General features: G+C 32.4%; 1 pseudogene; it reads left to right on the forward strand.

The window, feature by feature from the left end:
• Positions 1–100,282: 100,282 nt before the first annotated feature.
• On the forward strand, positions 100,283–101,393 carry LOC143386141 (serine/threonine/tyrosine-interacting protein pseudogene; annotated as a pseudogene).
• The last annotated feature ends 42,786 nt before the right edge of the window (positions 101,394–144,179 follow it).

Consider the following 144,179-nt stretch of genomic DNA (forward strand, 5'->3'; position numbering starts at 1 on the left):
ATTCCCTAACCTGTATTAGTATACAGACAACTGCAGCACACTAGCTATTCTAAATCCAATAGAATAAGTTATGAATTCTCCCACAGGTTCACAAACATGAATATATAACTACTTAATCTCTGATATCAAGAAGCAGAAAATTATGATGGTACAATATTTAGAGTTTTTTTCCAAATATTTACATTTAAATTTCAATTTTACTTCTTTTTGTGAGTGAAATGCTTTGAGAAAAGCAAGAAGCTTACTGTAATATTCTTGTTGTTTCTACTAATTATAGCTATCTTTATTCCTTCACATTTTGGAGTTGTTTCAAGATAAAATTGATTTTTAATTTCTTTTGATTTAAATTATTTTACCTGAAAATCATTTAAATATTTGTTAAAATATAATGCATAATCTTATCTGTAACCTACATCTATTCAACATATTGCAGATCAAATATTTCCTAGTTCATTTATTTAAAATATTGTCCTAAACCATTAAAATAGACTGGTTTCTAGCTGAATAAAGAATATAAGTACATTTATAATATAACATTACACAATAAAACAGATTAGACATAGAAAACTTCTTATCTCCTTAGCCAATTCCAATTGATGGTAGTGGCTCTATTAAGAAGAGATTTCATATGTATGTCTAAACTTAATTGTAAATTGTTGGTGTGGGAGTTGTATCACAAGCACCCTGTATTTGCCTTTTATGATCAACTGTTGCAATGAAAAATATACAATGACCACTTTAGAAAATGAAGAATACAAAACAAATATGCATATATACAATGTCTTTCCCATGAATTTAAAATTTGATTTTTTTCTTTTTAATTTTACTGACTATCTATAAAAATGATATTATCATTTATTTACTCAATTGTATCTTTATGGGACTCTTTTTAATTTGTTTAGTATATAATCTGTTCTTCTATCAACTAGATTTGTGACTTAGTTTTTCATTTGTGATTTATATTGAAATTATACTTACCTTACAATTTTATTATAAGAGTGTAGCTTTATTATTATTTTTATTATAAAATCCTACATTTTATTAGTGTAATCAAGCACTTTGTGCTATTCTTTAGCCTAGATTATTTTAACATTAATAAGCATGACATAAAACTTCCACATAATATAGGAAGTTAAAGAGCTTTGGAGATCTTGAACTATAATCTTATGACAAAATTTCAACATCAGCACCAACACAACATTGAGTAAGACAGTTAGATTCAATCACTACCATGATCCCTATTTGAAGAAAATGCTACACATTTTGGTATAGTTTCTGCCACTATTTTATTTTATTTTTTAATCTTCTTTTTATATTAGTTACACATGACAGTACAATGATCTTGACATATCATACATTTGAACCAAATGAGGTATAATTTCTTATTTTTCTGAGTGTAAAGGTTGCAGAATCACATTGATTATATAGTCACTTATATACATACAGCAATACTAGTGTCTATTTTATTCTGCTGCCCTTCCTATCCTTCCTTCCCCACCTCCCCTCCCATCACTTCTCTTTAACCAATCTAATGTGACACACTTCTTCCCCCGCCCCTCACATCATCATACATGTATTCTGTATAATGATGAGGGTCTCCTTCCATCTTCCTTCTGCTGCTATTTTAGATGAAGAAAAACTAGAGAAAGAAATTCAGAATAGGTTTTCTTTTTTATGCCCATTGAATTTGGAAGGCAATTTCATAATTAAAGAAGTTTTTATTTCATTGAATAAAAATTTCAAACTATATTGTAAAATAAAATTGTACTTTTATTAACAAATAGTATTAATCAGCCAACAATACCATTGTCCTTGGACAACTACATAAAATATCCATACATTTGTTTGTTTTATATTTCTGTGTATGATATGCTTAGTGTATGGTTAAAGGACATACTTAGAGATGTAAACTTAAACTCTTTCATTTGGAACTAATAGTGAACAACGTGCTCTTCAAATTTTTCTGTAGATATAGTTCACAAAGACTTTAATAAGTCCCCCCTTTTACTTTTTAAAAGGACCTTTCTGCTGTTATCTATTGTTTATTAAAAATTATTTCATAAGGGCTATGATGTTGCTTAGTGGTAGAGAACTTGCCTAGTATTTGTAATGACTTCTGGTCCGCACCACTGAAAAAAAAAATAAGCAAAAAACCCTGAAATTCTTAACCTTGATTATATTTACCAAATAAGTAATACAAATGCACAAATTTAAATAGAATATTTTTATTTTTGCTGATAAAAATACTTTAATTTCTGCATTAATATAATTATATTAATCATTTTAATACATGTGTGAAATGTTAATTGTGAATTTTTATAGCCATAAAGGAAACTAATATTTTTATCCACCTACCCTATGCCATCCATTATGATATAGAAATCTTATTTGAATTGTTTCAATGAATTTCTTGATTATCTTATTAGATCAAATAATTCCAATTTTCTACTGCGTCATAATACTGAAGAACTGACTATTTGGTTTTTTGCTAGATTCATTTTTACATGAAAACTTATCCTTCTCTAGCTCAGACCATACAGAAAAAAAAGTAATACAAATTAATTCACTTCTGTTAATATTTTCTTTTAATTGAACACATTTTTTTAAAAAAACAGAGTGATGTTACGTATATTTGAATGAAAATTTTTCATACATACCAGACTATGTACCTTATATTAGTCTCTGAGTAATAATTTATTTTACTTCCAAATTATTTTGTATTGAGATGTAGACAGCACTATTGTTCATTGTGGAAAAAGTTTAGGATGGTTTATTAATATATTAAGCTGTGTCAGTTAAGTACATGTGGGCATTTCCAGTGTCTAGAAGAAATGTGTGCTACTCTATGAAAAAAAAATTTACAACATAATATCTTCAGAAAGGGTAAATTATCACCACCAAGGTACATGATACACAGATTTCTTAAGTAAACTAATAAAACAATTTAGTGATCTTCTTTTCCTAATTAATCTGTTTATCTTCCACAAATTGTAAATGAAAGCTTTACTTTTCCTCAAAATATTTAGAAGATTGAAATACAGTGACTACTTCTAGATAGGTTTCTGAATGATTGTTTGCCTTTTATATTTAGCTTTTAATGTACCACAGTTATAGAGTTTTATTGTTTCCCTGTGATTTTAGGCAAACCCATTATTATATAATTGAACTGAAATAACTATAATAAATGGTCTCTTTTTGACAAGTTAGATTTTAATTCTTTGAACAACCACATATCCATGTATTAAAGCCTCATAATCTTACTATGTTCATATTTTAACACTCTTTGTTATTAGCTACTTATTTTTATATGCTTATTGATGTCATTTGCATTTAAGTGCAATAATTTAGGTCACTCTTTTGTGTTTGCCTCTTACTCCATTGAAACAAAACATTGCTTAGGATTTGTTTGTTTTAATTCTGGCAACCATGTGACTCTTCCAGAAAGAAATTCCTTTCTGTAAATGAATATTTTTAAAATAAAATTAATTAAAGATTAACAAAAGTAAGCAAAATGGATTTTTAAAGCTCCTTAATTATTATTTAAAGCACAATGAGCATTTTTCTTGTGAAGAAAATTTAAAACCCTGTAGCTAATTTACATATTCAGTGAGATCATAGAATTCATCCATATTTGACCGGTAAGGGAATTGTGGCCCAGGGTTGAGACTCATGGAAGGTCACTCTGAAAATGAGTCAGAGAGTAGGAAATGACATAGAACTTCCTGTCTTTTCCATATTCCTGTGTGGTGACACTCTTGACCTGAAAATGAATGTGGGGCTGAGCTATTCTTCCTGATGGGCATCCAAGCCTTCCCTCAGAAATGTGAGTCCAGAAGTGATGAAAGCCCCTCTTTATGCTGCTCCATGATTTTCAGGCTGCTATGATAAGTGTTTATATGAGATTCAGAAATAACCCTCCTTAGTTCAGGACACTATTTCTTTTTTTTTTTTTCATTTTTTTGTAGCTTTTTTTGTTCTATTAATCTCTTCTCCCTTCACTTCTCATTCAGCCAGGTTTTGCTTTGTGTTATGTGACAGGTCATATATATTTATGTTTATTATGTTCTCTTTGCCTGTTTCTCTCCACTTTAGTTCTGTCTCTCACCTTGCTTAATTAAACAGTGAAATATATAACAATAATTTGATAATATCTGAAAACATTTTAAAATTATTCATTTTCTGAGAGTGACTAGTATATTTGAAGCCATTTGATTGAGCAACATTTGTAGGAGTTCTTCATAAAGTCCATGTCACAAAGCAGGTGCAAGATAAATGATTATAGCCATTCCTTTATACTATAGAGGCAATTCCATGGGATAATTTTCAAAAACTTAATGTTGAAGCCAAAATGTGGTCTAGCAAATAGTAACATCTAAAATCTCTATATGGCAATTTACTATAATTGTTATGATTCTGAATAAGTCTGGGTAAAGTAGTTCGAGAGAAACAAGTTTATAAACCATATATATTACCTGTCACTAGAGGCCATATTGTTACTTCTCTAATGTTTTAACAAAAAAAAATCATAAATGTGTGAATTTGCTGCTAAGGGAGGAACAATGAGCAAGGATGGTTATTGTGTCCTGAAGTCTAAAATAGGAAGGGGCAAGGGGCAAGAAATTCAAATCCAAGGAATTTGGTTTAGTGACTGACAGAGCCTCAGAGGTGATACTATCTGGAAAGAAAACACTAGGATTATTTGGAGAAAGAGAAAAAGGAGGGAAAGGGGACATGGATAATGCCACACATCCTGGGAACTTAGTACAAGAAACAGAAGAATCAGTATAAGGTGCTACAACCCAGATGCTACCATGAATTGGGACTGTATGAATTGTAGTCTAGTTGTATCAGGAAGGCAACAAAAACTAAGAGAACAACAATAAATAAGCACATGTTGTAACCAGATTTTCACATTTACTTCATTAAATCTTCACTTCCATACATATATTCCTTACAAGATGTAAACTATTTGAGTACTTGAGGGCAGCATGAGGGTAAAGACTAATTCTCAGACATCATGATTTTCTTCTTACACTTGAAGCAAAGAGTATTAAAAATAGAATGCCTTCATCATGTAATGAATGACAAGAGATATTTTGATTTCAAATCCAATTATAGGGAGACAGAACATTGTAGAGTAAATTTGACTTAGATGTGTCTGGATATGATTCCAAAATCCATCATCTGTTCCTGAGCTAGAATATATTACATGAGTTGTGTCTCTTTTCTTACTGGTAAAATGGTGTTAATAAACAAACCTAGCTCAGGGTAATTTAAAGTTTAAAATATAAAGCTATAGTAAAGGGATTAATGCATAAAGCAGTTAATAAAATGGAAATGGGAAATGTTTATTTGTACACATATACATACATTTCCATGCAAGGAGAAAGGACACTTTTCCCAATGTATATGTTCAAATCTTGCTTATCAGAAAATTTCCTACAGCATCATTTGCAACGATCCTTGGCTAGAAAAATAATATATCAATAAAAGTATGTCTCAGCCACTCTATAGAAAACTGCATTTCTGGGGTTACAGCTCAGTGGTACAGTACTTATCTAGCATGTGTAATTTCCTGGGTTTGATCACTGGCACTGAAGGAAAAAAATCAAACAACAAATCAGAAAACAAACAGCAAAAGAAAAAAACTGACTTTATGCCTCCTCTTTTGCCAAAGGGGAAGTGTTCAAGAAAAGGAGAGTATAAGGTCTATTGTGGGGAAAAGTATGAGCATAGAGGGAAAATGGAATACATATGTAAAATAAAGGTTTGTTTGATCATTTATAGATAAACAGAAAATGAGCAGTGATGCATATGTATATTCTAGCCAAATGAGAAAATTAAACTGATTATTTATTGTATTGTTCAGTCAAATCAATATATACAGTTTATTATATTGTTCATTATTTGAGGTCAGATATAATTTGAGGAGGATATTAATTTCTGAAGGCCAAGATGTAGATACACATTCAGGAATTATACCTGAGATGATCACCCACAAGAAACTATACCTGAAGTCAAACTGCTTATTTTGGTGACCACAACAAAAATAAATTGACTAGAGTTTGATCTAATTGACAGTCTTTCTCAAAATGGTACAATTTTTGTTTCATTAATTTTTTTGAATACTTTCCTGCTTTTTATTTATTAATTTTACTTTAATATTTATTATTTCCTTTGCCCTATTCATAATATTTTTCTTTTTTTCTGTTTTCTTAATATGAGATCTTACTTCACTGATTTTAGAATTTCTTGATTTCTAATATTGGCACAAGAAGCATAAATTGCCCCCCTAAATTCTTTAGTAGCATCTTGCAAATTTTGATATATTGCTTTCATTTTATGGTCAGTTATTTAGATGTGTATTTGGTTTTCTAGTACTTGGGTATTACCAATAAAAAAAAATTTCAATATTGATTCCTAATTTAACTACTTGTTCAAAGACTATACTTTGTATAAGTTGAAACTTTTTAAGTTATTTAAAACCAGTATGGTTAAATATGTAACCCATCTTGTTAAATGCTTTGTGAGTACTTGGCAAGAATGTGAAATTTGTTGCTGTGTAGAAAGTTCCAAAAAATATCTATTGGACTAATTTGTTTGATAAATTTGTTCACATCTACTATCTATATCCTTTCTTATATCAATTGATTCAATCATTTACTCACAAATGGTTTTGAAGTTCAAGACTGTGATTAAAGATTTGTTTATCTTTCTTTTTATTATTTACATATAATTTTTTGATTCTTGTGTTTAATGTACTTACATGTATCAATGTTGAGGATTTTTATGTTTTCCTGATGGACTGATCACTTCATCATTAAGAAATTTTATTCTTGATTTCTGGTGATATTCATTGTTCTGAAAACTATTTGCTTGATATTAATATAGTCATATCAAGCTTATTTTAGTCAATTTTTAAAATAAGATTTTACATCTTGATTTATGGAAAAATTGCAGAGAGAATATGGAGAATTTTCATGTGCCCCACTTTATCTTTTACATCTACTATTAGATGATACTCCTCTTATAATTAAGAAGCCAATACTAAGGATATTATTGACTGAAATCTATATTTATTCAGATTTTAGTTTAACTTAATGCCATTTTTCTGTTGGAGCACCCATCTAGGATACCATGCTGAGCTTGAGTTTTGTCTTCTTAGATTCTCTAGACTGTGGCCATTTTCAGGTTTCTTTTATTAGTGTTAGCATGTGTGTCTGATTTTATCCTTTTACTCTCAATATGTTATATTTGCCTTGTAGGAAGCACAGAGTAAGGTCTTGTTTTTTATCTAAATAATGTTTGCCTATTCATTTGGGATCAGTCTTTGGCTGTTAATCATTCCTTTTTAAAAATATTTTTTGTAGTTGTACACAATAACTTTTATTTATTTATTTTTATGTGGTAATGAGGATCGAACCCAGGACCTTGCATGTGCGAGGCGAGTGCTCTACCGCTGAGCCATAACCTCAGCCCCAATCATTTCTTTTTAATGTGATTATTGATTTGATTAAGTTAATCATATTCTTACTTGTTTTCTATTAATTTGTTCTTTGTTCCTATTTTCCTTCTTTCTGATTTTTGTGAGAATACTTTTATAAATCTTTTTTCTCTATTTTCTTTTTACATATTGCAGTAATCATGATGGGGTTTATAGTTATATCTTTAATTCACCATACTGTACTTTCAAGCACTCTTATAGCATTTCACATAGAGAAAAAGAACATTTTAAGTGCATACCTCTATTCCTCCTCTCTTTCTCCTTTGAGCTATTATTGCCATACCTTTACATATTTATAAAGCCCATACTAGATTGTTATCATTTTTGTTCAGAAACTCAATTATCTCTCTGTTGGGCATTCTGTTTGAGAACTATAACTATTTTGGGAATTAGCCAGGCCTCTCCTGAGTTTCCTATCCCTGCAGTGGAACTTGGAAATTCTCTCGATACAGTAAATTGGAGTATTTTAGGGCTGATCTCACTGGTCTTCTATCTTTCAGGTTTATTCCCTTTATTCCCTAATAAATGAGGTTTTGTAAACTGTCATTTCATGTATTCTATGTGTTTACGTAGAAAGGTAAATCTGGTTGCTTTATTACATTTGGCTCCTAAAATAAATAAAGGGCAGAGTAGATTGTTATGTAAGTAGTGATTCTTTGTAGGTGCTCTAGCAGCAATTTGGAACTCACTACTCCCAACCCCCACAAGTTGTTTATGTCCTCAAATCCCATGCTTCCTTGTGCTAAGAATGATGGAGGGAATCAAAATACTATAGTGACACAGCCATATCAATGTTTACATAGCATATTATAGTGACACAGCCACATCAACGTTTACAGCAGCACAATTCATAATAGATAATCTATGGAACCAACATAAGTGCCCTTCAACAGATGAATGGATAAAGAAAATATGTCAGATATACACAATGGAACATTACTCAATATAAAAGAATGACTTTAGGACATTTGCGGTAAATGGATGGATCTGGAGACTATCACGCTAAGTGAAATAAGTCAATCCCCAAAAACCCAAAGGTCGAATGTTCTCTCTGATGTGCTATCACACAACTGGCTGGGGAAGGAGAGGAAAAATAGAAGTTCAGTGGATTAGACAAAGAGGAATGAAGCAAAGGGTGGGGTGATAGGAATAGGAAAGTTAGTAGAATGAATTTAACGTGATTTTTCTATGTGCATATATGAATACACCATCGTGAATCTCACCATCATGTACATCTACAAGACTGGGATTCTAATTAGAATAAGATATACTTCCTGTTTGTATTAATATGCCAAAATACAGTCTACTGTCATGTGTAACTAAAAACAACAAACAAAACTTTTAAAAAAGAAAACAAGAAAAATGCTTACTGCTAAGGTGCAGTAAGCTCTGATGTGAAGAACACTGGACTTGGAATAGACAACCTGGAATAAACAGAACATTTGGTTCTATTTAATAACTCACATTCTTCACCACAAAACTGGATTCAAAATTCCGACTTTGTTTCCAGGATTATATCAGAGACCAGATCATCAAAGCACACTTAGTGGCTCACACTAGATGCTCTAAAATGTTTTGTTTTATTCTTAAGTAAAACCTGTTTGATTCTATATCAATTTACATATACCAGAATGCCCAATATGTGTAAAACTTCAGCATGTATTATATTCTACATTCTCAAAACTATCCCCAATTTGTACTTAAAGAAACCGAATCTCTATAAAATAGTTAATAGATTTACAGAATGAGAAAGATTTATTTTTAGGATTTGAGCCAATTTCCATTTCTCCCCTTAAGGCCCCCCCCCACTATCCCCTCCCTCCCTTGGTTCTGGAGACTTCATATGTGTACAGTAAGTGCTTTTGTGCAGTTTTGATATATACCTTTCCTGGCTTGTTTCTATAATAATTAAGCCTTCATTTCGTAGAATAATTTTTGTGAGTCTGTTACTTTTAGAGATACAGATCTACTCTCAGGACTTTGAAATCCTCTATATTGATATTGCTATTTCATGCACCAAATAGATACAAATCTCTGAAATGTAGTTTACATCTATAAACTCTGCAGCATAATATACATGCAAAATACTTTTCTGAGGAAGTGGAATAAATGTTATACCTAAAATTTATTTGATAAATTATTACTGTTTCCCTAAGATAATATTTTTGGCTATCGCACTCTCAAAAGACTCTTAATCAAAACTGAAAGGAATATGAAAATGCACATGCATGAGGAAATAGTGATCACTTTTTTTAGTTTATGATTTAGTATGTTTTTGGTTATTTTCTATGACATAATATACATTTCTGTCATGTCTGCTACAAAGGTCAATGTAAAAAAAAAAGAAAGCCAGCATTTCAGAGATATGGCAACTGTCATAACCACTCTTAAAATCACGTGCTACTATTTCATGGTAGTATTTTAAAATGTCTTACATTAGCAACACTTGGAATCATTACGGTAAGTATTACATTTTCTCCTCCCAAATAGTTGTATTTTATGCTCTTTCAGTGTTACCTTTTCTTTTAGTCTGTTCTGAATTGATCTCCCTTTCTGTCACATACTCTTTGGTAAAAATGTTTTAACAGTCCATGTCTCATATGATCTTCAAGACTAGATTTTTCATTCTGATTCTGTCTTCTCTCTGCACTTAGATACACAGGCCACTTTTTATACAGCCTCACACACAGAAGCCCATCCTTGTGTCATCTTTTAGGTTTGCACATTGTTCCCCTTGAAACCGCTGTTGACCGGTGACAAGTTCTTGCTTCCCCAATGTTGAAGAATAACACCAGAAAGCACACGTCCGAGGCAAGGTCAGAGTAGAAATTAGAAGTTTATTAAAGGACAGTAAAAAAGACTTCTCCTGGAGGAAGAAGGGGACCCAAGAGGTGGAATCAGTGGAAGTGCGGTTGTTTCCCCTTTTTATAGTTTTGTTGATGGAATGTAGGTTGAAGGGGTTAGGACACAGGTGGGCCCAATTATCACCTTTTGGGATGGGCTTATCATTTCTCTAGGATGGGCTATCTCCAAATCTGTTGGGGGCTGTTTCCTGAGCTCCATTAACATTTCTTTGAGGTGGACTTTGGCCTAGGGCCTTTTCAGGACTTCATTAACATTCCATGAGTTGTCCTGCGTTTTCCCTGAGTCATTCCCAGCATGGCTTCCATTTTCAATTTCACTCGATATTAGACCCAATTTACCTAACTACACTGACTACCTAACTTTAAATCTGGCTTCACCCTGACCAACCTCTGGAGTAGTCAGCCTTGTTACTTTCTTAGGCCTGTCTCCTCAGAATTCACTTCTCTCACCTTTCTATGGCAATTTTCACAGTTGCCCTAAGTGCCACACACCAGTATGCCTGTGTGTGTGTGTGTGTGTGTGTGTGTGTGTGTGTGTGTGTGTGTGTTTCTGAGAATATCCTAGAGTAGCTTAGTTCTAGAGTAACAGTAGAGAAACATCAGCATATCCTTCACCACAATGCACATATTTTTTTTTTCTTTTCTTTCATAGCTTCATAGTTACAGGCTTAGAATCTGGAGTAAGCGTTTTGCATTCAAATCCCAGGTTTTTTTTTTTTTTTAAATCTATGTGATATTCTTTAAGCTGCCAGGAATGATGGAGGCAGATTGAGAAAAGCACACAGCTCTGAATGTGTGTTTTGCACACAGCTCTGAATGTGTGTTTTGCACCTTTTTCCCTTTGACCTGCTGCTGGCATTGAAGCCCCATCCAGAGTCTCTCCTCCTGTGAAACCCTGTCCATCAATGCTTGTAGGACATTTCCCATCCCAGGGCCTCATGTATGTGCTATCCCTTCTACCTGTGACATTTAGATCTACTTTTCTCCTGGTTAATTCGTCATCTGCTTCCTGCTCAGGTATAACATCCTAGAGATGCTCTCTCTGAATTTCAATATCTTATAAATTAGTCCTTTCTCTATTCTTTCTGTTAACTCTCTTTCTTTTCATAGCAGTTTATCAAAATATGTAATCACACTTTTAATTTCATTTGTTTGTGTAATGATTGTTCTTTTTTTTTTTTTTCTGGCAGGGACCATGTCTTGTTTGCTGTCACATTCTTAACATATGGCAGATTATGGCACATAGAAGTCACCTAATAAATCACGATTAATAAATGAATGTGTAAAAAAGAAAATACATTCTCAGCAATTAAAATTGTGTTTCAGAATCAAATTGGTATTTATTAGTAAACAACAAAATGAATTGACTGCAGTATATGACCACAGGAGGGTTCCTTAATATTCTTGAAACTCAGATTTCTGGTTCAGAACATAAGTATAAATACTAATCCTTCATCAGAATATTTTGAAAATTAAAGACACTAAATCCTCTGCCTCAGTATGCATTGTTTATCTTCTCTTTCCATTCACAACTTAGCACTATTTTTTTACATTTAAATTTTATTCACTGGACATCCTTCCACTAAAATCATAATTGCCTTTTAAGAGCAGCTCTTCAGTTTTCTTCTGATTTTGATTCCTTTTTTCTTTTTTTCCCCCTTACCAGCTCATGACCACATGCATTGTTAATTTCTTGATTTCAGTAAATTATACAATGATTATAATAGTTTTCACTCACCTCTGAAGATGAGACCCAGAAGACACAATGAGGCTACTTTGGGTTATTGTGGTAGTCAATTCTGTCTAAAGCTGCAGCTCCTTTTTGGCAGCCTGAACTCTGATAAAACTATTTGGAGAGAGGAGATTTGTGATCTCAAGATGATTAACCCTAGAAGAGTGACTGTAAAGGGGTAAACAAAGAGGATTAAGAGATTGTAAAACAATGTATATTAGCATCTGATTTTCCTCAGGGAGGATAATTTTACTTTAAATAACTCTGTTAGCAGTTAACAGAGTAGGCTTAGCACTCTTCCTGTAGTGCTTATTTGCAAACTGTCTGGCTGTCCCTATCTCTGTTTTTTTGTCTCCTGCTCTCAAAATATTATATACAGTTAAGCCTGGTGGTACACGCCTGCAATTTCAAGAAATTTGGAGGATAAAGCAGGAGGACTGCAAGTTTGAGGCCAGCCTCAGCAATTAAGCAAGTCCATAAGCAACTTAGCAAGACCCTTTCTCAAAAATAAGAGGGGAAGCTGCAGATGTGGCTTAGTGGTAAAGCACACCTGAGTTCAATCCTCAGTACCAAAACAAACAAACAAAAGTAAGATCTTATACCCAACTCTAAAGGTATCTAGGAAAATCCCCAAGCTTCATTAAAAAGTGATTATTTTTCTCTTCAAATCCCAAAATAATCTGTGACTTATAAGGAAAGAAAATAATAGTAGAACATCAGAAAAATATATATAAAATGAATGAAAATAATTGTTCTCCACATAAATCAATCCTTCAATTGCTTGTAATTATTGTCATTTCACTGGTTTTTAAATGGTGCATGATTATATTTTAATATTTTATAAGTGACAAGAATAAAAATAGGGATGTAGGCAATGTTTTGATGTGAATACTGAAGAAACTGCAGGCAGTATTTTCCTTGCTCAGACTCAAATAATGCAAAGTTGGCTTGAAATTTATGAGATTGAGAAAAGCACTATCTTCATAAGCACATGTGTGCCATCCCTGTCCCCTGGAGCAAAATTTTCATCTTTTGTTCTGTCTTTAAATTGTTAAGTGCATTTCACAGACTATTTGCATTTTAAATATCTTTAAATACCCTAGAAGAGTAAGTCACTATTTGTGAACAATAGCTAGCTCTCCCTACTCCTCTCCAATTTCCTACATTCATAAATCTCTACCTATGTACAGACTGTTTCATGATCTTAAATATGGAAACATCAATATTTGATGGCAAGAGAAGCTGGACTTCATTGTCTCTTTGAGCAATGTTGCATCTCTCTAAAGCTGATTGTTGGCACATTGACTGTATCCCAAACAAAGTCACCCAGGCAACTTGATGTATGAAATTTCCTTTAGGAACAAATCATATATATCTAGTACTGTGATGTCAGAGAACAGATGTAGTCATTTATGATGCATAAATCTTTAGCACATAATTGAGACTGATAATTTATATGAGAGATGTATATGTACATAAAACTTCTATATTGACACATAATTGAAAGCTAATTTTAATAATATTTCTGGAAAAATATGGTTCCAGCAGAACACAGATATTTTGAGGTTCCATCACAGTCAGGACATAAATGAAAATTTGGCTTGCACAAACTTAACTCAGATGGCCAGTGGCATGAGTCAAGACCTCAGATCACTTCTGTAATGAAGAGTTATGGTAATTTTTACAAGCACTTTATCTCCTAAAAGTTGTAAACCCTGTAAATACAGACAGAAACAGGATGAGTAGTGCATTAAGGGAATTTTTACACTGGAGGGTCATTTGATGTAATAAAGGGCTAGCTTAGAGACAGAACAAGAAGCAGAAGGTGAGTTTGATCTTTAGCCAGATCAGAAGTCATACATCATGGAGGCCATCTGAATGCCAGAAGTTAGTTTAAATTCTGGTCAATGCTTTTTATTTAATTTGGAATAAATCCTTAAATTCCAGGACAAGCAGAAATCTTTTTACATATCGGCTGGGAGTATCTTTTCAAATATATTATGGCTATTGTAAAATATTCTAAGCCTATCATTTTAAAAATGCCACTGTCAAAGAAGCTAAGATGCAAAATGACATATTGCTGTTCAATCCTAGCAAATATGAACTCTCCATATTTATTCAGATGTGTAACATATGTTGATATTTTCCTTTTTGTATTCTTTAGGAAAAAGTGCACTATCCAATTAGGACTCTATTGCATTTATTCTGTTTGAATTGTATTTGCTGAAATTTGTGATGTCTGGTTTCCTTAATGAAATCCAGTTTTTGGAATGTTGAGGTTTTCCGTAACTCTTGCCATTAATTTGTCACTGTCTTATAGAAACTTCTACACCTGCACTGTCCAATAGAATTGCTAATAACCACATATGACTATTTAAATTTAAATTTAATTTATTTTAAACATAATTTACTGAAAATTTATTTTCTGTCATGTCTGCCATATTGTCTGTCCTCTATGTCCAAAAGTAAGTATAGACTATTTTTATCATCAAAGACAATTCTGTAAGACAGCACTGTTTTAAACTGGATGTTAGACTGTGGCCCACTGCACAAAGCCATCCAACTGAGTGTTGTGAATACAGATTTATTGCAACATAGTCATGTCCTTTTGTTGCAATATTATCTGTGTCTGCTTTGCTCCATAAAGACAAAGTTCAGTATTTGTAAGCAATAACAGTATCTACCACAAAGCCTAAATTATCTACTCTCTGATCCTTTCCAAACAATAGCTGCTAACACTAGATCTAGACTATTGTCTAAAGTGCATTTTTAGAGCTATTAATATTTGTTTAGCTCTTAATATTTGCTCCCCATTTTTAAAAATTTTTACCCTAGTTAGGTTCTGAGCAAATTTGTTTCAAATTCTATCTTGGGGTCTCCTTGAAGTATGATAGCCTTAAGTGTCTTTTATGATTCAGATAGGAAAATGGTTGCAATGATTGTCTGCTTGTTTTGTTGATGTCAAAAATGGAGGCATAAATTCTCTAGATGTCTGGGATTGCTGAGTATTATACGGGCTAAGCCTGACATTACAGCCACAAAAGTTATCATAAATCAGTTTAGATTTGGGAATATTTACAGGCTTTTTCTTCTTGTCTGTTCATAAAATGTAACAAATGCAGTTCATGATGTTCCTCAGTAATTTGAAGTTCATTTTGTATTTACAGACTCTATTGTACTTTATATGCAAATGACTCATTATACTTTAGAAAAGCATTATGTTAATTTGATTAATTTTTTACCTTATTTAAATCTTATGAAATGTCACCTGTCATTCAATCTACATACCAGTTATAACAAAACAACAAACATTACCAAGAACTGAAGCATTAAATTTCTCCTAATCAGAAGACAGATATGACAGGATTTACTTTTTGCACATATGAATACTGAATATGTTGGAGATTTGAAACTCTCTGCTATCAATCCCTTCATGGCCCCTAAATAATGAACTCTTTATAATAAGATTGTCCAACTAAAATAAACACCTGGGAATGTTGATTTCACTTTCTGTTTGCTTTGCAATGGTTTGTGAATTAGGCAATATCTGTTTGTAGTGCTGAGGTATAGTATAAATAAAACATTACTTTTGTGGCAACTCCTTGTATCTAATTTGATGCCATCCCCTTTGAAGAAGTTTGTTTTCTCTTGTCATTGCCTCTGGTCATGGGGAATGATAAGGATAATTATGTCGTCTACCCCTGTGATACTTGGTGCTGCGTGTCTCCTGGTAGGATGCCATATTTCCTCTTTTCAAAGCAACTTCCATTCCTTCTGTCCACTGACTCTCATCTTTAGGAAAAGGGGAAATGTACAGCATGACACTGCAGGCGAGAATTTATTCCTGAAGCCACTGAAGGGAAATTAGCATGGTTAGGTGGAAAAAACAACCCTGGAGCTTAGTAACCCTGTAGGATCAGGTGACTATCACATACTGATGCTGTGTGTAGAAGAAGGAGGATATTTTAGGACTGTGGAATCATGTCCTTATGTGGTCCTTGTGGCATAACAGGGTTGTTTATTAAAGAGAGTAAAACTTGGGGAGTCTTGTTTGTCCCAAAGGCACCATGGGAAACTGTAGCACATGAGAAAGTATTATAAGGGTAGGGGAGTCTGAGACCATCAGGAGCCTGGAAGGTATTTAGAAAGAAACAAAAGAGAGGAAACAAAGTTATTTCATGTCTTGAGAAATTAACTGGTTTAAGAGAGAAATACTAATTTGGAGATTTTGTATCTGAATGTGAGAAAATTTGAAGAGAATATTAGTAAAATAAAAGATTCAAATTCGAGAAACTATAACTCATAGCTGAGATAGATTAGGAAAGGGAAATTGAAATGGAACACTGAATAGACCAATAAAAAAGAATAATAAATCATGATAATTGGCTTGATAATCCCTTTGTACCTAAATATTGTTTTTGTTTTTTAATTTCTGTTAGTGTTAAAGATTGCCCTTTTGGGGTATAAACTTTTAACATCATGAGACATGTTGACAAAGATTTTGAACTTTTTACTTAACACATTCTAATCTAGATCAAAGCAACATTTTTATTTTCTAGTAAAGTGATATTTATCCTTTCCATATCTGGGCAATAATGCTTCTTATTTCTTATTGATGACATCAGGTTTTACACATGACACTCATTCTGAGATTGTTCTGAATTGCATTTTCTTCTTATCAGGTTGTTTAACGAGGAGCCTTTGTAGTTTTTTTGCCTGAGAAACTTTGTAGTGACCTTGAGCAAACTGAGAGTGTGAAGGCAGACTTTGGTAATTTGGATTTGTTGTTTGCATGTAAAAATAGGGGAAAGATTTAGTAAATATGAGAGATATGTATTGCCAGATTAGTAAAATATTATTAATGAGTTTAGACTTCGGTATGTATTTTAATTGATGCTTATAAATAGCTTTGCTCCCTGTGGTTTTGTAATATAACATTTACCAAACTTCTTTTTTGATGGAATTTACATATGGCACATCAGGATGATTAAAAGCCAGCAGTCTTTTCACAGCATGGAAAAAAATAGGATTTGATTTATCTTCATGCCTTGCCTACCTCTTGCTGTGACTATACTTTTGAAATTTTAATATTGTCATTTCTCATAAGGAGTTTGTTATGTAAAATATTATGTAAATAACTTTTTACATTTCTAAGAATTGTTTCTTGTGTCTTTATTTAATAAAATAATTGTATGATGAGAGAAAAGGTATGCTTAGGTCTCAGCATCTGTAATATTTTCTCAAGGGATAATATGTGCTTCAAGTAAAGCAGAATTATATCTATTTCAACATACTGGAATGTTGAAATCAATGAGGTCATGACTTTAAAAAGTTACTTTGAAAGTTTTAAAGTAGTCAGTGTATGTAGAATTATCACCTTGGCATATATTAATATTACTAAAACATGTTTTTAAAATCAGGAGATTAGCTAATTTGTTTTTGTTATTCCAGCAGCAAATGTGATTCTGAATTCTATATTAAATTTATTGGATATATAGAGAATAAAATAAAATTTGAAATGTCTAATAGTTATAAAGACTGGTGAAAATACAGGTTTGCATGCATTGCTCTACGAGTGGGGGCTTGAGTGCAGGAGGGAGAGTTACATTGTTAATGGTGAGAATAAAATGATTTTCTTTTCACAAACAAAATCATTATACCCTTTGGTGATTATAACTTATTCGAATTTAACAGATCAGGATTATGAACAAGTTCAATGGAGTGATATTACAATTATATAAAATAGATTACAAACTTGCTTTAATAATTTCATCTGATTCCATATAAAATAATCCTAGTTACTAGTTACCATACCATAAAATAAGAATTAAGTGTCAGAAATTGTATGTCATCTTCCTTAAGTCTTATCAGGGCCTTGCCATATAAGTGAATTTATTTTCTATAATTGGAATAAATTTATGACTCAGGGTTGATTAACATGGCAGTGATCACAAATAGCAAGTGACACGTCAAAAATTGAAGGTCTTTCTTCTCTGTATGTGTGTGTGTGTGTATATATATATATATATATATATATATATATATATATATATATATATATATATATATATGGCATATATGTGGCAAAAATTTGGTTCAAAGTAATGTCTAATTGTTTTATTTAAAAATTATATTGCTTTCCCCTTACCTGAGGAAAAATCAGAAATGTAACATTTCTTTTACTGTTGCTATTTTTAATTTTTCCTTTAGTATGTAAGTGTTATATATTTAACACTGAAGAGGAATAGGATATTATTTCTTTGAATATCATGAATACAGTGCTAACAAGAACTCACACCCTTTGTCCCTTTAATACCGCAACATTTCATTTATGATATCTTCTTCACTACGGTGATCATGGATCCTTGTTAACCCCAAAAGCTTGCCACTCACTCTATGAAGTAGGAGCCTCTGGAGATCATGGTGCAGGTGGAGATGCTAAATCTTGGTGCTGAGGCTCCAGTTAGGACTTGAGAGAAGCTATGTCCTTTCCACTTCAGCATAGCAACTTTCATGAATAAAAGAAGAAAAGCCTGCTTTGTTCATGTTTGTTTTAATGCCTGAAAAAAAATCACTGAAATCTTTCTGGAAAGATTTCAAACTTAAAAGCCGTCTGGTGGAGGTCAGGGTCAGGTGAAAGACACTTTTGTTGTATGAAATTTTTTTCAAGAAAACTATTGTCAGGAAACTGTTGATGCAATTTCTAGCCTGCTTATAATAAAATCATGGTGTCAAAATCATGCAGCATTCACTGCCTCTGTGGAAGATTTGATTCTGTCAGATGTTCTTGGGTTTCTGCCATTTCAGTCTGATGTGGGAAGTGAGAGAGGTGATGGCTGGGATATGGGAAGGAGTGCCTAATCAGCTACACTGACCTTTAAGGACTATAATGTCGTGAGTTGAATACATTATATTGTAGAGCTATATATAACATTGTGTGGGAGAGGCAGAAGAATTTGAAATGTATGCTTTTTAAGACTGAATATATTTGTGAGGAGGAAAATCTTCCTAATACAACACTCAGATTCTGATTTGCTTTTCCTCCTCTTTATAGGAAAATCTGGATTTAATATTCCTTGGATGAACTCATAAAACATAACCTCCTTGGTTTAAATGACTCTTAAGGAGTTCTATAATAATTATACAGATCAAAATTATTTTCAAAAATACATGTTGCATAAGATGTTTCCAATTTCCTATTGCTTGACCTGGGTTTCATACCTTTCTTAAGTATATTGGCAAGAACATAATAGATCAGTGTGATTTAAGATCAAGCATTTGGACAAACACATCAATATATCTAAAAAGTTAAAAGTTTTCTAACTGTATTGGCAAGATAGAATATTTTATATGATAAAAAATATTAAAAAAAAATGACTTCTTGTTCTTCATCAGTACGACCAAATACTTTGAGACCCTCTGAAGCACCTGAAACTTTCAGAGTCTTTTGGATTTTCCTATTGCTCATAATATATACCTGTGTACAGGAATTTATTTGCAGTCCTATCTCTAGCTCCTACACCTCTTGTCTTACTGATATTTGTGCTTCTATCCCCTACTCCCCCTTATTTTACTGTATTTGTCTTTAGTTTTATTCTATTGGAGCTTCACCAGGTGATCTCATCAAATTGCATAAAAAGGATATACTTTTGTCAATGACTAGTACAATTTTGTCACAATATTTATCCATTCGTTAATTTTTACTCATAAAGTAGAAAACAAATGGGTTACATAAGATGGGAAGATCAATTAAAGATAATCTGTGTTTTTGGCCTGAGCAAATAAGTGGATGCAGGTACCATTTTCTGAAATAGGGGAAATGGATAAGGTGAAAATGAGTAGTGGACATAGTGAAGTTGAATCAAATCAAGATTTCAACTTTGGAAATATTAAGTTTGAATTGCTTCTATGACTTCAAAGTAGAAATGTCACATAGAAAGATCAATATATAAATCTAGAGTTAGAAAAGAAAAATCACTGAAGATGATAATGTCTGATTCAGGGAATGGATGTAATTATTTTAGGAGACAGTAAAAGAGAGATCAGAGCCTGGGAGAAGACCCTTGGGATTTTCATCATTATAATTTTTGTCTCCCATTAAGTGTGATTCTAATGGAATTCTTACTCTCAAATTGCATATTACCATATTATTCATGTTATCATGAAAGCCAAATGAAATCTCTTAGGATCATATTCATTTTTATTAAAGTCTGTAAGATAAAGGCAGGTGTAACCATACTAAGTATGACTTGCCGTAAATAAAGTGTCCCTAAATCTTTTTTAATTGCCAAGAATTCATAAGCCAGAGCCTCTTATTAGTACTCTATGTACAAAGTACTTTGTAGGCCTTTGTTGAATAAGAGTCCACAGGGAATAATACAATATTTTATTGACATCTTTAAGGACAGACAGATGCTTGTCATATTAGACTTAAGGTCCTTAAAACAAATTGACTCTAAAGTAGGTTAGAAAAGATAAATATGCTCATCCATGCTGCCTCCCTAAACTTTTATAGTGGAAAACTTACCAGTACTTATAGTAATATTTTGAATCTAGCCCTGGTTGCAGAGTCCTACTCTGCATTCTATATACCACACAAAGATTATTACAGGATTGTAATTACATTTGGTGCAAAGATGAAGCCCACTGACTATCTTAAATATAATTTCCTTCTGCAAATATCAAATATTTATCAATTTTCTATTTTATATAAAGCATTTATTATGGTGGATGCTGTATTAACCTGCATGAACTGACATAATGAAACACTATAGAAATTGATTTCTCATAATTTTTGATTGAAAGTCCAAGATCAAGGTGCTGAGTTTTCTTTACTGGGCTTGCAGATGATTGTCATCTTACTGTGTCCTCAGATGGCTTATCCTTTGTTCACAAGCATTACTGATGTTTCTTCCTCCTCTTATAAGGTCCCATTGAATCAGGGCTCCACCCTCATGAGCATATTTGACAATTATCTTTTTAAATTATAAATTCATTTAAGCTTAACCCCTTACATTTCTAAATATAACCACTTTAGGGATTAGGGATTCAATATACAAACTTGGTAGTATGGAGAACAGGACACAATCTAGTCCATTAATCAATTAAATTAATGTTAAAATATAATATTTACTTTAAGTAATCTTTAGCAATTTTAGCTCAAATATATAGATAGATATAGATATTTTAACCTATACATATATGCACATATATGTGAATGTGAATAAATATACATGAAATATGTGTTTATGGTATATACATTAATGTGCACACACACTTACCTAAAACAAATATGTCTTTGCACATACCATACACATAATACATGTTATAGTCACAAAAATTATAGAAGGTAGAATGTGCTAACTACATTATGATAAGGTACAAAGCTTTCCCAGAGTTCAGACATGTTATTAATATGTAGAGAAATGAGAGCAGATAGCAGAGGAACATTTAGAAGACAGAGATAAGAGACTGCTATGTTAAAATATGAATAGGCCCAGTACTGCAGAATGGAGGATAACCAGTCTCTGAAGGTAGACTGAAGATGTTTAAATCTGGGCCCTACTCACTGTGTATCCTGGAGCAAGTTAATATTAGAACAATTAGAATTCAGTAACAAGAAGCAACAGAACAAACCCAAATCTGGAGTTGTTGAATACATGTGAAATTTCTTGTACATTTTTAAAGTGCTAGCATTAGAAGCTGGCACACAATAAGAGACCCTAAATATTTTCATTATTATCTGAGATTTTAGTAGAAATACAAAATGGACATAAAAGTATAAGAACAATAAGGAGTATACACTATTAATGTTTTCACAATTGTTTTTTAAATCAACCTCTCCAAATCTCCCAGGAAACTATAGCAGTGGGTCTCACATGGTGTCTCCTTACTAAGAAGTATTCTATTGTTTCTGGGAGTGACTGATTGCCTGCCCCTTCCCATGGGTTGATTGCATTATGGCAGCTCATAAATTTCTCTACTTTTAAAAAATCTTAGGAGGACCTAAGATATCTCATCCAGGTTTTAGAGCTGCCTCTTATCCATTGAGGCACAGAAAAAGAAATCAAATTTTTCCTGGAATGTGCACACCATAGTTCAATGAAAACCAACTCTCTCAACCCCCTCAAGCAGCACAAGGATAAAGGAAATCCCTTAGCGCTGGAATTACATAAACCCCATCCTGAGAAGCTGGTCCCATTCCCGAGTAAGGAGTTTACTTTAACACTAATACCATCTACTGAAGAAAATAAACTTATTGATTATGTTCCAGTCTTATGTTAGAGCCTATTACAGCTCCTTCAGGTTGAATCAACAACACTGTAGAATATTATTGTTTTACAAGTGTTTCACCTTTTCACCTCATATGATTATTTATATATTACATATGCCAGTCTTTTAATGAATCCTCAAAAGACCTATAAGCACACCACTATTAAAATTAGAATCATAAGGATGGTCTTATGGCAGAATAGAAACCTCATTCTAAATATTATTTTGAACAGCTAGTGCTCCAGCTCTGTTGTTAAGCTTACATTTAAATATGTAGGCTTAGTTATTAGAAGAATTGACTTCATGTCCTCCAGCTACTGCAAAGAGAAAGAAAAGCTTCTATGTACTGCTGATATGACTATTATTTCTAATGAGAAATAGTGTTAAAGCAATTGAACCATTAGCTAATTATGACAAGTGAATTCAAAAGTTTATTATCAAATATATTATACCTCACTTCATTAGTGGCAGCTTTCTACAAAAATGACAAATTTATGAGTTAATTTAGTAATTCAGATTCTTTAAGTGTTTTAAGAACATAGTAATGTTCAGCTACCTCATGCTAGATGACCAATTGAGACAGAATTCTCAAAATCATATGCTCTAAAGTGGTCAAACTCTCAATTTTACAATAAACTGTTATCACTTTGTTTTATGGCAAAAAATTTAGAGAATTCAAGAAGTGGTAGAGTATTCCATATAAACTGTGTTACTGTCTTAAAGCATTCATTTTGAATGGGAATAAATGTCTTGGTTTTCCACCCGGGCAAAAATAAAGCAGATTTCAAAATGGAGAAAACAATGGCTACTCAAAGTTATACAATTCTGTCTGCCTTAGTCTGTTTGGTGTTATCATAATAAAGTACTACAGACTGGTCAACTCATAATAAATAAGAATTATAGTGATTCACACTACACTTGTAGTGAAAATGTCCAGGATCAAGACTTCAGCATCCATGCTGCAACATCACATGGTAGAAGGCAGTTCACTCCAGATCTTTTTCTAAAGCAGCAATTATTTTGTTCATGAGAGTGAAGCCCACATGATCTAAACATCTTCCATTAAGCCCACATGTGTCTGCATTAAATTCCAGGAATTCTGAGAGATACACTTAAACCATAGCATACTCTTTGACCAAAACTATAGCATAAACTATATAACATAAACTATTGAGCCACCATTCATTCCCTTAAAAATAACTGTATTTAACTTGTCCTAATAATATAAACTTCTTTGCTCTAAACTATTTTTTTCACTTTTTGTATTTAAGTTTTCTTTTAAAAATCAGAATCAACTTTGGATATTTTTGAATATAAGGAGAAATTTTAAATAGAAAATAATTACAATTATAACACAATTTATTTAAAAAAATGGAAATATCATAGGCAAGTGATTGCCTATTTGTTTCAAGACCCAGGATGCATTCTGGTTAAATGGAGAAGAGAAACAAATTCAGAGTGGGACCAGGTGTCTGTTCAAAGTGCAAGAAGGAGTCACACTGGACTAGCTTAGGTGCCACAAAACAGGCTAGTGACTGTGATACGTTTATTACCTACGTGGAATTCCTAGATTGGACCTTCAGTGGGGCCACACTTATGGATAAGTTGTGGCTGAGGTCAGACTTGTTAATGCCATGTTATATGTGTCCATTAAGAAAATAAAAAAGAGTAAGAAAGGAGAAAAAGGAAGAAGATGAAGGAAAACCAGGAAAGAAGGAAGGAAGAGAGGGAGCAAGAAGAGAAAGGAGGAGTAAGAAGAGAAAGGATAGAAGATAGAGACAAAAGCAAGGAAGGAAAGAGAGGATAAAGCAATGAGAATGACAGAGGGAAAGAAGGAAGCAAGGCAGAGAAAGAAGCAGTCTGTGCTAGAGCTGGGGGATCGATTATGTTCACACACTCCCACATAACCACTTCTACTCTCTCTTGGAATATACACCTCCCATGACAACCAGCTACTCTACCACAGGCTCTACCCAGTGACCTCTCATTGCCCTAGCCTTCCTATAACTCTCAGGAGCCTTGGGAGGTACAATGAATCTTTCAATAGGGAATCCAACAGCTATAGGTATGATGATGTGTACTTTGATATTTTTTATAAAGTTATAGTTAATCATGCTAATATATAAACATGTCATTTTTGGTCTCCTGAACCTATGACTATAGAAAGCATTAATTAAACAAATGTTTCTCACTTACTATGTGAGAATAAGTATAAAATAAGATTGTAATGACCATTTATCAGACACTTACTATGCTCCAGGCATTGTGTTAAAAGAATTCCAATAATTGCTTACAAATTGCACAACTCTAAATTATATAAAATATAATCATATTTTTTTTTATATTGGGAAACATTAGCTTAAAAACTTTAATAGACTAAGATCAGTTTGTAAAAGGCAAGGAAGAGATTTCAAACCAATCTCTGCTATAAATTCAACTCCATCCTGTGTCCTCTAAACTTACTCACACAGCCTCAATTTAATATATCTAATGAATTCCTTAGCCAGAGTTTATTCTCAAATAACCTAGATGCTGTGTAACATTTGAGGTAGATTTTTCATGTCTGTGTTAGTTCATTCCATATAGGCAGAAAAGCTTTGAGCAAACCTCTTGTCTCTGCTCTGTATCTCAAACATAGGCCAGAACTGTGGCTTAGAGCATATTTTCTTTTGTGACACCACTTCTGGAAAAAACAGGAAAACAAAAGAAGGTGAACCTCACTCCTTTTATCAACCAGGTTGGATGAACAAAACTGCCCTCTGTTTTAAACTATGTTAATCCAGCAGACATCAAAACATTGGTATGAAAGTGTATAAATAAAAATACCTGCCAATTTCCATCCAGTTTTCAAGTACAAGATCAGATAACCACACTTGGAGAATTCATACTTCTTAAAGAAGTCTTTATTTTCCTTAAATTAAATGCATATACTATAAGTTGTCATACATGATTACCTAAAATATGCTGACCATGGTATTAGCTTATCATGCAGTGATAGCTCTTAGGAATGTCCTTAATTATATTGCCCCCTGCCTTTGTGCTCAAGTTCAGGATATAGATTTTTACATACATAAGAAGGGATCTGATAAGGATGTTCTTCAAAATTCTAGCACCATGCTGAGCAAATCTTGGGTAGGCCTATTGTTTGTCAATCTTGACACCTTTTTCATTTTTGAGGCAATTAATCACCTGCAGAGATACTAAGATTTGCCTGGAATTTCTACTTTTCAATCACTTCTTTGATAGCATCATCCAGATTTTATTTAAATGGGACTTTCAAATAAACAATTAAAAAAGCTAATCATGCCACCTCCCTTTCTTCCTCCTGGATAACAGATACAGAAACTATGTCTGCTTCTTCTTTTTCCATCACCCAACTCTCATTTTTCAAAGCTCACCAGAAGTAAGAAACATAAATTATGTACAAATAAAACATTACATTTGTTAATATTAGAACATATTTAGAGGAATCAAAAAGAACACTTCTAACATTAACTTATACACAAAGAGGATTAATTGGATAAAAGATAGTCCCCCCTACCCCGCCAAATATAAGGAGGGACGAGGTAAACTGAGTTGCAGGTATCAGCTGCCACTGACTCATAGATATCAAATCACTGAGATGACACCTGCTTCAGTGAGATCACTTCACTACTGTCTGTCTTCTTTACTAAAGCACAGATCAATATCAGTGGCAAGAAATAAATCAAGTGAGGCAAAAGGAGGTAAGCAGACTATTATATAATTCAAGGAGTCCGTGGGAAAAAAATATTTTGAGAGACATAAGTTTAGACTCTATGCATGCTTAGCAGGGTGGAATCTGTCAAATATCATCTTTCTGTATCACAGTGTTTTATATTTGACATTTCTACATAAAAAAATTGTTCCTTTTTATTTTGTAAGCTTTTTATGGTTAAAACACAAAATAATAAATTCAGATATAAAAATCAGATTTAAATTTCTAGACGTAGGGATTCAAACAACAAAACAAGATATATTTTGCTGAATATATATTATTTTGATGAATATATGCATCAAAATTATTTAAATAATAGGAATTAAGTATTGGTTTTATTGATGCAAAATTTCATTTGAAAATACATTTTTTTCAACTGAGTGATAACAGATCCGTAATATAATATCTAACAAATGGATAGTTCTATGCAAATATTTGTTCAGTGCTAAGCACTTGGAAATTTTGGCATGGTGATTTCATAAAATTCAAGCTGCTATTTATAATTGTTTGAATGATACAGTGCAATGGATGGCAGCAATTAACCAAGAAAATATGAAGTGAATTATCCAAATAATTAAATCAGAGGCTAAGCTGTAATTACATATTGAAAATCCACTTGCAACATTTAATAATTCAGCAAGACTTGCTTTAATTTTTGTCATAGAAAGCACTCTGACATTGTGGAAAGAAAGCTGAACTGGTAATCAGGAACCCTAGGTTCTGCTGTCATCTCCAAAACTAACACACTCGTCTGATTTCATTACAGGTTTTTTGACTTTCAAACAGGAAAGGAACTCATTATTTCTTAGGTCCTTCTCAGTTCAAAAAACTGTTATGAATCATTTAACAGTTGCAGAATAGACAATCTGTCCATTTAAACCAATATTCTATGCAGCATTGGAATTATGTAAAGGGTCATCAGTACCTAAGATGATTAGGACAATCAGTTTAAAATTCCAACAGAGATCTTAACGTGAAGATCACACTATCTCCACAGTCAGAGAGTTGACTTTTAGGACAGCTGCCCAAGACAATCCATTGGTGGGGCCAAGGACAGCTGAATTTTAAGTGGACAAACGCTACGCAGATGGAAATTAACAAAGAACATGGTTTTGTGCTTGTTGAACCTGATGTCACTTACCAGTCCTGAGTTGTAAATTGCCTCTGCCACTTATTTTGTTAGCTTGGACCATTTACATGGCTTTTCTAGAGTTAGTTTCTGTATCTATGAAATGGGAACCCAGCATGTCAGAATGACTAGAGAAATAATGCCTTTTATAGTGAACTTATCAGAGCACTTGACAGACAATACTACATGCTTAAAATCAGAATATATTTTATTTTGATTAATGTATTGGTTGTGAAGGGAAAATACAGTGAGAGAAGAGTGTTATGATATGGATGAATTAATTCACTTCTCCCATCATATCCCCTAAGTGATTGCTTTGCCAAGGAGATTGAATCCCTGGAGTTTCTAGATTTGTTTCCCAGGGAATTGGCACATTTCCATTTGTTTGTGTTTTGTGCTTTTACAAATATTCAAGAGTAAACTCCTAGAGTCTGGTAGGTATGTGCTTGCTCAGTTTTTATGCATTCTTTTAAACTTAGACCAAAAAGCTTATCTTTGTTTCACAGTGCAGCATACAGTACATAGGAGTGTTGACTAGTACAGAGAAGGCCTCCAATTCTGCTTGGGAAGATTGACATTTCTGAAAAATGGATGTTTTGTCTAAACACATGCCAGTGAGAACACAAGCCTAGAAATCTACCTTCTTCCTGCTACCTTTGCTATGGCTCTGTGGCCTGCCCAAAAGTTACTGCCACTCATTTACTGTCAAATACCTTTCTGGTCATGGAACAAGCACTGCAGTATGACTGATAATGTTTTATTATTGAGAAGAAAAGTAGATGGTACTGCAGTGCCATTCTGTCTGTCTTGTGGAAAAACCTACCAAGAGAGGCCCTTTTATTCTTTAGACAAGAGAGAAGTTGAGAGAGAAAGAGTGTCAATGGAGAATTCTTTTTAATATTTCATTTGGTGGGTAGAAGGCTCATTTTAAATGGGTTGTGTGTGTGTGTGTGTGTGTGTGTGTGTGTGTGTGTGTGTGTGTATGTGTTTGAGATTTGAGATTTCAGAACATCATATGAACATTTCTAAGATTTTGGAGAGGACTTAAAAAATAGGTGGCATCTATTTTTGCTACCATGGAAAACTTTAGACATTGTGTTGTACAAGACTATAGGCCTCAGACTTTCTTTGTAACACTATTAAAATAAATATGTACTACTTTGTAAAATCATCAGTGATTTAGATTTCAAGTTGCTGACAGCTTGCTTGGAATTTTCATTTACTCTTCACATGTATCCGGAAGCTTTATTGAGTTCACCTTCTTTCATTGGACTTGAGCGATATCATGTTCTGACCTCAGAGATAAAATGCCATAGTCTAAGATGTTTAGCTAATATGAAACTATTGTAGCCTGTGGCTTTGCCTAAGGATAAATGTGTGCCACCCTAGCCAACATGAAGGGGAAATTTGCAGCAGTGAGAGCTCAACAGTCTAATTAATTATTTAGAGTTTTCAAGGGGAAAAAGAAGTCTAGAGTCCCAGAGTTCCCATTCGCAATGCATTAAACAATCAGAATAATAATTAGAAAAAGCAGAGAAAGACTGTCCTGGCTGTCTGGAATGTGTGGGATATAATTTGAGGGCCCAAATTAGAAATAACCTAGGATCTTAAAGACAATTTTAAGGCTGAAGGTTACAGGAAGACAAATCCTTCTAGAATTGCAATACTATTTTTTCCTCCTTTTGTCTTTATTTTGCATCTTGAAATGTCTGTGGAGCTTTACTTCCCTGTTTCCTAAATTGCCTTCATGTATTAGAAGTCTTTGGCTGAGCATATAATTAAAGAGTCCAAATGTGAACACTGAGGAGAAAGGTGTCTAATAAAGTAAGTGGCAAATGTGAATTTATTAAAAGTAGGTCACATCACACATTGTAATACCCTTCTTTGGCATATCTCCTAACTTGGGAGATAAAAGTAATGAAAGGATACCACATACTTAAGTTTGAGAAAGGCATTTGGTATTATGCTACATAATAGATGCCTATAAATTAATTGGATAAATACCTGAATGAAAACCTGGTCATTTAAAGTCGAGTAAGACTAATCAATAAATGTACAGCCTCTCAGTGGAGAGCTGCAGGAAGAGTCTCAAGGGGTCAGTATTAGCACATATTAAGTATTTTGTTAATGACATGCTCACATCTGTCGAATACATTTACTGATACCAGAATCAAATTAGTCAGAAAACACAAGTAAGGGCAAAGCAACCTGCAGAGCTAACAGTAGTGGGATGAAAGTCATGATGAATATAAACTAACATCAAGATAGAGAATACACAGAAGGCAAATGTAATAGGAAAACCCAGTCTGGAAAATACTAAATTGGAGATGCATTCATGATACACACAGGTGTTGGCAGTTAATTTTGAACTGTTCTGATACTTAAAAATAATCACATTCATATAAGGAGAAAGAACTATAGGTACCTACACATAATCACCTGAGTTTCACAACTTACTTTATAGTAAGCAAATGGCCAGCAGATGAACATTGAGGAATAAGAGAAGATATAGCATCTGATCCAGTTAGGTACTTGGTGAAAAAGAAAACACACATGACTAATGAACATTTTTAATTTTCATGTTCTTTAGTTATCAAATAAATGTTATTTTTGACTACAGAGTAAGGAAAAAGTAGATGACAATAATAGCAGATATTTATCACTTGCTATGTGCCAGGTCTTGTACTAAGTGATATGATAGACAATAATAGCAGATATTTATCACTTGCTATGTGCCAGGTCTTGTACTAAGTGATATGATACATTAACTTTCATGATTGCAACAGCTTAGGAGGCAAATTTTAATACAGGCTTTTACTGATGAGGTAGGAAATAGATAATGAGTAGGCCAAAGTTACATATTTGTTAGGATAGAATTAGGATGTGAACATAAGCAGGCTGCTCTACCATTTGCTCTAATTTATAATTTTGGACTGTTCTATGAAATGTTTCTGAAGCTAAAAAAAAGTGAGCTGCATTATATATCTTAGATTCAAGAGGCAATAAGCCATGAATTGGTTCTGATGTAGTTAGTGGGAAACTCATTTAAGAATTTCATATGGGAGGAGGACTTGTATCTCATGTCTTTAGTTCATTCATCCATACCAATTGTTTTCAATGTGTGGTCCCAACAACAGTAGCTCAGCAATACCAGGGAATTAGCTGTAAGTGCAAATGTAAAGGTCTGACACACTGAATCAGAAGTTTGAGGTTGGGGTTCCTGCAATCTTGTGTTTTAACAATTTTTCTGGCTGATATTTATACACTGTCAAGTGGGAATCACTGATATATATAGCATAAAATTTTTTGCTAGTGGTAAATGGATATCACAAACCAAAGAAAAGTTATTATTTGTATTTCTTAGTTAAGTGCAGAATTTTAAAAACACTGATTGATTGTTGCATTCGCAATCCCTTTTTATATCAAAAATGTTTCTGACATTCTGAAGGAAAAGTGACAGCCTTTTAACTTGAACTAAAGAATACTTTGTTTTCTCACTCCTCTGTCTTCTCCAGATCCCTCTTGAATTAGGCTCTCCTTTGCATTTTTTATTGAAGCTGCAGGGCACTCAATCCCTCAGGGCCTTGTCATTTTACTCCAGAGGTCTTTTATAGGCCTTTTCCAAAGTTGGTGATAATATTTTTGAGCTTCCCTACCATATCTCAACTGCATCTTAACTTGAATTTAATTATCAATTCTGCAGAAATTCTTCATGGCCTTGGTGATTAGAAAGTCCTTGTTATTTGATCTTATGGCTTTAAAGATCTCTCCTTGGAAGCTTATTTAGCTATTGCACTTTTATAATTATTATTTTTTTAAAGAGAGAGAGAGAGAGAGAGAGAGAGAGAGAGAGAGAGAGAGAGAGAATTTTTTTAATATTTATTTTTTAGTTCTCGGTGGACACAACATCTTTGTTGGTATGTGGTGCTGAGGATCGAACCCGGGCCGCCTGCATGCCAGGCAAGCGCGCTACCGCTTGAGCCACATGCCCAGCCCCTTTTATAATTATTGATAAGATTAATCTGCCCCTTTCCACCTTCTTTTGGGTATCATAAGTGCATTTTGATCATACACTGATTCCTTGAATGAATGAATGAATGAATGAATGAATGCTTGTGTTCCTCTATGTCATTTCTTTTAAGTTCCAGACAAGACATGATTTCTCCTGAATTAGAAATTTGATGTCTTACTCTTTCCAAGAGTCAGTTGAAAGTTTATCTATCTAAAGAATTTTTTCCTATCATCTATCATTCTTAAGTATGTATCTCTTATTGAAAATACTGCCTAGCAAAAAAAAAAAGAAAAGAAAATACTGCCTGAGAAGCTGATCAACTTTCCTAATATCAGTTGCAACATATTGCAATGCTCTTTTGAAGTACTTTGTTGAAATTCTAATATAGATACCCTTTAAAAATATTTCTACTAGATATACAATTTCCAAGAAATCAGAGACTTCCTAAAGTTCAGAAAGCCACTAATGTATTCCTATGAAAATTCCATTTTTTACTATTCTGAATTATTTGGCTTGTAATTTTTCATTTGGAAAAGTGATGGTGATTCTGAAATTTATTAAATTAAATGTTTTGTAATTTTTAGCATACTTTCCTTTTACAGATTAAAGATTTCACATCTGTAGTATCCTTCTCAAATTGTAGAGATGTATATAATGAAATTACTATTTTTAGGATTTCTTCATTCATTTCATTTTTCATTCAAACACACTTTGTCAGTTAGCCATGTAGTGTAAAAGGGTGAATGAGTAGTTAAACCAATATTCTTTACGGAGTTCTAAAGCTTTAAAGCTACAAGACAGTGTAGATGTCAAGTATTCAAACACTTTATTTTAGCATGATAGAAGTGAAGGCTAAATATAATAATCAACTCATTGAAGATTAAACAATTAGGATACTGAACTAAAACTGGAAATCAGGCTTACACAACATTTGACTATAAATTGGAAAGATGTGTACTTTATAAAACATCAGAATGCATAACTTTATAACAATTAAATCACTCTGAATACCTTTTAAGTGATGCTGGGCAATCACATAGGAAAGAGCCTATACAATTAAGTGTTCCTTTGAGATCTCATTATTTCTAAAAAGTTATGTTCTTGAATACATATGCGTTGGTATATGTGGTAAATGTTTTATTCTTAAAAGTATACTTTCTTATTTTCTCTTAATTATGATAACATCATTCATAGAATAAATAAATAATACAAATGGTAACTATGTCAGTAATAACTGAACAAGAGTGAAAAAGCGTAGCTCTTTGTACAGGTACAACAAAGACCTGGAATGTGCTCATGGGTAAAGCATTTGTGCAACATGCATTAGATTTTGGGTTTAATCACTGGCATTGCGAAAATCAAATAAAAGAAGCTGGCACTATTCTAAATTGTAACACAGGATAAAACTCAAGTTCCAGAAGCATAACTTTCCCACAGCTATATAAATGTTAAGTTCTGCAGGCAGATCTGGTTGATTTTGAGAAAAGTCCATCTGAGCCATTGCATTATTTACTGTCACTTGGAAAACTTACTTAAATTGATTTCAACTATTTTAATGTTTCTCTCTAGAGCAGTAGTCCTCAAGCTTTGGTGAAAATAAGAATCCTGAGAAAACATTTTGAGAGTGCCTCCTCTGGAGCAACTGCTGCAAGAGATTCTAACTCAGGAGAGGTCCTGAGGGACCCAATGATCTGCATTTTCATATGCATACCCAGTAGTATAGTGGTCCCAGAATATACTAGTTAAGAAAGCTATTGGAACATAAAGAAATGTATTATTAAAAAGTTGACTTTGTACCTCCAGGAATAAGTATTGGTCAGCTTTATCCTGAACAGGTATATCATATGTAACAGACTATTCTCACAGCTGTTTTAATCATAAAAGCTTCAAAATATTAAGTTATGATATATGTTGGGAAAGTACCCAATGCGGTATATATGTAGAAATTGACCCAGTCGTTATAGTACTATCTGTGTTCTCAGACAATAACTGAAGATAAAAAGGACACCAAAAATACATGGTAGAAGATTAACATGGTTTGAAAGAGCAATATGTATTTTTTAAAAAATTGACATTACATATGGATGTACAGGATGTGAAATTGTAAAATATGCATATAAATAAAAGGGAATACATAGTGTTTTTCATTTAATTTGCTTTAAAACTGAAAGGAGTTTATTTTTACTCTACTCATCTTGAAAAATATCATTTCTAACTGCTGTTTTACTCCAGTTAAAATCTGGTGATCTGTGGAAAACAAATCTAAGTGTGTCACTGATTACACTGTGTTTTTTCAAGTAAAGTAAAAATGAAGAGTTGGGGAAAGTCATTCCAGTGTAATGATTATATCAATGTTTTATATGCCAAATATATGCTTTCTAGGTGGCTGATATTATATTTTGCATGTTTGAGCATGGCCTTAGAAAATTGCCCATGTGATTGATGCTTTTCAACAATTTAAAATAGTACATATTGCTTCCATTACACCCTCTGAATCTTGTTTGGCATATACCATGCAAAGTAACAGTTTTTCCATAATCATTGATACTGTTATTCTTGGTTTAAACTACCTTAGGATACTGAAAAGGCAGTGAGGAGGAAAAAAAAGAGGTATGTATAGTAGTAGTTTTTGTCTTTCGGTGTGATTGCACTGATTTAACATAAACATATTTCAGATATCCCAGAGTAATTATGTTGTGAGTTGATACAAGAGAGCAAAAAGGAAATTAACTTACTTCAAAATTCGGAGTTACTTTGACTTGTACCTTTGTCTTACACTTCTAAATTGCTCAGTATGTTTGCTGTAGAAAAAAATAGTAAATTATATGAGACAATGAAATACCTTAAAATTTCTATCAAATACACTCTCAGGTTCTCATTTGTTTCAAAAGCCATTGAAGTCATTTTTTCCAAATTTACATATGAAACAGACTTAATACATTGTATTTTCAATTCATTCTTTTGTTAACAAAAAATATATGATACATTATATATACTGTACTTCTAAATATATGTATGCACACATACACACACACACCCCTAGTTTGCAGATCAGACTGGAATTTTCATTTTAGAAACTGGAAATAGATTTTAACTATATTTAACTAAAACCTAGAGTAACCCGCACAATTTAGCTAATATGTATTTTCTGTATATATTATAGATATATTCGTACACACATATATAATGAGTTTATTTTATATACTTCAAAATGTCAAAAACTATTCTGTATCCTTTTAAATGTTCATTGAATTACCTTAGACAATGCTATTATTCAGAATGTGTTCAGGTACATTTAAAGAGCTATGGAATATCAAAACATAGTGAGATTTTATGCAACTTACAGTGAAAGTGGTCATTATTTAAATCTTGAAACTTATCTTGAAGCATCATTTTAATGTTCATCAACTCAGTTGAGAGAGAATGCAGATTGCTTTAGGTCTGCAGAGAAACAATTTATTTCACAATTGTAGCTCTCTGAATAACTTTGTATTCTCTCATTAAGAGCAACAGTACAGGAAATCATTTACTGATCATTTTACAATGCACATAATATCTGTGCATGCTTAGGCAACTATATGGTGATTTACAAATCAGGACAGGCATCAAAATTACTGAAGTTAGAAAATAATTCACTGTGTCAATGTGAATAAATTTTTAGATTTTGACAATATATTTAGTGCAATAAAATCAGGTTCTTTATTCATGAACAAATTTGAAAGGTATTCAAGCAGGACTTCTAAACCATTTTTTCTGAATTATTGGCTTTATTATTTTAATACCATTTTCATGTCACTTTGTGGTAACCTTGTGACTACATAACAACAAGAATAAGCGATCAGAAAAGGGTAAGATAGGGAGTTGTAAATCAACAAGTGTTTTACTTTTTTTTTTAGAGAAGTTAGGGGGAAATTATGTTACAATCTGATTGGTCTCACGGTATCCTATGAGAATGAACTGACCTAAGGAAATAAGTATAAATAAATAAATAAAATTAGAATAAAACAACATATTAATAAATACATACACACATAATAGGTGTACATAGATACAGAGAAATAGTTGGTCTTCCATATCTGTGGGTTCTGCATCCATGGATTCAACCCACCATATATCCACAATATTCAGGGAAAAAACTTTGTGCTGTACTGCACATGTACATTTTCCAGGTAACTATTTCCTAAATAATATAACAAGAATTTTTATAACAGATAGTTTGTATTATGTATTGTAAATAATCTAAAGACAATTTAAAGTTAATGTTCATAGGTTTTATACAAATATTGCGTATTTTATGTAAGGGCTGTAAGCATCCACAGATCTTGATGTCCTGGGTGGCAGTTTCCTGGGTTCCAATATACAGTGGATATGGAGGGATAACTGTATTTCATTGTAGCTAAGATGAAAATAAAGTCGGCTACTTGAGAATTTGAGAGGATAGAGAAATCAGATGTCTAAAGAATTTATTTTTATTTTTATTTTTTTAGTTATACATGATCTAAAGAATTTATAAATAGTAGATTTTCATATTTTAAAAATATTAGAAAAATTTAAGTTAGTGTTTATCCTATTGATTTTATTTCTTTTCATTTCTGAGGAGCAGTTTTTTAGCCAAACCAAATATAATTAGATACATTTTACTGGTATAAAACACAATTTGTGGTTGTGTTTAAGAATCAAATAGGAAATAGATTAAAAATGTTTTTTAATAAAGAAAAAAATTCCAGTATAGTGTTTTCATAAAGTAGTACAATAGTGCATACAGCTGAGGACTTTGGCTATAACAATAATTTTTACTTATTTAGAGAGACATTGACACACAGAATTATTCACTTGATTGTAGGAAAGCTAATTACTTACAAAATCTCATTACTTGTAAAAATGAAGCCAGTACTAAACAAATACTTACTCTGCCACTTCTAGGTGTTTTAAAAATATATAATTTGTTTTGTTTTGTAGACTATATTTTATCTCAAGTCCCATCTTGGCCTCAAGTCTTGATCCTTCACAAGAATGTATTTTACTATTGCTATGATGATAATAGTGTTACCCAACATTGAATTTAATCCTTAATTCCATAGACAAAAGTCTGTATTTGTGAACACAATTTCTGTCTTGAGATGAAGTATTGAAGACCTAGAAAAAGGAGTGGATAACAGGTCTTTCGGGTATTGCTATTTACTTCTCTGCTTGTAAAACCAGTCCTGAAGATATTTTAAGAATACAGACCATCAATATGTCTCCAGTTATGTGTGTGTATAAATGAGTGTGTGTGTGTGTGTTTGTGTATGTGTGAGAGAGAGAGAGAGAGAGAGAGAGAAACAGATCAAGGAGTTGTTATATTTTCTGTGTTTCTCAATCTCTCAGTACAGTAAGCAGTACCTGTAAGTATTCATGAAATTCTCATTTGCTAGAATCAAATTATTTTATAAATATATCTAGAAAAATACCCAGTGCTTACACTTTACATGTACCTTTTGTATATTAAACTGAAGATAAGCGAATTTCATGTTTTATAGCAAACACTGGCTAAGATAATCACCTCTATTTGGGAAATAGAAAAGAAATAAAATAATGATGTTGATATTTTAATATAAAATGTAGAATGATGTTTCAAAATACTTTCAAGTCATCGAGTATAGTTAATATATTTTTTTATTTCTAGACAAACTTTAAGAAGTATATAATGAATTAATTTGGTATGCTACAAAAGTAAATTTATAGTTCCCATAATCCCATCCATTTTCTAAAAATAACATTTGTAGAATATCTTCTATGCAAATGTGTGAATACTTGTACATTATCATGTAACAGCAACTTGGTAAAAATAACTTGAGTTTTTACCCAACTTTAGAATCTATTTCTCCTCTTCAGTTTGGAGAAGTGTTGATTGAAAATCTGTCCCAATATTTAGTATGTATGAGGTCCCATGCAGGGTACAGATGGCATCTTAGCCCTATCCATATGTTTAAAGCTTCCCCTTCATTTGGAAGTCTTACAGGCACCAAAACAATCATGGAGAGAAGTGGTCTTTAAATTTTTAATTTTATCAAAATAAACCAAATCTCTTGTGTATAAAACCTTTGCCAAAAATGGATTTTCTTCAACAGACGGCAAGCCAAACCCATTTGTAAAGGCCAAGGAAAAGACTGATAAGTATGCATTTAATCATATGAGATTTAGATTGAATTATCTCTGTTTTGGCTATGATATTTTTGTTGCTATCTACACTTTTTAGAGTACTTTTAAATACCTATCAAATATCTCATCTGTTTTCTGAAATTTTACTCTCCATTTATTTATCTGGTATATAATATATTAAATTCATGAATATATCTGAAATAAATAGTTACAAAATATTTGCATATTTATATATATGCATATTTCAATATAACTCATAATTAATAGTTTCACCCTTAAGAAATGAAAGGAATTAATTTAGCAAATTTTACTTTTAGCTATAAAAAATGAATCTTTTCATAAACAGACCATCTGTGATATTCCTGCAAATGTCCAGCTCAACATCTTCCATTTTATTGGAATACAATCTTTATTTTATATTGACCTGAACAAAATTTTTAAGTTTCTAAATTAATATGTAGTGACAAACTCATAAATCATTGCTTGTTATCATGAGACTGAAATTTGGTTAAGAATTATGTAATTAATAGGTTTTTAGCTATTTCTTTTATGGAAAGTTTTAAGCATTCATAATACGAATACAACTTTTTTAAAAAGCTATTTTTGTTGACCTAAGCCATAATTATCAAGTGACAAGTCAAACTTCATTTCTCTTAAGTCTGGAAACAAGCCAGGGTGTTAGAAAGTGGATAGAGAAAAACCCCATTCAGTAACAAAAAGTTTCTGAATGATATTAATTTAAATAGAAAGTTTATGTAAAAAAATCATTATCAATTATAGTTTCTATCTATGAGAATTTTTGCCTCTTGTCTTCCTGAAGAAATTAATAATGAGCTTTGTGTTGACAATAAAAGTATCTCAGAAGGGGAAGAGATTGTTGATTCACAGCTTCAGTTTACAGAACTAACACACCCCTCTCTTAGTTCTGAAATGCATGAAAGTGATTATGGATTTCAAAAATGTAAAAGGATTATAGAAAAAAATATGCCTAGGAATGTCTTTACTCTTTCCACAAAATATTCCTACATGCCTGGGGTTGTTTTCAAAGCTAAGCTGGTGAACCATGAGCAGATTATAGTTTTATCAACAGCCTGGTTCTACACAGCAGCAGGTGCACTGGCTAGATGACCTGCAAGGCCACTGGTGCCACAGAAACTAAGTTTCTGGCAGTCATCACTTTTTGTTAACACCATTATTGATGGAAGTCCAAACAAAATAGAAATTGCCAAGGAATGTGCTGAAGTAGTAGATGTTTCTTTAAAAACATAGAGGATGGAAAGAATAAATGAAAGAAAGGAAACAAATTCTGGCATTTGGCTTATTTCTTATGTTACGCCTGCCAAATACAACCATGCACAGCCATGGGAGTTGGCGCCACTGGAGAGGCAGACACGCTGTATGGAGGAAGTTGGAAAGACTGAAAAGTCAATGCTGAAACTGAAAGGAAAGATTGCCAAGTCAAATGCAGAATTGTGCAAGAAGAGCATGTTTTCCTTTCCCTTTTTCTCAATTAGGCATTTCTTTTACTACTTCCTGTTCAGATCAAAGTTTGATGTTCCCAACTTTCCGTCCCCAAATTGCAATGGTTTTGCTACTTATCCTCATGAGAGGATAGGTCATTAAAATACCTTTAAATTTAAAATAATTAAAATTTTAGACATACAGAAAATAGTATGCCAGTTACTTCTGAATCCATCTCCAAAATGTAAATGTTTTGCTGCATTTTCTTCTGATATTTTAAATAAAATTAAATCAGTGATCTCATCTCACTTCAGTTACAAGGATGGTCATCAAGAATAAAATACCAATAAATGCTGGGGAGGATGTGGGGAAAAAGAAAAAAAAAAGTCCCATCATACATTGTTGATGGGACTACAAATTATTACAACATACTGGAAATCAGAAATGAAGATCCTTCTGAAGATGAGGAATAGAACCAACATATGACCCAACTCTCCCATTCTGCAGTATCTAACCAAAGAACGAATATCAGCATACTATAGTGATACAGGCACGTTAATGCTTATAGCAGTGCAATGAAAAATAGACAAGTTATGGAACCAGCCCAAGTGCCTATAAACAGATGAATGGATAAAGAAAATGTGGTATATATACACAATGAAATTTTACTCAATTATGATGAAAGATATGGCATTTACTGGTAAATGAATGGAACTGGAAAACATCATGCTAAACGAAATAAGCCAGATCCAGAAAAAAAGGGTCAGAGTTGGATTTTTTTCTCTCATATACATGAGTTGGACCAAAAATAAGGGGGCAGGTGGGAAGGGGGAACTTCCACTAAAATTGAAAAAATAAATGGAGCAGAGGAAGAGGACTGAGGGGGAGGGAGATGGGACAGAAAAGGGGAGGAACAATGGAATGCAATTATACTATGTGCATACATGAATATGCCACAGTGACTTTTACCCCATATATATATAAAATATGTAAAATTTATATATAAAATATATATACATATATATATATAATATACATACATAGCAGTATTTAAAACAATTATGAAAAATAATAGTATAGTGAAGAAAGGGAAACAGGTAGAGGGAAGAGGCGTAGAAAAGAAGTACTGGGGACTGAAGTGGGACAACATTATATTCCATGCTTGTATTACAACTATGTCAAAATGAATCTTGATTTTATGCATAACTATGGTGCATTAACAGAAACATAAATAAATCTTTGCATTTTCTTACATTTTTATTTGCCCATGTTGATAGCAAAGAAGTACTGGGTTTTCTGTTGTGTATCTATTATTTAGAAGAGTAGATGCTGCATAAAAGAAAAATCAAAATTTTTGTCTACCTGCTAGTGAATGATATGCTTTCCCTTTACAATTTTCTTTTTAACTATGTATTTTTTATCATTTTTATGCATGTACAGGCCTTTCATATGCTATATAGACCACCTTTGAGACTGTACAACGTTCGATCATTGCAATTTCCATTTTTAAGATTGTTGATATTTTTAGGTCTTACAAAAATATCTAATAAAATTATAGAAAGGTTTTAAGTTCCACATTATTATTTTTATGTTTAAGAAGTGTCAGCGTGTTTGATGTTTAATTATAGGATTTTATATTTCTTGTAATAAATAATGTTACTTTATTTACATCATCAACATAATAGCATCTAATAAAGGATTTCTTAGATGAAAGAACTCCTATTTTTTAAAAAATCAATTTCAGAGGAACTATAACTTCTCTTTTCCAGTAAGGATATACTTTTGATGATTTAATTCCCCATAAAAAGAACTTAACATATAAGTATGTATGTATATCTATAACATATGCCTACATATATAAAGAGGCCTAGGAGAATAGATGTTCAAAACAGAAGGGGGAAGTGACTTTAACTCCTCTAACATCTATTTAAATCAATGAGGGGTTCTAATTCGGCTGCATAATGGGTTTTCTTTTGGAGAAAGTGATGGGCTTTGAGGTTGTCGAGGTCAGCACCAAGTGCCTCCTCTTATGACCAGAGTGTGCCACATATAGAATGAACAGTTCATTAGAACCACCCAAAATAAAGGATAGAACAAATTCCTCAATACATTGAAGAGTCTTCTAAGCAGATATTATCTATTAAACTTTACCAACTTAGAATTTTTGTTTAATTTGAGCACCTTTGTACATTTATGTGTTGCTAAAGGAGATGAAACAAGTAGGTCTTTCAAGTTTTGTAATACCATGAAAACTGGAACAGATTGTGGACCTTTACAGGATTCCAACTTGTGACTATGTATCATTTTGCTGAATTGGAACAGTGTAATGGGCTGATGGTAAGTGGATCTAAAATGAAGAGAATACACCAAGTTTCGACAGGCAAACTATACTTGCAGTCTAAAATTCTTATTAACAGCACAAAGCTAGAAGCCAAATTTCTGCTATCTTAGCAGCACCCCAGCCAAGGATACACTAATTAGACATGGAGATAAACTGTGTTGCTAAAGCAAATTCAGGCTTTGTTTATGATTAGGCATTGAGTGACAGCAATGAGCATCAAGATCCAAATTCTAGTCATCACTGATGAGCAGCAAGGGTGTGTCTAGACTGAAGACAAGGAATATGATCTGTCTGAAAGTTCAACTAAACAAAGTCAGATCCCACATGGCTAAGGAAATAATAAAGTGATAAAGTGAAGGTGTGAGTAGAGAGATACAGTACAATATCTTATGAATACTGTATACAAGGCATAATCTGAAATAACCAAACAGTATCATAGATAGCAGGTCATAGCAGATGATGAATTTTAAACAGTCATGTACTCCATAGGTAGTTTACTACAATAGATTTAGTTGGCATCAGTGATACAGTGGGAATAGTTGGGACTAGTCCCTCTGGGTAGATATGGAATGTATATTACTAAATTAAAATGACTACAAATTAAGAGTGAAAGGATTCTGAAGAGGGTAAAGCAAAGAATGAGATCAGATCAACTCTCATGGTGTCATGAGACCACTGATTTTTTTATGCAGTACCTCAAAGCTGGACCTTAATCCAAACACCTCATTCTATGGACAATAAATTATAAAAGAAAAATTATCATTCCTGGATCACATATTTAAGATCACAACCTGGATTACAGTTCAAGAGATTTCTGATCCAATGTTTTTCACAATGTTATATTGGTTGAAGATCATAGAAACACAACCATTAAAAGCACACATTTTTATATATTACATTGCTATTGATATTTGGATGTTCAAGTAGGTTACTATATTTTCTAAGACAATAAGTTTCCCATTTGTTCCAATCTTTTGTTAAATTATTTTATTAAACAAAATGCCTTTATCTTATGTATAGTCTCAATACCATGAACATGTATTTAAATGCATGCATGTTTGTATGCATGAAAATCATATTAATTCACATATTTTTATTTAAAGCTTTGTAACATGAAAATTCACACCAAGTCTTGAAATAGAGCTCTAGTTAGCTGGCTTGTTATATGACTAAAACAGGTTGTGAAGTTGTTCATGTTTGCATTGTATACTATGGCTAAATTTCTGAGTCTTGGGGATTCATGTGCTCAGGACTATAAGTTAAATAGAATCGATGACTGCATAATCTGAGTTCAAAACCCATTGGAGAAGAGACCTCCCCAGGAAGAATTGATGACTTTTGCTTTGATGCCAAAACTTACTTAACATGTGATGTAATCTGTCAATGGCCAGATATAAGAAATTCAACCTAAACATCTTTGAGAGAAACGACTTAATTTGAACTTCCAACAAAGCATGAGAAATACTTTAATCCTCATTGTGATGAAAACAATTCAATATGCTACAGATATTTATCCAGAAATATTGAACATAGAAATATCCATAATAACCATCATTATTAACAAAGATGTAATTATTTATATGCCACTAAGTTATTATTTTTCAACTATTTTTTTCTCTGCTTAACACAAACATACACACACAGAGATATGCATATACACACAGAGCTAATACTTCCACAAATTATTTGTCTAGCAAATTTCAGCATAAAACTCTTTGGAGAATTATATTGCAAGGTTTCTTAATCTAAAGCCATAATTCTACTTAACTAAGTTTTATAACTCAACTGAAGAAAGCCATTTTGAGAAAAAGAATTATATGAAATAAGAATACCTGACTTAAATTATTAACACCTTGAAAGCACATTAATATGGATAATTTATTAGTTTAATGTTCTTACTTTGCAGGTTCATAGATAAAATTATCATAATATTATGCCAAATGAAAGTCTTTGTATAGAATGGCACAAACAGAAGTAAAGAGAGTGACAAATTCAGAGAGCTATAGCCAGGATGCAACAGATGAGAACTCTAGAAAACAGGGCAACTCATCAGCAGTTCCATTTATGAGATCACATTTTACCTTCATTTTGCATAATTAATAAAGGTAAGGATAACAATAATCATGTTACTGGTATATAGTTTTTATTATACTGAGATGAAAAATTCTCAGGTCTCTAAAAATTTCAATTTGAGTTTCCCGTTTCTGAGCAGCAACTATTACTTTTCAATAGCACTACACACCTGATTAGATTCACACACAATCTTCCTAATACTTTCCCTGAAAGATAGTGTAGGAGATAAATTATCAAGTATTCGTTTATTCTCCCCAAAACAAGTTTTATTGATTTTCAGATTTATGGCAATAGATTGCATTTGTAATGGAAGAAGCTAGAATTCTTTATTTTTCCCTTAGATAATAAGGCAACCATCTCTAATAATGTAGGGTATAGCCAATCACTATGTTAAGTTATGTATTTTCCAATACTCTAATTAAAGTCTCAAAATCAGTTTTAGAAAATGCTACCTATATTTGTGCTCACAAAAATACTGTATGCCTGAAAAAACTCACATTAGAGTATAGAGACCTTTAACACTACAATATAGACAATAATTGCTCTTAGTGTCTAGAAAACTGAAACCAAAAACAGGTACTGTAGTTCACATTAGGAAAACATATTAGTTTACCTTCTTAAAGAGTGATTTTATTCCCTTAGATTATTTACATTTATTTCTACTTACTAGAGTTTTATAAACTTACTACTTGGATTCATAAACTACCATGTTTTCTCAAAATCTAAGGGTGATTAGTCCCAAAATCCACCTTGGCTTCCCAAATCTGCAGATTCTCAAGTCCCTCAATTAAAATTTAGTATTTACATAAAACCTATGTATATCTTTTCATGTACTTTAAATCATCTCTAAATGACTTATAATACCTAATATAAGTGCTCTATTGATAGTAATTATATTATAACATTTAGGAAATGATAACAAGAAAGTAAATATGTATACATGATTAGCAAAGATATATTTTTTTCTAAATACTTTCATTTATGGTTAGCTGAGTACATGGATATAGAACCAGGGATATGGAGGGCCAAGTACATTTCCTCTGTAATATTTAGTGTCCTCCCTGGTAACTTCAATTTCCACATGACACTATTTGCTCAGGTTGATTTAGGATTATGCTGGTACTATAAAATTGCTCCCCTAGTGAAGAAAACTGGACAGGGCAGATATCTGTGAGCTAGATAGCAGGCAGGAAGATTGCTAAGTAAATATATATGCTGAAAAATATATCAGAAGTTGTTTTTATTTTATCAATGACTATCCTGAGTTTTCAGATTAATCTGTCAAGTATTTAAAACATCACTCTTAAAAGCATGCTATCTTAAAGATAATCACTAACCATTTGTGTTTTGTAGTTTTGCTCTGAATAACAGATGCATCTCCATGCTGTGTCATAGAAAATGAGCTGTTTGCATATAGGAAGGATATTCCCCAATCGAACATTACAGGGCATGTCCTTTGAATTTGGGTTACTCAGCCAGTTCTACTTTGACAATCTTGAATTATCTAGAAATATTGAATGATGCTTTTTGAAAACTATAAGATACTCCATGAAATTTCTTAAAATTCTCATTGTTCTTACCTCAGGTCAGGTCTTTCTAAGCTAAGTCACTGATTTCAGTTATTTCTAGGTAACATCAACATCACTGATTGAAACATTTCCCATTTCTTCTTTTATTTTGTTACCATTACAATTTTAAAAAATAAATCAATGATCTAATAAAATCATTTACTATCTAAAACTTGTGGCACTATACAACTATTAAACTGAAAATAATAGTGATAAAACCAGTGCTGGCAAGGGTACAGAGATTGGATCGCTCATATTTTTCTGAAAGGAATATAGAATGTACAATTTTCAAAACAGCTTGGTAGACTCTTACAAAATTAAACATACAGCTAAAATACAATTGCATAGTTACTCCATTGGATGTTTATTTTGGAAAACAAATACATACTTACCCAAAAAACAGTAAATAACTTTTCTCAGAACCTTATCTGTAATAGACAAAAACTGACAATAACCCATATATCTTTCAGTGGCTGAATGATTAAATATATGATAGTTTATTGCTACCTTGGAATACCAGTCAATGATAAAAAGTTAAAAAAAAAGATACATCTATACTTATATGGATCACAAGGGAAATTAACTGAATGGGTAAAAAATAATTCTAGAAGATACATAAACCATAAATTCACATATACAACATTTTAGCAAGAGCCAGGTATCAGGATTGAGGGCTGAGGTGAGGCTATGAAAGGGCAATACCAGGGATTCTGTGGTAATGAAATTTTTCTGGGGCTTCATAGCATCAGTGTAGATATCTGGGTTGCGATATGACACCATAGTTTTGCAAGATGTTATCATGGGGAAACCTGGACAAAGGACACATGGGATCTCTGAATTATTTCTTAAATCTCTGCAGGAACAAATAATTGTTGTATTTTCAAATGAAAAGTTTGACTAAAGTGAAAGACCACCATGCCTTCATCATGACTATAAGTACAAATGCCTTAAAATCACATATAAAGACATTCTGAATATTGCATTCAGACATTTTTTATCCTTGTCACTCTACTTGCTCTACTGCCTCTTCCTTCCTTTATATTTGTTTCCTGCATGCTAAAATGTATTCAGCTTCTTTCGTGCATCATTCATATGCCACTGAACAGAGTGAGCTGTGATTGCTTGTGCTGTGGTGTCTCTCAGAAGCATTGAACTCTGTGGACATGATCTCTGCCCATAGTCTGCCTCCTCCAACTCCAACAATGCATTCTGCTAACACATAGATATTTTAAACATAAAGATGGAAGAAGGGTTGGGGAGTGTATAAATGACAAATAATCCTAAATTTTTGAATTTATATTTATTTTCTAGAATTACCCCAAAATTTCCAAACATAATCTCATTGGATATTCAGAAGATAGGAGTGTTTTGTTACCCTGCCTTTGAGCCAAGGAAAGATTTACACATATTCTCCCAAATTGATACCTATAGTAACTGGTAATTTAAAACCTGCATTTTTAGTAACATTTGGGAGCGTAGAGATCTCATTCACAAAAAGAGATAAGGATTTCTGAAATCTAGATATACTATTTTTAGGGAGGAAAAGTTGGCATATATCAAATGTAATGAGTTTCCTTTAAAAATAAACAGCTTTGTGCTTTGAAATTGTTAGATTTATTTCATTAATAATTGCCATAATTTATGTCTTAGAAGTACCCTGAAGATGCAGCATTCCTTCAGCAGACACTATTAGCAAATGTCATATTTTTAGTTTCCTTCAAATGTAAACAGAAGCCTCAGGAGACAAAGATGAAACTTCCTACATGAAAGATTATACACTCTAAATGTCAGTCTCTTAAAATACTCTCAACCCTTCTTTAGATAGTTAATGCAAATAGCCTAAAATGTGCCTCAAATTATATTTCAAAGGTTGTTTTTTCCTCCCAGATGAACAAATTGGCAAGATACATGCACAAGTTACAAAGCCAAACAACTCTATGCAGTTATAAACAGTGCTCTTCAATGAGCACAAACAGAAGAACTCCATGAGGTATGAACAAATTGGCATGATACCAAGTTGCAATTAAGTATACCATAACACAGATTATTGCCTTTGTTCATAATGGCTAGTGAGTTCTTGTCCAGCTCTTAGAACTACAGGTTATACCCCCAACTGGCTTATGTTAGATCCATCTATGTTTAAAACTTTGAGCTATGTACCTTATATCTCTGTGGAGTGTTTTTTCTTTATATATCATTACTCTTCAATGGAATATTTACTTAATAGATAACTCACAAATCTCAAAGTCCACCTTTAGAAGACAGTTATTCCTTAGGTGAGTTATTTCTTTACATACTAAAATACTTTTCTTGTTTTGAAAGTCATGAATTGGTAGGTGAGTACACATTTCATATATTTTTTCTTCCTTCCCTATAATTTATAACAGTTATAAGTATTTAATTCTGGATATTTTGAAAGAATCCATCACTTTATTTCTCTGTTTTTTTTCAGAGAAACATAAATATGTATGTTAAAATTATTTCTTTGAGCACACAACTGGAATAAACATATAGGATTTCATGCCCTGAAATAAACATATTACATATATTACTAAAATTGTACAGTTAAAGTGCAAAAAAATTGATATAAGCCTTTAAACCCAAGCAGGATGTCCTGAGAGTAGCAATAGAGTAACACATTTCGAAAGTATTAGGCATGTTAGCTGAGGTACTTCCAGTCTTGAAATGCGATGGGCCACAGAAACAGCCGTGTTGGGGGTCTTACTTACTCTGGAACCTAACTTCTTCTGGCAGCTCTTGTTTCTAAGATTTCTACCCTATAGTTATTATCATTAAAATCTAGCTGTTTTAAGAGAGAATGCATTGCATAGCAATGTGAATATACTTAATGCCACAATTAAAATGATACATTTATATTAAGTATATCTTGCCAAAATTTAATAAGTACCACTACTGTGCAAATCTGAAATACTTAATACATTTCCGTTTAAGGTACATTTTCATTTCCATTTAGTTTTTAATTTTACATTTCCATTTCAGTTTTAATTGCTCCTCTGTCTTCTACGATTTCTTAAGTAAACCAAGAGGTGAACTCAAGGTCTTGCAATTCTACGTCTTTAAGTTCCCAGAAAAAAATGAGAATTGCCTTTAGTCTTTTCTAGAGATACTGTGCATATCTGGGCTTTTGTTCAAGGGGTCATGCTGACTTACACAAATATATCAAGAGAATTGAAAGTAGTACTTATCTATAATATAGTCCTCTCTGTACTTTTCATTCTTTCTTTCTTTCTTTCTTTCTTTCTTTGTACTTTTCTTCTTTGATTGCATTTTAAAGGTGAAACAAAATTAGTGGTTTTCCTCTTATCTAAAATATCTAATTTATACCTATTTAAGTAAAATTGATCATATACTTTTGGCACTGAAAAAAGTTAGCCCTATTACACTCCTATTACAGTTTTACTTAACAGATTTAAATTTGTAGTGCCTTGGTTTAAAGTATTTACAAAACTTTTTATAATATATATATATATATATATATATATATATATATATATATATATATATATATATTTCAATACTGGGGATTTAACACAGGATCTCATACTGGATAAGCACATTATCACTGAGCTACATCTCCAGTTGACCTACATTTATCTCTTGAAAGAGTATGTGCAGCTATATAAAAGATGAGAATGTTTAGAATACTGCAAATTACTCAGCATAGTACACTTCTAAGACTAGAGATGACATCATGTAGTCAGAAGTCAACACATAGAGGGCTCTGAATTTTTTAAACTTTTGTGAAGCTGTTACCTCATTCATAGCATGAGAATAATAGTCTAATAAACATAGGGGTCTTGTAAGTTTTAAAACAAACCATATAAAGTGTTTAGCAAAAGCTAGTTAATAAAAAATACTCAGTAAATAAATGATTTTTCATTATATATAATAGAAAAATTCTTAGTGTAATTCTTGCAGACTGTCAATATTTTTAAACATAATTTATATGTTATAAAACTTGTTATGTGGGTATTAAATGTATGTCATTTCAACAAATTTATTTCCTTAGAGAAAATGTTCTCAGCTTTAGAATTATTTTACCAAAGAAGTAGATGTGGCTTCCACCTAGTGGCAGTACCTTACAACTGCAGGCATACAGTCCTTGAAGCTGAGAAAGGGTTCAGGTTGAAGCAACAAATGAGGAATTCCTCTGAGAAGTAAGATTGTCTGGCACTTGCTGGACACATCAGATCTGTATTGCTGATATATAGGCTATATCACATTCCTAAACTTGATAGTTTTTAAAGACAGAAATGCTGAGATTCCATGTCAATGTTTACACCACACACACATGCACACACACATAGATAATGTACTTTACTTTTTGTAACCAGATTTTCTCTGTTGAAAGTATTGGGTTCTAAAAATAAATTATAATGACAAAACCTTATGTATTTTTTTGTTTGGTTTTTACTGTTCTAACCTTCCAAATTGAGGAATTGGAGTCCTCTTGCAATTTCCACACTTTCATGCAAAAGAATATATTTTCCTCAAACCAAAAGTTTGAAAAAAAAAATCTGATTTAAAGGACTCACTCAGTCTCCAACCAAGTATTAATCCTAGCTTTCAGACAACTATTAAACTGGACTACACCACACTCTATTCTCTATTAATGTGAAAAGCATTCCCTGTTGTATTTTATAATGGTACTTTAGAGTTCACCAAGAGCCACTAAGAGGAGAGAGAAACAAAAGGAATATTATTGAGGACAAAAATGTTGCTGTTAGTTATGACAAAATTCTCCTAGGTATCAAGAATAGAAAAAGCATTTTTTTCTCTGTGAATGAACTGGTAAACTCCCTATTTAGATAATAAAATATACAAATCACATCAAGTTGTTTTATCAGTTGTTTCTGTTTCTGCTGATTCATGATGGGTTTTTCATTTTTAATTGTGAATTCACCCTTCATTAATTACAGTTGTTTACAACTGAGGCCCTTTTAGTTGCATTTAAAGGACAATATTTGTTTTTTCTATAATATTTTATTACTAAAACCATATTTTAAATGCCTCAAAATTAATACTAATCTACAAAGTCTATTCTTAATGTTGTTTTCTTTTTAAAATAGTTTCTTAAATATTCTATAACTATTCTTTCACAGATAGTTCTAATATATAATCAGAAAAATAGAGGACATTGTTAAGAAAATCATATATATTCTGTTTAGAAAACACACAATGTGTTATTCTCCCAAAGTCAGGGATTCTCTTCCACTGAAAAATGTTCCTCTAATATAGGATTTACAGACACTTCTCTAGGCCTTCCCCCTATTAGCTGTTCTATGCTAAAAGTATAGGAAGTCTGCAGTGTAAGATGCACTGATAATTACATGGCAGTTTCACAAAAAAACTAGAAGTACCAATAAGTGTGTTCTAAACAATAAGTTAGAGGACACACCACTCATCCCCAATCCTGTACTACAGTGACAAAGCCCATACTTTACAATATCATTTTTAAATTAGGCTCTGGATTTTCATTTAACATAGGTTTTCATACTGATATGATAGAGACGTTTTGTAATGAGAGTTAAATGAGGTTAAAAACAGGACAAAGGCCATATTTTTATAGTACTTTAAATAGATCAAGACGCTAGAGTTCTTTTGTTTGACAGAACTTCCAGAAAGTAAATTTATATGCAGATCAAGCACTTGAAAATGTAATTTATTCGTCAGCATCGCTTTCTCTAGCTATTCTTCATGAAACAGCATCATGATACTTTGCAATGGAATGTGATTTTGCAACCTGATATTACTTGTGTGTGCTGATAAAGGAGGAACAATGATTGTATTCTTCTTCTTTTGCATACTATGAATTTAAATTTCAATTAAATCAGATTAAATATTCTGGTCTCTGCCATATTTATTTAACATTCGTGGTGATTAGTTTCTAATTTCTGTTGCTACTGATATCAGCTTTATGCCCTCCCATCTGTGATTATGTAATCAAGGCATTCACACATTTCCATTATATTTATTTGTATTTTGAATTTACAAGGTTTTAAAACATAACATTTAACTAAGTGTGAAATGTTTCAAATTAAGAACCACAGTTTCAGAGGGAGTAAAGCACAATCTGGGTTGTTGAAATCTATAGCTGGTAAAAGTTTGAAGCTAATTTTAAGTCATGTTTTATTTTCTCTTAAAAAATGAGCAAATAAATATGTACAGGATTTTCTAGGTACATTTGGATCCAGTGGGGAATATCAAAAGAATCTAATTCACGAGGTACTTATAGAAATAGATTTGAGAAAGTAGATTTGGATCATAAACTTAATTTATAATTTTTTACATAATCTTCTAAAGTATAATCCTCTTCTATTAACTTTATTTTCTCCTTTTATTTTCTTTGTAACCTTATGACACTCATGACTAACTTCTCTTTCTGTTCCATTTTATAAGTAGGCAAATAATATCTTCAATTGAGATTATACAATTGCTTTATGTCATTCACATTTAATATTTCCTTCATTTCATTTGATAAAAAGAAGCAGCATCAAAGTTTTTGATGCTCTCTAGTTTGTGGGAAACTGTGTGTGGCAATTTAAAAGGGTGTTAGAAAATTATCCCCTAAAGACATTTTAGGTTAAACAACTTTCAGAATAAGATCAGAACTAGCCCAACGGTATTGAAATGAAAGGGTGATGTGGGTGGTAAAAGGTGGCTTGTGGTTAGAAACTAATTAGCATTGCATAAATTACTAATCAAATTTCCTTTTTCAAATATAGATACGATTTATTCCAGGGAGGTTCTTGGTATAATTGACCTAAATATTGACCTATTTTTGCTATCTTTCCCTGGTATTAAATAAAAGACTTTTGATAAATGGGATTTGTCAAGTGACTTTAAATATATTATTTCATTAACAATTTAATGTTTGCTAAATCTATAAAGCATATACAAAATGCTGTCTCCAATTTTTTTTACTGTAATAATCTTTTCTGCATTTAAAATAAGAATTAAGTACATTAGCACATGTGAAGCACTTTAGAACAGGTTTTGGCAAATTTTAAATAATTATTTTATGTAAGTTATTGTATTTATTGTTGTATGTCTATTCATTCCAGTATTCCAAAATCCAATTTTCTACACACACACATTTGAGACTGTAGAAGTTTTTTAGAAGTTTAGCAGGGTTCTTGGCTTTTCAGCTTTGTTAAGATTATCCAGCATAAATTAACAATAGGTAGAATATTTTCATAGATATTTAAAATAATCTATTTTCACATTATCTTAAAAGTCATGTCTAATTTTGTGGAATGATTTCAATCACATAAATCGATCTTGTATATAAATCTGTTTCAGTAGTAATTTATATTTACAAATTTTGAGTTTCAAAAATTTTCAATATATTCTTTTCATTTTTTAGACTGACCAACAAAGAACAGAGATAATACCCATTGAACATTAGGACTATGCATAGATATTATAACAGCCCTTTTAGGGAAGATGCTAATATTCTAAATACAAGACAATCATTCTTCCTGGTCATAAGTGCTAACCAGAGCATCCGAACAAATGCTTCCTAAAAAATTCAGGATACTTTGAAGGAAAAGTTCTTTGAGGATGTCCAGGAATTTATGAAGCAGAGGAATGAAAGGCTTTTGGAGGGAGAATGCTTATTCCAAGATGAAGTCATTTCTCTATATTTGCAACACTATGATAAACAATCCTCTGTTAAACTGCCTTTATTTTAGTAGAACATTGGAACTGAACCCTGCAACACTTGAGAGCTTGCCCAATAATCCCTGGAGTTTAAATAACTTTGATTATGCAGGGAAATGTAGGCTATCATGTCTTTATCTCCCAGTGACTTTATAATTACTGAGCAATTTCCAGAGAGAAGTACATCCAAATATAGACTTTCTAATAGTGAATTACATGGGTTCATGAAATCCCTGCTTACTACATCCTTACTGGTGAGTGTAGGTACTTTTTCCACTTTCTGAGCATTAATTTCCTCATCTGTTAAGTAAAAGGTAATAATAATACTTTGAAATGGTATTTAGAACTATAAATGTTAAAATACTTATGTCTTCACAAAAGGGCCTGGTACATGGGAAGGTCTGAATAAATGCTCATAGTATGTTTTTTTTTTTGTTTGTTTGTTTGTTTGTTTGTTTTTAATTTACTGTATCTTAAGACTGATATTAAAATTGTGTTCCTGAAATTCAGGGGACTGGCAGTCTCTAAATTCTGCATGTCTCTGTTATAGCAAAAGCAGCTAATATAACAGCTCTAAAATAATCTGAGACTTGCATGGTTTTATAGGTTTGCAGCTCTGTTCACTTAACGAAGTCTTTATTTACTCATTTAGTCAGTTTGTATAAATAATCTTAAATATTCAGAGTTGGATATTCAGAGTTGCTAGATTTTCATCGAAGTTATAATATTGTCAAAGTATATCACCTTGCACTGGCTACTTTTAACTAGATTCACACTGATTAGAATTGAAGTTTTCAGGTTAAGGACTTCTTTTCTGGAAAGAACTTTCCACTAAATCTATAATAGTAAGTGGCCAAAGGAGAGAGTTAAAATAATATTCTTACATATTTCAAATGATGCAAAAAATAAAGTCAACTTAAAAAACATTAATGATACTTTAGAAATCTTGCTAAGGGTCATATTTCCACATAATTTTAGTTGACTGAAATTATAGTTTTAAGAACTTAAATCTAAATCTTATAATCTTAGGATTATAGAGAACATTATTTATTTTTGAAGAGATAATTATTAAAAATGACAGTAAATGAGATGGAAAATAAACTTTTAAATATGTATAAAGTAAACAACCAAACCTCTTGAAAAGAGTAATGAATTTCCAAATGATATAATTTTTAATCATTTTCCCATATTAAAAATCATCTGAAATTAATGTGTTTAAAGGAAAAATATTAGCATTATGTGGTGTTTTGTTAGAAAAAAAATCTATTAATGGAGGTAAAATTCTTACCAAAATCTAAACTATTAAATACTATCATTTTGAAATATAATTATTTGAAGATTTCCAATATATAAAAATTTCCAATATATTTGCTACCACTCATACATTTACATGTGTATATTTATTTAGATTATTTAACCTGTTCATATGGTGATCTATAACATGATACAATTACTTTCTACTCTCTATTTTTAATATAGTTTGACACATAATTGAAACTATAAAAAATATTATTTTTAATTATATGATTAAGGAACTATTTGGGGTAAATTTAAACTAATGGTCATCTAGCTTTTATTTAGGTATAAAAACACATGATGTGTGTACTTCAATCACAATATTTAGAAATCTAATTTTAAAGACTTTATGTTTTAATAAAAATAAAAAAAATTCAGGTGTCATTAAAGCAATCTGTGAAATACTGATAATAGTTCACTGGGAGCATTCTGTATATTTCATTCTATATAAAATTAATCTTCTACCTTAGTTATATCTATTTGGGTTCATTTTTAAACCAAGATAGAAAGTTCAAATTTAAATATTAGTAGTATACAAATAATACCATGCCATCTATTTATCTATAATAGTGCAACAGTATTTCAAAACTCACTAATCAGTTTTATTTGTTCATAAATACATATAATAGTTTTTGCCATCAAAAGGGGATAATTGGATTTGTCAGTTTTTCTATAAGATATGATATTTAAGTTGCCTATACCAACTTACTGTACTTGATTACATGTTAATACCATTTTTTACCCATATATTCATATGTGAAAGAAAGAAAGAAGAAAGGAAGACAGAAAGAAATCGAGACAGAAAGAAAACCAGAGAAGAGAAGCAGGGTTTGATTTAGAATACACATTGTTTTGGGTGAGCAAAGAATGATATTTTCACTTTTTAAGAATTTTGAAAAAGGCTTGTTCTGCTTGTAGCACCTGAAAGTTTAAACTAGAATCCCTCTAGATTATACTGAACCTGTGTTTTTATCCCATTATTTCTGAAATTCAAAGCTTTGCTGCTTCTAAGCTATTTCCTTGTAAAATCTTTAAAGCATTGATCAATTAATTTTTTTATTATTAGTTGTTCAAAACATTACAAAGCTCTTGACAGATAATATTTCATACATTTGATTCAAGCAGATTATGAACTCCCATTTGTATCCTGTATACAGATTGCAGAATCACATTGGTTACACATCCACTTTTTTACATATGGCCATACTAGTGTATGTTGTATTCTGCTGCCCTTCCTATCCTCTACTATCCCCCCCCACTTCCCATCCTCTGCCCTCCCCTCCCCTCTCCTCCCATCCTCTCTCTTTACCCCATCTACTGTAATTCATTTCTCTCTCTTGTTTTTTTCCCCCTTTCCCCTCACTTCCTCCTATATGTAATTTTGTATAACAGTGAGGGTCTCCTTCCATTACCATGCAATTTCCCTTCTCTCTCCCTTTCCCTCCCCCCTCTTGTCCCTGTTTAATGGTTATCTTCTTCTCGTTGATCAATTAATTTTAATCTCTATTGGAGCATGAATTTGAGATTTGTCAAATCAAATTGTAATGGTTTTACAAATTTATAAAAAAAATTGAATGTAAGACTACATTACACTGAAATGCAATTGATTTCAAAGAAGATATTAGAAGAACAATCAAGAGAGACTTGGAGTTTGGAAATATGGGTTTGATTTCTAACTCTTTACTACCATGTTGGGTAAGTTGCTTAACAAAGCTGAGCCTTCTGATCTTATAACAGAGAGAAAAATAAAATGCCTCATTTATCCCACAGGGTGGTTGTAAAGATGAAATGTGATAATATATGTATTAAAGCTCATAGTAAAACTTTACCCACAAAAATTATGTGTGGCCATTGGTTTAGTAAATATAATAGTGCTTAATGAATCACATCTAAAATAAAATTCAAACAGCTATCCTTCTTAAAGGGATTTTATTCTGCCATTAAATGTGTGATTTTGTTTACTGGAAACCACCACTAATTAAAGTGTGGTTGATGTTCATGCTGTTTGCATTTGTCCAGTTTTTTACCCATCATCTACTGATAGTAATTCATGAGCATTTAAAATGTACAGCAACAGTCTGCTACAGCATGGCCTATCTCACATCTCTCTCGCTCATGCTGGGCTTACACAATGGAGCCTGCTGAGACAAAACAGTTTCACAGTATTCTTAGGGTGAATTGCTTTCCATTTATCCAGGATAAACCAAATTCTTAGCAATTCATTCCAAAAGCCTAGTCTAAAAAATGCAAAATAGAAAAACAGCAGGATAAAACATATAGTTTTTCTTTGCAAAATCAATTATATTTATACCTCTTAAGGTCAATGTGAATGTAAAAGGTCAAAATAAAAGGTATAATTACAAATGTAATATTTGTAATAAAACTGTTTTTCCATTTAGATTTCATTAGAAAAGATGATTCAAAAAATAAGTACAGCTACAAATATCTCTCACTTTTATGGTAGTAGAGAGTAACATTAATTTTGCAAGTACCAATACCAATAAAGGGATGAATAGAAGTGATTATTAAAAAAATTAATAAAACTACAAGAAGTACAGCTATAGCCTGGTTTGGCTACACAATTTCAGTACATAACATCTTGAAAATCCAAATCAACATTGTCTTTAAAATCCAGTGTGAAGTATCATCTTTGAATGGCTTACTTCATTATTCAAGACTGTAGCAATGAGTACCCTAAATTTGCCCTCACTCTCTAGTGAGGGGGCCTAATGCTCTTCCACTGGATCAGTACAAAACTCTCAGCCTGCAGATAGTCATGAGAATGGTCTCACAATGGGTCATGTGTGTACCACATAGAGAGTTTAGTGTATGGAAAACAAAATGAAGAGTAGATAGCACCTGGATTCATTGTGATAAAGTGATTTTGGTATTATACAGATGAACGTTCAAATCTTATATCAACAAAACCTAGACATTTAGTTTACTAATGTGTAAAAATGGCATAGTGACATTTACTTCATTGGGACTCTTATAGTACTGAAAAGATTCTGTAGGTAAAGTAACTGAGAGAGTCTAGAAGAAAACAAGTTGTCAATAGAAGCTACCATTTGGCCGATCTATGGGAAAGCACAGGAACTTAGATACAAATCAAGTTGGAAATATCAAAAATGCATTTGATCATGACACACATTGTTAATAGATCATGAAAAGTTGTGTGCACAACAAGAACTTATATGTTACAGCAAGTTAGGTTATATTCACAAGTTATGCATTTTTCCATGGATTAAAGAATCCAGCTAGTGGCACTTCATTTTTGTTGTAAATAAGGTATCTCAGGGGAAAAAAATCTCATTCTTTGGGAAATAACCATGATATAGCTGTCCTCTAAATAATATGAAAGTGGGTGTAAATACTAGAATTCCTCTCAACTCCTAGGCTCCTCAGGTGTGCACAAAATTTTCCTCATCCTTGCATTAACCTGTTACTAGATGCCTGTCCTTATTCTATGAGCCTAGTTGACACTTGTAGTGTTTCTGCTGGGAGATATCCACAATGACAAAAGAAAATAGTGTGCCCATAAAAATGTGTGACTGGATTTCAGTTCAGTAACAAAACCTTAAGAATGGGTAATTTATTAAAAACTTCATACTGATTGATTTAAGAAATAAAATGTTCCACAGTAAATAATGTATGTCACCTATCAAAATGGCCATAAAGCATTATTTAAAAAATGCAAATTCAACTGTTGATGCATCTAAAAAAATTATTTTTGAACTCTGAAGTAAGACTCTCAGTAGAGCTGGAAGGGGACTTGCTTGCAGTTAAGGCTGCAGAGATGTCTAAAACGCATGCCTGCTAGTTGCTTGGAGGGAAAACGCCCACCCCACACTGACAGTTAAGTTTATGATACCAATGTTGGCAAAAGGGAGGAACGCAAGCAAGCAGCAATAAGAGCTAGCAGAGCTGCATTAACATTTTTTATGATGAATTTAATAATGTATTCTTCATGCTAAATAACTTTCTGAAACTTATTTCATCTGATTTGAGATATGATTTGAGAACTGCCAATATGTTAGGCAATCTGGTGCAAAATTGTCTGTTTTTATCTAAGTACCTCTGCATCATCTTTAGCTCTGCTGTGTACCATTTTAGTTATTTATTATTTTTTTATGCAGCCCAACTCAGCAAATCAGAGAGTTTAAATTTATGTTTCCAGTGGCAACAGTGCACTAAAGGAATTTTTCTAGGTACATATCAAGGTCAGTAAACAAAGGTAAATGTCAGCATCTGGATGGACACTAGAATCTGTGCAAAGAGTGCACCTGTGTAGAGAACCAGTTAAATTAGCCTGTGAAAGCAGAAACGCTGTGTGAGGGTCAAGGGACAAGGTGGGATTTTCAGAGTCTTGGGAACTCCTGACCATTCCACTCACTGCTGGCCTATACATTAAATGCCTTACTGGCAAGAGTTCATTACTTTAGGGCTTATGTCTCCAAAACATATATTTCTATCAAAATGTAAACTCCACAGGGAAGACTAAAGTTTTAAAATTGTATTAGAAACAGAATTTTTATGAGTACCATCACTATCAGTCCTGAGGTATTTTAATCACAAAAGTGGGAAGGTGATACTTTAAAGGAGAGAAACACATTGAGGGATGGGTGATATTTCCTTTTACTACTTTTCTGTTTTGTTTGACTGACTGCCCATAAGTGAGAACTACAACCTCTTTTAGGAGTTCATATGTGTTTCTAGTTCTCCAGTGATCCTATTTGAATTCCTGACTCTAAAATCTAAATTATTTAGGCATAATGGTTGAGCTGAGTCAGTTCACTCTGAATCCTAGTGGTGTTACAGAAGAAAACCCAGCAAAAACAAATCAGCTCCAATATCGAATGACTTCAGGACAATTTATCATTAACTAACTCAGTGATCCCTATTGCTACCTGACTTCCCATTCTCACAATTGTTCTATCATAAGCACCAAGGTTGTGTGTGCCATCAGGGCTCTATATGCTGGTCTATCACTAGCTTTTTTTTTGACTAAACATGTTATAAATGTAACAATAACATCTGAACATACTCCTTGAAACACATTGGGAATCCAAATCCAAGAGTGACTAAAAAAAAATTATTACACATACACACACACACACACACACACTATATCATTGCTTCTATTAGGTAACTTTTTGAAATTATTTCAAAATGCTTTTATTTTAAAATAAAAAAATGAAACAATTGTAGTCATCAGGGTTTCCTAACTAAATTGCATAAAACTTGGCCTACTTAAGGTTGAGAATTTATGAAATGACAATGAGCACAGAAATGAGAAATGTGTGAAATGTAGAAATAGAAATGAACTTATGGAAGGTGAATATATCTATATATAGTATAGATACTGCCAATGCTTCTTTAAACTTGTGGAACTTAAAAGAAAATGCCTTTGGGTTAACAGCTTGGGCCCACTTAGATAACAATGAAAAATGAGGCAAAAGGAAATGTAAGCATAGCTTGAGAGACAGTTTCATGAAAGATGTATTTAAGAACAGGACATTGGTTATTTTGGTTAGATGAGAATAAATAAGAGATAAACCCATTAGCTGGTTGTCACTGATAGTTCATATTATGGACATTTTTCCATAAAATTCACCAGATCCAGTTTAATCACAAATACACAGAATCAATCAGAGAACAGGAAATTCATCTAGGAAAATATATTTTGTTATTTACATCATAGGGAAGGAGTCTTTGACATTCTCTGAAGACCATGCTAAGACACAGAAAATAGCTTGTCCTAAGTACCAAGGAGTGAAACTTGGGACAACTACTGTGGAAGATGTAAGGGAACACATGCTTTCTGGTGCTTGACCAGAGTGAACTCATTACCTAAATAATTCAGGCTTTTAGATGGAAAGCAAGAAAATCTCTGGGACAGTTAAATGGAGTAGAAAAATAAACATATGGTATGTAAGACTGAATTAAGTGAAGACTTGAAAGAAAGACTCTTACAAAGAGAGCATAATTTTATTTCCTGGGTATTGTGAAAATAAAACAGTTAATTATACAAATTCCATTTTAAGTAAGAATGAATGTTTTTAGAACTATTATAGAAAGAGAAAGAAACTTTTTGGGATAAGAGTTAAAGAAAGGCTTTGAGAAATATGGGTAAAAAGGGTCTGGAACACAGGTGATAAGAAATTATTTGGTAAGCACGAAAGGAATAAACCTTATGAAATAGAAATTGCTCTGCTGACAAAGACAGTATACTAAAGGAAAGCTAATGCAATTGATTTCAACAAAAATAAATTGAAAAATTGAATTATCCTTATACTCTAAAGAGAAGTAGAGAAAAATTTGGGGTTGCACCATACGTGATATTTAAAAAAAAACTACAAATTAAATATTTGAAAATGCAAAATTTATTTTGTGTGTTCTTTTGTTTGTGTTTAATTAAATAGTTGAATGGCTTCATGGAGCTCTTTAGCCAAAATGATTCTGGTTTGCAGTACATTTTGTGAAGATAACTAGAGTTCATTGTGAGGTAATATCACTGTTTTTACTTGGTACTTTTTTGATGTAAGTAATTTTCTTAAAATTCACAATCTGGTGTGAGACATTTGACCCTGATTTCCAATTTTAAAAGTTTGGGGTTTATTGTTCATGTGAGCAGTAAGATGTTTTATCTTGCTTTACTTTCAAAGAAACTGAACCTTTACTGTTGCTAAAATTCTGTGAACTCTATAAATCTGTGAAAATTAGACAGAATTGAAGATGATCCATTTTTTCAGAGTATGTACTTTTGGATGTCTGGACAAGTAGGAATATATTTAAAATGCAAATATTATACTTGAAATGCTAAAATAATTTGCATTCCGAGACTGCAGTTTAAATATAATTGCATTACATTAAAACACAGTTGGGCTTATCGTGTGATATATAAATTTGGTTTATTTTTTACAGATTTATGGTGACTAGGATTTTTGTTTTGATCTTGTAGTGTGTACGGAAATTTCACAACCATCTCTTATAATTTGTGAAGCTTTAGCAGAAACATTTGTAAACACAAGGGGATGTTTTCACTTTTTAGTAGGGGAAGAGCAGATGGTTGGGATTAAGGGAATCACTCCTTTGTGTTTAATAATGCAGCAGGGAAGACAGTGGCAAGCTAACTTTTCACCAAGAGAGAATAATTTTTCAGAGCATCAGCTGGATCTTTGCTAGCTAGAATAGAGCCCCTTCAGATGTGTACCATCTGTATGGGAGTGAGTCACAGCGAAAGATCTAATAATACTTGTAAAATACACTTTGTTCCCAAGGAGTTTTATATACAGAAAATAATCTCTGTATTTTATGGAAAGGACTAGTGAGGAGAAATTTGAGCGTAGGTAGAGGGCTGATGGATAAAAATTTAGCAAGACAATTAAATATAAATTTTAAAAAGTTAGTTATCTTTGAATCCATTATAGCATACAGGGAGTCTAACTAGAAAAAAATTATTTTAATAAATATTATTTAAATATAACTTGAAAATACTAATTTTTTTAGTGTATTATGATTTAAAACAGTAAATTAGTTGTAGATTTAACATAATGTAAAAAAACCAGCATATTTGAAAACTGCATTATCATTCAGTGCAAACATAAGATTGTAGAAAAATTATGGAGGAATAGTGTATTTCTATCCATACAGGTCAGTGTAATTGGTCATTATTACAAATAATTTCATATATAGAAGATAATCAAATGATTCACTCAATACATAGTTTCACATTCACTACAAAGAAAAATGTAGCACAGGGACCAGTTTGGTGATCATCTCTGTTCAGCTGATAAACACTAAGTTCTGGTGTTCTTTCAAGCTGCCGATGGTGTGAACGAGAGGAAAAATGTAACCACAGAAACAATAACTGAACAAATATTTGGCCTCCAGGAATCACAGGCTGGAGGACTGAATTGAGCTGTCTTCATGGTTTTGGGCCAAGCAGTACTTTTATCTGTAGGCCTTCATCAAAAAGAAGAAAGCTCATGTGGTTGGTGAGTGTGATTAGTATCAAAGCCAAGAACTTAGCCAAGAAAATAGTTAAAGAAATTGTCTTCAAAAGAATTTTGTGCATCCTGAGTTGAGAAGGGACCTCATAGTGCCTATATTCTGTCTGACTCCAAGTGCTTTACCAGTGATAAGAGTTAAACAGCCTTCTTGGTTCTAGACAGTGTTTTACTCCATTGTATTTTAACATAATTATTGTATTTTCCAATTTTTGTCTATTTACTAACATACTTCTTAAACTTAGCTTTTTAAATATCAATATTTTATCCATTTGAAAGTTCAAGCAGAATGAAAAGGGCCATAAAACCAGGAAGTTTTTTGAGTACTTGTCCTGCCATTTAAAATTCTAAAAGCTTAGTTTCTTCAACTACCAAATGACCAGAATAATCAAATGATTATTAATACACACACTATTACACGATTTATATAGATCTGCTCTTGGCCTTTAAGAGGGATTTCTGTAGAAGATGAAAGCATTTCTTTTGAACTTGTGTGTGGAACAAAGAATCGTTGCCTGTGATCTCTGTACACAAATTTGTAAGAGGCATCATCTATAAGCAGAATAGCCAGAACCTCATATATAAAACCATGGGTGCTGCTGTGGTTAATCAAATAAAAATTACTACTTTCTAAAATATCTCATATAAAGCTAAAGTTTGGTATCTGTCAAACTTCTGATGTTTGAATGGGGATTTTATATTCTATAAGACTTTGAATCTCTACATTATAGAGTGTTAAGCAGGAGGGAATCAGATGAGAAAATTTATGTTATCTGTTAACTGGGTCAAGGACTCTTTCCAATACTTGAAATAATTCTCATTGTCATCCTTTTCTTCTATGAACAGAGGGAGGCACAACTGCAGAAACATAGTAGAGATTTATTGCTGTTAATCATTAGACAAATTAATATAGGTTAATTGAAGATTAAAATTGGAGTTATATGAGCTGAATATAGTGAGGGGTAAAAAAAGTAAAGCAGATTACAGTTAAATATTCCAAGGATATATCTTGCATACTGGCTTTACTGGTTATATATTTACTCATCCAAATTATCGAAAATAGCAATTATAATATCAAATTTTTAACCTTGTTCTTTAAAAATATATAATCCTCCCATTTTTGTTGTCAATGCAAGAATAGTCAAAAGTAACTTGAAATAATCAGCATTACAAATGGGCACATACTTACATGTCTTTAAAGAGACTCCATTCGCCTGACTCAAAGGCCAGAGTCTCATGATGTTAGAAATATAAAAAGTTTTTGTCTTACACAAAAATAGGAATCATAAAAACACGCCCAAGGCTTAATTAAATAAAATAATACTTTATTTCAACAAACATATAAAAATAGACATTACACTGAATTCAGTTGCCATTTTAAAGATAATTTTGTTCTTCATGCTTTGGGGTAGCAATGGAAGAATTTTTTTGCTGTCACAAACGTGGCATTCAGGGATATAAATGAACACAATTATGGACATTTTTGAAAGCTAAATAAAAAGCAGTAGAACCAATTGTGTGATATTGCAATAAAAATATGAAAATGACAATGCATTTCTGTTTACATTTCCATTTGAAGAAGATGAGGCTCTACAAAAAAAAATATATGACTGGAAATGCAAAAATACAGAGAACATAGAATAATTACATTTACCCTTCTGTTATTAGTGAGGTATTCTTATGTTTTCATAAACATGCTATATTAAAAAATGTTTTGTTCATAAAATGCAGTGACAAAGAGCCGAGCCTCTAAATTCTGTTTTGTTTAAAATATTATAACCTGGGGCTGTGGGTTCATATATTAGCTATACTTAAAGTATGCTTGTTACTACTTGGCACCATCAGTTTTAATGCAGCTTTTGTTGGCTTTAAACACTGAAACAAATAGAAAACAATCAGGCTCTAGTGGCTTGGAAACCTGGATGGCAGCCCAGCTTTCATTTATTAGGACCCTGGGAAAATAAATTTAAAAGAGGGAAATTTTCAAATCTGCTTTTGAGTTACATTTAACAAGTAGTTCTCCCAAAGATCTCCAAGCCCTTTTACATGCATTTACTCTGCTAGTTGATAATATAAATTGTAGGAGGAACTAATGCATTTCAGGACTGAAGTGTCCATTCAAATGATTTTGGGGCCTGAATAGAGCACCAGTAGTTACAGATGAAATCACAGTGTTTTATCTGTTAGAGTAGCAGCTGCAGCAGGGCATGAAGGGGCCCTGAAGTTCACCTTTAGAAATCTTCTATCCTTTAAATGTCTTCACTGGTCTACTTGAAAGATTATTCTGAGAACTCAAATTTTTTCCAATTGAAGAACATGGTTACATTGGCAAAATATACAAGTGACTTACAAACCTATATTCCATTACTGTATTATTTTTATAGTTCTTCCAATATTTGGAATATCTTTTTCTTATTGTTTTGTCTATGGTATTTGGGAAAGCACCTCCTGAGAAGTTAGCCATGCTTGGTTAAGGACAAGGTTCCACGCATAGTATTACAAAGTATTTCTGTAAGGTGGGTGCAAAGTATAAGAATTTTCCAGTTTTAACTCTGTCAGTCGTAGACTTATAATGGCCCCATGAAAATATAATTGACAAATGTGATAAAAACATATTCTCATGTGGTTCCTGAATCTTCTTTGTGACTAGGAGGGAAAGTGTACTCTGAATTAAAGTACAAAATAATATTTCAGTTTTATGTTATCAATTCTTCTTTTAGTAAAACTATTAAACAAATATCTATCTTCACTGGTGAGATTTTAAAGTTTTATATATTGGTCTATGAAGATATAATAGATTACAAAAAAACTTTCATCCCAATAAAATAATTGTATTAGTTATTAAAGCCAATATTGAATAAAAGAGACTTGTTTTTATCATGTATATTTTGCATTTTCAGCACTGCCCTTGAAATCGCCATATAAAGTGACTCTTGCATTTTTTCTTTTTTTTAATTGGTTGTTCAAAATATTACAAAGCTCTTGACATCTCATATTACATATATTAGATTCAAGTGGATTATGAACTCCCATTTTTACCCCAAATACAGATTGCAGAATCACATCGGTTACACATCCACATTTTTACCTAATGCCCTATTAGTAACTGTTGTATTCTGCTACCTTTCCTTTCCTCTACTATCCTCCCTCCCCTCCCCTCCCCTCCCATCTTCTCTCTCTACCCCATCTACTGTAATTCATTTCCCTCCTTGTTTATTTTCCCCTTCCCCTCACAACTTCTTATATGTAATTTTGTATAACGTTGAGGCTCTCTCTCCATTTCCATGCAATTTCCCTTTTCTCTCCCTTTCTCTCCCACCTCATGTCTCTGATTAATGTTAATCTTTTCTTCCTACTCTTCCTCCCTGCTCTGTTCTTAGTTGCTCTCATTATATCAAAGAAGACATTTGGTATTTGTTTTTTAGGGATTGGCTAACTTCACTAAGCATAATCTGCTCTAATGCCATACATTTCCCTGCAAATTCTATGATTTTGTCATTTTTCAGCACTGTGTAATACTCCATGGTGTATAAATGCCACATTTTTTTTTATCCATTCATCTATTGAAGGGCATCTGGGTTGGTTCCACAGTCTAGCAATTGTGAATTGTGCTGCTATGAACATCCATGTGGCAGTATCTCTGTAGTATGCTCTTTTAAGGTCTTCAGGGTATAGACTAAGAAGGGCAATGGCTGGGTCAAATGGTGGTTCCATTCCCAGCTTTCCCAGGAATCTCCATACTGCTTTCCAAATTGGCAGCACCAGTTTGCAGTCCCACCAGCAATGTACCAGAGTACCCTTTTCCCCACATCCTCGCCAGCACTTGTTGTTTTTTGACTTCCTAATGGCTTCCAATCTTACTGGAGTGAGATGGTATCTTAGGGTGATTTTGATTTGCATTTCTCTGACTGCTAAAGATGGTGAGCATTTTTTCATGTACTTGTTGATTGATTGTATGTCCTCCTCTGAGAAGTGTCTGTTCAGGTCCTTGGCCCATTTATTGATTGGGTTATTTGTTATATTATTGTCTAATTTTTTGAGTTCTTTGTATACTCTGGATATTAGAGCTCTATCTGAAGTGTGAGGAGTAAAAATTTGTTCCCATGATGTAGGCTTCCTATTTACCTCTCTTATTTTTTCTCTTGTTGAGAAAAAACTTTTCAGTTTAAGTAAGTCCCATTTGTTGATTCTTGTTATTAACTCTTGTGCTATGGGTGTCCTATTAAGGAATTTGGAGCCTGACCCCACAATATGTAGATTGGAGCCAACATTTTCTTCTATCAGATGCAGAGTCTCTGATTTGATATCTAATTCCTTGATCCACTTTGAGTTAACTTTTGTGCATGGTGAGAGGAAGGGATTCAGTTTCATTTTGTTGCATATGGATTTCCAGTTTTCCCAACACCATTTGTTGAAGATGCTATCCTTCCTCCATTGCATGCTTTTAGCTCCTTTATCAAATATAAGATAATTGTAGCTTTGTGGATTAGTCTCTGTGTCCTCTATTCTGTACCATTGGTACACCTGCCTGTTTTGGTACCAGTACCATGCTGTTTTTGTTACAATTGCTCTGTAATATAGTTTGAAATCTGGTATCGCTATACCGCCTGATTCACACTTCCTGCTTAGAATTGCTTTTGCTATTCTGGTTCTTTTATTTTTCCAAATGAACTTCATGATTGCTTTCTCTATTTCTACAAGAAATGTCGTTGGGATTTTGATTGGCATTGCATTAAATCTATAGAGAACTTTTGGTAATACCGCCATTTTGATGATGTTAGTTCTGCCTATCCATGAACAGGGTATATTTTTCCATCTTCTAAGATCTTCTTCTATTCTTCCATTTTTTTCTACCTAAAAGTAAATTTTGCTTATATTTAAATTAATTGGTATATAATTTCACATGGAATAATTACTTTAAATTTTTGCCTAAAATATATTTATTTAATTACCTGAAAAATACCTATCGTGAATTCTGTTCCATGCATACGTCTGTGATTTTATTTACACAATCTATTGTTGTTAGTTTATTTTTTGACCTTCAAGGTCCAATTAAGAATATCTCATTTGGGTTCCTATGAATCATACTTGCATATCTTGATCTGAGTTTATCATTAAAGTATTTTAGGTGTGAAATAGTTTCAGTTAAATTCAAACCATAAATGAGAAATTTCATATAATGCATGCTCTTAAAGAAAAACATTTATTAGAAATAAGTAATGGTCATAAAGACACAACTGAAAGCATTCTTTTTCTTAAAATTTGACAGTTTTATTTAATAGTATTTGGCACACAAATTGTAATATTTAATATTTACAAGTTATGGGTTTGAACTTGTGTATTCACCTATGAAACAATGCCACAATCACATATTAAGCTTATCCATCAACTTTAAAAAGTTCCCAATGCATTCTCCTATTGTTTGTGGTAAGAAAACTTAACGTGAAATTTTCCTCTTAAAATTTTAACTGCTGTCACCTATAGACATTCTCTTAGTCCATTTTCTGTTGCTTTCACAAAATACTTGAAACAGGGGACATTACAAGGGAAGTAGGTATATTTTGGCTCATGGCTTTGAAGAATAAAAACCTAAGCTTGGTGGTTACACCTGGTGAGGGTGTCATACTGCATGGTAACAAGGCAGATGACATCACACTATGGAAGCTGTACAAGATGTGATGAACAAGTGGTGCACGTGGCAAAGAGCACATGGCAAGAGAAGAAGCAAGGGAGAAAGCAGAGAAAACCAAGCTCACTTTGTAACAACCTGCCCTCAAGGTAATTAATACAGTTCTGCAAAAATCTAACTATCTCATAAGAAAACCATTGGTCCCTCTTCAAGGTCCTACTGCCTCTCAGCACCCTTACTTTGAGGACCAGTCTTCCAACCCTGAATCTTTAAGGGACAAACTACCCCCAAATCATAGCAGATAACATACTGTACCTGAGATCTCTACAATTTATTCACCCTGAATAATTAAAACTTTATACCCATTGAATAATAACTTCCCATTCAAAAAGCATATTCTTTTGTAATCTGCTGACTTGATGTCTACTTTTGTGTATTCAATATGTTATTAATATAAACGAGAATAGACTCCAAGCTCTAAAAGTATTTTTTGTATATTAATTATGGTTTTGTATTGCTTAGATTTCAGTGATGTATTAAAATTTTGGTGTTTTCAGAGAGAGATAAAAGAAATAAAATAATTAATATGGAATTTCTAGAAAGAGCACAAGATTGCTAAGAGATTAAAAGCTACCTTATATAAAAAGTAAATCTTTACGGGAAGCTTGTACAACTCTCCAATCCATATGGTACTTGAAAGGTTAGGTACAACATATACTCATCTAAGTCACATCAGTGCTATAATAATTCTATGTAACACAAGATAACTATTCCTGATGTACCTGTCTCAGATAGGCACATCTCTTAAATGCTATTTATTAATACAAATCTCTACATAACATGCATATCTTTCTCTTTGCAAATCACATTTCATTCTATTTCTTGCCTTTGTGTTACACTGATATTTGAGATTCCAGTTCTCCAGAGATTGCATGATGGTGAAAAACAAATTATCAAAGCAATTACCTACAGGAGCTAGAAATCTGTGCTTTTAAAATTAATTATTAGTTTCAACTCCTGAAATGAAGACAAGGCTGCAGGTATTCAATCAAGCTGTTAGATTGTGCTATTTTAAATCATAATGAAACACATTTTTGTCAAAAGTATCTCTCAATATGTGAAGCTATCTGAAAGATTTATTGAACTTCAATAAAAAATAAATAAAGGCAGCAAGGTTGATTGGAAGGTGTTTCTTCTCCTTGGTAAAAACAGTAGAAGTCTAACCACTTATTTGCTAAAAATTCAAATAATAAAATTTTCCTAGTATATTTAATATGTCTTAAAACCACTTAAATTTTGGTTAAATATTTTGGAAAAATAAGCCTAAGTATTGCTAAACTTGAAACATTTATACATTTACTTTAAAATACTTGTAGATGGAATTCTTAATGAGATAAAATTACTGATTCTTTTTTTTAATAACATCACTTTAATAGTTTCCCATACAACTTTGGATTACATACTGGATCTGGCCATTTTGAACTCCTAGCCATGTTCTCCCAGGTGCCCTGGAATCCATACTCATTTTAGGAGAATTAAAACTGACACTATGGTAGATATTTGCAAATGTGACTCTTTTTTCCCCCTCCACATATTTTGCTAAGAAAAGTAAAGAAAACAAAAAACCACATGAGATCATAATTTTGAAAGGACTGATAAAGTACAATCCAAGCCTGAATTTAGCATCATGGCTAGACTTAATCTTCCTTTTAATTCTCAACAAACCTTCCCATCAGCACAGACCTTCCCATCAAGCCAAATACCAAATTAGAGGCCTAGATACTTGAAGGAACCCTGAAATTTACCTGATGATGAAAACTCTTTCAGGCTCTTCTAGGATGGGAAAATGTCTGAAATTTCCAGGGTTTATATATTTAGAAATGTTTAGACAACACTTATTTTTACATTTTTGTATAAATTAACAACTCTATTTATATATCTATTGTAACACACATTACAGTATCCCATCTTATGAGGGAAAATTCCACTTGCATCAGCAAATATTTATATTGAAGAAAAGATCAGAAAGGTATAGGAAAATGGCATAACGGTGATATTTAGAAGACCTAAAAGCTAATACTTGTTATGCATATATTTAATTTATCATCTTACAAAAAGTATTTACTGATATTTAATATGTGTCAGACTCTCTGTTTACAGGTGCTGAGAAAACAGAAAAACTACTTAAAAGTTTCAGCATTTGATAAGTGTATATTGTATTGATTACTTTTTAGAATCTGCTTAATTTTTGTAACAATTTATGTATGAATTTAAGTAAATTTATATACACATATGTACATAGATAGATATTTTAGTCAAAGGGTATTCTCAGTATATAAAAAGAATCTCTATAATATAAAAAGAAAGGTCCATTCTCCTTGTTGGCTTTTACTTATCAAATCATCCCTAACCCTTGAGAGTCACATTGAACTTCCTCTTTCAAATGTTGAGTTGAACAAGGTCAAACTATTGTCTCCAGATTTGCTGTTGTGCATCCCACAATAGCTTTGACTTTTCTTTACTCTCCTATTGCATTTAGGGCAGATACCTGATTTGTTAGCCACCTTAGGATTCTTTTTGGCGATGTACCTATTCATTTTCTTTAATCCTTCCTGTCCCTACCTTTTAGAATTACTTGACTAAAAGTTATATTTGTTACAAAGCAAAGGTTAGCAATTACTATGACTAGAGGCCACTATTAGGACTCGGCTATTTTTAAGAGGCAGAATTATAACATTATATTAAAGTTGAAATTACAGTTTTTGTAACCTGGAATGGCTCTTCAAGATCACTAGTCCTATCCTATCATTTCACAGAGTATTCAATCATCTAGCACAAGGTCAGATAGCTGGAAAACAGCTGGTACTTTGTCCAGAGTCCACAGCTCTTTTCAGAGTCCAAAAAACCTCTGTTTCTATGCACTTGTTCCTTCCTCCTCCTTTCTTTCTGCTCTTAATGATAACAATACAAATGTCTTGCTTTGACATAGTGGTGATGCATTTTAACCATTTCAATCCCCAAAATTTTTTTCCTGTAAGAATTGCATACTCCTCCCAAATCACTTACTTAAAAGAATCAACTTCACAAAACAATTACTATCAGATATAAGATTATAAGGGTATCAATTGATTTAGATGAGTAAGAAAACTGTACAGTGACTATTTAAAAAAGGCATAAATGACTGCAAAATTTCAAATTTCTTTAGGAAATTTGTAATTGATACTCTTCAGATATTGCTGTGTCAGTGTAATACATAGCAAATATTAGCTCAACTTAATATATGATAATCAAACACTTATTTTTAAAAGTGTTTAGAAGATCCTGGATGTGGCTTAGTAGTAGAGCACTTTCTTAAGCCCCTGGGTTTGATCCTCAGGACTGCAAAACAAACAAACACCTATAAATGATATGCACAATCAATTTAATTTTAAACATTAAAATGATTCAGGACAAAAATCTAAATTAAGAAAAAAATTTTAAAAACTTTGTTTATTTCCTCTCATAGAATAAAGTAAAAATATGTGTGCTTTTATAATATGGTAGAAAAGTCTTAAAGATATTAGAAATATTTAAGTCTTGCTACAATTCTACAGGAGAATAAAGTTTATTTAATAAAATATTTGATTATCTTTTAAATATAAATTACTTCTTGTATGGTGCTGGTACGTAATATCTTTTGCCATTTTAAGCAGTTTTACATGTTTGAAAGTCAACACACTGTTTGCCTTTCACAACAATCACAGAATTCCAGACAGAGAAGGTACTTGGACAATCCCAGATTAATTTAGGTACCTGTGGCTGAACTAGTCAGGGACCTAAGGGATTGATTGACCTGCAATAGCTCTATTAATGCCATCATAATAGGGACCATATTTGTATTCTTCCTCAGGGCCTTGCATGCTTAAGTAGAGTAAGAACTCATTAAATATTTGTAGCGTGATATAATGAATTAATGAATGATACCCAATGCTCAGACATCTGAAAGTATTGGAGATGGGCTGGAGTTGTGTCTCATTGGCAGAGCACTTGCCTAGCATGTGTGAGGCACTGGGTTTGATTCTGAGCTATATATATATATATATATATATATATATATATATATATATATACACACACACACACACACACACAAAGTAAAGGTCCACTGACAACTAAAAAATACATTAAAAAATAAAACTAATAAAGAAAAAAGTGTTTCATCTGCTTTTAAAAAGATTGCAAAGATTCTTGCAATTTAATTTATTAAATTTGTTTTAATTAGTTATAGATGACAATAGAATGTACTTTGATACGTAATATATAATGGAGTATACTGGTTATATGTAGAATACCACTGGTCATGTAGTTATATATGTACATAGGATAATAATGCCTGTCTGAAATTTTTATCTGTTTGAGATTGTTATAACTTTGAATTTGAAATATGTATCCAGATGAATTTAGCAAGATTCAAAATGCTAAATAAAGTTTTCTGCACTCTGTGATTTGCTTTGTTCATTTTTAGTTTTTCTTTGAAATACCGTTCTCAGGACACTATACATAACCAAATGCAAATATAGTACATATTGGCTTTTGTTCAATCAGTACAAATCATCATAAATTATATTAAACATTTCTATATATCTGTGTCATGCTTGTACTCTATAAATGTAGATTTTGAAATTTGACTCTATAAAACTGGAAAAACTAATTTTATCAAACTAATTCAATTTATCTGTAAGACAAAATGGGATGACAATTAGATCAGGGGAAGATATAGCAATTATTATAGTATCTCTTCACTTTGAATTTAGTTCTATCCATATGATGACTGAAATTAGAGAACATGAGATATAAAGACAGAAATAGAGGAAAATACCATAGAAATCATTGCATCCATGTTTGTACACACACACACACACACACACACACACATATGCATACATACACACACATACACATACATCTGCATTGGCACTTATATCTATGGAAATAAAGTAGGAACAGGTGAATGTAACTCAACCCCAGTGGGTGATGCCTACACCTGGAGCCACGCCTTGTTATTTGAGCTGGGGTAATGCCCAAGTTACTGCAGAAGACACAATAATTGTTCAGTGCCCTGGAACATCAGGACGTAGAGGGGTGTTTGTCCAGGGCAGCTCCAGACAGAACAGAATATATATATATATATATATATATATATATATATATATATATATATATATATATATATTTCTTTTGTTCAGAAGTGGGATACAAAGAAAGATGATATTGTATGATATGATTTGACTTATTTCTATACTGAATATTTGGGAATATTATTTTTGAATTGAGCCTACATGTGCTATATTAATTGTGTATGAATTTATTTTCTCGGTCACTGGAAGAATGTCTCCATTAGATGGGCATTTATGTTTAAGATATTGAAACTAACACATTCTATTACAATCATGATACATTTAACTCAATCTACTCTTTTTCTAACTTTTATAATATCACATAAAAGGTGACATTTCTTTATTCATGAAATGTTTTTGTTTTCATTATTTGTACACCTTCCCTTATAGATCTACTCTCAGATACCATTTTAAATCATCCTATTTTTAGAGAGCATTGTATTCATTCAGGTTTTGCTTATTTAGGTTAATTTGTTTTTAATTTTTTTATTTCTACATTAATATGAATTTGAATCTATTATTTTTTCCAGATCATATCTTCATGTTATTCCTTTACTTCTGTTTTAGAATTTTTTCTTTGTATTTTGTATTCACTTATTATGCATTTGCCTCAGTGATTTTCATGAGGTTGCTGTTTATATTTCTTCATATTCTCTCCTTAATTGTGCCAATTTTTTCATTTCTGTTTTATTTAGCTGTTATTCTTACATCTTCTATTTGTGGATTCAAATTTATTTAAACAGAAATGTGTCTTAAAATTGATGCAACATCAGCTGAAATTTTAGAGTGTCCCAAAGAAATTCAAAGCAAGTCAAATTAATACTGTCAGCAGGAAACAACTTCAAACACTATTATATTCAGTGGCTACTATTGTAATTCAAACTTTCATTTGGAATTAAAATCAGTTATGATTAAAGGCTTTCTGTTTTGATTTTTTATTAATATGTAGCACTGTAAGTCTGTTAATGCTACAAAAGTGCATTTGTTTAAGAGTGTGCAGTAAGGATTCAAATAAAATGTGGTTACTTAAAACCCTTTTAATTTATGTTTTGATGCTCCTTACTATTGGAATATGACTCAGAACTTAATTATCTGCATGACTACTATAAAATTCTGTGACAAATTTTTCTAGCAAATATAAGAATACAATTTAGTACAAAAAGGTTTTATATTAACTGGCTTTTGCTCAATGGAGTGCTATAATTTAACTTTTATTTTGTAACTGAATTTTTTTTAAATGAATTGTTTATTTAATAAACACTAATATGGTGCTTACTTGGTGCCAGACCCTGTGTTAAGCCTTTTACAAACATGAACACATTTACTGCTCGAAACAAACAGATAATCTGATTATTCCCATTTTAGAGATTTGAGGCGCAGCAAGATTATACAACTTGCACCTGGGCAGAGCTGGAATTCCATCCTGGACAGCCTCATCCCAGAGTTTTGACATTGTTATCTCTCAAAAACAAAAAAAGAAAAACCAAAACAAGACAACAACAAAAAAAAAACATAGCCTGCAATTCCACCTAACACCTCTGCAATTCCATCTGACATATTCTAACATATACCTTTTATAGGTTTTTGTTCCCACTTTATCCTTGTCCTTAGGGATGAGTAATTTATATAAATACAATCATAGTGCAACTTTTTTTTTTCTTTTTGTACCAGGGATTGAACCCAGGGGCATTTAACCACGGAACCACATCCCCAGACCTTTGTGTGTATTTTATTTTGATATAGGGTCTTGCTAAGTTGTTTAGGGCCTCTCTAAATTGCTGAGGCTGGCTTTGAACTTGAGATCCTCCTGCCTTAGCCTCTGGAGTCACTGGGATTACAGATGTGTGCTACTGTGCCCGGCTCATAGTGTATCTTGGATGATCAACTCAACTTTATTTTTCATTAAAGGCAGTGAAGGTAAGACATGGTTGTGTCCAGAACTGGGAGGTTATATTTGCAGTGGGGTTGTAACTGAATTTTGATCGAGAGAAACTAGGAAAGATTTAAGGCATCTTCACTCATTCTTAAAAAAATAAGCTGCAGTTGGTACAGCACTTGCCTATCATGTGAAAGGCACTGACTTTAATTCCCAGCAGCACAAAAATAAAAATTAAAAATTAAAAAGTTGTATTGTCTACAATCTTAATCTAATAACAAACAATTTGTAAATTTGAGATATTGTCTTTTGTTATATTTGCTATATTCTGTGGAATTTGTAGTATTTCTTTATCAAAGATCAAAAACTACCTGTACTCCTTTAGCTTGATTGTGGAGCATATGATTTAAAACGTGATAGATATAATTGAAAGTTATTATTTGATTCCCATAAACCAAATTAATCCACATTCAGTAGTAGAACTTTGAAAAATACTCTGTTGGAAGTGTCAGTAATACTTGCATCAAGATCAACAAAGGCAGTTTTAGATGTGACATTTCACAATTAATTTTGGCAAAGGTGTTCAGTCACATTATCTCTTCAGTAAAATTTGCATTTGACCCTTGACAGTGCTCTTTGTCTCTTTCTAACATTTCAAATTCATTGTTTTCAGAAAACTATTTTGTTCTGTACCTCCTGGATTTCTGGCCTTATTTTTGCAGTGCTTGTTTATGTTTTTTATATCCTCTTCATTGTTTCCCTTTTGAACTGATTAATATAAACAGAGTAAAGCAAAATCCCCTTATGCACCAGGTTATAGTGTCTAGCACTCAGTAAAGAGTTTGTTCATGCTCTTTCTCCTACAAGATGATAAATTTCTTAACATGAAAAACAGTAGTTTATTTATGTGTGTATCCTCAGCACCTAGCACAATGTCTGCTATTTAATGGATCTGAAATATATGTTTAAACCTTGAATATAGGAAGGAATAGAAGAGTCTCCTGCCCGTACTGAATCATGCTGAAATTGAGTTCCTTGGCTTCATTTCTTCTAATAGTATCACTGACAGTTCCTCCTTTGGGGGAGAATGGTAGATATAGTCTGCATTTCATGTTTTCCAGTACTTATTTAATTACTTAACTTTGCAAACAGAGCATTTTAAAATGACTTCTCCTTTTCATATTTTCCTTCACAATTTCTCAGTCTATAAACCTTTGTTTTTCATCAAGTCCAAGAATAAATTCATGACTCAGCTCACAGGACTCCATCAGCCTTCTTGAATAATTCCCTGAGGAACTCACTTGCTGTTACTGAACTAAACATTTTTGTTTTAGAGGGAAACAAAGGTGCTGTGCACTGTTGTTAACCACTAACTTCTTTTTACCAGCTCAGCACCTGTTTCCCAGGAAGATCAATTTTAGTTTTATTAGTACTTTTTGTATTTCCTCTATACTTGATTTTGATCCGGTTTGCTTTCACCTTGAGCAACTGAATTTCAATCAGTATACCTAAATATATGCTTTAAAAGTTTTTTGTATATTTTCAAACAAGGTCCACAAAATTGGTCAATCAACCAAAAATGGACTAGATTCCTAAAGGACCTTCTTAAAATCAAGAAAACAATGTCTAACTTTTTTTCCCTCTAAATACTTCAAGTACTAAAATATGTTCTTTAAAATATTTTAAAGTCATTGTTTGATGCTTTTTTTCTCTTTGTATTTTTAATTATGATAAACTTGAGATTTATAAAATATCATTCTACATAATTTTATAACTCCATTTAAGGACATTAAAAACTTACTATAATAATTTAGAATGCTTTGTTTTACTTTCGCTCTTCTGGATTTCTTTCTATCATTCACCTAATCAACATATATAAGAAACAAAGGATAGTCACTGTATTCTTTGTTTAGATCTGATTTATTCAATGCTCTACATAGATTGTAAGCTTGAAGTATAGTAATTTAGTTAACATTAATGCCTATTTAGGAAAATGGGTAAAGCAGATGAAAATATTTATACTGGAGGAGCTGTACTCACAGAGTTCAGTTACAGGGTAATCGTAAGATGCTGGAGCCTGGAACTTTTCGAGCCTCATACCTAGCACTACATCCTAAGGTGATTACCACCTAATATTTTCCTTCCTTCACTTATAAAGGATCATTCCAAAGGACTCCTATTACAAAATGTACATTATGAACTGTGCATAGAGTCATGTCATATTAATTTACTGACATGAAATCTCTGTAGATGTGTAGATTTGCAATAACTGGCAATAATATATATTTTAACCTTATAATTGGTACATGATAATGAACTAGATGTCACTGAACAAAAAACTTGGATGAATGCTCACCCATTTATATTTTCAGAAAGTTTAGTGGCTACTTTACTAACTCCTTGGATCAATCTCATATCATGGCAAAGATCAATGCTAACATCTTCTTGTTGTGATGTTAATTAATTTCTGCAGAGATTCTACAATTCATATATATCCTCCTAAAGCAATCCATCATCAGGTTAAGGCAAGGGAAATTCAATCCATCACTGCTGGATTCTGATAGAGGGCTTAGGGGGAATGCAAGTCATCTTCCCAGCAGTAATCAAACAGCTGTGATACATGCCACTTTACGCTTTTATCATCATATAATAGATGGCTTTCCTCTTCATGGAAGCTTGCCTCAAAATTTTCAGACAGATGGACTCTGATGCAAAGGTTTCATTTTGTGGAATTTAGGGCTGTGAACTAGTTATTGACAAATACTACATCATCAGTTCCAGTTGAAGACACAGCCTAATAAGTAGAGCATTGGCACTAATCCTTATTTAATCAGCCTTAAAATGGTAATTTCAAATTGATGAGGGCACAGGGAATAGATTTTGTACTCATTAAGTGCTTCTAAAAATACCAGTAATATGTGTATACAACCCAAGGATGAAATTAAAGAGCCCCCAGCACATATAATAAGAAGAATAAACTATAAAGAGCATGACAAAAGTATGACTGAATGACCTGATAAAACTCAGAGAGGCAAATTCCTTCAGGTCTCTCCAGTAACACATATTCAGGTTTATATTCTCAAAATTGAATCCAGGGAACAAATATTCATAGGATTAAAAGAAAAGGATTTTTAGAATGTAGTATAATACCATTAAGAACTTCTGTCTTTTCTGAGGACAGCATAATGAGAAAATAAACAAGCTTTAATGTTGAAAAGAATTTTTAGATCATAAGATCCAATTCTATCATTCGATAGATAAATGAATGAACAAAGTTAAACCATACAGACAGACAGCTGTTGGATTAGAATCTAGACCTGCAGTCTCTGGGCTGCCTCTGCAAACAGGCCCAAGACAAAAGATTTGGTATGGATCTACCCCAGAATGACTCAGCCCCAGCCTCCTTATATCATCACTAGTACCATAAGTATACGTAAGGTTGCGATGCACACAAATTTATCATTTAACATACCTTTCCATCTTCTCTGTGTCACTAGTGACGAGCTCTACAGTACATGCCATTCACATTGTCCTACTCTTCTTGGTAAACTTGATTTGAGCAAAGAATGTATAATCTATAGATACTAACATCTGATCCCCTCACACATATTAACAGGGAAACACTTTCCTTACTATATAACCTCAAAGATAGGCCTCATGGCCCCAGGAATGGTCAAACTGTGACATGTTAGTAATTAAAAAAAATTTGGACACAATAGCCTCTGAGAAGGCACACCTTCCTCCCCATGCTTCAAACAACTTTCCAAGGTTGGCTTCTCATTAGGCAGAGTTGGAAATTTGATTTCAATAATAACAACAACAAATAGTTAATACAGACTCAGCATATGTATATGGTATTGAGGATGTTATAGACATTCTTTCCTCTTTGCAAAATCTTCTTATCCCTATTTTACATATGAAGGTGTGGGGAGAAGGCAAATAACCCACTTTAGATATGAACCCTCATCAATGTTGTGTGTTTCTTTTGAATGATCTTGCAGTACAATTTCTTGCCCTCCTCTGCTTTCTATATGCTAGAATTCTCAAGGTCACACTTGGTCCCTGTCATCACATTTCCCCCAAATTCTAAGCTAATATTTGCATGGCAAAGTTATAGGGCTCACAGCATGGTTTCTGAAGGATCATAATTTTAATATACCTCAGTTTTGAAGTAACATGATAAATACATAAGCATAATGAAATATTTATGTTTATTAAATTTTGTGGGCAAGAAACACACTAAAAGCTATCACTGAAGAAAATTAACCTTTTTATTTTATTATAACAAAAACTCATATAACATGTGATAATACATTTTAATAATTAAGGTATATGTGCTTTATGGTTTTGTATTTTTACGTTATATTGGTATACATACTAACTGCTAGCCATCATCAGTAAGTGATGTGAGGCATATAAAAATAAGTGATTCAAGGATACTGAAGATTTCTAGAGCTGAGAGTACAGGACTCCACAGTCCTAAAAGTAGGTTGGAACAAAGTGCCTTGAGACTACTGCAGAGAGCTACAGGCAATCAGAAGATCAGGACACTCATTTCTTGCTGAGGTGATCAATGAAGATTTCATGGAAGTGTTCAGATCTGAGGTGAAACTTAACATATGAGTAGGATTGGAAAGAACTGAGGTGGAATAACTAGATTTCAAGGAGAAAACAAAGAGACAGAAGGTTAATGGAAATATGAAACATCCAGGTTTTACTAAGTACGTTTGGAAAACTGTGTGTGTCTGAACTAGAAAGAAACATTCTATCTGCATCACTGCAAGTTTAGTATAATGGAGGAATATGAACTTGTGAATAGTATTTTCAAACAATTAGCATTAGGAAAGTTTTAAAACTGAATAAATGAAGATTAGTGATGGACAAAACAATTAGGAGGTTTTGATAAACAATATACAATTACAGTTTTATCTTCTATTATGCAATAACTATCTTACATATATTACTTCAGTTATATCTACAACATACCTAAAATGTGGATGCCAACTGTTTATAGGCCAAGCCATGAAAATTCAAGGTGATAAATAGCTTATCCAAGGTCACAAAAATTTTAATAAAGAGGAAAGTTTTCAGATTTAAGAAAATGAAGGGTGATTAACATTCGATAATTAAATGGTCATTGGAAAGAAATCTTCAGGGGGTTGAATCCTAATGGCAGATAGTAAACATAAAATATTATGATTCTAATTTCATAAATGAAGTGTTGAGTAAAATATATGGTGGTGGGATTAGATTAGCTGAGGGATTCTTGTGTGTTTATGAAGATATTTTGGGAAGGAATGACTTGATGGCTAGAAGTGTTTGGAGGGGTATAGGTTAACTGAACACTTATAAAAAAGTCAAAGGATAGTAAAAGATAAAGGAGAGAACTTTAGAAAATTCACAGAGGTTTCCAAGAACTAGTAATACTGAGCAGCTACAAATGGATTTGAAATTGATCTTTTCTCAATTCATGAACTCATAATGGATTGAAGGCTTATAAATTTTATAGAGAATAATTGTTCTCCAGCTACTACATATAAAGCTAACTTAAGCTGTCTGTTTCAGAGTTCTATAAATTTTCAACTGTGTGAACATATAATGAGTCTATTCTAATGTTAACTAGTTGATTTTAGTTCATAGTTTCTCCTTGGCACTAATTTCCTAATAAACTCTTATTTTAAAAAATAAAATTTAATACATCTATATGTACATCTGATGTGTGTGTGTGTGCGTGTGTGTGTGTGTGTGTGTATTTCAATCATACTTTGTAAGGCAATAGAGTTTGGATTTGCATTTCAAAAGTGAAGACAGCTTCTTGAGTAAGGCCTTTATTAATTAACTATTGCATAGATTTAGTATGTCATTTCTCGATCAGCTCTGAATTTTTGAGCTGAGTGGGATCAGTTTGAAAAAAACAATGCAAAATGCTTGATTTTGTTAGCATCTTATTTATTTATATTTGGTGGAAATTTTTAAGAACAATATTGCTTGGTGTTTTCAAACTCTACTGGTGATAAACAAATCAACTATAAGAGCAGAACTTGTTAATTTGGGTCAGAAACAAATTAATGGGATTATAAAGTACATGGGATAAAGAATCTAAACCTACTAGGTATGTCAGCTTAAAAAGTCAAGGTAATTCAGTTGTAGGTTATTATTTAAGAGACTTCAAGGTGTATTTTATGCTGATCAAACTAATTATACACTATAGAATACTTTCTAGGATAATTGATGCTCTATCTTATCGCTTTCTCTTGTCCTTTCTCTCTAGTTAAATTTAATTTGATGTTACTTTAGGGTAAGTAATAATCTAGTAAACAAAAAAGCCCCAAATGAGAGGGCAAAAAGAAAAAAGAGGCATGTGTCTAAAAACATTCTTGGTACGCTTTAATTTTTCTCAGCATGCCTGAGCTTGAAATATGTAAAATTCAAGTCAAATAATATGCACATCTTCCAACCACTTTCCTGAATTATTGTTAACATATTTACATTTGTGTTTCAGTTGAATTTTTCCATTGGTACTATATTTCCAAAATTCCTTCTATACTTTTACAATTGGCTTTGTCCAAACTGTACTTTTCACCTTCACTCTGCAAAATACTCAATTTGTCATGAACTTGAGTCAGAAGCCATATCTCTACCTTTACTCTGTCAGTGTAAAGGATGATTCCCTACTGCTTGTTTCTTAATATTCCAAGTCTTCAAGTTCCTGTACTATGATAGACATTAGGGACATGGCATGCACCTGAGTAATCCTTGTGAATATTCAACAAATATTATTGAAAATATGTTGGCTTGAAAAATATTATATTCAACTTTATATTCTCACTTGAAACATCATAGTTTGATGTGATCAATTAGTAGTGAGAACAATGCACAATAGATTGAAACATTAACTCTTGTTATATTGGGTGAAATTTGTTCCTGTTATATCTCTACAAAGTGGGAAAGAATAGTTTTTTTGAAAGATGACTGTAATCCTCTGGACCTGTTAGTCATTAAATAAAATAATATTGATATAATCAGAAAATAAATAGGTACAAAATGGAAAAAATATGTAGCTGTGGAAAAATGTGTTGCTGTTGTAGTAAACACTGTGAAGAGTTCACCAATAGTTATTTTACCAAATATATAGAAAGATACAAAAATTCATGGTTTACTTCCTACTTAAAATATTATATAACAGATTTAGAGGACCATCATGTAGAATCAAATAGGAGTGAAATCAAATAAGAGAGAAAGATCCTCCAGGAAGTAAGATCAAGAGTGGACAATCTCTTCCAAACATTTAGGAGTAGTCCAAAATGCTCATTAATTTACAAAAATATACATTTTGGGCCTGATATCATGTTTTCAAGATCTTGGTTACTTAATATACAACTGTCCAACCAAAGTAACTCCTAGGTCTCAGAATTTTCATCTACTGCTACCAATGTGCTAATAATACATTTAACGTTAAAGTTATGTGACTCCCTGAACAAACCAGTTTACACTGCAAGTCTATTTTACTCTATAATAAGTATGGTGAAGATCATTGTTTCTCATAGAAACTTGCACAGCAAGGCCTACAGAATACGTTCCCAAAAGTGAGCCAACAAATTGCACCCAAAAACTTTCAGTATAAATAAAAAGCCTAGAACTTAAATATTAACATTAGATGCCCAATTAATTTTAAAGCTAAAATAGCTTGTTTTGAATAAAAAGGTGAGAGAGAAGCCTGTTTTAAAATCAAGTATACCTGAAAATGATGTGTAGACTTCTAGTTGCCAATGGTTGTTTTTAATGTTCAGTCAAGTAGTACTAGTCCAAACTGAGATTCCCAGCTGATATTTATAATACATTCTGATTTTAAAAGATGTTCATTATAACAAGGTTTTATTTTTCAATAGGAGAAAGGAAATAACAGAAGAGTAATTATAGAAAGAGAAAGGATATATGTTATTTTTGTTTTTGTTTTGTTTTATTTTGTTTATCAGCAAAAGAGCTACTACATATAAGGAAAAGCTTCAGAACAGGATTACACATTAGTTTAACCATGGTTTAGTTTAGAGAAGTGGATTCATATCTGAAACAGACAAAATTAGCTTATTCAGGTTATTTTTGGTTTTAACTCTGTTCTCTCCTATATAGATAGATGAATTTGGAACTCTAAATCCAACATGGTTTGTAGTAGCTCATTGAAACTTGACAATATCAAGTAGTTCTCACTTTTGTTTCTATGGTTTGTTTCCTCTTCAATTAGCCATAAGCAGAGACTGGCGAAAAACACTTTCATTGAAAGGGGTTGCCAAGCGTCCAAGAATCCACAAATTTCGAAATACCAGCAAATATTTTTTCACCCAATCTTGATGATACTTGTTTGTAATGATCAGTACAAAAATCCCACTTGGCTCACCAAATTTTGTTCTTCTAGGTTGAAGCGTTTGTTTACAATAGCAGTTTTAATTTTCAGATTTCGCTCTGTTCTCTTATATATAGATAGATGAATTTGGAAATCTAAATTCAACATGGTTTGTAGCAGCTCTTTGAAACTTGACAAAATCAAGTAGTTCTCAAATTTGTCTCTATGGTTTGTTTCCTATTCACGTAGCCCTAATCAGAGACATTCAAAAAGCACTTTTAGCGAAAGTGGTTGCCAAGCTTCCAAGAATCTACGAGTTTCCGAAATACCAGCAAATTTTTTTCACCCCATCTTGATGACACTTGGTGGTAGTGATCAGTACACAAATCCCACTCGGCTCACCAAATTTTTTCTTCAAGTTTGAAGCGTTCGTTTACAGTAGCAGTTTTATTTTTAGGTTTCACTCTGTTCTCTCTTATATAGATAGATGAATTTGGAACTCTAAATCCAACATGGTTTGTAGTAGCTCTTTGAAACTTAACAAAATAAAGTAGTTCTCAGTTTTGTCTCTATGTTTTGTTTCCTCTTCAAGTAGCCCTAAGCAGAGACTGGAGAAAAGCACTTTCATTAAAAGGGGTTGCCAAGCGTCCAAGAATCTACGAGTTTGCGAAATACCAGCAAATATTTTTTTACCCAATCTTGATGATACTTGGTGGTAATGATCAGCACACAATTGGGTTTATACTCTTAAATACTTAATTTTAATACTTAATTACTTAAGTTTTTTTTTACCAAATATGTATGTCTTATATGACAAAATCAAGTAATAGAATTTTTGAAGAATATGTAAAATCACTAGTTTTCTGTATGTAGATTTAGAACTAATGTGTCTGGTATGAGTTTCTTGGATTTTATTAATCTCCTTTAATAAAATACCATTATTCTCTGGATGATAAATATGTAAATTTCTCAGGAAGACTATGTCATTAATAGTTTTATTGTGAAATAGGAATTGGAATATATAGTTAATGCAGGTAGGAAATTTCTCTAAAAGTCACTATCTTCTTATAATTCTTGGATCACTTCGTTGTTTAACAACTTTCCTACCTAATTGTATAGTTACCAAAATAGTAACATCTATACTGAAAAATCCATATTCCTGGAAGTTAAGAAAGTGTGCTTTAAGATTGTGCAGATTAATTTAATGCTAAAGGGTCAGGGGTTCTAATATTATTTTTCTGTCATGGACACAATGTCATTTCTTCCTTCCACAAGACCTTACCTCCTACCTCCTAAATGTCCCACCATCTTTCAATAGTGCTACTGACAGGTGACCCAACCTTTATGAGCCAAGTGGGATTTGTGTACTGATCAATACCCCCAAGTATCATCAAGATAGGGTGAAAAAATATTTGCTGGTATTTCAAAACTCGTCGATTCTTGGACGCTTGGCAAGCCCTTTCAATGAAAGTGTTTTTCGCCAGTCTCTGCTTAGGGCTACTTGAAGAGGAAACAAACCATAGAGACAAAACTGAGAAGTACTTTATTTTGTCAAGTTTCAATGAGCTACTACAAACCATGTTAAATTTAGAGTTCCAAATTCATCTATCTATATATGAGAGAACAGAGTGAAACCGAAAAATAAAAACTGCTACTGTAAACGAACGCTTCAACCTAGAAGAACAAAATATGTTGAGCCAAGTGGGATTTGTGTACTGATCATTACCACCAAGTATCATCAAGATTGGGTGAAAAAATAATTGCTGGTATTTCTGAAACTCGTAGATTCTTGGGCACTTGGCAACCCCTTTCATTGAAAGTGCTTTTCGAAAATCTCTGCTTAGGGCTACTTGAAGAGGAAACAAACCATAGAGACAAAACTGAGAACTACTTTATTTTGTCAAGTTTCAAAGAGCTACTACAAACCATGTTGGATTTAGAGGTCCAAATTCCTCTATCTATATAGGAGAGAACAGAGTGAAACCTAAAAATTAAAACTGCTACTGTAAAAAACGCTTCAACCTAGAAGAACAATATTCGGTGAGCCAAGTGAGATTTCTGTACTGATCATTACCACCAAGTATCATCAAGATTGGGTGAAAAAATATTTGCATGCCAGGCACCATGCAGACTTTTTTATAGACTCCAACATTTCTCTGGCAAAATACCAGATGCCATCCTGACTTGTTTACAGACCTTAACACTCAAGTTTTATCTCCACATACTAATTAACAAGGTATGGAGTGATATCAACGTATCTGCATTTTTAATGTCCTAAGGCATTAATATTTTCCCAAAGGAAAAAACAATATAATGCACTAATACAATTTAAAAAATTCTAGTATTCATAATAAAAATTAAGAAGGACAGCTTAAATCAATTTAATAACAAAAACCACTATATCCAAAATATTATTATTTTTGAAAATATCAATTGACTAATAAATAAATGTATTTTTAAAGCTTCATCCTAAAATTCACTCTTGACCTCTCAGAGATATCTATGTTCACCACAGCTATATTCCATGTTTGAGATCTATAAATACTCTAACCTCTAATTGTTTTCTTGATATTGGAATTTTATTTATTTATGTATTTTTAAAATAAATGACAGCAGAATGTATTATAATTCTTATTACACACATACAGCCCAATTTTTCATATCTCTGGTTGTATATAAACTATGTTGACACCAATATGTGTCTTCATACATGTACTTTGGATAATGATGTGTATCACATTCCACCATTCTTGCTAATCCCCTCCCCCCTCCTTTTCCCTCCCACCTCTCTGCCCTATCTAGAATTCGTCTATCTCCCATGTTTTTCTTTAAGACTATGTGTGACAGATATGTGTGTGTATGAATATAGATAGGAGTATATATGAATATATACACACACATATATACACATGTTTATATTCATATAAATACAAATGTTCATATATGCACACAGTGGAACCACCTATAATTGTATAAAAGCAATACTTTCCATAGCAAATGTTAAATATTCACATAATAGAAAATAAAAGTCTATTTGAATCACAATGGTTTAGCCACCTGAGTGTGCTGTATCTTGAGAATATGAGTACTACATAGCTAGAACATGAGACATCATTTCTCTATAAATTCACAAATTAAGATAATGGTGGGGTTTTTCATGCGCTAAAATTCTACTATTCTGTTACTTTAAATGTGGTATTCAAAAAAAAGAAAGAAAATGTAATATAATTACACTAACAAAACAAAGCAAAATTTAAAAAAATATGTGTGTGTGTGTGTCAGCCCTCCAACAGTTCATTTCTCATTTTAGTTGGAAACGAATTTCCAATGTTTTTATTGAAGATATAAGTTAGTTAGAAAATTGGACAATTGTGAGCAATCAAATCTAGCTAGAAGTAATTTTGACATCATCAGGAATTAACTTACTCCATAGGTTGAAGTCTAAGGGGGAAAAATTAAATTACATGCAATTTAAGCCTTATTTGACCAATGACTGCAAAATTAAATGTGCATATATTATATTAATTTTGTTATCAGAATGATTCATTTTAACAAACAAAAAGATTGGATAATTTTTTTTCTTTTTAGTTGCCAGTTTCTTTTGCAAAATTCTGTGAAGAAATTGACTGGATTTCTTGTTGTCCTAAGAGAAGCTTTGTTCATGGAAATACCTCAATCAAACTGAATACCAGTGAGGGAGACCTTCCTTCTTACTCCAATATTCCTTAATTCTATTAGGCAAGTACGAAAAAAATTGTATTATTTATACAGACTTACTTCATGATGGAGAAAAATATTCTATATTTCTACTGTTCTTTACTAAATTTTATGAAAGTTCATGTAGCAAACTGCAATAGAACATAGCTTTGTAGTGAGATTGGCTGAAACATTAAACAAAAATAATCTCTTAATATGGAAAGTGTAACCTCAATGTTTCCTTTATAGCTTGGGCAGGACTGTTTGAATGAGTTAATCTAAAATTATAGGTCATTATTTTAGGAGAGAGAATTTTTTTTAATATTTATTTTTTAGTTCTCGGCAGACACAACATCTTTGTTTGTATGTGGTGCTGAGGATTGAACCCGGGCCGCACACATGCCAGGCGAGCGTGCTACCGCTTGAGCCACATCCTCAGCCCATTAGGCCATTTTTTATTAGATAAATGATGTGAAAATATTAGCTTTAGAAATAACACCAAGATAAAAAATTATCACTAAAAAAATTTTTAGAAATTTAAAAGTTGAATTCCAGTGGCTATTAAATTTACACGTTAGGGTCTGTAAACAAGTCAAGATGGCGCCTGGCATTTTGCCAGATAGAGTGGTTTGTGAAGTAAGCCAGCAAGCCATTAAGTGTGGAGATTCCTTATTGGTCAACTGCTGTATCTAGTTTATGTTAATTAAGATAAGCTGTGTGTAATGTATATATACCCCTCCTGTCCTACAATAAACGGTTCCCACTTCTGCTGTATCAATGTACACAAGTTGTTCGTCACCCCCCCCCCCCCCCCCCCCGGTTATTTTGGTGCAGCCGGACTGCGGCATTTACAAGCAGGTTATATACAAGCCAGGGGTATAGAGATTAAGGAAAGATTTTGTAAGATAAATAAATTTGGTGAAATATTGCAGTGAATCCCAGTCAATGCAAGGATGAGTGGAGGAGTATCTCTACTAACAGACCGTCCTTTGTTTAGATTAGTCAGTAATGCTTCAAAGAATCTCTCCAGAAAGAATCACTAATATGCTTCCTGAAATTTGGGAGCTATATCTATATTTTAACTGTCTATCTATCTATATAACTGTGTATATTTTCCTAAAAATTTGTAAGGATATGCTTGGGGTTATATTTAAGATTATCTGACATCTAACAAAAAACAATCTAAAGATGCTAATGTTAGCAGAATGTAAGTTTATTATTGGATTTTAAATCTATATATTTGTGAAAGACAGTTTAACACTCTATGATATACTGACATTTATCTATTTATATCTGTCTATTTACCTTTCTATCTATATATAATGACTAAATTTGTATTCATCTCTAAGTGTGTGTCTCCCTGGAAATTTGTAAGGATAAGCTTAAAGTGATGTCTGAACATATCTAAACAATCTAAATTTGCTAGTGATAGAAGAATATCAGTTGTTCATTATAGGATTTAGACATCACACATCTGTGAGATGTGGTTAAATATTCCACATAGGCATTATGTGCTGATTAAGAGTTCACATTGAAGATGATTCAAAACTGTAACCTATTAGAACAAATTGAACTTTTATTTGTCTCTCTTGATTTCTGATTTCTTTGGTACAGGTTTCCTTTGTTACAGAAATAAAGTTGAAATCTTGTTCAGGATTAGAAGTTGGTGAAAGACGAGATACATTGGACACAAAATTTTGGTGAGTAGCCCAAGCCAAGGAGAGTTAGTAGATGATAAACAAAATATTCAAGCTGCAAAAATGCCTGCTTCATTCCTACTTTTGGAGCAAAATAATGTATGATGTTTCACCTTCATCATCCACATTAGAAAATTTCTCTGTGTTCAACCCAAAGCCAGAGCCAAACAGAAAATGATATTGCTGGAAATTTAGCTTTGAGTAAGTTAGGCTGATAAAGTACAAAGCCCTGAAGGCTGAAGATTTACTATTGCAAGTCTCTGACTTACAATAGTTTCATTTTACATTTATACTTCTGTTGAGCTGGTAGGGTGATCTGCTACTGAGTTTTATCCCCAGTATTTTTCTTTCTTTAATTTAATTTTAAGTTGTCAAAAACTGGCCTACAGCTTGAAATTCTCCTACCTCAGTCTCCTTTGGATTGTAGGCATGTGCTACCAAGCCCATAATGACTTTGTCACTTTTTGATGGTGCAAAGTTGATAAGCACTCAATAAAAACTATATATCAGATTTTGAATTTGAGTGTTTTCCTAGTTTAGTGATATGCAATATGATACTCTTTCATCATGTTTGGCAGAGGCTGCAAGCTGCAGCTCTGAGTTCGCCAAGTGATCAAAAAGGGGACCAACTGATACTCTATGCTGTACTGTGAGACGAAGCTATAGACTTTCATAGATTAGTTGTCTTAAATTAATTTTGACATTATATTATCAATTTATGGATTCATCAGGATGTAATCCCTTCATAACTCAAAGATATTCTAGTATAAATGCAGTTTTTCAATTTAGTTGGTCAATGTTTTGCATTTTGAGTTATTGTTAACCTTCTCATTTGCTTTGTTTTTGAATGCAGAGCTTCCAGTGAAAAGATAATTTGAAGTTATAAAAGGAAATCCACAAAACAAATGAATTTCTTTGAGCCAGGTCTGATTTCAAAAATTGCATGAGTCACTTTTCAGTGCAAATTGATGTGTTAATTATCAGATTGGACACATTCAATAACCAAATTGGTGCTTTGTGGTTGCACCTTAATGTCACCATAAGACATTATTATTACCAAAGAGTGATGAGAAATTCATGGAAACGTACACAATTTTCATTAGGAAGTAAGGAAACATTATTCCTTCCTGAAAAAAAAAAACTTTTTTAAAAGCTATATAGAAACAAAAATAAAATCTCTTCTGGATTACATTTCAGGATTTTTGCAAATTTAATACAAATGCTTTACAGTATATGAAATTAAGAATGCTATTATATCTTAATATTACATCACGACTTGTTAATTACCCATGTTTATATTATCATAACCATTTGTATTTTCAAAATCACTTTAGAATAAACATTTTAAATTCAGAATGAAGTTCTAACTCTTCCCTTGTTTTAAGGTTTGCTGTAGAGTCCATCTTCACTTACGAATGCATAAAAGAGATGAAAAAAGGGGCTTTCAAAACCTGTGATCACCTGTGCTGGCAGGGAAGAGTTTAAAATTCCACCGCTAACGACCTTATTAGCTGAGGTTATTATTGAGTATGAATGTAGTTAAATGTGGATAATAATAATAATTCTTAGAATAAAATTATAATAACAAGTCTTATAATTACAGGGTATGGTGTTTTTTCCTAGCATTTGTTCTATCAAAATTTATTGAGTAGGAGCTCAGGGTCTGGCTCAGTGGCAGAACACTTGCTTAGCCTGTGAGAGAAAATGGGCTAAGTTAGGGTAAATATATCTACTTCCTTATACATTTACATTTCTTTACAATGAAAACACTCAAAACCTTTTTTTGATAACACTACACAGATACACACACACACACACACACACACACACACACACACACACATTTACACAATACAGAATTCCTGAATAGTTAAAGCATAGAAAATGTGAGGCTACTAGGGATGTTGTTGAGTGCCTGTAGTCCCAGCTCCTAGGGAGACTGAAGCTGAAGTATAACTTAAACTCAGGAGTTCGTGACTAACTTGGCAACATAGCATTATTATATCTCAAAAAAAGAAAAAGGAAAAAAAAGAAAAAGAAAAGCTAATTGAAATAGTAGCAAAAGTTCTAAATAATATAGTGCCTCATGAATTTTAAAACATCACATACTATTTTTCCCATACTTTGCTGTATATAGTTTTCACTTCTATTAATAAAACATAAGTCCTAGAATATATTGGCATGGTAAATATTCTCTTAGCTTTTCTTTAACATATCTCAAGTAAATGAGAATCTTCTTTTTATTGTGTAAGACAGATTAAACATGTCTACTTCCTTACACATTTATTTTATGTATAATGAAAGCACTAAAATTATTTTTGCTAGCTTTTAAAATTACATAGCAACTTCCTTTTATCTCTAGTCACTTTGTCATGCAATAACACACCATAACTTCTTCCTTCTATATAACTTTAACTTTGTACAAAGTTTTAAGCACTTTGTAAAACATATCTCTAAGAAAGTTCTGAGATAAGAAGTGATAGTATTTTGACAATGAACATTGATTCTGGAATAAAATCACTTGGTAATTTAGCCTGGAGAGTAGTAACATTTTCAAAGTTCACTGAGTTACTATATTGTTCCTTCATATTCATGTAGCATGTTCAACTGATCTGATGTTTCTTTTTAATTTCCAGTCCCCAGGCCACTTTTTAAAAATATATATAACATGGTATCTCCTTCTAACAATATATACTAACAATATTTTCTTACAATAAAACCCCCATTAAGTCAAAATGCATAAGGTATTAAAAGGAACAGTGAATGATACAATATTATCCTCATTGACATGGTGTGCTTTTTTAATGCTTTATTAACTTTAGATATCTTAAATTTATCCATTATTTAAAAAGTTTAATTATTTGCTCTGCTAAATTTTGAAACCCTTGTTTGATTGGATAATCAATCTGATTTGTGGGAAAGAAGTGAAATCCAAATAAAGTCTAGAATCCCATTAGTAGTAACCCAACTTGCTGTTTCCTTGCTGTGTGTATCATGATAATATAAAGGGCTTAACAAAGGGATCTGAGTGAAGGGTGTATAGAACTCTGCACTGTCTTGGTAACTTTTCTGTAAATACAAAATTGAAAAGTTAAAAATAAGTACTGGTTTATATGTTTATATATTTTATGTATAATAAATATATTTATACATGATATATGATATTATGTAGATAATATAGTTATAACAAAAATTTTTTAAAAAATGAAATTACTTTTGGAAGAGGGACTTTTATCTGCTTTATAAAAAGCAGTTCATATAACTAGTTATCTCAAATTATTCACTTAGTATAACTATAGTTCATACATAGTTTATCTTGAGGAATATGTGAGCAGTATTTTTTCCTGTTGAACAACTGGTAATATACATTTATGTTCATTTTGAAAAAATAAAATATATGCTGAAAATTAGTTATTTTTTTTCTTTCCTTATTAAGTATAAAATTATTAGGACTCTGGAATATGGAGTGAAATTTTTGTGACCTGTGACTGAATGCTTGCTTGCTCAAGCACATTTAAAGTGATATTTTGAGAGGTCTTTGAGCAAAGGATGGATTAACTTTCTTACATGCAAATGCATCTTTTAAACAACTAAACTTTGACTGAAAAATATCAATCTTGCTCTCACAAACCTCAGTTCTATTAGTCATTCAAAGACATATAACTGTTTTCCACATATAATACTATATCTGTGCAACGAGATATAGACCTTTCTGTATATCATTATAAAAAATTAAGTGCAGATTAATCAAACTCTAATAAATAAACTCAGAATATATTTTATGTGTATATATTTTTGATACACTGGAAGTTAAATACCAAACACTAGAATAATTTTAGCTAGATATAAATTATAAATAGAGTGCTATGAGTATTTCTGAAAGCTCCATGGTATTGAGGGTGAGGACACACTTTTCACTAAGGAATGATTGAATGACAAAATTACCCCCATCACCTCATCCAACACCATTGGAGATACTATATATGCTGCTTACTAACATCAGATCAGCAAACAGATACTTATACAGGCTAATGGAAGTGAGCATCCCACTCCTGAACACACATAACCCATGCTCTAAGACACATTTTTGCTTTTTTTTTCATGAAAGGCATTTGGTACCATTCTATTAACAATGAAAATAACTATTGCATATTTTATTAGAATCTTGTACAAGATACATTTAGTTTTATCTGTCTTATTTATGAATATGTTTATTTGACATTTATCTGCATTTTTTGTATCTTTACCACAATTGTGTAGCTAAGAAGATTTGCTTTGTTTCCCCATAGAAACACACTATAAAACTAAATATCATTCCATCCAATAAGATCACGCTTTATTCAATTTAATATCCTTCCAATCACTGGTTTATATCTCAAGTGTGCATATTCAACTTACTTCATCTCAGTTTTCATTTTTGTTACATTGTTTTGTATAGTTTTCTTATTTAGGAATAACCTGAAGTTCAGTGTGAATCACTAAAAGAGAAATTCTGTTTTTTAAATTAAACTTTAATAATGTAAATTCTAGAGATTCAATATATTCACTCCTTGTACAATAACACTTTATTTCCACATAGTTGTTATATTGCATCCATTTTCAAAAGAAATTAAGAAATCAAAAGAGGGTAATGCAATATTAAGTATGAAAACATATTTATTTGTTATATAAAAATAGAAAAAATTGTCCATGTTATCCCTTTTTCATAAAATAGCATGTTTTAAATTATAAATGAGAAATTATAGATTTAACATTTTTCTGAAAAAATAGTCAATTAAATTTAAATATTGCCTCTTAAAGCAGAGGTGCATATTTGAAGGGCAGGAATAAAAACAGAAATCTCTCTCTCTCTCTCTCTCTCTCTCTCTCTCTCTCTCTCTCTCTGTATTTATTTATTTATTTAGATTAATTTTGGTCCTAGAGATCACTTAAAGCTAGTTAGTTAGCACTAGAGATAATAATCTTCTTAAGGGCACAAATCATGGCTCGAGTTGGAAGGAGCCTTTAAGCTAATCACAAATGACTGGCGCTAAAGCACAATAATTCTGTTTTAACTGTTTACTTGCATTGCTATTTTGTACTTATGTCATGTGTATTTATTCTGAGGTAGTAACTGAAGAACATGGGTGGATAATTTTAAAAATCTCTATAATGATGTATAACTCTGGTTGCAACAACAAATGGCAGCATTTTAATAATGAACATTGTGATTTATTGTATTATTTCTTGATGTTGGAGTGATATTTTTCACACTGATAATTTTTGCTGCCATGTCTTGTTTGAGATGAAGAAATTCTCAAATACTCATTTTAATTTCTCTAACTATTCATTCTTGGGAGGTTTTTGTTATTTATTTTGTTCATACAAATGTGTTACATATTCACTTAAACACACAGACACACACACAAATTAGTCCTTGTACTAGTCTAGTATATTCCAGGGCTTTAAAATAGGTACTTGACATTTCATGAAAACAGCTTAAGGCATATTTATATTTTTGATGCCTTCATAATTTATGATAATAAAAAAATCAATATTAATTATAACCTATAAGCACTAAAATATGATGCGTATCTGGAAAGGAGATATTTGTTTTCCTAGATCATTTATCCATGACTCTTGCCTCTCCATTGAAAATTCATTCTATTTAAAAGACATAGTGGGAAACAAAATACATTTCAATCACATTCAGAAATCAGAACTTTTATTAATCAGTTTTGTTGGCAATGTGTCCAGTGATGGATGAATAGAGATATCTCATCTAGTTGTAGTCAGATACCATCTATTTATAAATATGAAAAAAAGAATCATATCTATCAGGAAGAAAAGAGTTAGAAAAAATACAGAAACAACAGGTATAATGAGAAAACTGCCTAAATAAAATAGAAAGTTTCTGTTAGGTGAGCTTATGAACCACAGAGCTATGCAAATAAGCTCAGCATGAAAGTTCAAGAAGTTCACTATCTACATTCTGACCTCAGCCTCCTCTCAGTCCTTCAGAATTATATGCCAACACAAAAGGAGCATGAATATTAACTTCACATAGATTCCTTCAGGTCGGTTACACAAATCAAGAATAGCATTACACATTCTCTTTGGAGAGGCAGAGCATTTACCTACTATTCACACTACACACAATGTTAAATGTCAGGGCTGGAGAGAATACAGATATACAAAGCATTGGCTAGAGAGGAATTCAAATTTCTTTTTTGGTGATTTAATTTGCTTTACTCATTTATTTCCTTTCCTCTGCATATAACTTTCAGAAATGAGTAATAATGATTTTAAGCAAGAATTCAGGGTGATTTTCAAAATATATAGTTAAAAATTGTATCTCCTAGCATTCCCTGTTTTCTTTTCACCTACTACTATTAATTTGAGTAAAACAAGATATTTTCTCTACCATAATTAATTTATTCTTTATCAAAGTATTCTGTATTTGTCTTAGAAAATGCTGTGAGTTTTGATTAACTCTAATACCCACTAGTACTTTAATCTTGTAATGTAATTTGTAATAATACTAACCATCTATTTTTCCTTCATTTTGGAGTTAAGTATAAGCTAGCATAAAGGAAATATTTCAGCTACTGTTCTATAATAATATAAATATACAAAATAAATACAATCCTCTTAAAACATTACATTTGTAATAAATGCAGTTAATTGTTATGCTGAAACACTGAACTATGAAATAATTTTCTACAATTAATAAAATAATTAATGAAATTATAACCTCTACTTAATATTTCATTGTATTGACATATAATCAGCTATTCTAAAAATTGCCTTATACTTTTCTTTCATAACATTTAAAATATTTGATATTAGAAAAATATTGTGTTTTTAAACTCAGGATAGGTCTCATTTCAAGAATAAGATAAGATAGTGAAAGCTCAATTCTCTGTCTTAAAAATGAATATAAAATTTCACCTTAGGCACAACAAATATCTGTTAAGTGCAAGAATATAGAGTGAATGAAATATCTGTTCTCACATGGTGTCATGTCTGGATGAATAATGAAGCTTGTAACAATGTGGTGTTACATAGATATAGAGTTAGAAAGTAGATAGCTTTGCAGGAGTGTAAGAAAGGGATGGTCAGTCATGATAAAAAATGAATGACCATTATGAGTGATACAGATGAAAGAGGTGGGTGTTTGTAAGACAGGTATCTACCAGGTTAAGAAAGTTTCTTTACAAAAGCCCTTACGTGAGATCATGAAAAGTATTTTCTATATACTAAACATTGAAAAGAAAGAAGCAGAAAGGTTAAAAAATGAACAATGTATGGGAGAGCAAGAGGCTATTTTATGAGTCTGCTCTTCATCATCACATTGAGCTTATGTTGATTACTTTGGAGCTATTGAATGCTTACAGAAAAGCAAGAGTGATATGATGCCATCTATTTATTTATTTACTTATTTTGATATTGGGGATTGAATTCAGGGGCCCTTAACCACTGAGCGACATCCCAGCCCCTTTTTATTTTATATTTTGAGACAGGGTCTCTGAAAGTTGCTTAGGGCCTTACTAAGTTGCTGAGGCTGGCTTTGAACTTACAATCCTCCTGCCACAGCCTCTAAATTCACTGTGATTGCAGACATGTGCCTGCACCTAGAGTGATGACATGTTAAAAGGTGGGGTGCTATGTAGTTCCAAGAGGTTTTTTGAAGTAAGGATTGAAAAGGGTCATTTGATATTTGACTCATCAAATATATATATATATATATATATATATATATATATATATATATATATATACAGATGAACATACACACATTTTTTTAATGATTTGAAAATATCTTTTCAGAGTCATAGTTTGTAAGATGTCTATATTTGTATGACAGTGAGTGGAAAATTAGTGTGAGATTAGTGAAGACAAATTATGCAAATACAGTTCAAAAAATTTACTAGGATAAAAGAGGAAAGAATAAGTAGAGAAGGGCAATAAATGGATCAAAGGAGAGCTACTTTATTTATTCATCGTTGATTTTACAAAAAGGACTAACCATGCATGGTTAAAATGCTACTGAAAAAACTCTAAAGATTTCACAGAGATTGAGAAACAATGAGAAGGAAATTAAGGGGATCATCCAATGACAAGCTTTCCCTGTAGGCCAGAAGGAACATGATCAGTTTAACATTTGCTTTATTGAAATTTAAGAGAATCACCAAATTTATTGTGAAAATAATATGATTGAAAAACATCAATATGGACTGGGAAGCTGGTTATGAGGTAGGTTGTAGCACTTCAGTATGTATCCATGTGATTTTATGTTGCTCTTGGATGAGTTTTCATGTTGTTTAGATGTACAATGGAGAATTGGCTGCTCAAGGAAGAATATGGGGTAGAAGAAGTTTGTGTTTAACAAACAAACAAACAAACAAGAAATTATGCCATAAACTGAGTGGAATGTGGCAAGGATAAGTTAACAGAGACAGGTAAAAATATCCACTAGTTTGCTTTTATACCTCTGTTGGTGCTGGCTGTTTGAATTTATAACAGAATCAGAGCCAGTGGCTGTGTGATTTTCTCTAAAAACACTTTGCAACTGTAACATATTCAAAAAAGAGAGGGTGGATCTATCAATGAGATCTTTCCAGAAAGGTGGAAAAAAAGGCGGGGCAAGTTTACTGAAATAAACAGATTGGCTGGAATTTAGTTGGGAAACAATTCAACAGGTAGAACTAAAATCATTAATAAAAATGAGAGTCATAAAAGGATGGATCATGTCCAAGAATTTAAAATTTGAGGCAGTGTGTCAAATAAAAGAGGCCTGAATAGGTGCGAATTATCTATGACAAAAAGTGTATATACTTGAATTCAAGGTCTCTAGAGTAAATGTTTTTAGTGATCACTCATGGTCAAAAGAAATTAGATAAATGTCAGTAAGCAACATCACAGATACTATGTTAGAAATGTTAGCCATGTGGTTGCTGAAATGAGTTTGAAAACTGTAACTATAGAGTGATTGGCTAAAACTGTGGATGTATAAGGAAGAAAGCAATGAAGATTGGCTCTGCAGGAGGACATATAACCCACTGATTGAGTGGGTTTGGAAAGATGTACTTGATCATTGAATGAGACAAGTTCTGTGTCCCAGATGTGTTCACCTTGTTTTGTTTTGTTTTGTTTTTTCCCAAGTGTGTTTGTCACAGGGGAGCTCTAATGCAAGTTGCCCCATGTACCTGAGTTTTAAAGTTTAATACACAAACAGGGAAGGTGCTCTATGATGTTCACTCTGAACTGTCTGACTCTAGTGTGAAGTGGAGAAGACAATAACCAACTTTTTGTTTTACATCTGTTCAGACACTACAGGAGGAAGAATTTAAAGCTATTTTAACTATAAAAATCAATGATTTCTTAACCTCAAATTACATAATGGTTAATGGGTTCAAATTTGTAGGTAAACAGATAATGAACATTATGTTTTGAATTCTATAAGGGGATAAATAAATCAGTAAATAAATATTTATCTTGAGCAAAATGTTAAACAAAAAGGTGCTGAATGTCATGAATCGCCAGTCTTTCATATAATGATTTTATTGAATACATACAGCAACATAATGAAGTTATTACAATTTGTCTACAGATGTACTAACAATTGAGTCAAAAGTTAGAACTTGCAACAGAGCAATCCAACTCTTAAGGCAATATAGCTTCTATTATTTCTATTTGCTTTTCAAAAAATTGAAGAAAATAAAAATATGTGTGCTTGCTTTCATGGGGTTCACAATTCAGTTTGGACAGCAAATTTATGTGAAAATGTTGACTTTAATTTTTATTCTGAAAACCATTAAATGAAAGCACAAAGTTTCTATGTATATTGCAAATCTTAATATAAAGGCAGAAAAGTAAAATGAAAGTACCTTGAAATTTACACTCAAATATTGTATAAGCAACAAATTTGCTCTCTAACTTTGGTCTGGTTACTTACATGTGCACATAAAAAGAAATATATAATTGGTGCCTTGAAGAATCATTTTAAAGATTGTTAAATAGTGGTTATAAAATCTTTAGTGTCTTGGAAATAATAGTCATTAAATAAATGATAGTTCACACTAATGACATTTGAAGATTATCATGATCTGTAAAAAATACATTTCTTATTGAATTAATGCATGGATTTTTTAGAGTACTATGAAAATACTATGAAAACAATATTTAGATGTTTAATTCATTCAAATTTTATAAATGCCATGTCTCTCTTTTTCCTACATTAATTTTAACATAATTATCCTTTAATGATACATGCATACATTTTTTGAGTGTAAGGCTATTATTGTATATATAATTTATCAAACATGTAAATTTATATATATAATTTGATTCAGACTGCTTGACACAAAACAAATAATATAAAATTCAAATAAGGCTTAGAAAATATGAAAAGAAATGTAGTTAAATTTTATGCTAAAATTAAGAATTAATATTGGTTTAAGTGTAATTAACTATATTTGTGCTATTTATTTATTTATTTATTTTTTAGTTCCAGCTATCAAGGATGACTTTCGTTCCTGTGGCTACACATCTTTCATATATAAGGACAACATTCATATAATTTGCAAGTGTGTACTCAAAGAATTTTGTCTGACAAGATGGTGAAATAAATAAATTAATAGAAATAATCAAACTATATATAGCTGGTGAGTGTAGTGAATTAAAATTGTTTACTTTACCTTCAAATATCATTTCAATGACATTCAAATAAACCATACCACAATACTAACTATAACTTGGAGAAATAATTAGTTTGAACTTTATACCTTGTATTAATGAATTTAAGCAAAGTATAATATGTTTTACATTTTATATAAATAAATTTAAACAGTATTTAATGTCTTATAAAGAACATTTTATTAAAATGTCTAATATTGACTTTATCAAATAGCTGATTTCCTCAACACATCAAAGCATTTTAAGGCAATGTTCTTATAGAGAATTATGTCCTGTTTTAGTTTCTATGTTTTTTTAAAGAACTTCCCAAAATAATTCATTTTCACATTTTATGCATAAATATTATTAGCATACTTAACTTTATTTCTCAGAGTGAAGGTTAGGGAAAAATGCATTTAAAGAGAGGGAATGTTGTCAATGAAAAGTTTAGTGCCTCACAAATTGAATTAAAATAGCAGAATTCAGAGCAAAAATGATAGCAAGAATTAATTGTTTCATATATTTCTCCATTAGGCATAAGTCTGATTTAAAATTCTTTCTTAGTTGTTGATGCCTAAAGGAATATGCCCATTAGGTAACATGGGAATCAAAGTATCTACTGTCCTTGGAAAGATAATGACCCAAATATGAATATTCAAGATACACCAGAAATCATTATACATGGTTTCACTTTCTTTTTAATCTTGATATCTGAATAAAATTTTGCTTATACTTAGGAAAAACGGAACATTTGAATGTAGTTAATTTATAATATTTCTGGATTCTAGCACAGTTTTACTTTTCTAACTCTTCACAAAAACTGTATTTGGCAAGACGAAAAAAAATTGACCCTAGGAAGATATAAGATGGTATTACCATTTGACAAACAACAATTACCCCACCAAGAGGTTGAGTCACTTTAACAGTATTTGTAGTTTATATCTCATGTACTTTTTTCCTGTCTGTATTAAAGAACATTTGGTAATTTTTTCACTAATAATATTCTACTTATCTTCCACCACTTAAACAAATGTGAGATTGTTGTTTTCTTAATCATTTTGTGGAACTGTCACATATTTCTATTGTATTGTTTTGTTCACGTGAACACAATAAATTATTAATGTTGAAGTTAAAATTATCAACATGAGGGGGGCGCGGAGACTGGGGGAGGGAGACAGCAGCAGCATGGCGGCTGGGAGGGAGCCGCACAGCCCACCTTTTCCTCACTGTCGCCGCCGCCGCCACAGGAGTCACTGCGACCCTCTAGTCTGCGTCTGTTAGTTGTGAGCCGCCGCCCATCGGACAACCCTACGCTCCACCGGCCCTCTTTCTTTTCGCCGCCACTGCCAGCCCGAGGGTCTGGCCGGCAGGGTAACTCATCCTCCCACCCCACCCACCAGCCCACGGACCATGGAGGACGTGAAGCTGGAGTTCCCTTCCCTCCCACAGTGCAAAGAAGACGCCGAGGAGTGGACCTACCCTATGAGACGAGAGATGCAGGAAATTTTACCTGGATTATTCTTAGGCCCATATTCTTCTGCTATGAAAAGCAAGCTACCTATACTACAGAAACATGGAATAACCCATATAATTTGTATACGACAAAATATTGAAGCAAACTTTATTAAACCAAACTTTCAACAATTATTTAGATATTTAGTCTTGGATATTGCAGATAATCCAGTTGAAAATATCATACTTTTTTCCCTATGAGTAAGGAATTTATTGATGGGAGCTTACAAACTGGAGGAAAAGTTCTTGTCCATGGAAATGCAGGGATTTCCAGAAGTGCTGCCTTTGTTATTGCATATATTATGGAAACATTTGGAGTGAAATACAGAGATGCATTTGCTTATGTCCAAGAAAGAAGATTTTGTATTAATCCAAATGCTGGATTTGTCCATCAACTTCAGGAATATGAAGCCATTTACCTAGCAAAATTAACAATACAGATGATGTCACCACTCCAGATAGAAAGGTCCTTATCTGTACATTCTGGTACCACAGGCAGTTTGAAAAGAACACATGAGGAAGAAGATGATTTTGGAAACATGCAAGTAGCAACTGCACAGAATGGCTGACTGAAGACAAACACAAAGGGTGTGAATTTCTATTGGGAAAGGAGACAATTCTAGAAATAATAATAATAATGTAAAATGGTAAGGACACAAGTAGTTTCTTTGCAATTATATGTTGCTTCCAGACATGTTTCTCTGCAACTTGTTGAGCAACATTTTAAGAAGATGTTGGACTTCTGCAATAGATGGCACTGATGGTTTTACTTTTTTTTAAACACTTTACAGTTTATTATAAACCAAGAACTTTGGACTTGCAAAGAGGTATTATTGCAATAATGCACTTTTCATACTTGAAATTTATTTGTATGATATAAAGTTATTACTTTAAACAAAATGCAAGTTAGGGGGGATTTGTTTATAAATTTTGGGTAATTTATAACAAGAATTTCCTAAGGTTTGCTAAAAATTCATTTTGTGTTCTATGTATTACATTTTTAAAATAATTTTACAGTTCAGTTTTATGATAGAGCCTCTTACAGAAACATTAAAAAAATACAGGAATCTGTCACATTTTTTATTATAATTCAGTTACTTACCATTTTATTTTTTAAAATTTCTTGATTCTTTATTAGTATTCTTTCAATCATGACATTAACCAACCATCTTTACTGTAATTTAAATTAAGTAAATGCTTCCTTTCATAATTTGTATATTCTATAGGAAAAAAAGGTTTTTAATGATCAAAGAAAGATGTTTTGCTTTATATTACCAGATGCTAAAAAACAAGGAGAGTGTTCAATTTTCAAGTGACTTTCTATTTTGCTTTTTTCTTTTAAGCCAAATTTGTATTTGTTCTTTTCAGAATTGTCTAGCTCTTTTGACCTTTGTCCAAAATGGTTCTAAATAGAATGTGATAAATCGATGTAGCACTATTTTTTTTCTAAATGAAGTCCCCAAAAAGAAAGTGCCTTGAATGATTTTTGAAGAAAATTAAATTCTCATGACCTCTAAGTTAGTATGTAGAACACTGAAGAGTTCTTCACATTTTTCTGTAATTTTTTAAAAAAATATTTAAAAATTAGCTTAAACTGAACGGGTGAGGCTTAAAGAAAATGTTACTAAATTTTTTGAAATATGGAACATTCACTGTTTTATGTTGTATTAATGATTCTGTGAGATTATTCTAGCTCAGACAGAACGTCTTCTTGAAGAAGGATTTATTGGGGGAAATGATTTGTGGGTAGTTTTAATGGTTCTTAAATTAGTAAATTAATCAGTTCTTTGAGTTGATCCAAATTTCCCCCCATAATTTGCATTAGCAGTCACTTTATGAATCTTTAGTTCTTCATACTTTTATTTATATGTACAATAGTTGTTCTAAGAAAAACATTTTTACTATCTTAAGTGTGATGTGAGGGAAGTTTTTAACTTTTTATAGTTGATGACTTTAGGTGTAGCACAAACAAAACTTTGTATCTCACTTTTCAGTGCTTTACTGATGGGAATGAAATCTCTGCATTCCCATAGTACCAAGGGAGGTGTACTTTTCAAGGTAACTTATTACACCAGGTTACTTACTTATTTTCCTCCCTATGATGTAATAATACAGAAGAAGAAGAAGAAAAAAAAAACTTTTATCCCCCATAGTGGACAGTGAAAATTTATTGAAATTACTGTTGAGTCCTGTTGACATGTGGTATTCTTCTGATTGGCCATCTTCACTTCTCTTACCACTCTGAAAATAGCATATTATTAACCCCATTGTGGTCCAGTATTCTGTTGTGTGATTAGAACATTTTATGTAGTGATCTAGTGAAGTCAAGATTGCATTGGATGTTCAAAGGTTCTGGCTGGTAAAAAATCAGATACCACAGCTTTCCTGTATGTAGATCATTATTGAACAGGTCAGCAAACATCTCCTGCAATCTCTAACAGAAATTGCTATAATCTTCGTAAAAGCAAATTTATATTTAAAAATTAGGCAGTTGAAGTTTTTATTTAATTCACTTTATAAAAATACATATCCTCTATAGGAGTCTGGCAAAGAAATACAAATTTGGCTAGTGATACCTATTTGTAGCTGGGTAATTTTTCTTTTTCTAACCACTATCATTTCTATGTTGTCACTAAAGTGCCTGCCCAGCACTATATACTAAAGACAGTCTCAATCTAGAAAACAGGACTATCATCTTGCATACAATGTTAATGGAACAAAACATGAGGTTTACCCTTTCCTATAAGAACATTGCAAGTCCCCTGACCCCTTAGATCTCTTTATCCACTTAGTGTTCAACTAGCTTTTTTGTAACTCTACTTGTTCTTTATTCTATTTGGTCTCATTTTTGTGCTTTTATTTCCAGTGATGTTTTATGATAGATAATTATGATTAACTTAACTAATCATGATTTATTTTAGAGTATTTGAATAATGTATGAGATATCACCCGATTTTAACCTTAAATATATAATCCAGGCATAATATTTGAAATGAAATTGATTCAAAATGTAGGCAAACTACATTACTATCCATTTTGAAAATGTGAAACTTAAAATACTGAAAATAGTCAAACTGGAATGACAGTATTCTTGTAATTTCAGTTATTTGGTTCATGTTAATTTGTTATCCATTAGGTATTTAAACAATACTTATGTTTATTTGTATCTACTCTGGTGGAAATGTTAAACTGTGATAGCTTTTGCAACCAATTCTCAACCAATTAACTTTTAGAGCAGAATACTCATTTTGCAGGGGGATTTTGTGCTTAGGAATCTTGAGTTTAGAAGTAATGTCAGAAATCGTTAAGCATGTCCTTTTCAAGAAAATATAAGGTTCCTAATTGTCTTATTACCCTGGTAATTCAAGTGAATTAGAAGTATTTAACTGCAGTCTTGAATTATAAAGTTGAGATGTATCTATGAGGATCTCAGCTTGATGTAAAGTAAATGAGCAGTTACCTGGCGGATTTCTTTTTTAAATAATTGGTTTAATCCATAATTCCATTACATAGCTTCACTTCAGTATTTACCTTTGTCCATTCTTTGATAATAATAGGAAGTAGCTAAGAATTACTAAAATATTTTAATTTATTTATTAGGAAAATAAGTTTCTAGGGTATTTGAGTGCTGGATTTTTCTTTGTCTTTCCCATTTATGGCAGCTATTAAAAAAAAAAAAACTCGCTCAAAATATTCAGGTTTACATGTTAGCTCCCTCTCAGAGGGAGTTGCCATACCTCACAATTCAAAGTGTATTCTATAGATCAGTAACATACTGACATGTAATTGCAATTTACTATGCAGCAAAAATGATTCAAGAAGAAAACATTACAGTGTCTATTTACCTTTGTATAAGCAATTGCTTACATTACTCTGCTTTTAACATTTGTACTTGGATAAAATGCTTATGTATGTATAGGAATGTCATAGTGCAAATTGCTGCTACCCGAGGCACAAAGTATTAAAATTATTTTGTGAAAAAAAAATCATCAACATGACCATTCAGTTAATTAAGTAAAATATGGGATTATAATTTTGAACATGCTGTGAAATCAAAAAACTATATTGAATTAGATTCCAATACATATTTAAAAGAATATCTATAAATATATTAACTATGTGTTATGCTATCCTGTGTAGTTTTAATATTTTATAAATCAGACTAAGTTTTGGTTAAATAATGAGAATACCACCTTTTTACATCTTTAAATGAATGGAATCATCTAGAGAAATTCATCTTTCTCTTATAATAGGAATAAGACATGATAGCTAGTTCCAAAATGAAAAGTAAAACTCAAATTATTTTTGTAAATGAAACAGTGATTTTATCTAGTTTTTAAAATACTTACCCCTTGTTTTTCTGTAGCTGTTTTTTTAACCTAAGATTCACACACACACACACACACACACACACACACACACACACACACACAAAAGAGCATTTGTTGACGTAACCACAATAAGGTGGGAGGATAGTAGCAAGACAACTAAGGAAAAAAGTCTCACTTCCCTGAAACTAAAACTAAAACTGATTGTTTTCACTTTTATTTTGGTTCAAATTTTTTTATAAAATACTTGAATTCCCTTTCAAGAGTCATTTAATACTGTGCAGTTTGACCACTGAGATGTTGGCTAAAATCTTCTTGTGTCAGAGAAAAGGAAATAATGCAGTTTTGTCTTCTCCATCAGCCATTTAAGACAAATCTAGTGATTGACAATGCAGATTAAAATGTACAGTTTATATCAAGAACCTTGGTTTCATAGACTTGAGTTTTGCAGATTAGTGTTTAAAAGAAAGGCTCTCAACATCAACAGCCAGGCTGCTTCAAAACTTGTGCTGCATACATCTGGCTGATTATTTAACCACCTTGTATTATTCTGCATCAGTGAAATACATGGAGTTTTACTTGAACATTCCTCAGAAAAGTGATATGGCAATGAATAAGTCAAAATGTTACTTTATTTTTAACTTTTCAAAAGCTGTGTAGACTCTTTGGAAAGATAGTCTGGATAATTACAAGTAAGTTTTCAAAAAATTCCAAATATGTTTTTTAAAAAGGCTAATTATTTACAGGTCATTGGCAAAAGTAAGAAAATAATATTGATTTCAAAATATCATATTCTACTAATTATAATAAAGAATATATTCTAAAACATCTAATATTTTAGGATATAAAAATCAGTGCATTTGTGTTTGTACAAAATATTTTAATTTGCTTAAAACTGACAGCCTTTATTTAAAATTTGACCCAAATTTCATAGTTTAAAACAAAATTTCTGAGAATGTGTGATTTATAACGGCTGCCTCCAATTTTTATAGAGTCCATCAATTTAAAATCAGCAATCTATAATTACCTACAAGCAACTTGGTCAACATCAACAATATGTTCTTAGCTTTTCCTTCTTTAACTGCTCCATAATTCTTGAACTTATTATTTAAAGTTCAGTATTTGAGGAGCTGACTTTGGACTTCAAATTATTCTGTGTAACCTTTGAGATCGTGTACACCTCTCTGAGACATACTCCTTATAATTAGGAAAATATACCATACTGCATGTAGATGTTTTAAGAAGTAATAATGTTTTTCCAGTGCCCAGGAAACATTATATATGCAATAAATTAAAGCTGTTAAAGTTGACATAGTACTTACTTGTCAGTGTTTTTATTGATCAAGTCATTTACCTCTGACATTTTTCCTTTGGCTCTTCTGATACTCTTATTTTCCCAACACTTTTTCAAATTTATAATTTTCTGAGAACAACCTCTGTGACTTATTATTCGATCTATGCTAGATATTTTCTTATGAACTTTACAGATTCACTCTTGATCAAATGGTATCTGTAATATAAGAGCTCTAGCTTTTTAGTGGACAGCCTCAGTGTCCCTAATGATATGTCTATTAATTGAGTCTTGCTACTTTAAGGTAATTATCTCTCTAGTAATCACCCTGTCTGATCATTACATATTTGCTGTGCTTCTCTGTCATAAAAATAACTCATGGGCATCAATTCTCAAAGAACCTCTTTCACTTTCTCTTCAGATTTTCAGTCATAAAATTCTAACTGCTCCTGTCCCGGGGAACCATATACCATTGCTTGCAGATTTTGTAATATTCACCCACTTACTTGAAAATAGCTCCTTTCTCAAAGACTATTTAATTACTCACTTGACTATGCAATGTAGATTATTAGATATCTGACTCATAAGATAATTGACAACAAAATTTCAGAGAAATAAAGGCCTCTATGGGTTATGTTGGATTTATCACCTGGGGGGTGCCATTAGTAATCTGCTAGTTGGATAATTTAATGACTAAATTAATGGAGTAAAGTAGATTGGTTGAATTTTTGTGCAATTTTTGAACAGAAAGAAATTCAGAGAATTAAAAAAATATGAAATGTATCTATTATATGGTTCTTATTCAGTTATATCCTACAATAATCCTGTAGGGATGTGATGACTGGACTCTATTTAAGGAATCCATTGGAGACATAGCCACCAACCTTATTGGAAATATCTGAAGTGGAGGTTGTTAGTAAAGATAGAAATTAAGATGAATGAATCATGATTAAGTTGAATGAATTATTAATCTCAATAGAATTATTAGTATGAGGATAGAGGCTGGGTTTTATGTATAATCAGCAAAATCAAGATCACTTAATTATCATAGTAAGTAACAGAGCCAAGTAATTCTCCTTATGTTTTTACCAGCAGGGGTCTGAATAATGGCTGCTTGATAAGGGGGTTCCTATGAATCAACTGCATGGGCAACTAATAAGATTCTGCTTCGTATGGAATCAGACAATTACTGAAGAGAGAGAAATCTATTAAGGTCTCATAAATTAAGTATACTATGGCCTACCTATCCATAAAACCAGATGTCAAAAGCAGTGTAGTATTATAAAATAGAACTTGCAAACATTAAAACAAGCCTGATGATAACTAAACTGTATGTGGAAGAGTGCAGACAAGTGGTGTATTGGTGATAACTAGCTTTCCTTTTAGACATGGTCTGAAACCCTAATTAGTAGCAGTTGCTCATTTCCATGGCAATACTACTCCTAAACTGGTTGACCAGTATTGATACTTGGAGATTAGAAAAGAGTACCTAATTGACTTGTGGAAGCTTTGTTATGCCAGCTCCAGCATACCACTGCATCAAGCTCATGTGACAGAAACTTGAACTGGACCCTTGGTAATTTCCCATTATCAGAAGGTTAGCTTATAGACTAATGAAGAAATGCTCAATAATCACATAGGTCAGAAACTGGCAAACCATGACTGTAAATTTGACCTGTCACACTGTTTGGGTAATTTAAGTTTAATTGTAACACAGTCTCATTTATTCATTTATGTATGGTCTGTGGGTACTTTTATGATAACAACTGCAGATATGAGTAGTTGTAGTAAAGTTGTACAGACAACAAACATTACATATCTGAAATCTTATAAAAAAAAGTTTGGTTACAATAAACTTTCATCTATTTCTCACAGTAGATTAAAGACAAAACAATTTGTTTGAAGTTTTATAGATACTTTATAGCATTTACACATTGTCACCTAAATCTTGTTCAAGAGGTCTATGAAAACTTTTGTTGTAGTGGCAAAAAAAATGAGCTATGCCTGGATTGACCAATATTCTATTTTTTAATACCTTTATTTGTTTGTTTTTATGTGGTGCTGGGGATCGAATCCAGTGCTTCACACATGCTAGGCAAGCCCTCTACCACTGAGCCACAACCCCAACCCCCAACATTCTATTTTTGGGGGTTTGTTTTCCCCAAACATTGACTGAAAATTGACCCATCAATAGGAAAATTTTCTCAGCCAAGAAAACTATTGGATTTTGCTAGATCTTTTCAATGATAGAATGGTGATTTGTCCTACAAAAATTAGATCTGTTATTTTGAATATAGCTTTGCCTTTCTTGTCTGCAATATCTCTGCCATCACCATTATTTGTAATTACAGAATACCAGCCAACCGTCTCTTTTTATGGAAGTAGTAGTAGAGCAATAGACTTAAACATGAATTTAAAATTCCAGTGCTCTAATATCACAGAGTAACTGGTTTTTTCTAAGGGACACATGTTCTGCTGATGTTTCTATTATAGTACCATTGGAAGATACTTGGCGGGCTTTTACTTCACCATTAAAACAATGGCCTTACAGTCAAAATGCAGAGACTTGGAATGAATGCAAGATGGTGGGCCAGAGGGAAACAGCAATTAGTGCTGCTCCATGACCTGAGTCTCAATTAGTGGTAATACTGCTTTTCTGAGAGTGATAGAGGACATGTCCACAGCTGGTCCTACACAAGAATCAGGGTTGCCATGCCCTTGCAGGACGCCGGGACTCGGCTTTACAACAGGACTCCTGACTCCTGACTACTCATCCACGCAGGTCTCAGGTCTCATGAGTGCCTTAGTGGGACCACCAGCATCAGAACCAGCGCAGAATTCACAGATGCAGCTCCCACACAATATACCCAACCACTACCCACATGCAGGAACTCTGGCCACCACTCCCCTATGGACACACATCTGCCAAAGTGGGGCTCCCCAGGTTTTCCTCCATCTTGGGAATCTATGGTATCTTGAGACTTATGCAGCTACTGCCATAATCCCCTACATGGTAGCCTGGCTGCATCTGGGACATCATACGCTCCAAAGACACCCTAGAGCCGCATGCCACAGAGCTCATCTGTGAGCACAACGCCATCGCCTGGCTTCCCCCACCCACCAACATCCCATCACTGAAAGCAGCCTCCTCCATCTTGGATGACCTCCATCACCAACTTTAGTTGGGGCAACTACCAGTTTGAAACACTGGATAGCCAGGTACTCATAGTTTTCTAGTTTCCCCTAATCCTCAGAAGCCACTAACCTTATACAGCAACTGAACAATACAATATAGACCTCCACAACTGATGCTCAGCCACCAGAGTGTAACACACAAGACCCCCAGAGATAAAGGTTCCTGATAAGAATGTAGAAATGGAGGGGGTGAGAGAAATACACTATAGAGACTCATTTAGAGGTCAGGAACTGTGAGGCCTACAGGCAAGATTAGTAGATAAGACCAGGCACCCACATCACATGAGCAGGCCCCAAAGGAGATCCTTGAGGTGCAGTCTTCCATAGGAATCAGCAGGCACCATATCCCATGTCCAGGTGCTCTGCACCCAAGACCAACCCTTACACCCTAGTAATGCCCACCATCCTGGGGGCAGAGATACCAGCTAAGAACAAACAACATCACCTATTGGATGAGAAGGGAAGCAGAAAAGATACTGATTGCCAACCAAAACAATCCATGTTTCTTCCTTCTAGTTTTTTTTTCCCTTCTCCCTCACTATTCTGCTGCCTTCATATCCCCAACATACCTGAAACCCAGTACTGTCCATGAATTAGGATACCAAGGACTGGGATGTTTGAATATTGTATTACAGTTGTGTTATATATTATTTTTCTTTTCTTTTTCTACTGTTTTTACTATTTTCACATTTTTTCTTAATATTTATGTGTGTTTGTTTATGTACTCTAGTCTCCCCACTTACTTGTCTACCCCAAATTACTTCTTGTCTCTTCTCCCTCTACTAATCTTCTTCTTAAGATTCCTCCTTCACACTTTCTAAGATATAATAACTATATATCTTCACTTTCTACCTCCTCAGCATATCATCCTACACCTCACCCCCAGTTTTTTGTCCACTATCAGAAACTGTAGACCCATTTGAAAACCTACTGTTTATATTGTAGGCAATAATTGAATTTACCATTTCTGCATATTGTGACCAAACTGTAAATGTCTTAATAGTAACTACTAGGTTTAAGATTGTATATTGTATGTATTGTGATCTGTTAACATTGTTCTTCCCCTCAAAGGAGAGATATTGGAATGCTGCAGGGGCCCTATAAGCCTAAAGGGTAAAATGGTAATGCCTCAGATGCATGGTGCTAGAAGGAAAGACACATGAACAACAAAAGACACAAGAGAAGAAAGTGTCCAAAACAAATCAAGATACTACATTATTAGAATCTATGATCAGCACAGCAGCAAAATGACAGAGAAGAAGTTCAGGATGTACATAATTAAAATGTTCTGTGAATTAAAGCATAATATGAGAGCAAATACAGGCAGCAAAATATCATTTTAATAAAGAGTTACATAAGCAAATAAATGAAGCAAAAGATTACTTCAATACAGAAACAGGGGTTCTAAAAAAAACAGAAATACTTGAAATGAAAGAAACAAAAAAAATTAAAAGTTCAATTGAAGGCATTACTAGCAGATTAGACCACTTGGAAGACAACACCTCAGACAATGAAGACAAAATACATAATCTTTGAAAAGAATGTAGACCACACAGTAAAGATGGTAATAAATGATGAGCAGAACATTAAAAAATATGGGATAGCATCAAAAGACAAAATGTAAGAGATATTTGGGTAGAGGAAGGCAAAAAGTTTCAAACCAAAATAATGAACAATCTATGCAATGAAAAAAAATCAGAAAAATTTCCAAACATAAAGAATGAACTGGAAAGCCAAATTACAAGAGGCTTACAGGATGCCAAATGTACAAAATCACAACAGATCCACACCAAGGCACATTACAATGAAAATGCCTAGCATAGAGAATAAGGAGAGAATTTCAAAAGCCATGAGAGAAAGGAATCAGATTCCATATAAGTGAAAAACAATTAGATTATGTGCAGATTTTTCAACCCAGACTCTGAAAGCTAGAAGATTCTGGAACAACATATACCAAACTCTAAAATAAAATGGTTGGGGGGGGGGCACTGGTGTTGTGGCTCAGTGGTACAGCTCTTGCCTAGCAAGTGCGAGGCTCTGGGTTTGATACTCAACACCACATAAAAATAAATAAACAAAATAAAAGTATTGTGTACAAATAAAAAATAAACAGTAAAAGAAGAAAATGCTTGTCAACCAAAAATCTTATATCCATCAAAATTAAGCTTTATATTTGATGATGAAATAAAAACCTTTCATGATAAACAAAAGTTTAAAAAAATTACAACTGGAAAGCTCGAACTACAGAACTTCCTCAGCATAATATTCCATGAAGAGAAAATGAAAAATAATGATGAAAAAATCAGCAGAGGGAGGTATTACACCAAAGGAAAAACCAAGTCAAGTTAAATACCGAAAATAAACAAAAATGACTGGGAATACAATCATGTCTCAATAATAACCCTGAGTTAATGGCCTAAACTCTCCAATCAAAAGACATAGACTAGCAGATTGGATTAAAACAAAACAAAAAAAAAACAGTATTTTGCTTCCAGGAGATACATCTCATACGAATAGACTGAAAGTGACAGACTGAAGGGGAAAGGTTGGGGATAAACATACCAATCATATGGACCACTGAAGCAAGCACCAGTTGCCATCCTCATTATAAATAAAATAGATTTAAGCTAAAGTTAACCAAAAGGGATAAAGAAGGTCATTTTATTCTGCTCAAGAAACTATACACCAATAAGACATAACAATTATAAATATATATTCTCCAAACAATGGAGCATCTACATTCATCCAACAAATTCTTCTCAAGTTCAAGAGTCAAATAGACCACAACATAATAATTCTGGGTGATTTTAACACACATCTTTCACCATTGGATAGATCTTCCAAACAAAAGCTGAACAAAGAAACTACAGAACTCAACAACACATCATTAACTTAGACTTAACTGACATATATAAAATATTTTATCCTTCAGTGAGTGAATGCACTTTCTTCTCAGCAACACATGGATTCTTATCTAAAATAGACCATATATTGTGCCAAAAAGCAACTCTTAGCAAATACAAAAAGGTAGAGATACAACCCTGCATTTTATCAAATCATAATGAAGAGAAATTAAAAATCAATGACAAAATTAAAAAAAAAAACACTGCAACATCTGGAGACTAAATAATATGCTACTGAATGAACAATGGGTTGCAAAAGACATCAAGAATGAGATTAAAAAAAATTTAAAAGTAAATGAGAACACTAATACAACATACCAAAATCTCTGAAACACTATAAAAGCAGTTCTAAGAAGAAAGTTCATTGCATGGAGCTCATTCCTTTAAAAAAAAATGTTAACAAATAATTGACCTAACATTACATCTCAAAGTCCTAGAAAAACAGGAACAAATCAACACCAAAAGAACAGAAGACAGGAAATAATTAAAAACACAGCTGAAAACAATGAAATTAAGAAAAAAGAAACAATTGAAAAAATTGACAAAAAAAGATATTTTTTAAAAAAATAAATAAAATTGACAACCCTTAGGCATGGTAATAAAAAGAAGGAGAGAGAAAAATTAAATTATTAACATACATGATGAAAATGGAAATACCACAACAGATACTACAGATAACTAGCAATTATTTTGAAAACTTGTACCGCAATAAAATAGAAAATATCAAAGGAAATGACAAATTTCTAGAGTCATATGATTTTCCCAAATTGTAACAGGATGGTGCACACAATATAAACAGATCAATTTCAAGCAATGGAATAGAAGACAACATCAGAAGCCTACCAACCCAGAAAAGCCCAACACCAGATGAATACAGAGTGGAATTCTACAAGACCATTAAAGGAGAACTAATACTAATATTCTTCAATTTGTTTCAGGAAATAGGAAAAAAGGGACTACTTCCAAACTCATTCTGAGGCCAATATTACCCTGATTCCAAAAGCAGGCAAAGACCATCAAAGAAAGAAAACTTCAGACCAATATTGCTAATGAACATAGGTGCAAAAATTCTTAATAAAATTCTTGCAAATTTAATACAAAACCATATCAGAAAGATAGTGCATCATGATGAAGTGGGATTTGTCCCAGGAATGCAAGGCTGGTTAAACATATGGAAATCAACAAGTGTAATTCATCACATCAATAGACTTATAGAATCATATGATCATCTCAATAGATCAAGAGAAAGCATTCAACAAAATACTGTACTCCTTCATGTGCAAGTAAGTAGGGAAACTGGGAATAACAGGAACATATCTCAATATTGTAAAAGCTATGTATGCTAAGCCCCAGGTCAATATCACTCTAAATGGAGAAAATTTGAAAACTTTCCCTCTAAAAACTGGAATAAGACAGCAATGCCCTCGTTCACCACTTCTATTTAACATAATTCTTGAAATACAGGCCAGAGAAATTAGACAGATGAAATAAATTAAAGGGATACAAATAGAAAAAAAAGAACTCAAATTATCACTATTTGCTGACAATATGATTCTATACCCAGAAGACCAAAAAAATTCCACCAGCAAACTTCTAGAACTAGTAAATTAATTCAGCCAAGTAGCAGAATATAAAATCAATACCCATAAACTAAAGGCATTTCTGTACACCAGTGACAAATCCTCTGAAAGGGAAATGAGGAAAACCACCCCATTTAAAATAGCCTCAAAAAATAAAATAAAATAATTTGGAATCAACTTAAAAAAAGAGGTGAAAGATCTATACAATGAAAACTACAGAACACTAAAGAAAGAAATAAAAAAAGACTTTAGAAGATGGAAAGATCTACCTTGCTCTTGGATAGACAGAATTAATATTGTCAAAATGACCATACTACCAAGAGCACTATACATTTTCAAGGCAATCCCCCATCAAAATCCCAATGACACTCCTCATAGAAAAAGAAAAGGCAGTCATGAAATTTATCTGAAATAATAAGAGACCCAGAATAGAAACAGCAATCCTCAGCAAGAAGAGTGAAGCAGGTGGCATCACTACACCAGACCTTAAACTATACTACAGAGCAATAGTAACAAAAACAGCATGGTATTGGCACTAATGGTAGACAAATGGTACAGAATAGAAGACACAGAGATGAACCCACATAATTATAGTTATATTAGACAAAGAAACCAACAACACACATTGGAGAAAGATAGCCTTTCAATAAATGGTCCTGGGAAAACTGGAAATCCATATACTACAAAATGAAATTAAACCCCTATCTCTCAAAATTCACAAAACTTAACTCAAAGTGGATCAAGAACCTAAGAACTAAACCATGGAGACTGTGCCTGTTAGAAAAAAAAAAGTAAGCCTTAATCTCCATCATTTTAGATTAGGCCCTGACTTCCTTAATAAGACTACTATAGTTCAAGAATTAAAATCAAGAATCAATAAATAGGATGGATTCAAACTAAAAAGCTGCTTCTCCACAAAAGAAACAATTAGTGAGGTGAATAGAGAGCCTGCATTTTGGGAGCAAATTTTTACCATACGCACATCATTAGAGCACTAATCTGTAGGGAATATAAAGAACTAAAAATCTTAACACCAATGAAACAAATAACTCAATCAATAAATGGGCCAAGGAACTGAACAGACTCTTCTCAGAAGATGATATATGGTCAACAAATATATGGAAAAAATGTGTAACATCTCTAGTAATTAGAGAAATGCAAACAAAACTACTCAAAGATTTCATCTCACTCTAGTCAGAATGGCAGCTATTAAGAATACCAACATCAATAAGTGTTGGTGAGGTTGTGGGGGAAAAGGCACACCCATACATAGCTGGAGGGACTGCAAATTGGTGCAGCAAATATGAAAGGCAGTATAGAGATTCCTTGGAAAACTTGGAATAGAACCACGATTTGACTTAGCTATCCCATGCCTCAACCAATACCCAAAGGACCTAAAAATAGAATACTACAGGAACATAGACACATTAATGTTTATAGCAGCACAACTCACAATAGCTAAACTGTGGAAGCAATCTACATGATCTTCAGTAAATAAATAGATAAAGAAAATGTGGTATAAATACATAATGGAATATTATTCAGCATTAAAATATAATAAAATCATGGCATTTGCAGGTAAATGGATGGAGTTGAAGAACAAAAAGTGAAGTTAGCCAATCCCAAAAAAACAGATGCAAAATATTTTCTCTGATATAAGGATGTTGGTTCATGAAGTGGTTGGGGCAGAGAGCATGGCAGGATTAGAAGAACACTAGATAGGGCAAAGAGGTGGTAGGGGAAAAGAGGGGGCATGAGGAATGGGAAAGACAGTGGAATGAGATGGACATCATTACCCAAAGTACATGTATGAAGATATAAATTATGTAACTCAACTTTGTTTACAATCAGAGATATGAAAAACTGTGCTCTCCATGTGTAATATGTATTGTAATACATTCCACTGTCATATATAACAAATTAGAATTTTTAAAAAATGCAGAGGTGTAAAACATGAGAGGAACTTAAGAGTAGCCCGAGGATTGTTTCTATCAGTATATATATATTCTCTCTCTGTATATATAGAGAGAAAAATCTATCTATCCATATATACAAATATCTAATTTAGCAGAAAAGCTATATATGTGTGTGTGTGTGTGTGTGTGTGTGTGTGTGTGTGTGTATATATATATATATATATATATATATATATATATATATATATAATATTTTTAAAGAAATTTTAAAATTTTAAAGAAAATTACAGGGGCAGAACACAAATTTTTCAGTGGATGTTATGAAAATATCTATGGGAGTTGTCATTGGCATCAATTTGATTTGCCTAAATTGAATCAGGATAATATACACAATTTAAACAGCTAAATTTTAAGCAATGGAACAGAAGACACCATCAGAAGCCTATCAACCAACAAAATCATATATACATATATATATATATATATATATATGTATATATGATTTATCAGAAAAGCTATATATATAGCTTTTCTGCTAAATTTGAAATTAAGGTAATTGTCTAGTCTCAAACAACAGACATGGAGACAATTACAACAGGAATAAATCCTGATTATGGAAAGTAATTTTTATTCTTCTAATATGGCCATAGGAACTATGTCTGGAACCAGGTCTACTCAGGAAGTTACTCTGTAATATAGTCACTATTTTAAAAGTCCTTGTTTAAGTACAAAAATACAACAAACTCCAAAATAGGGTCTCAGATATCACAGAAAGAAAGAATTGCATCATTTCTTTATGTCCTCAATTCTCCCAAGATGCCTAAAAATTTTAAGATACAATTGCAAAAATAAAAGTTAGACTTTGTGTCCTGATAAGAGCAACAGTGACAATAATTACTCCACTTATTTTAGATATTTATTTCCTTATTTTGTTTTCAATGGCTTATATGAAAGTCACTGGTGAAAATTAATAATTTAGGATTGAAAATTATTATGATTGAATTGCTCTTACCACACAGAATTACAATAGTTGATCTGACTGTGCATTGGGAAACAATATGTCAAGGATGAATAGGGGTGAGCTGTATTGCATTATTTCCTTTGCAGTCTTCACAAGCTTTGTCCATTGCTTCTTGTTTTTCTGCTCAGTGTCTAGTAAAACTACATTTCTGGACTTCATTAATGAGCTCCCTTATGATCTGGCTTCCAGGTGGGTTTTTCTGAGAGCATTATTGGCAGGAGTAGGAATGAGGGAGGACAGTGAGGATACTACCAATTCCCCCATCACTCTTCATGCCAGATTGCCATGCATCGGGAAACCCTAATTTATAGTATCTACAGATTCTGGTAACTTTTTTTCTTTCTCAAATACAGTTATTAACAGGATTCTGTTAATCCTATTTATTCTGTATAATTATTCAAGATGTTTCAAAGAACTAAAAACATTTTAAAGTAAATCTCAGGGATAGAACACAAATTTTGCAGTGGATGGTATGAAAATCTCTATGGAAGTTGTCATTGACATCAATTTCATACTTCCTGTCATTAATGATCTAACCAGTACAAATCAAACTTTAAGCAAAACTTTAAACATGACTATATTAGAGATTGATTATATTGAATACAAACAGAGACTAGTTGAGAGTTCTTTGTAACAATAACAGGAGGAATTGATGTATAAATGACACACATGCTTACTACTATTGTTATTGTTTTATAATATCATAGAAAATACAATATGAAAAAATATCTATAATACTGAAAATTAAGTGGCATTATTGCTTTCTAGTGATATGCTTGGCTTCTTGGTATACTCAGTAGATTCAACAAAGAAAATATTAAAATTGAATTCAATAAGGAAGTCAATTAGTATGTGAAAAACATTCTTTTATACTGAATCCTAAGACATTGTAGTTAGAATACCCAATTCAAAACAGCAAAATAAATTCAATACAAATGGTATAAGGAGTTCTGGATTACTGAGGAGGGCTGATGTAGGTCACAAGCCATTACATGGAAAAAAAAAATCTGAACACTATTTTTCCTCGGGAAAATCTGGTGTGAGGTTGTTTTATGTTTTACATTGAGACAATGGCAAATATATAAGAAGTAATTTGACTAAGTAAAGAAAAATGCAACATTTTTTGATTTAGACTTTCTAGTATAAATGATTGATTTTTCTCAAATGGTTTTATAAGTATGATCATATTTACATTAAATTTCAATAAATTCTCTTACCCAGCTGAACTATTTTCCATAGTAAGTGGCCTTTGGAGTTATAAGGATTTAGGTGTGCACTTGAGTATTTGAATAAATTCTCTGATCAAATTTACTACATGGTCTAATAATCTTTTGTTGTAATAAATTATAAATGAAATCACATACATAAAACACACCACTGTGTCAGCTTTGTGTTGCTGTGATGAAAGTACCTGAGAAGAATGACTTGGAAGAGGAAAAGTTAACTTGAAATCATGATTTTACAGTTTCAATCCACGGTCAGCTGATTCCATGGCTCTGGGCATGAGGTGAGGCAGAACATCATGGCAGAAAGCCATGGTTAACAAAACCATGCTGCTTATAGAAGCCAGGAAGCAGAGAGTGAGAACAAGGAGCCAGGGACAAAATATAGTCCCTATAGGTAAGCTCCCAGTTGCCTATTTCCTCAATCCATACCCCACTTCCCTGCACTCACCATCCAGTAATGTATTCAAATTATTACTTCAGGGGTGGGGGATATAGCTTAGTTGGTAGAGTGCTTGCTTCACAAGCATAGGACACTGGGTTCAATCCCCAGCACCACCAAAAAACCCCAAAACAAAACAAAAAATTGCTCCATCAAGTGGATTAATTCACTGATAAGGCTACAATGGTAATCATCCAATCATTTCATATAAGTTTCACTTCTGAACTTTGCTGCAATAGGGACCATGCTTTCAGAATATGGGCATTATGGAGGAGAATTCCAGATCCAAACCATAACAAATGCATTGTATTCAGAAGTCTGAAAGTGCTTTTTCAATGTTGATTGTGTCTTTTTCTTCATAGGTATCATATGTGAGAGAGCCAACTGTCCACCAAATCCTGTGATTCTTTGTAAGGCATTGTCAAAAGGATATAGATGTTCAGCAAGGAACTGACTATACTCCTCAGAATACTTTGCAGCCAACTGGAGCCATGTTAATAATTTTTTGCTAATTATATTGAGACCTACTTGATGTGCCTCTTCAAAAAAAAATAGTAAAAGTCAATATGTCAGACAATCAGTTTCAACTCTAACATGCAGAAATTGGAAGTTGCCACTCTGAGATTCCAGATAGAAAATAGATAAGCAAACCAAAATTAAAGATTTTTTTCCTTTAATCTATCAGAGAATTTAGGTCACAGGACACATTATGACCACAAAACTAGAGATAAATGGGAATAAAAATAAATACATCCAGAATCAACTATCCAATAGTGGAACATACTAGAGCCACAAAGTGGCATGAACACTTAAATAGTACTCCATTATAGCAGAGTTTAAACTCCTACTATATGACACAGAAATTACCCAACCTCTTAAGGTCACAACACATTTCTACCAAGTTCTCAGTATGAAACGTCTCATGGAGGTCCATGGAAACCTCTTATATTCTGGCAGAGTAAGGGAAAAAGAAAATATTTTGAATTGCCCAGCCAATTCCCAAGGGGGAAAAAATCCGTTTGTCAAGGAAAGCTACTGCAGGGAAATCTTATCTAAGGAGAGAAAGGAACTATTATACAACCCCACTCCAACTAAACCATCCAACTCAGTTAAGATATGGGAAGGGAAGGATACATTCTTTTTAAGGTCACTGCAGAATTACATAGGTGCTCTAAAAGACTCTTATTTAAACATAAGGTTATAGAATATTTTCCATTTTCCAGTTTGGTTCCCACCAAATAAATAGGTCTGCAAGTGAAAGGGCTGCAAGGCACAGACCCCCATTTGTGAGATGTTCTTTGAAAGCCTAAAGACAGGAAGTGTGACAAAACACAGGATGTCAGAGGAGTTTGAAAGCCTCTGGCAATTGCAGCAACAAAAAGAAAAGCAAAAAAAAAAAAAAAACAATAATAAAATATTAAACAAGGGTATTACCTAATGAGGTGAATACAAAACAACAAGCTAAAACCATTTATTCAAGTTTCTATTCTCAAATATAGCATATCTGGATTCAAAAATGTTTAAAACACATGACAAAAGAAAATGAAAGTCTGATAGAAAAAAATAATGAGGAAGTGGAAATACCTGGGACTGAATTTGAAGAAATTATACTTCATGCTTTTATAATTATGTCACAATATATTCTATTGTCATGTATAACTAAAAATAAATATAAAATATTTGGTAACAGGTAAAATGTTAACACTTAAGAACACTTAGCTGAGTGAATTTTGTTTTCAAATATAAAAGAAATGAAAGTGACTATTATTAAGAATATTTAGATAAGATGTTGAATCATTTTTAAATATAAAAAGTACTAAAAGGTTTAATAATAAAATTTTAACACTAAAATGCTTACAAAACTTTTAAATTTATCTTAAAATGATATATATTACATTGATATGTAACATACTTTTGGAATGTAGGGGAATAAAATGTAAAATAATTTTGATTATTATATTACTGATAAAGTTTGCAATATTTAGTAACATGAGTAGTTTAATCACTACTAATAGAAAAAGTCTTTTCACACAACATATATACTTAAGAAAATGTATATAAAAGTGACAAAGAACTTTAAAACTCAACAATAAAATATACAAACAAATTCCTTAAAGACCCAGGCAAAAATTCTGATAGATATGAATCTAAGCTGATAGGAAGATGGCTAATAAACATCTGAAAAGATGTAAACTATAATTTTTATAACAGAAACTCAAACCAAAACATAATGAGATAACACTAGCCACCTAATAAAATTACTAACAGAAAAACTGATAATGTTAACTGCAGGTGAATATGTGAAGCATCAAAAGCCCACATTTTTTGCTGCTTGTAATACAAAGAGCACAGATACTTTGGATAATAAGTTTCAGTTTCTTATTAAATGAGACCAGTCTCAACACATGATCCACTACTTGTACCCCTCAGAATTTATTAAACTAGTCTTAAAGGTTATGTTCGTGCAAAGTCCTGCATGTATGTATTTCATAGCAGTTTATTTATGCTTATCAAAAAACTTGAAGCAAACAGAACATCCTTTGATAGATAAATGGATAAAAAGAAATGTGCATACTGCATACTTTTCAGCAATGAAAATAATTGACTATGGAAGTCCTAGAAAATCAATGATGAACTTTAAATGTATATTGTTAAGTGAAAGAAGTCATCCTGTAAAGGATACATACTATATGATTCCAATTATATCATATCTTGAAAAGGTATAGTATTAAAATAGTTTTAAAAAAATAATAGTTAAAAGTAATAATTGTTGGGGTTTCAAGCGAGGAGGGCTAGTTTAATAGGGGATCACAGGAAATTTTTAGGAAGGTGAATATACTCTCTATTATAAAGAACTACTGGATTATAATACAAGAGATGAAATAAATGTTTAATAGTGGATGCTGTTATAAATAAATTGTTGAATAAAGATATGTAAGATAATGGACAAATCTCTCATGCAGAAGAAGTATAAATACTTTCCTAAACACCCTGAAATGGCTCCACCATCACCATAAATGCAGGCTACATAATTTGTTTCCCTTTAAAGAGTGCAAAACTGAAAGATGAAAAATGAATAAATTTATAGTGGAGAAACCTGACAAACACTATCTCATGTAAATAGCTGAGGTCAATAAAAGAAGTGGAAAACAACATTTATAATAGACAATTTGATGTGATTTGGTAAAACTGCATTTTTCCTCTATTGTATTCTACCCCCAAATTCATATATGTAACACCAAAAAATAAGTAAAATATAGAAATTAAAACTGAGGCATATTCTACAAATACTTGAGTGGTCAAAGTTATCAAAAACAAAAAAATACTGTGAAACAGTCACATTCAAGAATAGACTAAGAAATATATTCACTAAATTTAAGGTGGCATCCTCTATCCACGTTGTGATCAAGGGACAGCTAAGAATATTTATTATGGTATGGACTTTATTTAAAAACAATGGGCCAATATCAGTTAAGTAATCTTAACAAATACCGTGGTAACATAAGGTGTTAATAGAAGAAGCTGTGTGTGGGTGTATTGGAAATCTTCATAGTAACTTCTCAAAGTCTTCATAAAATTGTTCTGAAAATGTTTGTTTTTTTAAAAAAAAAACAACAACTATATTTTATGTTTTGAAATCTACTAATTGTAAGGATGCAGAGGACCTGGGTATGAAAAACAATGCAGAAGTCCTGTATTTGTGCTCATCTCTGGATTTCTATGCAGGCACACTGGAGAATATAATGCCATAGCACTGTTATTTGAGTATGAAATAAATGTCTATAACACTATGCCAGAAAAATTTATAGATTCACTTGTTCCAGTGGGTAGAATTACTCGAAGAGCTGTAATGCTTTATTTTAGCTATAATGCTAATTTTAGCTCTAAAATCTTTAGTTTTTTATATGTGATTGTAAATGATTGTGCACAATAAAAGTTATATTGAGCCCATTTTAAAAGTTAGTCATATATGTTTGTCTCTGGGGATACAGTATTGAAGAAGGAAGAAAACATGTTCCTACTATTAGTACAACAAATTCAACAGGAAGAAGAATGTGGAGGATGAGGAAGAATTTAAGAAGGAAGAAAAAAGTTGTGATGGCACTATGGGGAGCATCACCTGGTAAAATTCAAATATGAGTTACGTGTTGAGAAGGAGCTATCAGAGAATGGAATCTAAAGTTTAACTGTGCTATTTCTTCCTATCTATATTTCAAAATGTAATAATGAAGATGTCCTAAAGCAGTAGAGCTTCTGAACAATAAAAGGTATCTTTAAATATATATTTCCTTAGGATGCTGAGTACACAATGGCATACATATACTTTCCAGAAGAAAGAGAATTGTTCCTGATGGTAAAGGAGAAATAAAAATTATTTCTTAATATAAGGGTCTCTAATAATATAGCATATAATATTTATGTCAATAATTAATTATAATTAACTATAAAATGTGACATGTTTATAAAATCATTTTTAAATAGGCTTATTTGAGGAAAATAATGAATGAAAAATTGGTAATGACTTTTGCATCTTTGATTTATTTTCTTTTTATTAACAGGAAAATAATAATTACCTTTAATTAGAGTTTGATCTGATGTTGAGCTAATTTTTAAAATTTTTCTTAAAGCATTTAATTAATTAGTAAAAAGTCAGCTTTTGGACAATGTGACTAATTTTATTTTTAAATAAGTGACTAATGAGCCAGGTGTAATGGCTCATGCCTGTACTCCTAGCATCTCAGGAATCTGAGGCAGGAGAATGGCAGGTTTGAAGCCAGACTGAGCAATTTAGCAAGGCTGTAAGTAACCTAGTGAGACCCTGTGTCAAAAAATGAATAAAGAAAGAAAGAAATAAGGACTGAGGATATGTCTCAGTGTTTGAGTTAGCCTGGTAGCAAAAAAAAAAAAAAAAAAAAAGACTTATAAATAAGGGAAAAGTGTTCAATCAAATAGCAGGGTCTATTGCTGTATGAGGAAAACATTGACAACTGATTGATTGGACAAGATATTTCAAAATAGCTTTAATTTCTCCTCTGAGCTATTGCTTTGTGAAGGATTTCAGAATGTAGAAAGTATTGTATGATTGCATAGGCATTTTTGTCCTTTGATACATTTAGTTTTTTTAAAAGATACCTTATTAAGGTTGATCCTCAAATTAGAAGAAACTTTTTATGAAATTTTAGAATGGAAAGGTAAAATACAACTTAAGTTTAGGTCGTTTAATTTGTTCTAAGATAAAATAACTGAGTGAACTTTTTTAGGTCGTATAATTGCTTTTATGAGCTGTAATACACATAGTACATCTGAATAAGTTCAGTTAAATTTTCAAGAAAAAGAGAAGAATGACCTTACACAATCAAGAAAATGAATAATTTAAAAAAATTATAAGTTAAAATATGACAGTAATTTTCTGAAGCAGCCAGGCACATTGCCCTTTTATATTACCAGGTCCAATGAATTATGAATGTTGGCTGAATAAAAAGCCTGAGGGTGACAATGAAGCCACGTTTGTCATTCGCACTTACAGAATGTTCACTGCCCTAGCTGGATTTGCAAATCTTACCATTATTGCTGGATACTAAAGATTTTGGAAAATACATGAGGAATACTTTGAGGGCTGAGAAGATGATATACTAATTGCTATCCATGGAACTAAGTCTAAAGCATGCTGATTCTTCAGTCTTTTGAACTATGTAAGTAGTCAAGCTCAGCACACTCCCCTTATTCTAACCTACCTGATCATGTAAAAGCAATCAAAATAAAAAGGCAGTTTTCAAGTGCATACATCTCATCTGCAGGAATCATGAGTGGGAAAAACAGGTGTTCTGAGAGATTCTACAGTGCTTCAGTTGCTAAGGAAACCACTTTCATCAGTTCATAAAGGCCGATAACATGGACTTTTGCTGCCAAATTGCTATCAACAAAGGTTGGAACTGATATGAGCATATATACGCAAATGAAAACGATGTGGATGTTTTAAAAAAAAAAAAAAAACCTCAATGATAAGGTTGCACTGAGAGATGCCTGGACAATCATATATTAAACAAGAATGGTTGCATAATTGCTAAATAATTTAATAACGATTCATCCAAACCGATGATGTCAATTAAAGTATAAAAACAGAAAAGTTAATATACTTATAAATGTGGCAGACATAGCATTAATGTAAAGTCATATATGCTTTAGTGATTACATAGCAAAGCTTGAGTAATATTTTAATGTAATGTTAATTATGTAAAATAGAAGTGAATCCTGGTTAGTTTTATTAGACAATAATATGCACTAATCAGTTATTTCCTGATTGTTATTTCCAAGTTATATATAAGACAAAGGAATTTGTGTACGAATGTTGTGATTGATTGGCATTACTAGGAAAAAATATATGATTAATACATAGCATGTTTTGTGTCAAGAATTGGCTAAAAACAGTATTATATAATCATCCTTGTTGAACTATTTATTGAATGGATTTTCTTTTCTTTTCTTTTATGTAGCACTAAATAACATAATACAACAGAGGGATGAGAGAAGGAATTAGTAAGCAAGTTATGAAAGAAATCCTCTCTTCTTCCCCAATTTTGATTAGTGCAAAAATATATGTATTCATTTTGCATTTGCTATATGAGACCTATACATCTTTTACACTATTAATAAATAATTAGAATTATGGCTTATATACACCTTAGTAACATTTACTGCTTACAGTAAGTTTGCATCTCATTATTTTCTTTAAAATTTTATATTTTTGAAAGAAAAGCAATTTAATAATATTTTTAAGAGATTCAGTAATGTCATAAAAATTTCAATTGACTGTTTAGTCACAAAGTATAATTAGATTATATTAGAATTACCAAATCTATTTTTAATTTTAAAATAAAAAATAAATTTTATCTTTCATTATGTACCAATTTTTAAAATTTCAAGTTAGGAAGAGAAATGGCATTTTCATTATACTTCATTTTCATCACAATTTGTTTTAGAAACAGTTACATAATTTTGGCTTAGTTTGACAGAACCGGCACATCTCATCTGCAGATAATCATACAATTTGATATTTATAAACTATTGAGTTTTCTATAAATACACAGTTCTAGTTTCCATGGAAATTTAGTAATCACTAAAGCTGATTTTTGTTTATCTTTCTTAGTGGAATTAAATAATGCTATTTGTAGAGCTGTATTTCAAAGTTCTTAACAATTAACTCTTTGATTATCTGTTCTATAAAACCAACAGACTTTTTTTGATTTGAAAGTGTACATACATATTGCAATGTAACACCTTCAATTAAAAGTTCCACATGTAAACCATCAAATGAAAATTATTTGTCTCTGGTGTTTTATTCTTTTTTTATTTGTTAAATTTTGGTTTTAATTTGTAACAAGAACATATTAACCCAATTACAACACAAAGTTTTAAAAGTTAAATGAGTGTATGTGAACAGTATTTAAAATGTGCCTTGTTCATGTTTAAGTGCTAGATAAAAGTTTTTATGCTAATGAAAATTCTAGGAAGGAAATGCTCTCTGAGAGTACCTGGTATACAGTAGAAATTCAGTAAAAATTAATAAATTCATTAACTCATGAGTTTAATAACTGTTTTTCTACTGGTTTTATTACATTAAATACTTATGGTTTTTATTATTCTATTTAATGCACTATTTTATTATTATTTCTAATATTATAATCATTGTTTGATACTGATTATATTTATTTATTATAGTAAATTCCTATTATAGTATTTGTTATAATAAATACATATTTTCTCATAGTAAATGCAGACTAGAAAGCCTACATTTCATACTCTTGGCTTTCAAATTGGTAAAGCTAACAATCTTTATTTATACACATTTTTGAAGGTGTGTGTAAGCTGAATATTCTAAGTAATTTGAAATGGTCACCTACTGTATATACATACTACAAGTAACAAAACAAAGCAAAAGTTGACTTTTGATACACTAACTTTTCCATTTTATACTCAGAAAGTCTTTATTTTTAATTTACACTATTTAACTATAAAGTTTTCTATTGGAGGACGGGAGTGATAAAATTACTTATGAAATATTCTATTTTTTATTATTCAATAGTTATCAGAACAATTTCCCTTTGTTTTAAGATATCCTCTGTGTCATTATATATATATATATATATATATATATATATATATATATATATATATATACACACAAGGGAAATGTTCCAATTTCTTCAACTGTACTAAGTAGGAAATCATCAAGTTGTCTCTTGGGTTCTTTTGATACAGGTTTTTTGTTTTTTGTTTTTTGTTTTTTTTTTTGCTTCTGAAAACAAAGGGTATTTCCCACATACATCTTGTCTTATACATCAGCACAATCAAGAATCAACTACTTTTTAAATGAGAATACTGGTTCCTTCATTGAACAAAGGTATTTAGAAATCAAGGTAAAATATTCATATTAGATAAAGGCAGTTGGAAAATAATATGAGTTCTTTGAAAAAATATTCAAATTTTATAAAGCCCAGATAATTTTGAAACTTTTAAAAAGTTTAAATGTACTGATGTTAGTTATAAGGAACAATTATCCAAAACTTAGAAACAATGGAATAGGTTGATAGGATGGATTTGTAAGGTCATGCTAAAGAATAACAGAGGCAAGCATGAATAATTTGTTCTCTACAAAATGTAACTATGGGTTTCCATTTTTCTGTTGGAATATATCTCAGGCATTGGGGAAATTATTTAATTGATTTATTATGTAATAGAAAATATAACCTGAAGGCCAAAGAACAGAGTTCTGATTTCCCTATGCAAAGGAAAAAGAAAGAAAGAAAAGAAAATACAACCTGAAATGTTCCTTCATTTAAAATCAGTACAGTTTCTAAATTTTGTCTGCTGGAAAATTCATTTGAGTCCACAATTCATCACTTCTTCCTTTGGACAAACATCACTATCTTACTAATTCTCTACTCAAGGAGTCAAATAATTTTGTTGTGCTCATTTTATTTTTTAATGCTTTATAAAATTTATTGCACTGATTTTTTTCAATTATGAGTAAATTAATTATTTATATTAATGATAATAACTATACATTGAAAAGTTACCTTTTGTACATATTTTGAATAACATTGGAACTAATTTAAAATACAGCATTTCAATCTCCATTAATATGCCACATATTCAAACATATTTAGTGGGGAACAAGGGAAATGCAGAAATGTTTAATTTCTTTTTTTTTCTTTGTCTCCTTAGGTGATGTCAAACCATGAAGTGCCCCTGATGGAGAGTGATCTGAGCCAATCAAAAATATTGAAGAGCATGTGGTTTTGTACCATATGCACATAGTGTCTTGTCTATCTATCCTAGAAATATATTTCAAAAATGTAATGGTTGCCATGATATATTTATTAATACATTTATTTTAATAGGCAAAAGTATTTTTTCTCAAATTTATTATGCTGAAAACCTATTAAGAAATTTTAAAATGCTGTTGTGATTGTATACCTTCTGCCTCAATGTAGTTTTAAGTAAACTTTTCTGGTTTTCTTTTTTCTGGTGGATGTTCGGAGAGCCAGTACTTGTCAGTCTCTGGAGGCTCCATTCAGATCGAGTATTGCATCCTTAATGCCATCAGTTTGAAATATCGTGCTAAGAAGTCTCCAGATTTATACTCCAAGATGGTCAAAGTGAGATAAAGTGAAAAGTCATACTGTGGAGAGAAGACTGTTCAGGCTCTGCCCAAATCTGAGTTATTCCATTTTGTAAAGTCATAGTCTGCCATGAGCTGCTTCATTTTAAGCAGAAACTCCAAGCTGACACCTTGAGCTCACATTCAGCAAATTAAACGGTTGTCTGTTGGGACCCTTTGTTTTGAAAACACTGGAGAATGGATTCAATAAATCTGTATCTTACCACCTACAGTAACTCTAATTCACCTCTTTCTCCACCTGTCTTCTTGGCTCAGCATTCTCCAACTGGCCATCCTAACTCTTTCTTAGTCTTTCTGGGATCTATTTATATATAATTGTGTGAATTGTGTTTTGTAAATTGAGTGTTATAGATATTATAAATTAAAATAATAATAATAATAATAATAATGATAATAATAATAAAATCTTGTGTTTGCCCAGCTTATAAATATCAGGTGACCCATGAATATTCAGAGAACTGTCATTAATAAACGTGGGGTAGCCTGTGAATGTATTGTTATCCAATACGTTCTGACACTGTGGAAAGACACAAATGTGTTTGGTTTATGTTAGTGACAAAGCTTGATCACGACACAGATATCTAATCTATGTTGCAATCACGGAATTCCCATGTACTCTCACATCATTTTGTCCCTTAGGAAAGGGAACTTTAAAAACAATCACTAGATTAAATGATCATATTTCAAAACTCTTTTCCTGCGAGAAAATCTGGCTTGTCCAACAGCACTACCATCTGTCTTTGTGTCTATTCCAATTATTGTCAGCTATGTGTTTAAAAGGAAAAAGAACTGGCAGAAGATCAACATAATCTTGATGGCCTGTCCTTGGAGTTTTTCAAAAGTTCTCATGGGTTTAGTAGGCCCTTTTGCCCAGAATTAATTTTTCAAATTTTTCAAAATAATGCAAAGTCTTCCTTTAATTTAATCATTAATAACTTTGAGACCAGTTTTATTTTGTTGCATTTGCCCTGTGCTGAAAGACTTGTTTGACACTGAATTTGTTATGGCTTAATTTTGGCCAGAATGTGTAGAAATAAGATTTTTACAAGCATGATTCTATCCACGTTGAATTTCTCATGTGCAAACCTTTTTGAAAAGCTTAATTCTACTAAATAAAATACTGAAAATTCTATGACTAAGGGACAATTGATTGCTCCTTTGATGAATGATTAGACAAACAGTAATGTAATTGTCATGAGGAGAATTCTTTATTATGAGTTAAAAAAGAGGAAATTATAGTAGTTAACATGCTAAATATTCCATTCTTTCATTTCTCTACCTTGTGGTACACTTATATAATTTTATTTTGTTAATCATACAGCAAACAACAATTTTCAGAATGTTATTATTTAATAAAGCATAATGTCTTTCTTTCTTTATGCATGTGAAAAAACATGGGTCTTTCCACAAATAATTTTTTTCTTTTGCTTGCAGAGAAAAGTTAATGAGCTTTTCAGATTGCTAATTATGTATATTCCTCTCTCAGGGTCAGGTATCTTTTTCTTTTTGCATTTTTTTTCTTAGTTTACTTTCTAATAAGAAACTTCAGCAATGTGATAAATATAAGAAGTTTTCTATCATTATATGCACACTCTAGAAATATCTAGTGAGAGAAGCATTTTATACTATCTGTATAAAATTAAATTATAAAACCTTTTTCTTTAACTGAAAGCATACCTCAGAAGAAACATTTTAACAAGGAAATTGTTAATAGTCTTCCTTCCTAGATAAGAAGAAATAGAAGCCACTTTGAGACTTTCTCAGGAGTTAAAGAATTTTAATAATTTAATCATAAGACCACAGAGTTTTAGTTATAAAGGCCTAGATGAAATTCATAGGAGTTGATAATTTTCAAACAAAATAGAATAATTTCTTTTTTAGATTCAGAAATATTGTCTGGCTTCCAATAAATTCTATTATGTTATAAATGCCAGCATACTCTTTTAGTTAATTATAATATGTATGTAATGTGATAGAAATAAATTCTGTCATTTCATCTTATTTACTATAATTATAAGCATATATTTATGTACCTCTGTGCACACAAACACCTATATATACAAACGTATTAAGATCAAACACAAAGTAATAAATAGTAAAAATTAATTTTAAAAAGTTGATATCATTGTAAAAATTATATAAAATGACATGTACTAGTCTAGTTTATCTTATAGATAAAATTCTTAAAAGAAAAACTAAATTACTGTATTTTTTTGCTCTTTTGCTCTTATTTTCTCCCCATTTTAACTGGTTTGTTATAATTGTACAAAATTATGGGATTTCTTTTTACATATTTTTACATGCACTCATCTAGCAATATAATCTGGTTAATAACCTTCCCCAAAACTTCTCTCTCCCCCACTGTATATATTAATGTTAATGGATAATGAGAGGAGTCCTGGACAAACAAACAAACAAACAAACAAAGTAGCTATGTGAAAGAATACAGGAATTCATACCTGGATTTTCCTTAGGGAGAATCTCATTTATTTCTTCTACATATTAATAACATTTGTGTTTCCCCAGACACATGACTAGTATATATAAAAAGACTTTTAGTTTTATGAATGGAAAGATGGGAAAAAAGCTTGTATATTTGTTCAACATTTTAATTAACTCAAATAAATTGTGGTACTCTTTCATTCATAAAGCTTAGGAAAAATGTCAACATATTTAAATGAATGCAGTTTTTAGGAATATAGCCTTGTTCAGTTAAAGGAACAACACAAAGTGTTTGGTTGAATGACTGAATAGTATATCACTACCAAAAACATTAGCACAAGTTAATAAACCTTGTACAAATACAATGTATGATCCCAGAAGCCTTCTGGGATAATGGCTGTAGGTATAATTTGTGAGATTTTTAGTGAGGGGATGAGGGTACCAGGGTTTAAACTCAGGAGCACTCAAGCACTGAGCCAAACTCCGAACCCTATTTTGAAAATTATTTAGAGACAGGTCTAACTGTGTTGCTTAGTGCCTCCTGTTAAGGCTGGCTTTGAGCTTTTGATCCTCCTGTCTTGACCTCCTGCAGAGATTACTTGTATGCCTTGTGACTTTTTAGTAACATGAGAAATCCACTGTTTTAAGATTTTTATCTGAAACCAAATATGGTAGGAGATTCCAGGAAACATCATTCCCTGTTTAATATGAAACTGATTATGATTTATGATTCTCTATCTTAAGTTATTTAAACCACAGTAATATAAAATATGAACATTTCATAAGTGAAAACACTTTTACCAAAAATGATTTTCTATTTGTTAGAATTTAACATGGATAAAATACTGACTTCTTTAAAATTAATTTAAGAAGATTTAGGAATTTTTGTCCCATAGAAAATACCTATTACTCTCAAAATAAAAATACTATGTATCAGGCTTGGTGGCAACTGCCTGTAATCCCAACAGATGGGGAGGTTGAGGCAGGAGGATCATGCACAAACAACTCTGTGAGACCCTAAGAAACTTAGTGATACCCTGTCTCTAAATAAAATATTAAAATGGGCTGGAGGGGTTGGAATTATAGCTCAGTGGTAGAGTACTTGCCTAATATGTGTGAGGCACTAGCTTCAATCCTCAGCTCCACATAAAAATAAATAAATAAATGTACTTTGCGCATCTACAACTAAAAATATTTTTTTAAAAAAAGGCCTGAAGTTGTGGCTCACTGTTTGAACACCCCTGGGTTCAATTTGCAGTACCCTACCACCCAAAAAGGATACACACAACAATATCACAAAATATTGGAAGACTAGACACTCAACCTAAATAAAAAACAAATATTTGAACTTAATACTTATGATATTACCAAATAGCATATTGTAATTTTAAATTTTTCACTAAAATTTAGGGGTGTGTGTGTGTGTGTGTGTGTGTGTGTGTGTGTTTGTGTTTGTTTTTGTGTTTGTAGGTGGGGAGAGAAAGAAAGATAGGAAATTAAATCCTCCAAAATTCAATCCCTGCATAGAGAAATTGATAATCTTCCAGAATTTCTTATTTTTTTATTTTCTTTTTCCTTACAAACAGGATATATATTTAGTATTATAGCTTGGTTATCACACTAAGCTAATTTATATAGGCCTACCAAAATTTTAAAGCTGAAAAACAGGATTCAGTACTCTATTATTAATATATTATAACTAGCCTTTTTTGATATGTGTATTTGTTTTGCTCATTTAAAAAAATATTGAAACATATATCAATGAACAGTTTGTTTATATTTTTGGATTATTGATGAATAAAGGTTTTGATTGATTGAAGTCTAAATTTAATATGGGAGTATGAAACAATGTGCAAATGCATCTATAATAATGATGCAATTTATTGTACTTTATAAGGAAAAAAGACATGAAATAAAAGAATATGACCTGCCAAAGACACACACAGAGAAAAAATCAATAATAAAATCCAACATTTTATTGTACTTAATAGCAAATGTGTGGGGCTTTTGAACTCCTTTGCTTTGTTTCTATGCAGGATATAAAGAAGTTTTGAATATTTCATTTACTTTCCCATCATATTGTGCATATGTACACACAGCTTAGAATATAATATATAAAATTCAAAATTATTAATTTTGATTTGAATGTTTTCTTTTTTTAAATATATAAGGGTATAAAGAATGTGAGTTTTTGGACATTTTTGTTGTCTCTTTTTATTAGTATTATAGAAAATTATTATACAGATATATAAATATAGTTTAATTAGATTCCAGTTATTTAATTTCCTCACTTCCAGAAAATATAAAAAATATGTTTTCTTACCTATCCAATAAGTACTTTAAACAATTTTTATTGGTACCTGAAACCAAACTTAAGAAAGATGCAGAATAACATTTTTTAATTCAAAGTAAATTCTGTCATATAAGCTTAGGTTTTCTTTAAAGCAAATGCTAAATATGTATTTGTTAAATAAATTTATTTGAGGAGAAAAAGGCTTCAATATATTTATAACATAAAGATGTAAAAAATAATGACAAATTGATGTGAAATGGGGGTTAGACATACCTCCATATTATTTCATCTACATCATTGTGTAACACAGGCAAAAAACTAATTTAAATTGTTTTAACAACAAGAATATTGCTGTATTTAAAATAAGTGTTCCTTTTTTCAGCTTAACTTAATTCAACAAACTATTTTTAGATATTACTATTTAGCAAACATTGTGACAGCTTCTTACAGTATAAAATATTATATCTATTTCAGAAGCTTAAGTATAGAGAAAATATAATTATGTTAGGAAATTATGAGATGATTCCATTTTAGTGGTGTAAACTTTAACAAAGTGTTCAGAATATTGCAGCAAAAGGATAGATAATTTTTGAAACTTGTAGCATTGCAATCAATATCTAATATATGCATGTTTGTCACATGGCATACTTTTAGGTTATACCCCTGTATTCCTTCTTTTGTTTGCTTAATTCTGAGTCTGAAACCTTATCTATAATCACCTCTATTTTATAATATCCTGTTTTTTAATAAAGAATATAAGAAATAGACTCAGTGTCTTCTCTATAGTTCCACACTTTGTAAATGGTGGAGCAGGAATTATAAAATGCATTCATCTAACCACATTTCTTATTGAGGTGACACCTGACTCAAGTCAGAAGTATAGATTCTAATCTGTTTTGTAGAGTGATAAAGTTGTCAGTTTGTGGGTTGAAATGATTTTGTGGTCATGGTCACGGTCATATGCCTACACAGTAAAAATAATACATAAAACACAGAGAAAGAGCTGGGCACAGTGGTACATGCCTGTAATCCCAGCAACTCTGGAGACTGAGGCAGGAGAATAACGAGTTCAAAGTCAGCCTCAGCAACAGCTAGTCACTAAGCAACTCAGTGGGACCCTGTCTCTAAATAAAAAACAATATAGTCCTGGGGTTGTGGCTCAGTGGATAAGTGTCCCTGACTTCAATCCCCAGTACCAAAAAGAGAGAGAGAGAGAGAGAAAGAGAGAGAGAGAGAGAAATTTCAAAAAATGCACAGACATAGTTATTTTAGCTTGTAGGGCAAAGTAAATTTTTTAATGATTTTGATGTGAAAGTATTGCAAGGACATCAAGTTAGACCAGTAGATGGAAAGCACTCAAGGTAGGTAGTATATGATAAAATAGGAGAAGAATCCTGTAGAAATCTTTTTTTTTAAAAAAAAAAAGCTTGATATTTTCCTAAAAGATTTAAGGAATAATTGAAGTGTTTGAATAAAGGTAGTGGATGGAACGAGTTTGTGTTCCATAGTTCTTTGTGATCACCATATGAATAGAGGTATTATTTACGCACAGTTAAATATACTGGAAACACACTTAAATAACAAACTTTATAATGCCAAGTATTATTCGATGCCCTTAACAATCAAATTTATTTATCATTATGCCTGGGCAAACAAAGATACAAAGTAACCCAAAATTAAAAATAACTCAAATGTTTATTAAGACTGGATAAACAACTTGTGCAATGTGTTATTTATGTAATGTATTAGAATAAATCATATGCATCAAAACATAAAAATTTAAGGAACATTATGTTGCACAGAAGAAGACAGGAATAATAAAGAACATTTACATGAAATTCTCAAGTAGAAAAAATAGTTATAGAAAATGGATTTTTAATCAAGCATGGGTGTTTAAAGCATGGACATTGTTTATATAGCTAGATAAGGAGATCCTTAACTAAGGAATTTATAATAATTTTCACAAACATATTAGTTGAGAAAACATTTGAGATATTCTATGTTTTTGAACTTGAACATTTCAACCAGGACCAAAGAAATAAAAAGAAAAAAATCTGTCTCAGAGTGAAGTATTGAAACCCATATTTGAATTACAATTGTATCATCTGTTAAGTCTAAGCCTGTTAAGAAGTAATTTAATCTTATTGAAATCTAGAAATCTAAAGCTGAAGTTAGAAACATTATCCCACCTGGCTCCAGTGATTATCATGTGTCATGATAGATATCAGAATAAACTAATAAAGTGACTAGCACTTTGCACTTGAAGTTAATTTACATTTCTCACACCCAAACAAACAACCAAACAAACAAAACCCTTTAGTGCTTTAATCAGTTAGTTGTATCTGGAATGGGATGTATACATTACATGGGAAGTGTAAAGTGTTGATTGTAATTATCACAAAGTGTACAATTATGTACAACAAAGAATGAAATAGATGGTTACTTTCTTATAGTTCCAAATTTTTTTTCTGAATGAAAGTAATCAAGTACATTCAATTAAATCTAAATCTTGATGTCATTAATGAGTTTGTTTTTTTTCCTACCATGTAGAATAGTAAAGATGTGAAATCATAGGTGTTTAATTTTTATATTCATTACAATTTTACAGCACATGATGGTAGTGTTCTTATATATTATTAAATTGCTCAGAAGTTACTCAGAGGTATTTTTTCAGTTTAACCATAAATATCTAATGAATGGTTAATTAACCCTGAAGAGAAAATATGCTTATTTTTCCACTGTTCCTAAAGTATTTTTTTTTATCAAAAATGAAATAAAAAATTAGATTCCATTAAGAATTTGATACAAAATTGCAACATGCAACACTATTAAATTCACATGAAAAATAATAAGTAATGTGAGATACAAATACTAGACAATTTTATTGCATTGATCCTATCCATAAAAAAGAATATTATTCTAAACAATATTAAAGGTTTATAAAAAGTGAAGGTATTCAAAAGCTTCTCTCAGAATTTTAAGATAAATATCCCATCAATGCTGTGCCATGGAATTTTCTTAGTGATGAAAATGTGTATAATTATGGATTTTTCACATGACTGTCACTATCCAGAAGTGTCTTTTGAACACTTGAAGTTTGATTAGCATGACTGTGGAAATGGCTACTGTATTGGAAAGAACAGTTTGGGGATGATAATAAGAGTTATTTCCACATCGGGCAATTATCCACAGCAGGCATTATTAACTGTGATGAGGGACAATGAACTGGAATTTTGTCACTTGAGACAAGAACTATTTTCTATTCCCTCACTGATCTAAAAGACTTGAGAAAAAGTTGAACCATTTTTTTAAGGATTCTTCACGAATCTTTATAAGAATAGCTTTTTCATATGACATGAGAAACTTTTGTTTCCATGAGTAGTGTTATGAATTGAAATCACTTGCATTATAGACTAATTAAATTTAACTGAAAAATGGACCCCATCCCATCTACCATTACCATTTATCTTGGTATTGTTTCTAGACATTGTTATGCAAAAATTTAAGGCTAGAAACCAGTATGTAGATTATATGTTTGATTCAGGGAAATCACATATGTTAATGTACAATAAAATATATTGCCAATTTAGGCAAACCACCCTATCAGAAAATTTTTTGAACACCTGAGTTGTCAATTTTGTCTTTATATATTGTGAACATTTCCTATCTGTTTCTACTATTTTAAAATTTTATGTCTATTTGGTAATAATAGTTAAATTCGTACTTTGGAAAGGAATGATAAGAACTTTGCAAAGGCTGAAAGACTAAATTATCGTCCTTTTGTTTCACTCTTCCCCTCTACACAATGGGCTATTAATACTATCAATACCACATGGTCTTAAAAGACTGAATTAATTGATTCACAAGATTTGTTTAATTTCCTTCTATAGAAGCTCTCAAGAGAAATTGATCATTTTAAATGTTTATTCCCAGTGTAATATGTCATACAATTTTAATATTTCCCAATAGAGTGAAAATTTCATTAAATGTTCAGATGAAGTAGGATTTGACTACCTATGGGAGGAACACCGTTGATAAAACTTTTGCTTCAGCTTTTGTATTACTGTTGTTCCACCTGTGTATTCCAGCACATTCTTTTATAAAAATTTTTATTTTTAGATATAGTAACCAAGTTTTACAAAATGAATACAGAAGAATAGGACCTGAGATTGGACATTTAAAGCAGGTTTATGTTAGTATTGTTCTGGGATAGTATTTACAGTGATGGCCTATTGCCAATTCTAAAACCAAATAACTAGCTCTAGAAATAAAACAGTAACAGTGATATAATAAGAGTAAATATACTAAGTGGCATTCAATTAACATGAGGCTTTTTGCAATAGATAAAGTATTCAATGCAATAAACAAAAGCCAACATAAAACAAGAGATGGAGCAGCTCCAAAAATCTGGCCTCTTGATAATGCCATTGTCTCATTGTATGTGATGATGCTAGCTATTTCAATGAGTTTATTTTAGGTTTTTGGTGCTTATTGTTTTAACATCTTCTAACTGAACTGAAAACTCTATGCTTGTGTTAACTAACTCATCCATAATATGACATGGGATTAATAGATAGTAAGTATAGCATATTCTGAGTGATTAGTAGAACAATAATCAAAGGGTAGATATTTAAATGCCATTACCTATCAGAATGAGACAATGTTTATACAATTCTAATACTTCTTTCTATAAGTAGTCACTAATTTTGTAATTTCACCATTTTCAGATTAGGATGTAAACTGTGATATGTCTTATAATCATTTCTCAATACTCTTAAATGAAAATGCAATTATAAAGAGCTTTCCAAACCAAATGCTGAACAAATTAAGACATTAATAAATGCTTAAGCATTTCATTTCAAAATAAAGCAAACACATCCACACTGAATGAAAGCAAATGCAATATACACATTCAACATGAAAGAACACTGACAAAGTATAGGGTAGGGTATTAAATACTAAAGGAGAAAAGATATCATAGCATAAAATGAAAATCTTCCAATATCCATGCATTTTTTAAATCTTGCTACTTCAACTTCTATTTTCCTTTCTGTTTGAATTTGGGGTGTCTAGATAAATTAACAGGCAGTGGGATAAGTATAGAAATAATGAGGACAATCCATTTCAAGCCCTGGTCCTTAAACTTCCAAAAAATGAGATCCTTCATATTATCTTTCTCTGTATATTCTGGTTGAATATGTTAGGGCAGATTTCAGGTCAATGGTAAAAATGGAAAAAAAAAACTGAGTAGGTAAAATACTGAGCAAATATCATCCTCATGCTACTTCTCTACATTAAAGTGTGATGTATGAAAAACAAAACATTTGTCTTATTAAGCTGATGAGATTTGAGAACATTCAATAGAATGCTTTGGGTTAATTTTACATACATAAAGATTTGGGGGACTATCAAAATACTTTTTAGCTTTGAGGTTCAGCCATGTACCACAGTCCAGATATATAACTACCAATAAGCAAAAACATGCATTTTTGATTCTAGACTTTGGCCCAGCAATCCCTGGTATAAGAGGTGATCAAAATAATATAGGATCATGCAGGACACTACAATGACATAATGTCTATACTCTTTTCAGTAAAATTATTGCATATATCAGCTCTTGCAATGTTCCTCTAGCAGAAAAAATCTTCACTAGGTAATACCACACTCAACTTTCTGTGAAGATCAAATGGATATGTTGAAATAAAATGGGAAAAATAGTGGAATGAATATGCAAAAGACTGGAACTGATTATCTATATTGAAAAAGGAACATACATTTCAATTATCATATTCTGATTATAGGAAATACAAATTCAACTTAATTGATACCTTTATCAAATTTTTCAGGTCTATAAATTAGCTCCCTGGGACACATACTTCCAGGAAAGTTTAATAGAGGCATCTATAATTGATGTGTTAGCAGTCTCACAAGTATGCCAGGGAGTGCATTTAGGTGTCATTTGGAATTTTCAGCACTACTGGAGACGAACAAATTACCCAGCTACAGTTCCTATGGAGTTCCACAAAAGATCTATTTTAAGTTTTTATTCACTTTGAGAAGATTTAGGAACAATGTGAGATTAATGAGTTATACAGATATGCATTTACACTTGTGCCTTTACCAATTAACATATGTGAGCATTATAATTAAGGTATTGCCAAAGTGCATTTGTCATTATCAAGGAATGAGTACTACCACAAAAAGATAAGTTTTCTTTCTCTCATATGTGTAAACTAAAAATCTAAAATAAAAATAGAAGGGCTGGTAGGAAGAAAAAGGGCCTGGGGGAAAGGGGAAAGAAGAAAGGAATGGTGAGGGAAGTATAGGAACGGTGGATATGATAGGAGCATGTTATTTGCATGTATGGAAGTATCACAATAAAACTCATTAAGTTGTATAATTCATATGATTGAATAATTGAATAATGAGTCCTACTTTGTTAGCATGAACATGAGAGCGCCACAATTTTAATTGATGATCATAGAAAAGCATTGTTTCCCTTAATTTATTGTTGGGATTGCACAGCATTTTTCACCAATGAAAAAATTATTTAAAATTTGATTATTATCATTTGTAGCAACTTTTGATAAAGTTTGAAGAAAAATAGAATGCCAAGATCCTTGCAAATAAGTCAAAATATTTGAAGTATAATTAGTGAAGCGTCTCATTTTCCTAAATACTGTGTTTTCCCTCATGATGAGTACTCTAAGTAATAATGTAATAATTTGCAAATTTTGTCATTTATTCATTAATTTATTTTCTATTTTTTCATATTATTTTTAGGCTATAATCCCTGGTTTCTTTAGTTTTATTAAGTCAGATTTTTGTAGAATGCTAGATTTTTAAAAATCATTAGAAAACAAATACATTTTATCAGTACATATATTTTTATATATTAAATAAATAAAACAAACTGATACCTTTCTATTATGTCTACTTGGCTATACTTACCTGGATCTCCTAAAATATCTTCTCTGAGTAATTCCTGTAGGGATGGATCAGAAGAGATTCTTGTGTGATTTGAAAGTCTAAATTACCACAATATTGTCCCATCCAGCAGGACCCATGTTTTTAGGAGGTGATAGAGGCTCTGTTCCTCTAGGAGGCCTTAAAATATCTCATGATCTGAATGAGCGTCTTCACTAGGAGATTTTGTGGCCTTGGCATGTTTTTAGAGGAGATGGTTTGGAGGGGGAAGCATGCCAACTGCCATGCACCAGAGCGTGTCACTCAGAGGTCTTGGGTTTTGGGATCCGTGGATCCATCCTGCTGCAGTCCTTCCTGCACCCTCCATTATTATGGCCTAATGTCTTCACTCCATGGGTATGTCCTCCCCCAAGTGGAGGGGTCTATGGAGGAGCGATAACTTAACCCTTATGGCAAGGGAAGAAGATGGTTGGTCAGAGATGATACTTATACTTATATATAAGAAAGAGAGATCTGTGGGGATGTAAACTTAAGAAATAAGCCTGTGAGAAGGGTGGAACATCCTTTTAAGTGTTGGCAGTGCAGTCTTTCATCTCCAGATGATGATAGTGGACCTGTATGGGCTTAGAGGCCAAAATATTAATCTGTTCTTTAATAAATTGTACCAGCCTGTTTACAATGCAGGGTCCTATGGACACCATTAAAAGTAAACCCAACAAAGGGCCTAAGAGGGGAAGAAGGTAGGGTAGAAATCCACTAAGCCTGGTCCAGAGGGGATTTTCAAATAGTTCCCTTCATCTCTTTTCTAAATCTTCTTGAAGCTGCTTAATTTTAGTGCATACTATGCCTGATTTATTGGCATAAAAGCAGCATTGTTCCCCTAGGGCCAAGCAAATACCTCCCTGGTTAGCTGTCAGCAAATCTAAGCCTCGTCTGTTTTGAAGGACCACTTCTGCCAGGGAGTCTATTTGGTACTGTAAGTCTTTAATGGTTCCTGATAGAGTTTGTACATCATCTATAAGTTGTTGAGAAAGGCGATGGTAAGAGTGTATAGCCTGCCTAAGCCAGCTGTACCTGTGCCCATAGCAGCTGTTATTCTAAGGCTGGCAAGGAGTGGTAAGGCCTGTATTGCCCGCCTGTGTCTTTTGACTAAAGTGTCTAGGCTAGGAGTGGGTAGAGGTTCATCTCCTGGAACAATAGTTATATCAGGGAGTAATAAGGCAAGAACACAGCCACTGGTCCAATTCGCTGGAAGCCTGGGGAAGGCTGAATTTCTTCCACACATAAAAACTGTGCCATTGGGGGGACAAAGAGGTGGGGTGAGTGAGGAATAATTTTGTACTGTTGAGCAATTTCCAAAGGAAGTAAATCCAACATCTATATCATAGGTATTATTCTGCATTCTGCATCGCGCCTAAAAGAAATGATGTAAAAGTTCCTATAGGCTGTACTTTAAAAGAAAATCTGGGTTGGCATGTATTATCATTGTCTATGATAGAATTAATAGGAACTGCCATAGGCATGATTGCCCCTGTTGTCATGCAGAGCCAGCAATCATCAGCAAGGGTGGGGTTGGAATTATTAAGCAAGGAGGGAGTTTGGGAGGGAACAAACCTTATTGCCACTGGGTTTGTCCTGGGGGAGGTCGGGGCCAGGGGCTGGCCCAAAAGGAGTTTCCCTGAGAAGTGGAAAGAAATAGGCTGTCCAAGGGCATTTGTCTTAGATCTACACTCATTGGCCCAGTGACAACCTTTACCACATCTAGGGCAAAGGGTGGCTGGGGGCGGTTTAGCCCCGGTTTGAGGAGACGCTATCCCTAGGCTTTGTTTGTCTGTCAGACACTCTCCTGCAAAATGGCCAGGTTGTTTACAAGTAAAGCAAGTACATGAGCCAGGATTGCGAAAGGCCTTGGTAAAGGTGGCATCTATGGTGAGACCCATGGCATGGGCTGCACCCACCCCGGCACAGAGTCTAATAAAGTCAGAAAGTTCCCCTTTATCCTTATGTGGTCGAAGAACATCCTGACATGCCGGGTTGGCATTTTCAAAGGCAAGATGTTTTACAAAGGTGCTTTCGTTTTTTGCTTGGTCCAAGCAAGTGTTCCGCGGCTAGGTTAAGCCGGGCAACAAAGTCGATATAAGGCTCGTCAGGCCCTTGTCGAATTTTTGCCAGGGAAGTGGTAGCCCTTTTGAGGGAGGTGTCTCCAAGCATGTAAGCCAGCCGTCTGAATCTGCGCCAAAAGTCCAGCAGGGAAACACGCCTGTTTAGGGTTAGTGTCAAAAGGCACATTGCCCACTAGCTTAACATAAGTCCAGGATTTAGAGGAGAACTTAGTTAAATTTTTTTGAGCAGTTTCCTGACAGTGCTCTTTGAAATCTGCATTCCATAACAGGAAGTCTCCATCACTGAGGGTAGCTCGGGCTAAAAATTTCCAATCATTAGGAGTAAGCCATTGTGCGCTGTGGCTTTCTAATAAAGCCAATGTGTAAGGCGCAGTGGGGCCATAAGTGAGCACAAGCCTTTTTAAGTTTTTCAAGAAAATGCAGGCTTAATTTTTTATAGACACTCTGGGTTCCTTCCTGCCTAGGGGAGAACTCCTCATCTTCTGAGTCCTGATCTTCCTCTTGCCATTCCCCTGCTTCCTCCTCTTGATCCTCCTCTGAGTCTTTGACCTCACCCTGGGCAGGATTACCTGTCTGACTGCGGGTGACTGGGAAGGCAGAACAGGCCAATGGCTCGGCTTAGCCTTTGTATTAGACCGCCTTGGGCCAGCTCGGGTTGACTCCATGCCTAAGGCTAATAAGCAGACCTCAGAGTCAAGGGATCTTAGTTCTTTTAAGAGTTGGATCTGTTTCCTTCTATGTTGGAGAGACTCTCTCAAGGGAGCCAGGTTAGGCAGGGTAAGTGGGGAAAAATATCTGAGGGGGCAGTAGGCCCCTGAAGGGCCAGAGCACAAAAGGCAGAATGGATATAGGAGGGAGGTGGATGTGTAAGTCCTATAGGCTGTGGCAGGGCCCAGAGAGGTGGCGGGTCTTCTGAATGGTAGCGAGCTGCTTCCTTCTCCAAGGTAGCCTCCTCCCCAGGGGTCAATGTGTCTCCAGGATTTAAAACTGGATAAAGGCGGTTGGTAACCGTTGGAACCTTATTCATTAGGGTGGGATTTTGAGGGGGACCAAGAAGGTTCCCAGGGTCCTGGGAGACTGAGAAGGGTCTATGTCTATACTAACTGAAGGGCATGCCGAGGGGGAAATGTAACAGTCTGTAAACAAGTCAGGATGGCGCCTGGCAAAATGCCAGAGGGAGTGGTTTGTGAAGTAACGCCAGTGAGCCATTAAGGGTGGAGATTCCTTATTGGTTGACAGCTGTATCTAGTTTATGTTAATTAGATAAGCTCCTGTCCTACAATAAATGGCTCCTACTCCTGCTGTATCAATGTACACAAGTTGTTCGTCACCCCCTGGTTATTTTACCCAGCCAGCCGGGCTGTGGCAGGGGGACTAGAGGGACTGTGGCAGGGGGACTAGAGGGATGAGAGGTCTTTTGCATAGCCTCTTCCCCAATCCTGACAAGTTTTAAGGTACCATTGTCAAAGGGTGAACTTTTAAGAAATTCATTAATTAAGTTCCAGTAAGAAAAGGTGGGAACAGGCACCTTTTCTGGGCCAAATGATTCATAATAATCTTTTAAACAGTCTTTTACTCTAAGCCATCTTTTACCATCAATGGTCCCTTCAAGGGGAAACCACGGACACAATTCTCCTATGTATGAAAAGAATAATTTTAAGTCCTTTTTTTTTTTAACACGTGCCTCCCGTGTCTTGAGGGCCTCCTTGATGCCTGACAAAAACAAATCATGTGACGAGACTGCTTGTCCCATGGTGGGTCACTCACCATGAGTCGTCCCCACTCTCCTCCTGAATTTGTCTCTCGGTCGTGTCTGCTGAGGCGATCCTGAGCTCCGCTTGGCCAAGTCTTCCCAGAGGACTGCATTCCCCCTCAGTCAAAGGCTCAAGTCCCAATCATTGGGCGCCAAATGTCCCATCCAGCAGGACACATCAATGTGGGCGGCGAACCTAGGTGGGGAGGAATGAAGGGACAAGAGACAGGAGAGATGACAGCAAGACAGGAATTCTGATCAAGCTGCAAACTTTTATTGTTCACACAGGGGTATTTATATGATGGGGATGGGGAAGCTCTCTAATCCACAGTTGCTGATGTGGGTGGTAAAACTGCCAGCTGCAAGATGTCTGATGATCCTGATAACCGCAGGATGTTTCAGGGAGATAGGTAGCTGCAGAATGTCTCCCAGGCAGGATGTCTCCCAGGGGGCAGTCAGGCTATTCTTTGAAGGAGAATTTCCTTCTAGCCCCTGACACAACATCATTTCATAGGCCACATAATTCACTTCTCTGCTTGCTCATCTTTTATCCACAAAAGCAGAAAAATCAAGACTAATACCAGGCAGTTTGTCCTGTGAATGTCAGCTAATGTTTACAGGTTCAAGTTGTTTTTTGCCCTCATCTGCCATGGCCAAGGGTGAGCAAAGGCAAAAG

Source organism: Callospermophilus lateralis, unplaced genomic scaffold (genome assembly GCF_048772815.1).
Source record: "Callospermophilus lateralis isolate mCalLat2 unplaced genomic scaffold, mCalLat2.hap1 Scaffold_113, whole genome shotgun sequence".
In the NCBI taxonomy this organism is placed as follows: Eukaryota; Metazoa; Chordata; class Mammalia; order Rodentia; family Sciuridae; genus Callospermophilus; species Callospermophilus lateralis.